Source organism: Grampus griseus (assembly GCF_964374135.1).
Source record: "Grampus griseus genome assembly, chromosome: 11".
NCBI classification, from domain to species: Eukaryota; Metazoa; Chordata; class Mammalia; order Artiodactyla; family Delphinidae; genus Grampus; species Grampus griseus.
The window spans coordinates 55,742,963-55,864,858 of NC_139005.1; the positions used below are offsets into that span (position 1 = coordinate 55,742,963).

General features: G+C 38.2%; 3 protein-coding genes across 4 annotated transcripts; 2 read left to right on the forward strand and 1 right to left on the reverse strand.

Moving 5' to 3' along the window:
* Positions 1 to 70,016: 70,016 nt before the first annotated feature.
* FRS2 (fibroblast growth factor receptor substrate 2) lies at positions 70,017 to 85,703 on the forward strand. Of its 2 annotated transcripts, none has more exons than XM_082667081.1 (6): positions 70,017 to 70,113; positions 75,610 to 75,701; positions 77,235 to 77,421; positions 78,449 to 78,607; positions 78,968 to 79,131; positions 80,503 to 85,703. In XM_082667081.1, the coding sequence occupies exons 2-6, from the start codon at positions 75,636 to 75,638 to the stop codon at positions 81,451 to 81,453; spliced, it is 1,527 nt and encodes a 508-aa protein (XP_082523207.1). In that variant the 5' UTR covers positions 70,017 to 70,113; positions 75,610 to 75,635; the 3' UTR covers positions 81,454 to 85,703. The 2 variants fall into 2 exon arrangements, 1 of the variants encoding a protein (XP_082523207.1); XR_014297489.1 differs by lacking the exon at positions 70,017 to 70,113 and having other exon boundaries at positions 75,589 to 75,701; positions 80,503 to 82,646; positions 84,160 to 85,703.
* Positions 85,704 to 89,943: 4,240 nt separating this feature from the next.
* CCT2 (chaperonin containing TCP1 subunit 2) lies at positions 89,944 to 108,267 on the forward strand. Its single transcript, XM_082665788.1, has 16 exons — positions 89,944 to 90,038; positions 90,789 to 90,863; positions 90,968 to 91,033; positions 91,803 to 91,914; positions 92,734 to 92,810; positions 92,943 to 93,055; positions 93,906 to 94,108; positions 95,178 to 95,278; positions 95,574 to 95,701; positions 97,818 to 97,921; positions 101,348 to 101,467; positions 101,835 to 101,963; positions 102,160 to 102,263; positions 102,552 to 102,651; positions 104,068 to 104,209; positions 107,982 to 108,267. Exons 1-16 carry the CDS (start codon positions 90,036 to 90,038, stop codon positions 108,010 to 108,012), a joined length of 1,608 nt encoding a protein of 535 aa, XP_082521914.1. The 5' UTR covers positions 89,944 to 90,035; the 3' UTR covers positions 108,013 to 108,267.
* Positions 108,268 to 114,594: 6,327 nt separating this feature from the next.
* Positions 114,595 to 115,434, reverse strand: LRRC10 (leucine rich repeat containing 10; the record flags this gene model as incomplete). The annotated part of the gene is made up of 1 exon (XM_082666258.1): positions 114,595 to 115,434. One exon carries the CDS (start codon positions 115,432 to 115,434, stop codon positions 114,595 to 114,597), a length of 840 nt encoding a protein of 279 aa, XP_082522384.1.
* Positions 115,435 to 121,896: the final 6,462 nt, after the last annotated feature.

The window sequence follows — 121,896 nt, forward strand, 5'->3', positions numbered from 1 at the left end:
CAAATGCCCTTCCACATACATACTGTTGTAAACAGTCTAAATGTGAGTTGGGTGATAGAGAAATACTTAATGTAAGGTAAATGTCCATGATGTTGAAAGTGATTTTTATTCTCTAAGTATTATATTTTTAATATTGAATATACTATGCTTTTTGTCCTTACCCTAATCTGATCTTTCCTAGAATATAGATTTAAATTTGAGAACTCTTATTTCTCTGTGAATTTTTTTATTTTTGGTCCAGTGCAGGCTGTATACAATGGGTTTTTGTATAAATGCAATTGATGTTATATATATACTCTGCTATTCCACTACTTAACTTTGAGATTTATTCCTCTTTTATGAACTGGTTTAGTGGACCAGCAATCGTCAAATGGGCAGTAGTCCTTTTATTAAGCTACCAGGTTGAAAACAGGATATTGGCATATACTTTCTTATCTTTATGAACATTAGCTAATGGTGCATTTAATTAGTCATCTAAGTAAGAAATGCCATAATGGGCCAGAGCAGTGATCCATCCGGCACAGACTGTCCTAAAAAGCTGCACCAAGGAATCAGGTTACTTATTGGAATTCTGTCATCACTAAAGGATACATAGGCCATTTCTAATTTCCCTTAATTTATGTACTGTACTCAGAATTCATGCATTCATTTAAACTCTTCAACATTGCGATCCGTTCTGATTACATATGCTATGTATGTATTAAGCTAAAACACCTATTTTAGATCTGTTGGAATTGGTAATTCTAGGGTAGAATACCATTTATAATATGAACTTCAGTTCTTTCCTTGCTCATATGCTTCTTCAAGTTTCTTCACCTATAAAATATAAAATGATTTCAGTTTTTTTTCCCCAGTCTCAAAATCTGTTATTTCTAATATGGCCAAATTATGAGATTTTTCACCCTCCTTCTTACCATTTTTTCTTTCTACGTGCAATTTAAATATAGGCAAGTTCTTTATGTATAATGAAGGAGGACCAAGTTATAGAGGGCCACTGAATTCCTTTGAATTATCTGATGTGGATTTTAGGAGAAACAATATTTCATAGTTGTAGTTCAGAGAAAACAGGTGTAGCTTATATTGATTGCTTTGTGATATGGATTTATTGAAAATTCTTTCATGAGACATGAATTCTACTTTTAATTTTGCTGGAAACTAATTTCCAGTTTGAAGGCATTGGTCATTCTTTCTTTCATTGTTCTTTGTGCAGTGCTTACCATGAGAAATTAGAGTTTGAGTGTGGCGAAAAATTGTATCTGTTACATTGCTGAAAAATATTTAGAGTCTATCAGAACTACTAAAGAATGAAGATAGTATTTTCCTCCTAGCAGATAAAGGAGGAATTTAGGGAAAAAAATGTAACTCTTCTAGGTTGACTTCTATTTTTGAAGTTATTGGTTATCCCCTAGAAAATGAAAGGGCTGAAGTGAGCTTTATAAAAGTTGTTTCCACTTTTGAGGAAGTTAATGCAGTTGGGTAACAGTTTGTGGGGCACATACATATTACAGCATCTTCAAGAAGAGACTATCAAGTACTGAAGTCTTTTGGTATTCAAGTAACTCAACCCCCTGGAATAGAGTCAAAGTAAATCTGCTTTAATACCAGGTTCCTCTCCATAGTGAATATTTTATTGTGTGTGGTATTAAAATTCATGAAAAACAGTAAAGCCACAGGTTCTGTGTTATTTATTTGTATATATCTCTTCATTACATATAATGTTGAACACATAGAAGAAAACTAACCCAGGAGATATTTACCTTAATGTTCTACATAGACTCATATGTTAAGAGGCTTTTTTTTTTTTTTTAACTAAGAAGTATATTTTATTGTCATAGCCAGAATGTGAGTAGCATGTTTATATATAAAACAAAGTTTAAAAAAGTAACAGTTATTCATATTGTGTGCAAGAGGAAGGAAGGGAAGGAGAGAGAGAAAGAGACAAACACTAACTATACGGAGAGGAGGTGTGTATGATAAAGTTTCAAGAAACAATACATACTCCATACGCTGTGTACTTCCATTTTGTTAAAATGCAAAACAAAACAGCAAACACCATAGGTGAAGGTTGCATTATTTATAATTGGTATCCTGGAAGAGTGTGTCCTTACCTTCCCTCCCCTTTCCTTCATCATTCTTAACCATTAGTGCAATGATTTGAGATTGTGAGGGAGGTTTTTTTTGTGTGTTAATTTATGCTGAAAATTCCCAGGACACAATCAAGTATTTAGAAGACTAGCATAATGTATTTAGGTCTTTGGGGAACTTTTAATCATGAATCTGTTGAGTCTCTGCTCTGTGTAAAGCAGTAAATTATTTAAATGGCGTGTCTTTTAGTCAATAGGGATAATTTGTTCCAAGCAGTCTTCACTTTCTCCAAATAACTGAAGACATTAGTATAGTAAGGCCACAGTTCCTGGGTAATGTGTCTTTTAAAAAAAAAAAAATTTATTTAGGCTGTGCCGGGTCTTAGTTGTGGCACGTGGGATCTTCATTGCGGCATGGGGGATCTTTAGTTGTGGCATGTGGGATCTTTAGTTGCAGCATATGGACACTTAGTTGTGGCATGCATGCGGGATCCAGTTCCCCGACCAGGGATTGAACCTGGGCCCCCTGCATTGGGAGCATGGAGTCTTACCCACTGGACCACCAGGGAAGTCCCAGGGTAATGCGTCTTGACAGTTAGGTAATCACCTTGATTTTTTATTTTGGAATAAGGTATGTTACTTTCATTGTACGATAAGCAGTGGGTGCATCTAGTAACAAATTAAATGTACAGTTTAGAAAGAAAATATTCCTACAAAATATTTTCTGATTAATGACATGTTAAAAAATCAGATTCTGTTGAGTATAAAGAACTGAAGCCAATAAGTGTTATCTCATAGTGTCAGGAACTATGTTCTCTCATGTTCCACATGAGAGAATTTTCCGGAAAAGGAAAATTAGGAATTATAACTAATAATTTTATTGTAAATTTTAAGAAGTTAATGAAAAACTTTAATGTATGTATGTGTATGTATATATCTATACATCAGGAGAGAAAGAGAAGTATTTCAGACATCCAGAAAACTACAGAAACTATTTTGGTAAATATCTGTTACCCACTGTATTAAGTCTTAACATTTCTTCCCTGACTTCTTAGCGCATATGGAATAGCCATCAGTCACTTAGAGTTGAGTCAGGTTAATCATTATGAATGAATACTAATTAGTGAGCTATGCTGTGCCTCACTTACTCTTACTCAGTTCCCTTAGAGCTAAATGTAGCATATTCTTCTGATTCATCCCTAATGCTACATGTTTCTTATTAATGTACAACAGTGAACCTTCCTCTTTTGTCCTCTTATTTAAAACAGCTGTGGAAGAATGGAACAAATTTCTCAAATGAGCAGCCTGGATTTACATGTTACTCCTATGGGGCAAATGTGGTATTTGTGACTAATAGTTTTATTCCAGTTTACTGCAGATTATAACAGTGAAAAAGAAAGACTGAGATTTTGCATTTTGGAGCTGTCTTTTTCTGGTTTGGACAAGTTATTTAACCACTCTGTTTTGTCAATACCTTTCCCATAGGGAAGCTCTGAGAATTAAGCAAGCTAATGTAAATTTCTGGCATACAGAAGTTGCTCAGTAAAAGGTTGCTTTAATATCACTAGCCTTTTTTCAAGTGGTTGAACTTGCTGAAAGTCTGATTTCCAGATGAATGGGGTCATTTCTGCACAACAATATTCAAGAGTTCTCTTCACGTCCCTCCCCCAAAAAGCAGATTTAACATTAGATTCATCATCTAACTCTTAGAACCCCAGCTGATTGTTTTCATAATACTTCTGGTTTATTTTTTTACGTAAGGTCTGATAGGCACATAACAAATGCTTTGTGAGCCTTAAACTAAGTGAAAATAGATTGTTCAGATGAAAGGTATGTGGATAAGTCAGTTTTGGGGCAATTCTAGAGAACTCTTGCCAGAACTGGTATCTTTGTTTTGGTCTTCAGAGACTATTAAATATGATCACTGAGTCATACTTGCTGTTTTCTCTGTCCCCTGGCTATTTCTCTTAAGACCCTGAAGCTTGGCCACCACACGCAGGATGTTTAAAAGGCAGCGTAGGCCTTAGCCCAGGAGGAGTTTGTTTATTTAAAGAAAAATAATTAAGTTCAAACATCCCTACCATGTCATAGCTAGTCTAGTCATGTTACAGTTAGTGAGTTCTTTTGATTCTCTCTGGTGGTCATGGTGCCTAAAAGGTAACAGATAAATGTGGAAGTAGTTAAACTTTTTCTGAGATTACTTGGAATTTTATAATGTAATCTCAAACAAATCCCTAAAGGAGTGGGAGGAAAGGGAATGCCATTTATTTTGCTAGTTGTTTTTTAATGGGACTCATATAATTCAAATCTTTCACCACTTCTTTCTAGGGTTATGATACAGATGATTTAAAAACAAAAGAAAAACTGAAAAAAAAAAAAAGCCACGCACACTATGGTAGCTATATCTTCATTAATTCTTTGAAGTTTGGACCATAAGAATCTTTTAAAAGAGACAGTATAACTTCATAGATATTTAGATACAAAGATACGAAAAGTGATTACATTTGTGTTTCAAATGATTATCATCTCCAAAATTTATGACTGACTTATCCTTACATATTCTCTGCCAGATGAGGAAATCCGAGGCAGATATTTTGGGCTTGCCTGGGGTACCAGGGTGTATCTCTTTAATTAGATAACTTTTAAAAACCAAGTCCTAAAGGAAGTGAAGGAGGAATTAGTACAAGTCCTGAGGCACTGAAGTGAGAACATGCTTGATGTGTTTAAGGAAAGAGGTCAATGTGCCTAAAATGGAGTGAACAAGAGGGAGAGTGGTAGGAGATAAGGTTAGAGTTGAGGAAGGTAAAATCAGATCGTGGTCCTTATGGTCTTTGTAAGGATTTTGGCTTTGAAACTGGTGAGATGTACTCAATTAGAGGGTCTGAGCAGAAGAATGACATGATCTGATTTTCTTTTGAAAAGGACTATTCTGACTGATTTGTTGAGGTGAGCAAGGGAAGAAGCTAGGAGATCAGATGGAGAACTATTACAGTAATGCAGATGAGAAATAAGGTGGCTTGGACCATCATACGAGTGGAGGTGGTAAAAGTGGTCATATTATGGATATCTTTTGAAATTGGAGCTCCCAGGATAAATACCTAATGAATAGTGATGAATACTTCTGCGTATGAACTCTGGTTGATCCTTTTTTAATGATGTTAAGGTTAATCACTGGGTTCAGGTTTTGTAGCCTGATTATCCATTATAAAGTTTCCCATCAACCTTTTATCTAATGGTTTTAGCAACCATTGATCAATTTTTAGATTTATTATTTCATTAACTATTACAAAATGGGTATTCTCTAATTCTGTCATTCCTTCTGCATTTATTTTTTGGAATCCTATAAAAGAGGGCTTTCACTTACTGACTGCCTGGTTACTCTGGGGGTACCTTTCATATAAGAAAGGCTGGATAAATACTTGATTCTTTTCTATTATCAATTTTCAGGATAATTAGTTCTTGCTCTAGTGACAACCAAAGATGATGGATTTTTTAAAAAATACATTTAATGTTTCAGTCAGTGGTAGTCATTATCATTTTGATGTTCAAAATGTCATTATCGTTTGATGTTCATTTGACTTTAAAACGTGTCTTCAAAGTAGAAACTATGAAACAAGATATATTCTGAGGAGTCTAACTTGCATGCCTGTCCTTTCCAACTTGCTTTCTCTTTTCTCTGTAGACAACCATTTAAAAATGATTTTGGTTTATTCTTCCACCGCTTGTTGAAAGGAAGAAAAGCAGTTCTGTAATAATATTTGTATTCCTCCCCCCAATTTTTTTTACTAAAAGAGCAGCATTTTGTGGAATATTAATTCAGCTACAGGATGGGAAGTAGGGGGTACTACTGGGTTGCTTGAGGGTTATTGTTGAGATCAACTTTTCACTCCTTATAATAGATTTATTCTTATATTCCTAGCTGTCTCCTCAAAGAACATACATGTTTGCAAAAGAAAAAGACCCTCACCCACACTATTTGGCAATATTTAGGAAGATCACACGTCCAGCAATTCCCCTTCTAGGAGTCTTTCCCAGAGGTTGCACTAATAAAATTACAAAGTAATAGATGCCTTTATTCTGTTCCTTGAAGTTCGGGGACCATGTCTTGATTGTCTTTTATTTATTTATTTATTTTTTTGTGGTACGCAGGCCTCCCACTGTTGTGGCCTCTCCCGTTGCGGAGCACAGGCTCCAGACGCACAGGCCCAGCGGCCATGGCTCACGGGCCCATCTGCTCCGCGGCATGTGGGATCTTCCCGGACCGGGGCACGAACCATGTCCCCTGCATCGGCAGGCGGACTCTCAACCACTGCGCCACCAGGGGAGCCCTTGATTGTCTTTTAATTATGGGCTTTGTTTGTTGGCGAAAAGAAACAATACTGATGATGTAGTTGGCATTAACATTAATGGTGTATGTGTGGAAGAAATGGCATTTTGAGACTGCCATTTTGACATACTGTCAGGTTAAATATTTCATCAATTAACATTAAATCATTCATAAAGTTATTCATTCTTTCGATGAATATTTACTGAACACTTAGGGCATGGCAGTCATTGTCTTAGGTGCTCGAGAGATACCAGCAAATAAGACAGAAAAAAATCTCCTTTGGAGCTTAGATTTCTTATAGATGTGAGGGAGAAGCAGACAAGCATAATAAATAAGCAATTAACTTACTGTTTTCAAATGTGCAATTTTAGGGAATTCCCTGTCAGTCCAGTGGTTAGGACTCGGCGCTTTCACTACCTGGGCCTGGGTTCCGTCCCTGGTTGGGGAGCTAAGATCCCGAAAGCTGCACGGTGCAGCCAGAAAAACAAAAAACAAAAACAAAAAGCCAAATGTGCAATTTTAGGGTTCCTTTTCTATGTCTTCCTTTCCTCTTTTTCCGGTCTGTAAGTGGCATCCTTAGGAATTGCAATAGTGTGATGGGTGAAAGGGATTGAGGACTGAAGCGGTTGTAGATTTTTATACTGAGAATGTGTAGCATAACTGTATAATTGTGGTCCCTCCCACCTCATTCTCAGCCCAGTTAATGTTTTTTATTAGAAGGTTGCTTAAGAACTGTTTTGATAGTTCCCTCTAGTCACTAATATTTAGATAATTGTCCTTAAAGATTTTATATTTTTGTTATAATATGTTCTTAATTACATCTTTATTTCAGAAATGACCATTAAGAAGTAGATGCCCAGATGCCAAAGTAATGAAACAGTCAATTTGTCATAAAGTAAGATGCAGCTGTGGCTTTTCAACCAGATTAGTAAGTGTGGCCAAATTTTTTTTTTAACTTTATACTTAACTTCATCTACTTTGAAAAACATTTAATAAAAAATATAGTGGACTTTTAAAAAAGTGTCAACTTGTATTTCTGTTTTTCCTTTGGGTTGTAGAACAAATTCTAGCATATATCTCTAGAAAATGTATGTTTTTGCTTTACTTTTTTAAGAACTATAAAGTTAATATTATAAAATTTTAGTTTTGAGGAAATATATGAAAAAGAGTCACTATAATAATGCTCTCCAAATACAGCCACTCTTACAGTTTTTGGATATTTGTTTTCCCTTCTGGTCTTTGTTCTACACATTTTAAAAAAAAACAAATTATGATCATAGTGTTGTAAAGAGTATGCTTCTTGTATATCTTTTAAAATTAAATTTGTTAAGATGTTTCTTCCTGGGAATAAAAATACCCTTCAGAATAGTGTTATTGGAGTGATGAAAATGTTCTAGAATTAGGTGGTGGTGATGGTTGTGTAACTGAATTTTACACTTTAAAGGGATGACTTTTATGACATGTAGAATAGCTAAAAAAAAAGGTGCCCTTCAGAATATCAAATCTTGGCAAGAGTAAAACCCAATTAAGTACTAATGTCTTAGAATATGAAAATGTGCCACTCATTATTGTGTACTTAGCAAAAATGATTTGATAGTAGAGTATTTTTATAATACAATAATACATTTTATAATAAATATTTTAATGAAGATAATAACATACTTTTATTATTTGAGACTTAATATTTCTTAAACTTTGTTAATACCAAATGTCATAATAATCTAAATGTACTATGCTAGCATTTTGTAACTTTTCATTTTCAAAAGGCTTTCTATTTGAAACTAACATTTCAACTTTTCTACCTGAAATTTTTTTAGGGACAAAATTGTATCTATTTTTCTCAGAAGAGAATTCCACAAGGTAAGACATTGTTAATATAGTAATAAAACAAATATGGTTGAATATAGGCTTAATTGCTCTGGCTTTTTTTTTCTTTTTATCCTTTTCCCTTACTTATATCTTTTCTGGATTATTACAAGATTCTCACAATTTGTTAGCTATTCCTTTACTACCTCAGAATTTGCTAGCAAGACACAAGTCATCTTATTTGAAGTTAGGATTAAAAGGGTATGATTAAAGTAGTCACCTTGAAACTCAAATACTGCTTTTCATAGTCACAGCTTATTCCTAGCATCCTTAGGAGTGGGTTTGTCCATTTTGAGAAAAAAGTTCTTTTCTTTCATTGGGGCCCATTTACCTTTTACTTCAATGGATACTACTATCTAAGTGACATTAGGGAGTAGTGGGTTCATAGAAGCTCTCTTAGAGGCTTTAAGTTAAAGGAGATTATTTTGCAATGCTTCCACCTATGGAAATTGTGTAGCTCCTATATTTAGTTTAAAAAGTGGAATGCTTCCTACCAGCTAGATAATAAGAGATTGAGTAACAGGTAGTATTAAAGAAAAAAATCCTGAATGATCACCTTGACAATGGATTTTAAATCATCATTGATGTACATTATTATTCTCTTTAGACTTCTGAAGGATGAAATGTTCAAGTGAGTAGATAGTAAAATTTCCTTATCAGTGTGCCTACCCTATGCCAGATACTTAAAATCAATTGCTTGGCAGCATTAAGAGCTTACTTTGGTTAAGTTTTCTCAGGAACTTTTGGCATAGGTAGTAGTGGTCCTTGCAGAGTAATTCAGTCTGTCAACTGGAAATGCTTATAAAGTGAATTATTCAGATCAATAACTTTCTCATTTTTTCTCCTTTTTCAGTATCCTATGTCTTGAGGGTAACATTCACCCTCAAACACAATTTTTCCACCTGCTTTTGAAACTGCCACAGATTTAGTTAATCAAGTCAGTTTTTATCCTGATAACTGAAAATAAAGCGTTAAAATAAAGGGGACCCACTAGCTGATAAGGAGGAAGGGAGAGCAAATTTCCAAGTTTTCATTTACAAGTTTCTTGTGAAACTCTTTTGCCCTATTTTTTTCTTCTACTTAACAGGGGGTTAAGGGAGGGGATCCTAGAACCTGTGTATAGCACTATCTGATCTTCCAGGGCACTACTCAAAGGCATTACTTCAGGAGAAATCCAGATCCTTCTTTTCCTGGACCACAATGCTTAAAGTAAAAACAAAAACTTCAAAAAATTTAATCTTAGTGAACTTGATCTGTTACATCTTTGTCACTGTTCTTTTGGCAAATAAAATGTAAATCTCAGACATCAGTACAATGTATGTTATGATACAATGATGATGAATTATATTGTCTGTACCCTTAGGGTTCCCCTGTACCTGTTCAATAAATATATATTTTTGTACATACCAGGTGCTTTCATAATTTTTTTAGAGTAGAAAATAATCTAAAAAAGATTATTCACGTTTATATAGTATTACCCTGCTACACAGTTAAAGGTATTAAAGGGACAGTGACAACTTAAATTATTGTTAACCCTACACTTAAAAATGGCTGAAATGGTAAATTTTATGTTATGTATATTTTATCACAATTTTAAAAATTACTGTTTAGAATTTGGGGCAGCTTTGTTTGTTATGAAAGAGGATGGCTTTGTCTGAAGTACCAGTTTGTTGTTGTTGTTTTTGCCTCTGTCAAGAGGCCCTCTCCTGCCACTATTCTTCTAGGTCCCAGTAGCCACACTTCCCTTTACCCTTTGGACTGTGAGGTGGTAACAGCTCTAGCTCTCCACTGTTGCTAAGCTGGGGGAATTCCCCCTTAACCCTACCATAGTTGTGTAATACAGGTTTAACTTCTGGTATCCACTATTGACAGTTCAAAGACAAAGGAGTAAAGAAATGCAGAGAATTTCATGTTAACTAGTTCAAAATTGTATCTCAAAACATGTTGCTGCTTATGAGACACAATGTAATTTAGATGCATGCAGAATTTAAAATGCACAAAAATTTGCATCTTTTTATACTAGCTATTGTACCTTGTTTTGGAGTGCCATTTAAAAAGAAAAATATCAAGCTGAGAGTTGAAGAAAAAGTAATCCTTACAAAATACTACTATACTCAAATGGGAACATGGCCTGAAGTGTCAGGGTGATGATAAGGTCCCACAGACAACCATGGATTTAAATAAAGCAGTAAGAATTCCATAGACGGGAGAAAGGCCAGGTATCTAAACAGTCACATGATTATCTTCTCCAATATTGAAGTACCAGTTTTTAACCTCAAGTACAGGAGTATTGAGTTAATGATATTCCTCAGTTTGTGTCATACCCATTTATCACTGGTTCGTTAAAGGACTGTTCTTCCATTTTCTTTTATAACTAGTCCCTATACAAATGACCTTTAAATGTGTTTGGTGTGTATTGTTTTGTTTATATCTTATAAAAGGTTTTATTATTTTATGTGCCTGTGTTTTAATTATACATTAGGTCTTAATCTAATTCTTATAGTCCCCTCCACCCTCCTCCGTCTTATTTTTTTCTAAGATCTGACCATGTTGCTGAGTGTTCTTCTAATTTGTTTTGTCCATCTGGTACACTGTATTCCAGGTTGTTTATTAAAACGAAGCTATTAAATGTAAAATTTCTTAAATGTGTAAGGCACATAAAATGAGCATTTACGAAAAGGTCAATTTGTGCTTATTTCTTAATATTAGAATTGAAGTTGAGGAATGCGAATTAGATCCTGTGGAAGATTAGAGGAAATATAAACATCTGTTTAGAAGGCTGTCTATCTAGGAGTCTGTTAGAACAGTCAAAGAAAAGAACTGTAGGGCCTAACAAAAACATATTTTTTGTCTAGAAACAATATATTAAAATGCTTAGGTCTCAGTGTTAGCTGGTAAAAAGCCTTATGGTTGAAAGATAATACCAGTAATGTTAATAGAACCGCCCCATTATCTGTTGCTTGTTATTTTCTCCATTAAATTATATATGAACGTTCATCTTATTTCTTTCTATTACTTCACTGAAGCAGAATCATGTTCTGTGAATTTCCATCACTGAATCTAACACAGAGTAAGAACAGTACAAATGCAAGATTCTAAATTTGGGATGCAGAAAGACAGTTTCATCTATGGTAAGCACAGTATCAGCAGGAGTAACTTCTCTCGGATCCCCTAACTAGAAATTGTCAGAAAGTGGGAAGTTTAGAATGTCCAAGTCTGTGGTGATGATATGCCTTGTAGTCGAGAAGAGGGGAGAGGGGAAAACTCCTAGGAGAGGATAAAGTGGGCCCTGACATTACATTAAGGAGGATAATGACAGCACTGATCAGATCAGGGATGGGATTCTATCAGGTCGAAAAAGCTAACAAGGTACCTTCTGGGAGTACTTTCTTTTTGTGGAAGGGGGATCTTAGGGGCACTTAGTTCTGGAGGCCAGGCAGAAATGTGGAACTGATTCAGTAGTAGTGGAATGGAAAAGGGTAAGGGAATTCACATTTGCTAAAAGCCAGTGTTGAGGCTTTTTGAAAGAAGTAGTTACTTACATGTCAACACTTAAGTATTTGTAAAATCTTTGCTGGGAAGACTGGACCCTCTTGATATTGATTTGGTATCCCATGCATTGTTGAATACTCCCCACTCTTTTTAAAAATAACAATTCAGGTAACATAGTCCCTTTCTCTGATTTCTTAAATTTTTGATTTTTTTGTATGGCATAATAATTTCATGATTTTTACTTTGTTATGTTAACACATGCCGTAAGTAGGACAGATAGTATTATCATTTTACAGATGAGGAAACCAGTAGCAGAATTAGCTTTAGATTCTTTTTACTAATCTACACTGCCACCCTATCAATGGATATTTTGCTCCATATAGAAGGTGTAATTACAAGGATAGTTTTAACATGAAAGAAATGTTTCTAACCAAAAAGAACCTCATAGCCTGAGAAGTTTAAAAAACACACATATACAAACAAAAATAAAACAAATAAGTAATGTAGATGGTATTCACTTAACCTTAACATTCACTGAAACAGCACTTAATAAATTAATATGGATTTTGTCCATCAGTTATATAGAAAATTATTTCATAAACTTTCCAACTTATAATAAATACCATAAATTTAAATTTTTTTAGTTTTGAACATGCCTGTTAACTATACTTAAAAATTAGGTGTTTAATTTTAACAAGTGGGGATTAGAATCCTTTTGTGGGTATGGAACAAGCAGTTTGATCTCACATTATTTCAGAATACGGTAATCCCTCCCTCCCAAATAATTTGTTTGCAGTATGAAAATCAGGCAAACTGTATTATAAACCTGTGTCTTTTATCCTGAGAGACTTACTTTGGTTCAGACCCAGCTTTAGTGGTACAAGCACAGATCAAGATTGGTTTTGAGTAATCCAGTGCTATCCTAGGTCATTCTAAGTCTGGAGGGTCCTCAGACATACTAATCATTTGGTCTCAATACCTAGTTTACTTTAGAGCCTGTGGAAAGATTTCACATGTAGATGGTGGGATAAAGGGATACAGATCAACTCATAATCTATTAAATAGATTGGAGTCATAGCACTTCGAAGCTTAGCAATGTTTTTGTTGTTCAGAAATAGGCTATGACAGGTCTTCTGACTGATTTCTTATTATATATTAAGGCTTCAGATGTTACAGTTCAATTTAAGTAAATTTTAACTTTCAAAAATGGATAGCTTCATCATTTTATAAAAGAATACAGTTATTTCAGATACATTTTTGTTTCATGTTCCATTCTTCCTTAGAATTCCATATGAGCTTCCTTGATTTTATTTTTTAGCCATTTGCTTTTAGATTAAAAAAAAAATAAAAGAAAGAAAACCTCAAAATAGGTTGAAACTCGACACAAATTGCTGCCACAGAACAAAAGTGCTGATCAAGTTAAATCAACCCCTGCAATGTGTATTGAAAGGAAAACCTCTCCTCTCTCCCCCAATTTGAAGAACAAGCATATTCCCTGCCAAGAAGGGCTGACTTTAAATGGAGCAGCTGTCCATGTTAGGAGCATAGGGTTGCTAAGGTGACCATGGCTGTTTGGAGAAGAATGCAGCTGAGAGGGCAAGTTCTTGATGTGTGAGCTGAGGGAAGGAATGTGGTGTGATTGTGCATCATTCCTCGTAATCACATGCTCACAAAGTGCTGTGTGGGCAGCATGTAGAAACTACAAGTCTGAGTGCTGGAGCTTGTGTGTGGTTAAAATCGTTTTGTTTTCATGTGAGCCAGAGACTTACAGTTTAGGTTGAAAACATTTATCTTGTATATATATGTGTGTGTTTTGGGTAAAGGGAAGGATGTTTTTGATGGTGGATGAAATGGGAATGGATTTATTTTCCTTGATGGACATATACCTTCATATTGTTAAAAAAATTTATCTTGGGATAAATGTTCTTTCCAACTCATTCCTTTCAGTCATATATACAGTGTTAATAGTTTCCCAAGTGCATGAGGTGTTCCTTGTAATTGCGTTTATTTCTTTTCCATTTTTAATTTCAGAATTATTTGGAAGTCCTAAGAATATGTTGTCTATTTGCTCCATTTCTTCTTCTTTTTTAAAAGTCCTTACTATTTCTCCAAGGGATATATTATCTTAATGTTTCTTCCCTAAAGCATCCAAAGATAGGTTCTGGATTTTGGTAAAAAATATCATTGAAGGAGCAGTGGGAAAGGTCAAAGAAACATCCCACTTACCTGAAACACTATTTAGATTTTACCACGGGCATCATTGCTAATATTTGCAATGAGATACAGACACAAATGTTGATGCAGACACTTACTGAACCATGAGAGTGTGTTTTTTAAAATTCTTGTTTCCAAGTCCCTACAATAACATGTTGATCTTAAGTGACACTATAAATATAATATTTAAGATGTGAAGTAGTTGGAACATTGACAGCTCTGTGTTACATTAGCATTATATTATTTTGTTCATATAGTCTACTGGCTTTGACATGATTGCTCAATTGAATTATTTTTAAAATATGGAGGGAAATTAAAAGATTAAAACATTTGATCTTTGGATTCAGTTGGTTAGTTGACATATTTCATGTATATCTTGATAACTTTTGATGACATTCTCTATAAGCTGTATCCTTTCCTCCCAAACACAGTAGAATATAATTGGTTTACATATATACCTCATAATAGTCCTTAACTTTAATATAGTTAAATATATGTTTTTTTTCTTTATAGTTTATCTTAATCTTTCCTTAACTTTAATATAGTTAAATATATGGTTTTTTTCTTTATAGTTTATCTTAATCTTTTCCTATTCAGAGGTCATAAAGATATTCTTCTCTATCAACTAAAAGCTTTATGGTTATACTTTTTACATTTAATTCTTTTTTTTTTGTGGTACGCGGGCCTCTCACTGCTGTGGCCTCTCCCGTTGCGGAGCACAGGCTCCGGACGCGCAGGCTCAGCGGCCATGGCTTACGGGCCCAGCCGCTCCACGGCATGTGGGACCTTCCCGGACCAGGACACGAACCCGCGTCCCCTGCATCGGCAGGCGGACTCTCAACCACTGCGCCACCAAGGAAGCCCTACATTTAATTCTTTAATCTCTCAATGATTGATTTTTGTGAGAGGTATGGATTATGAATTGATTCTTTCTGTATGGATAATTGGTTATTCCAGCACTGTTTATTGAAATAGTTCTTCATTTCCTTCCTGATATGCAAAATTCTCTGTTTCATAAATCAAGTTTTCATATATGGGTGGTTTCCTTTCTGTACTCTTTCTTCTGTATCTTTGGTCTGTTTGTCTACCTCTGAATTATTACTGTACTTTCTTAGATATCTTCAGATACTCATGGTTTTGTTTCCTGTCTTGTTTCTGATCTCAAAGGAAATGCTTTCAAATGTTACCATTTAAAATTACACTTGTAGATTCAATAACAAAAAAAACAACCCAATCGAAAAATGGGCAAAAGACCTAAATAGACATTTTTCCAAAGAAGACATGCACACGGCCAGTAGGCACATGAAGAGATGCTCAGCATTGCTAATTATTAGAAAAATGCAAATCAAAACTACAATGAGGTACCACCTCACACCAGTCAGAATGGCCATCATTAAAAAGTCTACAAATAACAAATGCTGGAGAGGATGTGGAGAAAAGGGAACCCTCTTACACTGTTGGTGGGAATGTAAATTGGTATAGCCACTGTAGAAAACAGTATGGAGGTTCCTCAAAAAACGAAAAATAGAGTTGCCAGATGATCCAGCAATCCCACTCCTGGGCATATACCCAGACAAAGCTATAATTCGAAAAGATACGTGAACCTCTGTGTTCATAGCAGCACTGTTTACGGTAGCCAAGACATGGAAACAACCTAAATGTCCAACAGATGAATGGATGAGAAGTGATGTATATATATATATATATACACAATGGAATACTACTCAGCCATACAAAAGAAGGAAATAATGCCATTTGCAGCAGCATGGATGGAACTAATGATTATCATACTAAGTGGAATAAGTCAAAAAAAGAAAGACAAATACTGCAGGATATCACTTATATGTGGAATCTAAAATATAACATAGATGAACTCATCTACGAAACTGAAACAGACTCAGATACAGAGGACAGACTTGTGGTTGCCAGTAGGGAGAGCAGGTGGGAGAGGGAAGGAGTGGGAGTTTGGGATTAGCAGATGCAAACTATTATATATAGGATGGATAAACAGCAAGGTCCTACTGTATATATCGCACAGGGAACTATATTCAATATCCTGGGATAAAGCATAATGGAAGAAAATATAAAAAAGAATATAACTCAGTCACTTTGCTGTATAGCAGAAATTAACACAACGTTATAAGTCGACTATATTTCAATAAAATTAAAATCAAATTACACTTGTAGTTTTTTTTTTTTTAAGAGAAAAAACCCTCCTTTATCAAGTTAAGGAGGTTTCATTGTATTCTTAGCTTGTTAAGGGTTGTATTTTGATTGTTTTAAATCATGAATAGATGTTAAGCTGTATTGATAGGCTTTTCTGTAACTCAGAATGATCAAATGTTTTTCCCCTTAACCTGTTAATGTGGTCAGTTACCTTGATTTTCAAATTAGGCTAACTAAGCATTCCTGGGATAAACCCAATTTAGTCACGCTGGATTATCTTTTTTATAAATTACTGGATTGATTTGCTTATGCTTTGTATAGGATTGTTTTTTACATCAGTGTACATGAGTCTAGCCTGTAATTTTCTTTTTTCATATTGTCCTGGTTGGATTTTTTAAAAAATCTCTTTTTTAATGATTATAATTTTTTTAAAATTGTAGTAAAATACACCTTACATAAAATTTACATTCTTAATCATTTTAAAGTAGTTAGTGTTAAGTATATTTACATTGTTCAGCCAGTCTGCAGAACTTCTTGCAAAACTGAAACTCTGTGCCCAATAAAAAACTCTTCCACATTTCCCCCTCCCCATGTCCCCTGACAAACACCAGTCTGCTTTTCTTTTTATGTGTCTGGCTGCTCTAGTTACCTCTTATAAATGAAACCATACAGTATTTTTATTATCTTTTTGTGCCTGGCTTATTTCACTTAGTTCATCCAAGTTCATTCATGTTGTAGCATGTGTCCAAAATTTCCTTTTTAAGGCTGAATAATATACCACTGTATGTATAAAACATTTTGTTATCCATTCTTCTGTCAGTGGAAAGTTATGTTGCTTTCACCTTTTGACTATTCTGAATAATGCTGCTACGAACTTGGACGGGACGTGCATATATCTCTTTGAGACTCTGCTTCAGTTCTTCTGGATATATAACCAGAAGCAGTATTGCTGGATCAAATGGTAATTTTATTTTTAATTTTTTGAGGAACCATCTTCCTGTTTTTCACAGCAGCTGTACCATTTACCTTATACCAGCAATGCACAAGGGTTCCAGTTTCTCCACATCCTTGCCAACACTTTGTGTTTTTTTTCCCCCCAATTTCCTGTTTTTTTGATAGTAGCCATCCTAAGGGTGAGAAGTAATAGCTCATTGTAGTTTTGATTTGCATTTCCCTAGGGACTAGTGATGTCGAATATCTTTTCATGTTCTTGTTGGCCATTTATACATTTTCTTTGGAGAGATGTCTAATCAAGTCCCTTGCCCATTTTTAAATTGGATTATTTGTTTTTGTTGTTGTTACGCTGAGTTGTAGGAGTTCTTTATGTAGTCTGGATATTAACCCCTTATCAGAGATACGATTTGCAAGGATCTTCTCCCATTCCATTGGCTACCTTTTCATTCTGTTGTTTCCTTTGATGCACAGAAGGTTTTAATTTTGATGTAGTCCAGTTTATCTGTTTTTACTTTTGTTGTCTGTGGCTTTGATGTTATGTCCAGGAAATCCTTGCCAAATGCAATGTCATGAAGCTTTTTTTCTGTTTTCTTCAAAAAATTTTATAGTTTTTAGGTCTTATGTTTAGGTCTTTAATCCATTTTGAGTTAATTTCTATATACGGTGTAAGGTAAGGGTCCAAGTTTATTCTTTTGTGTGTGGATATACAGTTTTCCCCGCACCATTTGTTGAAAAGACTGTTTCTTCCCCCACTGAATGGTCTTGGCACCCTTTGTCCTGTTTGGATTTTGATATGATTTAGAAAGTGTTATCCTTTTTTACTGTTCTCTAGAAGAATTTGTTTAAGGTTGTAATTATTTGTTGTTCCTTGACTATTTGGTAGAACTTACCCATAAGAAAATCTGGGCTTGATACTTTTTTAGTGGAAAGATTTTAAACTATGGCTGCTTAATTTTTTTTTTTTTTTTTTTTTTTTTTTGCGGTACGCGGGCCTCTCACTGTTGTGGCCTCTCCCGTTGCGGAGCACAGGCTCTGGACGCGCAGGCTGCGCAGCATGTGGGATCTTCCCGGACTGGGGCACGAACCCGTGTCCCCTGCATCGGCAGGCGGACTCTCAACCACTGCGCCACCAGGGAAGCCCAGCTGCTTAATTTTTTTAATGATTATTCATCTATTCAGGTTCTCTCTTTTATTTTATTTATTTATTTATTTTTCTATTTCTTTCTTTATTTAATTTAATTTATTTATTTGGCTGTGTTGGGTCCTCGCTGCTGCGTGTGGGCTTTCTCTAGCTGTGGCGAGCGGGGGCCACTCTTGGTTGCAGAGTGCGGGCTTCTTATTGCGGTGGCTTCTCTTGTGGAGCACGGGCTCTAGGTGCACAGGCTTCAGCAGTTGCAGCACGCAGGTTCAGTAGTTGTGGCTTGCAGGCTCCAGAGCGCAAGCTCAACAGTTGTGGCGCACAGGCTTAGTTGCTCTGCGGCGTGTGGGATCCTACTGGACCAGGGCAAGAACCTGTGTCCCCTGCATTGGCAGGCTGATTCCCAACCACTGCGCCACCAGGGAAGCCCAGGTTCTCTCTTTTAAATGGTCAGTTGATTTGTCTTTTAAAAATTGATATATAATTCATATACCGTAAAATTCACCCCTTTAAAGTGTAAAATTCCGGGTTTTTTTCCTAACGAATAATCACAAAGTTTTATAACTGTCACCACTATTTCCAGAACATTTCCGTCATCCCAAAAAGAAACCCCATACCCATTAGCAGTCACTCCCCATTCTCCCTTCCCTCATCCTCTGACAACCAGTAATCTGCTTTCTGTCTCTATAGAGTTTTCTGTTCTGGGCATTTCCTATAAATGGAGTCATATATGGCCTTTTTTGCCTGGTATCTTTCACTTAGTGTGATGTTTTCAAAGTTCATACATGTTGTCACTAGTGTTAGCACTTCATTCCTTTTTATGATGGAATACAGTTCCATTGTGTGGATATACCACATTGTGTTTATACATTAATCAGTTGATGCATATTTGTATGGTTTCCATTTTTTGGCTGTTATGAATAATGATGTTGTGAACCTCCATGTACAAGTTCTGTGTGCACATATGTTTTCAAATTTTGGGGGTGTATACATAGGAGTGGGCCTCCTGGGTCATATGGTAGTGCTATTATGTTTAACCTTTTTAGGATCTACCTACCTGTTTTCCAACTCAGTTACATCATTTTATAGTCCCACAAGCAGTTTATGAGGGTGTTTCTCCACATCCTTGCCAATGTTTACTGTTGTCTGTGTTTTTGATTATAGCCATCTTAAAGGGTGTGAAGTGGAATCTTATTGTGGTTTTGATTTGCATTTTCCTAATGACTAATGATGTTGAGCATCTTTTCAGTTCTTTTGGCCATTTGTTTATCTTCTTTGGAGAAATGTCTATTCAAATATTTTGTCCATTTTAAAATTGTATATATATATTTTTTTTTAATTTTTGGCGGCGTTGGGTCTTCATTGCTGCGTGCAGGCTTTCTCTAGTTGCGGCGAGCAGGGGCCACTCTTCATTGCGGTGTGTGGGCTTTTCATTGTGGTGGCTTCTCTTGTTGCCGAGCATGGGCTCTAGGTGCATGGGCTTCAGTAGTTGTGGCTCATGGGCTCTAGAGTGCAGGCTCGGTAGTTGTGCCACATGGGCTTAGTTGTTCCGTGGCATGTGGGATATTCCCGGACCAGGGCTCGAACCCATGACCCCTGCATTGGCAGGCTGATTCTTAACCACTGCACCACCAGGGAAGGCCCTGGATTTTTTTTATTGTTGAGCTGTAAGATTTCATTATATATTCTGGATGTTAGACTCTTTCCAGATATATGATTTTCAAATATTTTTTCCCATTCTTTGGATTGTCCTTCCACTTTTTTGATAATGTCCTTTGAAGCACAAAAGCTTTTTATTTTGATGAAGTGCAGCTTGTCTGTTTTTTCTCTTGTTGCTTGTGATTTTTTTCTTCTTTTTTTTTTTTTTGCGGTACGCGGACCTCTCGCTGTTGTGGCCTCTCCCGTTGCGGAGCACAGGCTCCGGACGCGCAGGCTCAGCGGCCATGGCTCACGGGCCCAGCCGCTCCGCGGCATGTGGGATCTTCCCGGACCGGGGCACGAACTCGTGTCCCCTGCATCGGCAGGCGGACTCTCAACCACTGCGCCACCAGGGAAGCCCTTGTGATTTTTTTTTTTAATTTATATTTTTATTTTTGGCTGCATTGGGTCTTTGTTGCTGTGCGGGGGCTACTCTTTGTTGCCGTGCGCGGGCTTCTCATTGGGTGGCTTCTTTTGTTGCAGAGCATGGGCTCGAGGTGCACGGGCTTCAGTAGTTGTGGCACTCGGGCTCAGTAGTTGTGGCTCACGAACTCTAGAGCGCAGGCTCAGTAGTTGTGGTGCACAGGCTTAGTTGCTCTGCCGCATGTGGTATCTTCCCGGACCAGGGCTCAAACCCATGTCCCCTGCATTGGCAGGTGGATTCTTAACCACTGCGCCACTGTGGAAGCCCTGCTTGTGATTTTGGTATCATGTGAAAGAAACTTTTGCCTAATTTAAAGTCATATGATTCCTAACTCTTAAATATAGGTCCTTTATCCATTTTGAGTTAATTTTTGTGTATAGTGAGGCAGAGGTCCCACCTCATTATTTTATAGTTGGAAATCCAGTTGTCCCAGCACCAGTTGTTGAAGAGACTGTGCTTTCCACATTGAGTTGTCTAGGCAACTCATTGAGCTGTTTCTTGTTGAAAATCAGTTGACTAAAAATGTATGGGTTTATTTCTAGATTCTCAATTCTGTTCCATTTGATCTCTATGTCAGTACCACACTTGCTTATTTGATGCTTGATGATGGTAGCTTTGTAGTAGTAAGTTTTTTTGTTTTTTTTTTTTGCGGTACGCTGGCCTCTCACTGCTGTGGCCTCTCCTGTTGCGGAGCACAGGCTCCGGACGCGCAGGCCTAGCGGCCATGGCTCACGGGCCCAGCCACTCCGCGGCATGTGGGATCTTCCCCGACCGGGGCACGAACCCGTGTCCCCTGCATCGGCAGGCGGACTCCCAACCACTGCGCCACCAGGGAAGCCCTTGTAAGTTTTGAAATCAGAAAGTATGAGTCATTTCTTTTTGAATCATTTTTAACAGATTGTATTTTCTATATTTTTTCAAAATATTCCTAATTCAAATTTATTGCTGTAAAATTGTCCATAATATCCTCTTATCAGTTGAATCTCTATAGCATCTGTAATGATGTTCCCCTTTTTTTTTTAGTTTGTTTTTTTTTTACTCAAATAGTTTTTTCAGAGGATTATCATATTAATCATTGTTTTAAAGAATGAGCTTTTGACTCTGTTGATCATCTTTTTTGTAAATGTTTTCATACTTCTAAGTCCTGCTGTTTATTATTTCTTTCTACTTTCTCTGAATTTTTAGGGTTGTTTTTTGCTGACCTTTTAAAAAAGACTTTTAAATTTGCATTTTTAGTCTGTAAATTTGCCTTTAAGTAAATTTGCCTTCTTACCTGCTTCCCCACATGTTTTGATATATAATATTCTTGGTTTTGTTCATTTAAAAAAATTCTTATTTGCTCCATGAATTATTTAGAAGTGTATACTTAATTTCAAAATATATAACTTTTAAAATGAAAACTTTTATTATACAGTTCTAAGTTGATTTCATTATGGTCAGAGACCATAATAAAATTTGAGAGACTAATTTTAAGACCTAGTATATAGCTAGTTTTCATAAATGTTCCATGTGCATTTGGAAAGAATGTGAATTCTCCAGTTTTTTATTACAATACTATGTAATATGTCCATGAGCTTATTAATTGTTCAATTCACATCTTTAATGTTTGTCTATATTTTGTTTTGGATTTTGGTTTGGTTTTATTTTGGAACTTTTCTATCAGTTTCTCTACTGAGAAAGACATGTTAATGTCTCTCACATAGTAGTAGGTTTGTCAGTTTCTCTTTGTTGTAGATATGTTAATTTTTATTTTATTTATTTTGAGGCTATGTTATTAAGTAATTACAGATTTAGAATTGTTCTTTTTGTTGAATTGAACTTTTTTATCATTATGAAAAGGCTTTCTGCGTAAAGACATTTTTAGCCTTATGGCTTTATTACTGTTGTTGGCTATTTGCTTGGATTAATATAGCTATTCTAGCTTCCTTTTGATTGTTAGTATTTTCCATTCGTTAGTTTTTCATTGGTTCTGAGTTTTGGTTTGTATTTTGTAAATAGGGTATGGTTGACTTGTGTTTTGGTTCTGATTGATAATCTTTATTTTTTTACTGGAGAATTTCAGTCTTTTGTGATTGCTCTTAGATTTGGATTTATTTCTGTCTTTGCCTGTAGTTCTTATGTTTGTCCTACTCCCCCTTTCTCCCATTCTTCCGTTTTTTTGTGTTGAGCTATGTGTGTAATGCCTTCATTGAGCATGCTTTCTTCTCATTCCATCCCACCCCACAGCATCTTGCACACATGCATGCTTATTTATAAGTTAATATATTCTTTATTCTTTTAGTGTTTTTATCTGTATATTTTAACATGTATCCTTTTTTTTAAGGAAAAGTCTAAATCAGTATCTTTAACCTGTTCCTGAATAACATAATTTTAAAATGCTGATTGTCCTCCCAACCTGGAACACCATCCTCTATTGTTATAGTTTTGGAATATTCCTCTCCTGCATACATACATATTTATAGACAAATTATTGTTTTAGGTAGTCAATCTTTGTTTAAATTCATTTACTCTTTTCTTGGTTCATTATCCCTTTTTGTATTTGAGACCTTCCCTATGAGGTAATTTTTTTCTACCTGAAGTACATCCTTTAGAATTTTCTTTAGTGAAAGTCTTTTAGTGAAAAGGACACTTTTTTGTTTGTTATCTGAAGATGTCTTTATATCGAAATATCCCCGTTCTTGAAAGATAATTTCTCTGATGTCTCTGTGTGTAGAATTCTAGGTTTTCTCATTACATTGAGGTCATTATTCATGTCTTTTGACTGTCAGTGTCACTGTTGAGAAGTATAATTGCCCTTTCTTTGCATATCTCTTTTATTTATTTTTATTTATTTATTTATTTTTGATTGCATTGGCTCTTCGTTGCTGCGTGCAGGCTTCCTCCAGTTGCAGCAAGCGGGGGTTACCCTTCTTTGAGGTGCATGGGCTTCTCATTGCGGCGGCTTCTCTTGTTGTGGAGCACGGGCTCTAGGCACGTGGGCTTCAGTAGTTATGGCACGTGGGCTCAATAGTTGAGGCTCGCGGGCTCTAGAGCGCAGGCTCAGTAGTTGTGGCGCACGGGCTTAGTTGCTCCACAGCATGTGGGATCTTCCCAGACCAGGGCTTGAACCCTGGGATATATACAGGGAAGTCCCTGTATATATCTTTTATTTGACTGTTTTCAAGCCTTTTTGCCTCCCTTTGGTGTTCTGCAGTTTTATATAATGTATTGAGATGTTCTTTTCTTCTACTTCATTATTTTATTTTATTATTTATAATCCTACATGGGATTCTTTGGGCTTCCTGGATCTGAGGATATCTTTGAATAATTATGTTAAATTCTTGACCTTTATCTCTTTGAGTAATGCCTACTATTTTCTTTATTTTTGCCTTCTACAACTGTTTTAAAAGGTATAATTTTCTCTTTTTTTCCCCCAAAGGACAGGTTTTCTTCAGTCCTTAAGGATTCAGCTCCTTACATGGGCTTTGGCAGAGGTCATGAGGCAGCATCTGTAAGTCTAAATCAGGATGGGGTTTATGGTTTTTCTGGGCTTTATTAGAATGACTCTTGACTTCCCTGTTGTCAGTTATACAACTCACACAGCAGTGTAGTTTCACATACAGTTTGGAAACCATGTAGGTATTATAGACTCTCACTTCATAAATGTCTCTCATGCCTCTTCTTTTTTTTTTAATGTTTCATTTTATTTATTTATTTAAAAATTTTATTTATTCATTTATTTATTTTTGGCTGCATTGGGTCTTTGTTGCTGCGTGCGGGCTTTCTCTAGTTATGGTGAGCGGGAGCTATTCTTTGTTGTGGTGCGTGGGTTTCTTATTGCAGTTGGCCTCTCTTGTTGCGGAGCACGAGCTGTAGGCATGGGCTTCAGTAGTTGTGACGCGTGGGCTCAGTAGTTGTGGCTCCAAAGTGCAGGCTCAGTAGTTGTGGCGCATGAGCTTAGTTGCTCCGCAGCATGTGAGGTCTTCCTGGACCAGGGCTCGAACCTGTGTCCCCTGCATTGGCAGGTGATTCTTTTTTTTGTTTTTTGTTTTGTTTTGTTTTGTTTTGTATTTGCGGTACGCGGGCCTCTAACTGTTGTGGCCTCTCCCGTTGCGGAGCACAGGCTCCGGACGCGCAGGCTCAGTGGCCATGGCTCGTGGGCCCAGCCGCTCCGCGGCATGTGGGATCCTCCCGGACCGGGGCACGAACCCGTGTCCCCTGCATCGGCAGGCGGACTCTCAATCACTGCGCCACCAGGGAAGCCCTGGCAGGTGATTCTTAACCACTGTGTCACCAGGGAAGCCCCTCTCATGCCTCTTCTATATTTCCAGTGATCAGCTTCTTAATGGCCTTGTCCTTGGGTACATATCTGGTGCAGTTAGTACAGTGAATATGCTGCAAGAGGCAGCAGCCCTTTTTGGCATGACCATTGTTCCTTCTTTCCTTGGTCATTGGAGATGAGGAGTTTATAATTCCAGTTAGACATACATTAGACCTTTAATTTGTTTTCCATGTTTCTCACCCCTTTTCATCTTTTTCCTTCTCCACAAACTCATATAAGAACTGGCTTGTAGTTATAAATTCTCACAGGAGATTTTTCTTCTTCCTTTTACCAGCACTAAGATTAAAGAAGGCAAGTTTGCTTGCCGTCACCTTCTGCCAGATATGTTTACTGCTCATTCAGTTGTATGCCTTTTGGATTTTCAGCTAAATGCAAGGTTCTTTGATTACATCTCCGTATTCGGAGTCTCAGAATATGTATCCTGTCTCCAGCACTCTGTAGTTTTCAAAGCGTTGCTGTGAGGTAACATTAAAGTCAAGAGCCACCTTCCATAGTGTCTGTATGTTTGTGCCAAATTAAGAAGTTTAAAAATATTAAAAAAAAAATTTATACAGCATTTTTTTTTTAATAAATGTATTTATTTATTTATTTATTTTTGGCTGTGTTGGATTTTTGTTTCTGTGTGCAGGCTTTCTCTAGTTGCGGCGAGCGGGGGCTACTCTTCATCGCGGTGCACGGGCTTCTCATTGTCATGGCTTCTCTTATTGCGGAGCACAGGCTCTAGATGCACAGGCTCAGTAGTTGTGCCTCACGGGCTTAGTTGCTCTGCGGCATGTGGGATCTTCCCAGACCAGGGCTCGAACCCATGTCCCCTGCATTGACAGGCAGATTCTTAACCACTGCACCACCAGGGAAGCCCTATACAGCATTTTAGATTCAGACAGTCCGGGCACCTAATCTACCATGTTGCCCGAAATGGAAATCCTTGATCCATTTGAAATAAATATACATTTTAGATAAGGTTTATGTAAGAAATATGGCACTCCAATCATCAAGCCTCCATTAAAAAAAATCCTTGGCACTAAGTTTGGATAATTCATCCCCTTTTACTTGCTCAAGCTAAAATAAAATGTTTAAGGGGTGTGTGTTTGTGTGTGTGTGTGTGTGTGTGTGTGTGTGTGTGTGTGTGTGTGTGTGTGTATGTGTAAGTAATAGTCATATATATGATACTTAACATATTTATTTTTAACATTTTTATTGGAGTATAATTGCTTTACAGTGGTATGTTAGGTTCTGCTTTATAACGAAGTGAATCAGCTGTACATATACATATATCCCCATATCTCCTCCCTCTTGCTTCTCCCTCCCACCCTCCTATCCCACCCCTCTAGGGTGGTCACAAAGCACTGAGCTGATCTCCCTGTGCTATGCGGCTGCTTCCCACTAGCTATCTATTTTACATTTGGTAGTGTATATATGTCCATGCTGCCACTCTTTCACTTTGTCCCAGCTTACCCTTCCCCCTCCCCGTGTCCTCAAGTCCATTCTCTATGTCTGCATCTTTATTCCTGTCCTGCCCCTAAGTTCTTCTAGGTTTTGTTTTTTTAGATTCCATATATATGTGATAGCATACAGTATTTTTCTCTTTCTGACTTACTTTACTCTATTTGACAGACTCTATGTCCCTCCACCTCACCATATTATATAATATATTTATATTATATAATGTTAAAATATAAAATAATGTGTATATTTGATTTCCTGATTTAACCAACTACAGCTAACCTCAGGTCTGTTTTGATTTAGATAAGATGGTTTCTGCTAGGCTTGCTTAATAACTGTGCCAGTGGAAACAGTAGTACTTATTTTAGGTTGGGAGCCCTGCTCAGGTAGTAGTGAGGTAGGGGAAAAGGTAATTATACCCAGGTATTCTGAATTATGATAAAAGAATAGTTTTTCCATTCATCTCCTTTTTAATGCAAATGATTAAGTGGTGGGGAGGGGGAGGGGGGCGTTGGAGGGTGGGCAGGGCAACATTATAGGCCACCTTTGTCTTACAGATTGATTTTACAAGAAGTCTGTTAGTGGACTGTCAGAACAGCTGTATGAGGACACATCAACCATGACTGCATTTGATATGAAACATAAAAACTTGGTTAGGATTCTTCACCTTAAGTTTTTTCTTTTGGGAAAGGTGATACTGGTAGCACCTTTGTCTTACAGAGGCTTCTGCTTTCCTTGAGCATTGCAGCTTGCTTTGTCCTTGAATCCACGGAGCTGAGTCTCCCAAAACAGCTTTATAGCTTTCCTTTTCTGTTGAGAAAAACCTCTGAAAAGATTCCTCTTCTCTGAATCTGTTAACAACGATATGATTTTTTTCTTCTTTTGTTTATTAATATGGAGAATTACTTCATTTTTCCTAACATTAGACCAACCTTTGATACCTTATGTTACCGGACTCAGTTTGCTAATATTTTAAGAATTTTGCGCTAATATTCATGAAGGATACCAGCCTATAATCTTTTTTTTAATATAGGCTCTGCTCTTTTTTGGATTTTAGTGTCAAGGTTATACTAGTATCAGAATGAGTCAGAGAGTCTGTCATACACAGTGAAGTAAGTCAGAAAGAAAAAGACAAATACCGTATGCTAACATATATATATGGAATTTAAGAAAAAAAAATGGCATGAAGAACCTAGGGGTAAGGCAGGAATAAAGACGCAGACCTCCTAGAGAACGGACTTGAGGTTATGGGGAGGGGGAAGGGTGAGCTGTGACGGGGCGAGAGAGAGTCATGGACATATACACACTAACAAACGTAGTAAGGTAGATAGCTAGTGGGAAGCAGCCGCATGGCACAGGGATATTGGCTCGGTGCTTTGTGACAGCCTGGAGGGGTGGGATAGGGAGGGTGGGAGGGAGGGAGACGCAAGAGGGAAGAGATATGGGAACATATGTATATGTATAACTGATTCACTTTGTTGTAAAGCAGAAACTAACACACCATTGTAAAGCAATTATACCCCAATAAAGATGTTAAAAAAAAAAAAAAAAGAATGAGTCAGAGAGGGTATCTTCTTTAACTGTTCTTTGGAATACATCATGGAAAATTATTTTTCTTGAACATTTGACAGAATTCATCTGTTTAAGCCATCCAGGCCTAGAATTTCTTTACTGGAGGATTTTTTGATTCCTGATAGTTTTTTTTTTTAAGATTATAATACTATTCATATTTTTATTTCGTCTTGAATCATATTTGGTAAGTTATTTTTTTCTAATTTAACATGTTTTGTTACAGTTTTGCTTGTAATATTTTCTTATCTTTGGAATCTAATTTGGAGCAGTTTTCAAAGTATGTTCTGTAGACCTTTGTGGGTCCCTGCGACTGGGTAGTCTGGGAGGTCAAAACTATTTTCATAATACAGATTTTTTTGTATTTTTTCACTTTGTTGACATTTGCAGTGATGCTGCAAAAGCAGTGGTGGATAAAACTGCTAACACCTTAGCAATGTTAAGGCAGTGATACCAAAGTGAACAATTATATTCTTCATTGCCATGTATTCGTAGTTTGTTGTTGTTTTTTTTAATCCAGTTTCATTTAAGAATGTCTTTGATGAAGCAGTAAAAATATTAATTTCATTTCATTTTGCCTTTGAGTACACATCTTTTTAATATTATGTGTGATGAAACGGGAAGAATTCATAAAGCACTTCTCCATACTGAAGCAAGATAGTCGTCTTCAGAAGAAGTTCCTGTTCAGTTGAGTTTTGAACTTAACTACCTACTTTTTTCTGTAACACCCCTTTTGTTCTTGAAAGAACAGAATAGGAAAACTTTGGTTATTCGAACTTATGTATTTGACATTTGTTTTTCTCAAAAACGAACTTAAGTGAGCCTAACATTTCAAGAAAAATAGCTGTATTTGTAGCCAATGGTTAAAAAAACAATCAAACTTTCAAATGGAATTTGCAAGTATGGAAAACTTGTATCTAACACCATGAGCTTGACAGCTTCCCGATACTTAAAGACCTTCTGGTGAGATGGATAATGATATTAAAGAGTGTGATTTTTTTTTTTCCCACCTTGATGTTGTATTCTGACTTGTGTCAAAAATCTGAAAACCAGTTATTTTCCAAATGACCAATGTATGATGATACAAAGTCACATATGCGTAAAAGATCCATTAAAAGTGCAAGATAAACCAGTGAATTTTAATTTAACAGAGTGCGAAAAGTTCATTTATATAGTTTTAGCAACCACATTGTAATTAACCTTTAAGAAGGTTATTTGTTGAGTTTAGGTATAATATCAAAAATATCAACAATTACGTGATTTTTTAAAAGTTATTAAATATTCTTTTTTCTGATTATATATCTGTGTGAGGCTAGATTTTCTTTATATGCTTATATACCTTAACCAAAACAGCATATCACAGAATCAGTCATAAGAATCCACCTGTCTTCTCTAAAGGCAGACATTAAAAATATTTGCAAAAGTATAAGATAGTGTCACTTGCCCTACTAAATTTCTTGGAAAATAGGTTTTTTAAAGTTATTTTTTAATAAAATATTTTTGTTAATGTGTAATAGGCTTATTCTTTTAGATAAACTAATATTTTAAACATTTTCATATTTAATTTCTAATTTGGTAAATATTAATAGATACAACACAGCTAAACAAAACCTGTTTTTGAAAAATCCTCAAATAATTTTTAAAACTGTAGAGGGTCCACAGACCAAAAAGCTGGTGAACTGCTTGATGACCTGTATACAGAATACGTAATGATGTTTCTTTTTTATGTCTGATATTTTACATTTGTCTCTCTTTCCTTAAAATAAAAAGGGAACAAAAGAAGATGGCATGTCCCAATTGTGTATTTAAAAAAAACTGTCTCCCTTACATTTTTCAGATTGTTTTTCAAAACATCTGTAAAAAGTGATGATAAATACATCTACCATCGTGTTGATTAATTTTAAAATGTCATAGGCCTACTCTAGTCTCTGCATGAATTTATTTCTATATTTTGTTATGCAAATCCCTACAAAATAACATATAAATTTCTTTTAAAAACTAAGGCCCTCTTGGGACTTCGCTGGTGGCACAGTGGTTAAGAACCCACCTTCCAGTGCAGGGAACACGGGTTCAAACCCTGGTCCGGGAACATCCCACATGCCGCAGAGCAACTAAGCCTGTGCGCCACAACTACTGAGCCTGTGCTCTAGAGTTTGCGAGCCACAACTGCTGAGCCCATGTGCCACACTACTGAAGCCCACACGCCCTGAGCCTGTGCTCCGCAACAAGAGAAGCCACCGCAATGAGAAGCCCGCGCACCGCAATGAAGAGCAGCCCCCCTTTCGCCACAACTAGAGAAAGGCCACACGCAGCAATGAAGACCCAATGCAGACAAAAATAAATAAATTAATTAATAAAAAAACTAAGGCCCTCTTAGAAACAATGACAGCCCAATAAGCAGCACACCTGATGCCCAGATTTTGGTTTCTAATACAGTTCTCCAGTGAAGGGAACCAGGGTTTCTTGGAGAAATGTCTGCTTCTACGACTGGGGCAAGAAATACATAAGACCAGGCTGGGGACTTCCCTGGCAGTCCAATGGTTAAGACTCTGTGCTTCCAATTTGGGGGTCATGAGTTCAATCACTAGTTGGGGAACTAAGATCCCACATGCTGCTTGGCCAAAAAAAGAAAAAAAAATCAACTTGGAGCATCTTGTAGTGTCAGAAAGTAAGAAGGTGCTTCAACAAACAAACCCACGGTAATGGGAACATGACAGAGGGCTGAAAGAGCTCTCAGTGGCCAAAGTTGGAATAATTTGAGCAAGAAAATAAGTATAAAGTAGTATTGGATTATAACCTAAAGTATAAAGTCAGTATCCTTGGTTCCATACTAATATAAATAAATGATTGAATAAAGAAGTGGAGAAGAGAAAATCTGTGCAGAAGACCTCTAAATAATTTAGGTTGATCGTTTATCTTCAACAGGGTAGAAAATAACTCCCCACTACTTAAGTGTGGGCTAATGACTTTCAAAGAGTACACTAATGAAAGGATCTTGGGAGAAGTAATTTTACAGTGGAGAAACGGCAAACACTACCTCAGCCAGGTGATCAGGATCAATATCAATAGTGATAACTCATAGTGATAGGATACTTCCAGGAATATGATATGATGAAAATGGTACTTTATCTCTGTGTTCTTCTCCCCTAAACCCCGTAACTCTTCATTTAATCATGAGAAAAACATTATACAAATCCCAGGAGAGGGCCTTTCTACAAAATACTTGACCAGTATTCCCCAAAACTGTCAAGGTCTTGCCATAAACCCTGCCCTCAGTGTGATATTCTACAAGTGGGAGGGAACTCAAAAACCAGAGCCTCGCCCTGAGGAGTGAAGGTTTCAAATCCAACATCAGGCATCCCAGCTTTTAAGAGATACATTTGAGAGATGAGACCCGAAAACATCTAACTTTGAAAACCAAGAGGGCTCATGTCCAGAGACCCACAAGACTGTAGCAGTCTGAGAAACTGCTGTTAAAGAGCTTGTGCACTCGGACTCACCTACTTCAGGAGCCAGCTCAGAGGCAGCTGACTTGTGCCCAGACTTGCTAATATTAAAGCGCTGGCCTGAGAGGCAGGCATCTAATTTAATGCACACACCTAGGAGCCTGCTGGAATGTTCTCTGAGGACAGAGGCTGGCAGGTGCCATCTTCATGCTCTCCCTTTGTTGTGCTCTAGAGCACCAGTATTTCCCAGAAAGGAGCATTCACATGCTGGTGCCTCGATTTTTGTGGCCACTGCCTTGGGGATTCCTCTTGATCGCCTGGCTCTAGAGGACAGGGGAGCTTGTGTCCCTGGTCCCATGAGACTGTAATAATGTGTCTCCCAGAAACCCCTGTCTGTTACTCAAACTTTTGTAGCTGCTGCCAGGGGACACCTCTACATTATGTGGCACTGGTGGCCAGTGGGGCTTATGTTCATGAGTCTCACAGGACTGTAAGCAACGGAGAAAGAGTTCTTAAACAGTTCCAGGGCACAGCAAGAATTCAGAGCATAGCAAGAGGCAGCAGACCCAGGAGCTCATCAGTGTTTCTGTGAAGGAGACCTATTAGCTAGTCATCATGACTGTGGCCTGAAGGGTGGGTCTCTAATTAAACACACATCTTGGGACTGGCTGTAATCCTTTCCAGACACCTCGGAGGGTGGATACTACCTTTGAGCTCATCCTCTGCCATATTCCAGAGCACCAGTGTCTCTTGGAGGAGAGCTTTACACATGTCTGGTGCCCTGGTTTTCGGAGCTGCTGCCCAGAGGACACCTTTTGATCACCTGGCTCTGGTAGCTGGGGGATGGGATGGGGAGGCTTTCATTCCTGGGTCCCACAGGACTGTGGTATTAGGAAAGATGGTTTTTGGCAGGCTGCCAGCCACTCCCAGAGCACTGCAGAAACAGTGGATTGAGACACATACACACCCATCTCCCTGACCCTGGCTTTCTGTGAAGGAAGCCTCTTGTCCTGGAGCTTTGGCCTGAGGGGCAGGCTTCAGATTTGGTACACATTTAGTGGCCTGTGGAGTGGCCTGTGGCCTGTACTCTCAAGGAACATATGCTGTAGTTGCCATCTTTGTGCTCTTTCTCTGCCTTGCTCCAGCTCACTAGTATCACTGAGTAAAGAGCATCTACCCTGTCCTGGAGCTTGAATTTCTGCAACTGTAACCCAGCAGACACCTCCAGATCGCCTGGTTCTGGTGGCCAGCAGGTGTTATGCTTGTAGTCCCACAGGATTGCATAGGTATTCATACTTTTAAAAGCTGATGCCCAAGTTTCTGACTTCAAGTCAGCCTGAGTCTAGGTGCTGAAATCCTCCCCTTTGGGATGCTGGCAGGTCTTGGTACATCTTCTACTACTGGGAGCTATTAAAAATATGATAGGCTTCTTAGAGAAGCACAGAGGTTTGAGGGACAACCAAGAGCCAAGGCACAGTTGAACAACAAGTTTCATCTCCTACACAGGACCATTCCTTCAAGACTGGGAGAAGTGGTTATTTCATCTGCTGTATAGAAACCAACACAGAGAGTCAAGCAAAATGAAGAAACAGAGGAATTTGTTCTAAATGGGAAAATAAGATAAAACCTCAGGAAAAAACCTTAATGAAATGAAGATAAGTAATTTACCTGATAAATTATTCAAAGTAATGATTATAAAGATGCTTACTGACCTGGGGAGAAGAATGGATGAACACAGAATGTTAAAGAGATGGAAAATATAAGAAAGTACCAAATAGAAGTCACAGAGCTGAAGAATACAATAATCAAACTGAAAAATACACTAGAGGGATTCAACAGCAGACTAGATGAAGTAAAAGAAAGGATCAACTAACTCAAAAACAAGGCAATAGAACTCACCCAGTCAGAGCAGCAAAAAGAAAAAAAGAATGAAAAAATGAGGATGACTTAAGGGATTGATGAGACAACATCAAATGGACTAATATTCACATCACAGGGCTCACAGAAGGAGAAGAGAGAGAAAGGGGCAGAAGTCTTAAGAAACAATGGCTGTAAACGTCCCTAACCTGGAGAGGGAAACAGACATCCAGATCTAAGATGCTCAAAGAATTATTAAAAAAAAAAAAAAAGATCCTAAGGAGACAGACCCTAAGACACATTATAATTAAGATGTCAAAAAGTTAAAGAGAGGGAATTCCCTGGCAGTCCAGTGGTTAGGACTCCACACTTCCACTGCAGGGGGAATGGCGTTTGATCCCTGTTCGGGATACTAAGATCCCCTATGCTGCAAGCCGTGACCAAAAAAAAAAAAAAAAAAAAAAAAAGAGGGACTCTTAAAAACAGGAGGAGAAAAACAACTTGTATGCAGGGAAACCCTAATAAGACTACCAACAGATTTTTCAGCATAAACTTTGCAGGACAGAAGGGAGTGGCATATATTCAAAGTGCTGAAAGAAAAAAAAATATGCCAACCAAGAATATTCTACCCAGTTATCATTCAGAACTAAAGGAGAGATAGAGAGTTTTCCAGATAAGCAAAAGCTAAAGGAGTTCATCACCATTAAACCAGCCTTACAAGAAATGTTAAAGGACTTCTTTAAGCTGAAAAGGGGCACCAATTAGTAGCAAAAAAAGAAAGAATGAAAGAAAGGTAAACATATAGTAGAGGTAATAGATTAATCATTCACAAAGGTAGTGGAAAGTTTAAAAAACAAAAGTAATAATAACTGATTACAATAATTAAGGGATATATAAGATAAAAAGATGTTAAATGTTGGGACTTCCCTGGTGATGCAGTGGTTGAGAGTCCACCTGCCGATGCAGGGGACACGGGTTCGTGCCCCGGTCCGGGAGGATCCCACATGCCATGGAGCAGCTGGGCCCGTGAGCCATGGCTGCTGAGCCTGCGCGTCCGGAGCCTGTGCTCCGCAACGGGAGAGGCCACAACAGTGAGAGGCCCACATACTGCAAAAAAAAAAAAAAAAAGATGTTAAATGTGACATCAAAAGCATAAAATGGGGTGGGGGTAATAATACTGAGCTTTACAATGGGATCAAATTTAACCATCTTAAAGTTGATTGTTATAGATATAAGTTGTTATATGTAAGCCTCATGTTAACCACAAACCAAAAATCTATGGTAAATATTCAAGAAAAAGAGAAATAAGTATACCACTAAAGAAAGTCACCCAACCACAAAGGAACAGAGCAATAGAAGAAAGGAATAGAGAGGAACAGCAAAAACAGCTGGAAAACAATTAACAAAATGGCATTAAATCATACATTTATCAAGAATTACTTTAAATGTAAATGGACTAAATTCTCCAATCAAAAGACACACAGTGGCTGGAACAAGACCCCTCTCTCTATAAGCTGCCTACAAGAGATTCAGTTTAGGTGTAAGAACGTACACAGGCTGAAAGTGAAAGGATGGAAAAAGACATTCCATGCAAATGGAAACCAAAAGAAAGCTGTAGTAGCTCTACGTATATCAGACAAATAGACTTTAAAACAGAAGACTAGTAAGAGACAAAAAGGGAAAAGGACGTTACATAATCATAAAGGGGTCAATCCAACAAGAATAGTAACATTTGTAAATATTTATGCACCCAACATAGGAGCACCTAAATATATAAAGCTAATATTAACAAACCTAAAGGGAGAAATAGACAGCAATACAATGATAGATGGAACTTTTAATATCCCACTGAAACCAATGGATACATCATCCAAACAGAAAATCAGTAAGGAAACATCATCCTTAAAATACATATTAGATCAGATGAACTTAAATATTATTTATAGAACACTCTGTCCAGAAGCTATAAAGTACACATTCTTCTCAAATGCATATGGAATATTTTTTCAAGATAGATCATATGTTAGGTCACAAACTAGTCTTAATAAATTTAAGAGGATTGAAATACTAAGCATCTTTTCTGACCCCAGTGGTATGAAACTGGAAATTAATTATACTAAGAAAACTGGAAATATCACAAATATGTGGGGATTAAGCAACATGCTACTGAACAACCAGTGGGTGAAAGAAGAAATCAAAAGAAAAGTCAAAAATACTTTGAGACAAATGAAAATGGAACATACCAACATTTACGGGATGTAGCAAAAGCAGTTCTAAGAGGGAAGTTTGTAGTGATAAATGCCTACTTCAAGAAGTGAGAAAAGTCTCAAACAACCTAACTTTACACCTCAAGGAACTAGGAAAAGGAGAACAAATGAAGCCTAAAGTTAAAAGGGAGGAAATAACAAAGGTTAGAGCAGAGATAAATTAGAGACTAAAAAGGCAATAGAAAAGTTCCATGAAACCAAGAGCTCATTCTTTGAAAAGATAAAATTCACAAACCTGTAGTTAGACTCACCAAGAAAAAAAAGAGAGGACTCAAAAAAATAAAATCAGAAATGAAAGAGGAGATGTTACAACTGATAACTACAGTAATACAAAGGATCATAAGAGACTACTTTGAATAATTGTCACTAACAAACTGGACAACTTAAAAGAAATGGATAAATCCTTAGAAACATACAGTTTGCCAAGACTGAATCATGATGACATAGAAAATCTGAACAGACTGATTACAAGTAAGGAGATTAAATCAGTAATCAAAAACTTCCCAACAGACAGAAGTTTAGGACCAGACAGCTTCACTAGTGAATTCTACCAAACAGTCAAAGAAGAATTAATACTAATTCCTCTCAAACTCTTCCATACTTATTTTATGAGGCTAACATTAGCCTGATACCAAAACCAGACAAGGATGCCTCAAGAAAAGAAAATTACAGGCTAGTATTTCTGATGAAAATAGATGTAAAAATCCTGAACAAAATATTAGCAAAACAAATTCAACAACATACAGACCATGATCAAGTGAGATTTATTTCAGGGATTCAGGGATGGCTCAACATCTGCAAATCAGTCAGTGTGATACGTCACATTAACAAAATGAAGGATAAAAATCATATGATCGGGGCTTCCCTGGTGGCGCAGTGGTTGAGAGTCCGCCTGCTGATGCAGGGGACATGGGTTCGTGCCCCAGTCTGGGAAGATCCCACATGCCGCGGAGTGGCTGGGCCTATGAGCCATGGCCACTGGGCCTGTGCGTCCGGAGCCTGTGCTCTGCAACGGGAGAGGCCACAACAGTGAGAGGCCCGCGTACCGCAAAAAAAAAAAAAAAAAAATCATATGATCATCTCAATAGATGCAGGAAAAGCATTTGACAATTATGAAAAGCAAATGAAAAGCATTTAACATCCATTTAGGATAAAACCTATCAAAGGGGCTTCCCTGGTGGCGCAGTGGTTGGGAGTCCACCTGCAGGTGCAGGGGACGCGGGTTCGTGTCCTGGTCTGGGAGGATCCCACATGCCGCAGAGCTGCCGGGCCCGTGAGCCATGGCCGCTGGGCCTGCACTTCCGGTGCCTGTGCTCCGCAACGGGAGAGGCCGTGACAGTGAGAGGCCCGCGTACGGCAAAAAACAAAAACAAAAACAAAAAACAACAGCAAAAAAAACCTACCAAAGCAGGTATAGTGGGAACATACCTCAACATAATAAATGCCATATATGACAAGCCCACAGCTAACATCATAGTCAACCATGGAAAGTTGAAAGCTTTTCCTCTGAGATCAGGAATGAGATGAGGATGTCCATTCTTACTACTTTTATTGAATATAGTATTAGAAGTCCTTGCCAGAGCAGTTATGGAAGAAAAAGAAATAAAAGCATCGTAATTGGAAAGGAAGAAGTAAAACTGTCACTATTTGCAGATGACATGATATTATATGTAGAAAACCCATAAGACTCCATCAGACTGTTAGTAAAAAAACAAAAATAGAATTCAGTGAAGTTGCAGAATATGGAATCAATACACAAAAATCATTGTGTTTCTGTACACTAGTAATGAACTGTCGAAAAGAGATAAAACAGTCCTATTTACAATTGCATAAAAAAATAAAATACCTAGGAATAAATTTAACCATGGAGATGAAATATCTTTATACTGAAAATTACAAGAGATTAATAAAAGAAACTGAAGACGACACAAATAAATGGGATATTTAGTGCTCATAGATTGGAAGAATTAATATTGTTAAAATGTTCATATTATCCAATATACATGTTCAGTTCAATTCCTATCAAAATTCTAATGGCATTTTTTCACAGTAATAGAACAAACAATTCTAAGATTTCTGTGGAACCATAAAAAACCCCAAATAGCCAAAGCAATTTTGAGAAAGAAGAACAAAGAGGGAGGCATCATGTGCCCTTGTCTAAAACTACATTATAAAGCTATAGTAATTAAGACAGTGTGATATTGGCATAAAAACAGACACATAGATCAATGAATGGAATGGAATACAGAGCCCAGAAATAAACCCACACATATATGGTCAATTATTTTACAACAAAGGAGCCAAGAATATACAATGGGAAAAGGACGGTCTCTTTAATAAATGGTGTTGGGAAAATTGGACAGCCACATGCAAAAGAAGGAAACTGGATTGCTATCTTATGCCATACTTGAGAAGTAACTAAAAATGGATTAAAGACTTGAACATAAGACCTGGAAGCATTAAAACTCCTAGAAGAAAACATAGATGGGAATCTCCCCGACATAGGTCTTGGTGATGATTTTTTGAATCTGACACTGAAAGCAAAAGCAACAAAAACAAAAATAAATAAGTGGGATTACATCAAACTAAAAACTTCTGCATAGCAAAGGAAGCCATCAACAAAAAGAAAAGGCAACCTACTGCGTGGGAGAAAATATTTGCAAATCATGTATCTGATAAGGGGTTAATATCCAAAATATATGAAGAACTCATGTAATTCCATAGCAAAAAACCAATCTGATTAAAAAATTGGCAGAAAATCTGAATAGACATTTTCCCAAGGAAGACATACAGGTGGCCAACAGGTACATGAAAAGATTCTCTACATCATTAATCATGAGGGAAATGCAAATTAAAACCACAGTGAGATATCACCTCACACCTGTTAGAATGACTCTTATGAATAAGACTAGAAATAAATAATGTTGGTGAGGATGTGGAGGAAAGGGGACCCTTCTGCAGTGTTGGTGGGAGTGTAAATTGTAGCCACTATGAAAAACAGTATGGAGGGTCCTCAAATTAAAACTAGAACTACCATATGATCCAGCAGTTTCACTTTGGGATATTTATCTGAAGAAAATAAAAACACGAGCTCAAAAAGGTATACTCCCCCCCACCCCCCGTGTTCATTGCAGCATTATTTGTAATAGTCAAGATATGGAAACAATGTAAGTGTCCATCGATGAGTGGTTAAAGAATAAGTGGTATTTATATACAATGGAATATTATTCAGCCACAAAAAAGAAGGAAATCTTGACATTTGTAACATGGATTGACCTGAGGGCATTATGCTAAGTAAAATGAGGCAGAAACAGACACATCAGTAAAAGATCTTTCTTATATGTGGAATCTAAAAACAAACCAATCACCCCCCGCCCCCCAGCTCATAGGTAGAACAGAGTAGTGGTTGCTAGAGGAAGGGGGTGGGGGGGGGAGAAATGGACGAACTGTTTTTGTTCTTTTTAGTTTAAATAAATTGAATTTTTAAAAAAGGAAAAACAGACAAATCCTATTGGAGGGCCATTCAACAAAATACTTGACCGGGATTCCCCAAGACTGTTGGGGTCATCAAAAACAAGGAAAACCTGAGAAACTGTATAGCCAAGAGGGGCCTACAAAGGATATGACAATTAAATATAATGTGATATCTTGGATAGGATCCTGAAACGAAAAGACATTATGTAAAAACTAAGAAAATTTAAATAAAATATAGACTTTAGTTAATAATACTATGTTTATATTAGTTTATTACTTGTAACAGAGGTTTCATACTAATGTAAAATGTTAATAGGTAACACTGGGTGTGGGGTATATGGGAACCCTACTGTCTTCTCAGTTTTTCTCTGAAATTGTTCTAAAAAAGTTTATTTTTATTTTTAAACATCTTTATTGGAGTATAACTGCTTTACAGTGGTATGTTAGTTTCTGCTGTAGAATAAAGTGAAACAGCTATGCATATACCTATATCCCCATATCCCCACCCTTTTGCATCTCCCTCCCACACTCCCTATCCCACCCCTCTAGGTGGTCGCAAAGCACCGAACTGATCTCCCTGTGCTATGCGGCTGCTTCCCAGTAGCTATCTATTTTACCTTTGGTAGTGTACGTATGTCAGTGCCACTCTCTCACTTCGTCCCAGCTTACCCATCTCCCTCCCCATGTCCTCAAGTCCATTCTCTACGTCTGCGTCTTTATTCCTGTCCTGCCCCTAGGTTCTTCAGAACCTTTTTTTTTTTTTTTTTTAGATTCCATATATATGCGTTAGCATATGGTACTTATTTTTCTCTTTCCGACTTACTCCACTCTGTATGACAGACTCTGGGTCCATCCACCTCACTACAAATAACTCAATTTCGTTTCATTTATGGCTGAGTAATATTCCATTGTATATATGTGCCACATCTTCTTTATCCATTCATCTGTCGATAGACACTTAGGTTGCTTCCATGTCCTGGCTATTGTAAATAGTGCTGCAATGAACATTGTGATACATGACTGTTTTTGAATTAATGGTTTTCTCAGGGTATAGGCCCAGTAGTGGGATTGCTGGGTCATATGGTAGTTCTATATTTAGTTTTTTAAGGAACCTCCATACTGTTCTCCTTAGTGGCTGTATCAATTTACATTCCCACCAACAGTGCTAGAGGGTTCCCTTTTCTCCACACCCTCTCCAGCATTTATTGCTTGTAGGTTTTTTGATGAGGGCCATTCTGACCTGTGTGAGGTGATACCTCATTGTAGTTTTGATTTGCATTTCTCTAATGATTACTGATGTTGAGCATCTTTTCATGTGTTTTGTTGGCAGTCTGCGTATCTTCTTTGGAGAAATGTCTCTTTAGGTCTTCTGCCCATTTTGGATTGGGTTGTTTGTTTTTTTGATATTGAGCTGCATGAGCTGCTTGTATATTTTGGAGATTAATCCTTTGTCAGTTGCTTCATTTGCAAATATTTTCTCCCATTCTGAGGGTTGTCTTTTCATCTTGTTTATGGTTTCCTTTGCTGTGCAAAAGCTTTTAAGTTTCATTAGGTCCCATTTGTTTATTTTTGTTTTTATTTCTGTTACTCTAGGAGGTGGGTCAGAAAAGATCTTGCTGTGGTTTATGTCAAAGAGTGTTTTTCCTATGTTTTCCTCTAAAAGTTTTATAGTGTCTGGTCTTACATTTAAGTCTGTAATCCATTTGGAGTTTATTTTTGTGTATGGTGTTAGGTAGTGTTCTAATTTCATTCTTTTACATGTAGCTGTCCAGTTTTCCCAGCACCACTTATTGAAGAGGCTGACTTTTCTCGACTGTATGTTTTTGCCCCCTTTGTCGTAAATTAGGTGCCCATATGTGCATGGGTTTATCTCTGGGCATTGTGCCCTGTACCATTGATCTATGTTTCTGTTTTTGTGCCAGTACCATGCTGTCTTGATTACTGTAGCTTTGCGATATAGTTTGAAGTCAGTGAGCCTGATTCCTCCAACTCAGTTTTTCTTTCTCAGGATTGCTTTGGCTATTCGTGGTCTTTAGTGTTTCCATACAAATTGTAAGATTTTTTGTTCTAATTCTGTGAAGAATGCCATTGGTAGTTTGATGGGGATTTCATTGAATCTGTAGATTGCTTTGGGTAGTATAGTCATTTCACAATACTGATTCCAATCAGTATTGGATTGGATTCTTCCAATCCAAGAACATGGTATATTTCTCCATCTGTTTATGTCATGTTTGATTTCTTTCAGCAGTGTTTTATAGTTTTCTGAGTACAAGTCTTTCGCCTCCTTAGGCAGGTTTATTCCTAGGTATTTTATTCTTTTTGTTGCAGTGGTAAATGTGAGTGTTTCCTTAATTTCTCTTTCTGATTTTTCGTTGTTGGTGTATAGGAATGCCAGAGATTTCTGTGCATTAATTTTGTATCCTGCACAACCTTACCAAATTTATTGATTAGTTCTAGTTGTTTTCTGGTGGCATCTTTAGGATTTTCTATGTACAGTATCATGTCATCAGCAAATAGTGAAAGTTTTAATTCTTCTTTTCCAATTTGTATTCCTTTTATTTCTTTTTCTTCTCTAATTGCTGTGGCTAGGACTTCCAAAACTGTTGAATAAGAGTGGCGAGAGTGGACATCCTTGTCTTGTTCCTGATCCTACTGGAAATGCTTTCAGTTTTTCACCATTGAATATGTGGGTTTGTCATATATGGCCTTTATTATGTTGAGGTAGTTTCCCTCTATGCCCATTTTCTGGAGAGTTTTTATCATAAATGAGTGTTTAATTTTGTCAAAGGTTTTTCTGCATCTATTGAGATTATCATATGGTTTTTATTCCTTAATTTGTTATTGTGCTGTATCATATTGATTGATTTGCGTATATTGAAGAATCCTTGCATCCCTGGGATAAACGGTGTATGATCCTTTTAATGTGCTGTTGGATTCTGTTTGCTAGTATTTTGTTCAGGATTTTTGCATCTATGTTCATCAGTGATATTGGTCTATAATTTTCTTTTTTTGTGATATCTTTTTCTGGCTCTGGTATCAGGGTAATGATGGCTTTGTAGAATGAATTTGGGAGTGTTTCTCCCTCTGCAATTTTTTGTAAGAGTTTGAGAAGGATTGGTGTTAGCTTTTCTCTAAATGTTTGATAGAATTTGCCTGTGAAGCCATCTGGTCATGGACTTTAGTTTGTTAGGAAGATTTAAAATTATGGTTTCAATTTCATTATTTCTGATATGTCTATTTATATTTTCTAATTCTTCCTGGTTCAGTTTTGGAAAATTGTAGCTTTCCAAGAATTTGTCCATTTCTTCGCGGTTGTCCATTTTATTGGCATATAGTTGTTTGTAGTAGTCTCTTATAATCCTTTGTATTTCTGCAGTGTCAGTTGTGATTTCTCCTTTTTCATTTTATTGATTTGCATCATCTTCCTTTTTTTTTTTGATGAGTGTGGCTAAGGGTTTATCAATTTTGTTTATCTTCTCAAAGAAGCAACTTTTAGTTCTATTGATCTTTGCTATTGTTTTCTTTATTTCTGGTTCATTTATTTCTGTTCTGATCTTTATGATTTCTTTTCTCCTGCTGACTTTGGGTTTTATTTGTTCTTCTTTCTCTAGTTGTTTTAAGTGTAGGGTTAAATTGTTTATTTGAGATTTTTCTTGTTTCTTGAGGTGAGATTGAATTGCTATAAACTTCCCTCTTAGAACTGCTTTTGCTGCATCCCATAGGTTTCGGGTCATCATGTTTTCATTGTCATTTGTTTCTATGTATTTTTTAATTTCTTCTTTGATTTCTTCAGTGATCTCTTGGTTGCTTACTAGCGTGCTGTTTAGCCTCCATCTATTTGTGTTTTTTACAGTTTTTATCTTGTAATTGATTTTCAGTCTCATACCGTTGTGGTCAGAAAAGATGCTTGGTATGATTTCAATTTTCTAAATTTTCCAAGGCTTGATTTGTGACCCAAGTTGTGATCTGTCATGGAGAATGTTCCATGTGCACTTGAGAAGAAAGTGTATTCTGCCACTTTTGGGTGGAATGTTCTATAAATATCAATTAGATCTGTCTGGTCTGTTGTGTCATTTAAAGCTTGTGTTTCCTTATTTATTTTCTGTTTGGATGATCTGTCCATTGGTGTAAGTGGGGTGTTAAAGTCCCCTACTATTATTGTGTTACTGTTGATTTCTCCTTTCATGGTTGTTAGCATTTGCCTTATGTATTGAGGTGCTCCTATGTTGGGTGCATAAACATTTATAATTGTTATATCTTCTTCTTGGATTGATGCTTTGATCATTATGTAGTGTCCCTCCTTATCTCTTGTAACAGTCTTTATTTGAAAGTCTATTTTATCTGATATGAGTATTCCTCCTCCAGCTTTCTTTTGATTTCCATTTGCATGGAATATCTTTTTCCATCCCTTCACTTTCAGTCTTTATGTGTCCCTAGGTCAGAAGTGGGTCTCCTGTAGACAACATATATGTGGGTCTTGTTTTTATATCCATTCAGCCAGTCTGTGTCTTTTGGTTGGGGCATTTATTCCTTTTACATTCAAGGTTAGTATCGATATGTATGTTCCCATTACCATTTTCTTAATTGTTTTGCGTTTGTTTTTGTGGCTCTTTCTTCTCTTGTGTTTCCCGCTTAAAGAAGTTTCTTTAGCATTTGGTGTAAAGCTGGTTTGGTGATGCTGAATTCTCTTAGCTTTTGTTTGTCTGAAAGACTTTTGACTTCTCCATAGAATCTGAATGAGATCCTTGCTGGGTAAAGTAATCTTGGTTGTAGGTTTTTCTCTTTCATCACTTTAAGCATATCCTACCACTTCATTCTGGCCTGCAGAGTTTCCACTGAAAAATCAGCTGATAACCTTATGGAGATTCCTTTGTATGTTATTTTTCCCTTGCTGCTTTTAATACTTTTTGTTTGAATTTAATTTTTGTTTTTTTGATTAATATGTGTCTTGGTATCTTTTTCCTAGGGTTTATCCTGGGACTTTCTGTGCTTCCTGGACTTGGGTGACTATTTCCTTTCCCATGTTAGGGAAGTTTTCCACTGTAATTTCTTCAAATATTTTCTCAGACCCTTTCTTTTTCTCTTCTTCTTCTGGGACCCATATAATTTGAATGTTGGTGTGGTTAGTGTTGTCCCAGAGGTCTCTGAGATTGTCTTCAACTCTTTTCGTTCTTTTTTTTTTATTCTGCTCCTTGACAGTTACTTCCACGATTTTGCCTTCCAGCTCACTTATTCATTCTTTTGCCTCCATTATTCTGTTATTGATTCCTTCTAGTGTGTTTTTCATTTCAGTTAATGTGTTGTTCATGTCTGTTTGTTTGTTCTTTAGTTCTTCTAGATCGTTGTTAAACATTCCTTGCAGTTTCTCAATCCGTGCTTCCATTCTATTTCCAAGATTCTGGATCATCTTTACTATCATTACTCTGAATTCTTTTTCAGGTAGATTGCCTATTTCCTCTTCATTTATTTGGTGGTGTTGGTTTTTACCTTGCTCCTTCATCTGTGACATATTGTTTTCCATCTCTTTTTTTTTGATGATGATTTGGATTGTGTTCCTGTTTTACTTGTTGTTTGGCCTGAGGCTTCCAACACTGGAGTTTGTAGGCTGTTGGGTAGAGCTGGGTTTTGGTGCTGAGATGAGGAACTCTGTGAGACTTTACTCCGATGAATATTCCCTGAGGTCTGAGGTTCTGTGTTAGTCCAGTGGTTCAGATTCGGAGCTCCCACCGCAGGAGCTTCTGCCCGACCCTGTGCTTGCAAATTAAGATCCCACAAGCCATGTGGGGTGGTAAAAAAAAAAACAATAACAAAGCTAAAAATAAAATTAGACTAGGAAACTAACAGATACGTTAGAAAGGACTTAAAAATAAAAATATAGATGACTCAACAACCAGAAGGTAAGTCAGTACCACAATAATAAAAAGAGGAGGAGACAAAAGAAAAAAACAAGGAAGAAAAAAGGAGTGGGGGAAAGACCTTGTCTTTGGAGAGCGGGACCTAAGCAAGGGTGAGGTTTAGGCTTAGGCTCAAGGAACAGAAGGGGCCCTGGCATGCCCCCCACCCCTGGTATCAGAGGGCAGGGGACCTCCTCACTTGGGAGCCCAACAGGCTTCCTGGGTTTGAGTGGGTGGGGCAAACACCCTCCTCTCCTCTCCTGTTCCTCCGGTTTACAGTCTGGGAGCACCCCTCCCGCCTGCCTGTCCTGATCTCCCGGCCTCCCTCCTGTGCCCCCAGGACCAATGCAGGGGTCAGAGGGTCCTTGGAGGGCAGGGAACCAGCCTGCGAGCTCAGCAGGCTCCCTGTGTCCGAATGGGTGGGGCAGTCAACCTCTGCTCCTCTCCTGCTTCTCCCAGAGGGCCCCTCTCCTATTCTCCCCTTGGCCTCCTTCCTGTGCCCCGAAGGACCCATCTGACCTGGAGGGGGCTTTGGAGGGCAGGGAACCGGCCTGGGAGCTCAGCAGGCTTCCTGAGCCCGAGTGGGCAGGGCAAGCACCCTCCATTCCTCTCCCACTCCTCCTGGATGGCCTGTCCCGTCTGCCACTCCTGATCTCACTGGCCTCCCTCCTGTGCCCCCAGGACCCATGCAGCCTGGATAGGGCTTTGGAGTGGGGGGAACCAGCTTGGGAGCTCAGCAGGCTCCCCATCCCCAGTGGGCCAGGCGATCACCCTTCGCTCCTCTTCCGCTCTTCCCAGAGTCCCTCCCCACTGCCTCTCCTGATCTCCCCCACCTCAGGGATGCCGATCTTGCCTGGCCTCCACTTCTCCTCCACTGTCAGTCCCCCAGCATCCTACCAGTTTACTCTGGGGTTCCTCCCATCTGCTTGGGGGTTAGAGTCCCCCACCAGCGGCCTGCACGCGCCCTAGTTGTGGGGAGACGCTAACTCCGCATCTTCCCACACCGCCATCTTTCTTTTTTTTTTGCTGTACGCGGGCCTCTCACTGTTGTGGCCTCTCCCGTTGTGGAGCACAGGCTCCGGACGCACAGGCTCAGCGGCGATGGCTCATGGGCCCAGCCGCTCCGCGGCATGTGGGATCTTCCTGGACCAGGGCATGAACCCGTGTCCCCTGTGTTGGCAGGCGGACTCTCAACCACTGCGCCACCAGGGACACCCCCGCCATCTTTCTTAACACATTTTTAGTAATTTAAATAGAGATGTTGATTTCAAATAAGTATTTTTTTTCTATTTTCAGAAAAATTTTGCCTTGGACACTTGAATGATTATTTGGTTATTTTTTTTATTACTAAAGCAAGTGTCACCGGGGCCATATGTTAGGAAAACAGCATTTATTGCCTCCAATCCAGATATTTTATTGGCTGGCAACAAGGAGGGGTAATATGTTATGAATACTTTCCCTTACTAACAGTCATACTTAGTTGTGACAAATAAACATATTATTTTGTAGCAGTTTAATTAAAGTGAAAAATGTGTATGGTAGCAAACCCAAGCTTAAACAATTTCAGCCTTATCAATAGGAGGAATTTAAAGCCTTACTTTTTTAGCTTTATTTTTGGCTTATTTATAGACGAAGGGAAAAAAATGAGTTCTTTATTCTTTGAATTTTTAGACAGATTTTTGGATGAACTAGTGTAAAGAAAGAAAATATTTGGAGAAACTAATATGTTGTTAATAGCTAAACCATTATTTCGGTAGCCTGTGATTTTCCAAACTTGTGTTTTCCACTTATGTAACCACATTCCTCTTTTAGCTGAAATAACTCCCAAGTAACTAAATCATAGAAATGTCAAATAATTAGACCAAAGATGTTGGTTTTGGAATTTCACACAGCAGGTAGTTCAAGTGATAGTCAAAGATAATAGTAGTTAATATTAGGAACCTTTTAAGGTTAAAAATTAATAGCTTAGGGAGCGGTTTAGGATCAGAAACACAATATAAACAGTAGTCTTGGTCCTCGAGTATTCTCCTTCAAGTAGGCCCATACCAAGACTGCAGGAACTTCAAGTAGTGACCTAGCTTGGGGGAATACAGCTTGGATGGTGACTTTTAGGCAATTGGCTTGCCCAGATAGACTCTTTAGGCATCACATCTATAATAACTACAATCTAGATGGCAGTCTTTGAACCTGTGTAGGATGAAAAGGAAGATATCTGATGCCACGTAAATCTTGTGAGTATACTTGCCCACTTTGACAGCCACATGATAGCATTGCTTCTCAGAGAAATCTTCTGGTATTATATGCTAAAATTCAAAGCGTTTTTCCTGAAATAGCTGTCAGTGTTTACGCAAATCTAAGTGATAATTTTAAGCTCTATTTTAAAGAATGAAGGTAGCCAAAATGTACAAACTTTCAGTTAGAAGATAAGTACTAGGGATGTAATGTACAATGTGATAAATGTAATTAACACTGCTGAATGTCATTCGTGAAAGTTAAAGAGAGTAAATCCTAAGAGTTCTTATTTCAAGGAGAAAAAAAATCTTTTTTCTTCTATTTGTATCTATGTGAGAAGGTGGATGTTCTCTAAATTTATTGTGGTAATCATTTCATGATACAAATCAAATCGTTATGCCATACATTTTAAACTTATACATGCTGCGGTCATTTATATCTCAATAAAACTGGTAGAAAAAAGACAAAAAAATCTATTAAGTAATGTAGTAACTAGTGGAAGTATGAGATTATTTGTTTGTAGTTTTAGTGATATGTTTTAATATTGTAGGAATTCAGGGGCAAAATGTATCAGTATGTATGTGCTAATTTGAAACATCATCCAGTAATATGGTATTTATTCATTCAACTAAAACTATTTGAGCATTTAACATAGGCACTCTCTAGACATTGGGGATACAGCAGTGAAGACAACATAGAGTTTATAGTTTGTTCTGGCTTTGGCATAGAGACAGGGAATCAATAACTTAATATATAGCATGCCAGCTGATAATAAGTCATTTGGAAAATAACATGGCAGTGTAGAGGAAAAGGGGTTACCATTGTGGGGTAAAAGTTTATGTGTCTTCTGTAGAGTGCTCAGGGAAGTCCTCTAAAAATTGATTTGTGAGCAAAGACTTGAAACAAATGAGGGAGCAAGCTGTGTGGGTATTTGGCAGAAGAGTTTTCCAGATAGAACAACGATTGCAAAGGCCTTGAGGTTTAGTGTATGCAGAAACAGCCAGGGGGCCAGTGTGGCTGGAGCCAAGTGTGAAGTACCTGTGATCACCACTGGAGCCAGAAGGGTAGAAAACAATAACAAAGTATTTAGGACCTTGTAGGCCAGCCATTAAAAAGTCTTTAATTTTTACTTTCAGGGGAATAGGGGGAGCCATGCAAGATTTTGTAAGGAAAAATTATAAACGACTTTGAAATGGGCAAAAAATGATGAGTGGGCTTCCTGTCTTGCTCATTCATTGGGTTCATCTCTGTCTCATTTTCCTTCCTTTATCTTGTCTATGTATTTTACTTAGAATTATTTGAATATGGTTTTTAAAATTTCATAGAACCATTACTTTATATTTCTAAGTATTTAAAAGCTTTTTTTCTTATGTCTTTCCCTTTGTTCTTCTTAATGCAAAGTATTTCAGATTTAGTTTAGTTCTTGAAATTTACTTCAATTGAAAGAAACTCAAGTCATCTCATCCAGCTTCTCATCCAGTTGAACGTGGGTAGTGATTGAGAACTCAGCATTTAAAGGGAAATCAATTCTTTGTTAGATGGAAGTCTATTTTATTCTCGTAGATGTCTGTGGTTCGGTCCAGCTCAAGTCCATTATTCCATAAAACAGAAAATTTAAGACAGCTGACTTACTCTTCCTTACTGCCAAATATTATCTTCTCCAAACTAACTTACCATGGTTTCTGCAGTCTTACCTTATTGATATTAGACTGTTCTTTGTATCCCATCTCACCTTGAATCATTGTCTTCTCTAGGCCCCTGTGATACCACACTCTTGGTGATTTTCTTCCTGTTTCTTGGACAGTACCTCTCCAGTCTCCTTTGTGGGCTTCTCTTCCTTTTCAGTTTCCTTAAATGTTGGTGTTTCTGAGTTTCTCTAGGTCTTTTCTTCTCACTGGGCAATTCATCTTGTCCTGTGCCTTGCATCCATAAGCTGATGACTCCTAGATCCTTATCTCCAATTCAGATCTTTCTTCCACTTCCATACTTGTATTTCTGTTTGTCTTTTGAGCATTTCTACTTGGATATCTGACAGGCATCACAGTACGTTCAAAATTGAGCTTATGTGCTTCTCTAAACCTTGTGTCCTTCTTATGTTTTCTAGCTCTGTGAATGGACTGTTACCTAAATGGAAAATGTAGGTATGCTCTTTGACTTCTGCTTTTCTTCCCAGTCTAATCAGTTATCAGGTGTTACTGATGCTTACTTCTGAGTATTGCTCTAATCCATCTTTCTTTCTCCATCTTCATTGCTCACTACTCTAATTCGGACCCCAGATTTCTTCAACCGCCTCCAAACCTGTAACAGTAATATGAGGTAGGTGGTGGTGTTTTTAACTTGCCTATGGGGAAACATAGATTCAGAGATGTTAAGAACTCAGCTCTGTCTGGTTCTAAAGCTCATGATATTTTTACTGTATCATGCTGCCTTGCTGGCATTATCAGAGATTGATACTGCCTTCTACTGGAGGAATTTAGAGTGATTAAAATGAAGCATTATTTTAGATTCTAATGTGGTATTTTAAAATGCATTTAGATAGCAGAGCTGTTGTAGGCCATCTATCCATTACATGAAGATGAAAATCTTGTCTTAGTCACATTCTACCTTCTATTTAGCAGGGTTAATAGTTAGAGAGAATTCAAATTTGGAATTTGCATATGCAAAATTAAAAATTTTAAGGCTTTAACAAGAATATGAGACTAATATTCTTTGTAGCTAACTGCTGAATTAAGTTCATTGTTTTCTTTGGGGGGCGGGTGGGAGTTTGGTTTGTTTGTGTTTTATTTTTTATTTATTTATTTGGTTGTGTCAGGTCTTAGTTGCAGCTTGCCGGCTCCTTAGTTGTGGTATGCAAGCTCTTGGTTGTGGCATGCAAGTGGGATCTAGTTCCCTGACCAGGGATCGAACCTGGGCCCCCTGCATTGGGAGCACGAGTCTTAACCACTGTGCCACCAGGGAAGTCCCTGCTTGTTTTTTAAAGAGAGTTTAAGGTTGATAGCTTTTCAGCCAGCTTTCATGCTGATGAAGAAACATTTGAAAGTGGTACAGAGTAAAACATCTTAGAAATTCTGGCTGTTTTCTGTAGAGATTTGTTTTCTCCACATGTGTCTTAAAAAATGAAAGGAGATATTCTCATCATTGCTTTCAAATTCTATTTCATCATACGTTTTGCTTAGAGGGAATAGCCCCAGTGACCTTAGCTGTACTTTTGAATATAGCTCTTCAGAATTTCCTTTACCATGGATGTTTGATATCCTGAGTTTAAGATCAAGGTAAATCTGAAGGAAAACAAACCATGAAACCTTTAGGGATAGAGTTCATATTATCTTTGTTAAAGTTGTATATAGGGACACTAAGAATTCTAAATTTGGCTTCCAGTAAAATCTTGATTAATTTTTTTCCTTAATTTCCCCATTCGAAGATGGAGAAAATAGTTCCCAGCAGTCTGCAATACGATTGTTCTCTAGACAAATATTTATCATGGTTCAAAAGAATATTGGGTCTTGGACACTCAAATCCTGTTACTTGATTGTAACTGTCTTCTAGTGTATAGGAAGGAGCAAAGAAAAGATATTTTAAACATCCTTTCATTACTGTTATTTGTAATAAGTTGATAGTCTTCGTTGACTATATTTCATTGATTTTCCAATTTTATTCACTGAAATTTGGGTGTATCTTACAGTCAGTGGCATCTCGTAGTTTAATTAACCACTTCTGTTTCTTGGTGGGATATAAAATATCAAGTCTTAAAATGAGTTGTGTCTCGGTTTTGATGAAAACAGTTTATATCTTCATTGGTATTAGAAGTAATAACAGTGATAATATTATAGTCTCCATTCCTGAGAATCACTATTTTGGTAGCCTCTACTTTCTTAAACATGACCAAGAACTGGAAAGTAAGCAGAAGAGGCTTCTGATGTTTACAGTTGCTGTTAAGAAGCTCATGAAGTAAAGACCATGTTCTTGAACGTAAAATATTCTGTGATCTCAGTAGAGGGCCTCATTTTGCACCTGTTCTTAATAGGCATGGGTATCTGATTACAGAGTCCAGGATTCAAAAGAATAAACTAAAAAAAAAAAAAGCACGTACATATTTATTAAGTGACAACTCTAGGACCTGCTATGAACTGAGAATGAGGGTGACCATAAATAAAGTAAAAATTCAAATCTATCTTTAAAAAACAACACAAACCCCAGAACAGGCCACATAGCACTGTTTCAGGAGGGTTAGACAGCCCGACACACACAAATCACCCTGATTACAGCTTGGAAGAGGTTCTTTTTTTTTTAAGATTTTTTTTTTTGATGTGGACCATTTTTAAAGTCTTTATTGAATTTGTTACAATATTACTTCTGTTTTATGTTTCGTTTTGTTTTGTTTTTCTGGCTGCAAGGTATGTGGGATCTTAGCTCCCCAACCAGGGATCGAACCCACATCCCCTGCGTTGGAAGGCGAAGTCTTAACTACTGGACTGCCAGGGAAGTCCCTTCGAAGAGGTTCTTTATCAAAATTCATTCTGTCTGATTCCACTGGCGCTATCTTTAAGGGACAAATGTATTTTATTTTTTTATTTTGATTGTGGAAACATTTGTTGTTGATTAAATTTTCCCCTCTTATGGTTGAATGAGGTTGTCAGCATATTTTGCCCTGAAAGTATTGAAAAACTTTTGTGATACTCACCTGTCAGACGTCTGAAATAGTATTTGATTCTCTTGTTCTAATGGTCTCTACTCCTGTTGCTAAATGACATCAGAGTACCATTTTTGGTCTTTGGGCTAAAGACTGGGCATGGGCATAGGTTGTAGGGAGGTGTTAGAGAAGAAAAAAGTAGAAAAATTTAGAGAACACACTGTCATCCTGATGTATTTCTAGAAGCTCTCATTGGGCAGTTGTGCATGTCTAGCTGCATTATTTTTGTTTGGAATAAACCCAGGGTACGTATCCCATAAATTCCTAGTGTTAGGGGGACTTTTGGGACATTCCCCTAAGTCATGAATTCTGAGCATAACATTGCTGACTGTGAGCACCTTTAGCCTAAGAGTAGATGTTCGTGTATCATCAGGTTTCCAGCATTTACTAATTAGGTTTTGCCTACTTAGGTTCTCCTGGCAGTTTCTCTTGGCCACTGTGTTCTTCACACTCTGCCCTAACCTGTTTTATATGTTGTCTGCCTTTGGGCTCTGCTTAGACATTTATAGCTTTTCTTTCTGAAGAAGGCTTTAACAAAGTATTGATTTGTATATTCTTTAGTTAACGATTTATTGTTGATTATAAAAGCAATTCACACTATAGAAAATATGAAGAGAAAAGTGCTTTTCATCCTACTACCGAGTGAACCACTGTTAACATTTTAATGTGTTTTCATCTAGTCTTTTTCTAGGCTTATGTATTTTGTTTAGGAGTGGGAGAGAGAAAAGTGAGTGTGTTATTTTTTAAAATGAGAATCTTCTCAAACTTGCTACTGGGCATGCAAAGTAATTTTTAAAATAAAATTTTTTTTCAGAACAATTTTAGAATCACAGTAAAGTTGCAAAGGTAGTACAGAGATTCTCATATATCCATTATTCAGCTTTCCCTAATATTAATCTTATATAACTAGAGTATACTTGTCAAAACTAAGAAATTAACACTGGTATAATTTTATTAAATAACTACAGACTTTATTTGGATTTTTCCAGTTTTTCCACTAATGTCCTTTTCTGTTCCAGGATCCAATCCTGAATACCATATTGCATTTTAAAAGAACAGTTTTGTCTTTTTTTTCTGCTTAACTTTTTATACCATGAACATTTTTCTTTGTCATTAAATATTCTTTAAGCAGTGCTTATTAATGGCCCCAAAACAGTTCATCAAATATTTACTCTGATGTAAATATTTCTGCTTAACTCTTTTTTTCTTGTATTTTGTGAGGGTGGGGAATGTTAGAAAACACACACATCAAACATTTTTATTAGTGGGGTACTTGAGTTAGCTGAGTTTAATGCTAGATTGTAGCAGTAATTTTGAACGCATTGCTCTAAAAGTAGAAAATAAATTATCAAGCTTATATTCCTTAGAGAATTTAAGAGCATTTTAGATTGAGACAAGTGCAGAAAGTCATGAGTGACCTATTCATGAAGCAATTTGTTTTGAGGATTTTTTTTAGAGTTGCTTGGCATTTGGCTTAGTGTATTTTGAGCAAATTGAATGTGTATGTACATTTTATATATACACAGTCAATATTTAGACTGTTAATAAGAGTCTAGTAACTAGCATGATAACCACCTGAGTTTGAAAATGCAGATTTATGGTATATTCTTCTCATACACCGGTATATTCAGTTTTGAAAATTAATCTTTTTATTTACTTTTCTGTTATTCTTCATTAATATTTATTTAGCTCTAGGCTAAGCGTATTATATAAAAAGTGAAGTTGCCTGGAGATTTTCTTGTATGTCTTGTAGTGTTTTATTGATGTTTATAGTTGGATTGATATTGAATAATTTGTATATTCATTTAACATGAAATTGAAGTTCAAATGGTTTGCATTTAGTGTTTTGTTGTTTTGTTTTTTTTGCGGTACGTGGGCCTCTCACTGTTGTGGCCTCTCCAGTTGCGGAGCACAGGCTCCGGACACGCAGGCTTAGCGACCGTGGCTCACGGGCCCAGACGCTCCACGGCATGTGGGATCTTCCTGGACCGGGGCACGAACCCATGTCCCCCGCATCGGGAGGCGGACTCTCAACCACTGTGCCACCAGGGAAGCCCAGTGTTTTGTTGTTTTAAAGAATAAAGCCATAAAGCCAAATTCTTTTTAAGAACTATTAGGTGTATCATACTAAGAAAAACATTGTAAAATTCATATTTGGATTTTACCTTTTATTGTTAGTCAGGTTAGTAAAACCTCATAAGTTAAATAGTTATTATGCTAGGGTTCAGTGCCTGCTAGGGGACTAGTGTCTATTAGTAAATTTATAAACTAGAGGTTTATTATGAGGGTTAAGCAATCATTGGTTTAATTTGACACAGTTGTAAGAATAATATGTAGAAATAATAACCGAGTTGAAAAATACAAACCTGGAATTCTGATGTATAATACTTAGAGAAAACTGAATGCACTGTCTCCATAAGATCAAATATATGTATTCCAGTTTTCAGAGTTAATGATAAATGCTTTCTGGAGAATGCATATACTTTATTACTGCTACCTTACAATCATGTGTCGTCTTTTTGTGGTGCAATCTGTGAATTTTTAGTAGAGAGAGCTACATGATCTGTCATATAGATTGTTCACCCTTTGATGTTGCTGGAGGACAGTACTTGATTTTCTTGTACATATTTTTATATTGCAACATAGAGCACTTAAACTAAGACTTTCTTTGGGAGTTCCCAAGGCTGATGATATTTTTTCCTGTAATTTAAGGTGCTGGGATTGTTGCCATTGGTACTGATTACATTATTCAATTAGCTAAGGCAGAATGTAACTCATCTGCTGGGTTAGCACATCTGTATGTCTGTTTTTATATCTTAGGGCAGAGATTATGGGCACCCAGATTTAACTGTGTAAATTTCATCACCAGTGTTTCTGGGTATGAGTATGTTCCAAGATTATAGGTGATTCCAGGATTGAATTATGACTGGTGTTATTAAAGGTAAAAGTTGTGTTTTGTATCATAAGCCATTTTAGTACCATTTTCTCAGTATTTGCTAAACACACACACACGCACACACACACACATCTTGATTGATAGAAATATAGATGGTAGATAAAGATATACATACAGATTCTTGGATTTCTGTTCTAAAAACCCAAGTGCATGATTGAAAGTGACTTTGTCAGATTCAGTGTGAAATATGAGGTTAAAGTGGGTAATATTTTCCAGAAATGAAAGAAGGGAATCCGAGGTTCAGGTCATCATTTTACAGTGACACTCACTGCAGGTCTGGATACTGTTGGGAGAATGTTTATGTTTATAGATAGATGCTGTGACTTATAGGTTAGACTTTAGGCATCATAGTAAAACACCATTAATTTTATTCTTAGGAATTAGATGTTCTCCATGTATATATTCTAGACTTCATGCTTCTATAGGAAAGTATTTTGGTAGGACATTAGTGGTGTCTTTAAGATTGTAAGGGAAAATGTGAACTGTCCTCAGCAGTGCAAACTGGCGCTTCATGAAATGGCATGAACCTACCTTCCTGCCTATCTTCTATTATTTTCCCATGCATACCATACATTCCAACTAAAAGGAACTATTTGGTTCTGGAGGCTGCCATGTTTTTTTAGGTTTCTGTGCTTTAGTATGCACTCTTTTTCATTTGGATTGCCCTTGCCCTAGAAAACTCCCATCTGTCTTTCAGGACTTGACTTAGTGGTCACCTTTCCTAGGAAGGCTCCTTGATCACTTCCCTTTCCTTCTGCTCTGAGTTACATGTTCTGATGGCACTGGCACATGGATACATGGATCTGTAACTCTGCCATGTATTCCTTTGCTTGTCTGCCTCCCTCACTAAACAGTAAGCTCCGTAGAATCAGAGAATGTGTATGTCCTCTTTATTTCTTTAACATTTAACTCAGTGCCTGGCAAAGAGAGTTGATACTCAGAAAATAGTTGTTGCATGCTTTAATGTATATATGGAGAAATGAATGAACTCATTTTTTATTCTCTCCTTAATATTGATAGCTGTTTACAATCATTTTTATTTACTAAGTAAGCTTTTGTTAGCTTAATTCAAAAACTGTGTCTAAAATAAAGAAATGTTTCTTTATTAATATTCTAGATTTATCCATAGGAAAATGAATTGATGGCAGTTTAAATATACATAAGCATGTGCTTAATCTTTCTTGATTATCCTGGTTTAACTTGTCTCTTACAGAAAAAACAAAAATGAGAGGAATCTGGTTTAAATTGCAGTACAAGGAATTTAGATTAGACATAAAGAGTTTCCAGAAAATAAAGTACCAGATATTGAAGTGATTTGTAAGTAATGTAATTGATTTTTTTGAGAGTTAAAAAAAAGGGGGAGTTCATAGAGGGTTGTGAATTGCAAAGTGGTTCACCAACATTGCCTTTAGTAGAATAAAAAACGTAAAGGAAGAAAATCTATTTAGAGGTATGCAGATACAACCATATTCATGGATAGATGCTTAAAAATACTTGGGTACTTTTTTGGTTTACTGTGTACATATATATTTTTAAATTTCAGCTAACCAAGGAAACTATGTTGCATGTATCCTTACTTTTTACAGAATGGCTCTCGTTTAGTGACTAGCAGAATATACTAGAATCTCCCTCCTTAGCCTTTTTTTTTAACTTCTCTTTCTTAGAGTAATATAAATAATAAAAAATCCTTAGCAGTGTTAAAAATAAACAGAAAACTAAGGTATATCAATTAAAAAAAAGACCTACCCACATAGTTTAAAAACAATCAACCAGACCACTTACACAAAGAACAAGGTTTTTGAATGCTATCCTCTTGATTGTCTTAATGAAATTAAATACAGCAGTTAGCTGTGCCCAAAATATAGAGTTATATTGCTATGCTTCTAACTATAGATATTCTGTCCTGGCTGTATTTGAACAGAACTACTGTAGTATAAGCCAAATTCACCCTCCGTGCTAGTGAACTGAAAGAGCAAATATACCTTCCTGAGCAACAGATTTATAGTCATGCTAGTGAATAGTGTTCAGTGTTCTCTTTGCTTGTCATTCTGCAAGAATCATATTGGAATAATTTAGGACAGCTTTACTAAATTTATTAATGTAACTCTTGTTATGAAGATGGTGTTTAAATTGTAGGCTTTTGTACTTGCAGTGCAAAAGCCTTCTTTGTGATATAAGAGACAGGATTTTACATGTAGTGGTGATAATGCCTGTCTTTCTAAACACTGTATATTTTTCTAAATGCCTTTATAGCCAGAATTTATTTTTCACAATAACTCTGTGAAATAGGTGTCCTAATCTTATAAATGAGAAATTTTAGGCATAGAAATTTTGACTGAGTGCCAAAGGCATACAGTATTGTTTTATAATAAAGTATTGTTACCATTTCAATAGCTTGCATTTACTATATGCTGAGCTCTGTTTTAAGCTTTTTACATATATTAATTAATAAGAACTTGGGCTTTGTAGTCGGATCTGGATTTAATTCTGGCATCGTGCCATCACTGCCATTTGCAGCATCGTGGATGAACCTAGAGATAATCATACTAAGTGATATTTCCTCTTCTTAACCTTGGAAAATTTACCTAACCTCTTCAAGCCTTGGTTTCCTCATTTGCTACAAAGAAATAATGACAGTACCTGCCTCATAGGGTGGTTGTATGGATTTAGATAATCCAAGTGAATCTATGTCTGGTATAAAGTAGGGGCTTTAAAATCAGTTTGCTATAATAAATAGAGTGTTAGTAGACTGTATTTACTGTAATTTTTAGCTTTTGGTAATTTTCCTGGTAAAATTGTATTGCTCTTGAGTGTAAACTCATAGTTGATTATATATATATATATATACCTGTTTTATAGAAAAACATCCATGTTAGAACAAGATTATAACTCTATATAGTGGCTATAACTACCTCTTCCCTCTCACTACCTCCCAATCACCTTTCAGTTCTAAGCCTTCCACTAGTCAGAAGAAACCAAAGTGAATACCTGAGGCTTTCATGTTCCAAAGTCAAGACAAGATATCCTCAGTCCACTGGGTTGTGTTCGTTCCAGGAGTGCTGTGGTATATCAGTTGTTTGGAACTCAGAATGTATTTTCTTAGAGAAAGTATCCTTTTAAATAAGGCACATAAATTCTTGTAATTCCTGATATAACTGATATGTGTATATTTGCACTGAAAGCAGTAAAAAGCAAGCAAAAACGTGACAGCACTCTGGCACTGCTAATAAAGTAATTTAAAACAATGAAACTGAATATATACTGATCCCCAAAAACAGGCCTGGAGAGGATTCTGGGAAGATGGAGTAGGAGGCATCAGGAGTCTGCCTCCCCACCTAGATAACAAATACAGTGGCAGAATCTGATGTAACTATTTTGGAACTATGGAGCTGTTGAAGACTTGCAACTGTCAGGAAAAGGCTCAGATGTAAAATTGCAGCCATTCTCTGCTGCCACCTTTGTGCAGCTCTCACACAGCTTTTGGAGCCAGTGGAGGCAGAAAGTACCCTCTTCTCCAAATATCAAGGATCTGTACCTGGATCAGAGATGCTGCTTCTGGTCAGAGAGGTGCAGACAAAGAGGTGGGCAGCTATTGTTGTTGCACATACCCTATTGTTGCAAGCCCCTCCCCCACCTGCTAAAGTGACTTCCAGGAAATTTAAAAGACGGGCACCCTTATATGATCCAGCAATCTCACTCCTGGCTGTATATCCAGAGAAAACTCTAATTCAAAAAGATACATGAACCCCAATGTTCAGAGCAGCACTATTTACAATAACCAAGATGTGTAAGCAACCTAAATGTCCATCGACAGATGAATAGATAAAGAAGGTGTGGTATATATAAACAATGGCATACTACTGAGCCATAAAAAAGAATGACATAATGCCATTTGCAGCATCGTGGATGAACCTAGAGATTATCATACTAAGTGAAGTAAATCAAAAAGAGAAAGATAAATCCCATATGATACCACTTATATGTGGAATCTAAAATATGGAACCACTTCAACATATTGAAAGCTGTATATTGTGGGAGTCCTAGAAAGAGAAGAGAGAGAGAGAAAGGAGCAGAGAGAACTTTTGAAGAAATAATGGTTTAAAACTTCCCAAATTTGATGAAAAACATGAACATAAACATCCAAGGAGCTCATTGCACTCCAAGTAAGATTAAGTCAAAGAGACATAGAGCAAGACACATTATAATCAACCTTCCAAAAGACAAAGACCAGGAATCTTGAAAGCAGCAAGAAGAAAGCTAATCATCACATACACGGGATTCTCAGTAAGATTATTAGCATATTGCTCATCAGAAACTTCAGAGGCCAGGTGGCAGTGGGCTGCTATATTCAAAGTGCTAAAAGAAGAAAAGTCTGTCCATCAAGAATCCTGTTATCTGGCAAAACTGTCCTTCAAAAGTAAGTGAGAAATTAAGACATCCCCAGGTAAACAAAAGCTGAGGGAGTTCATTACCACTAGACCTGCCCTGCAAGAAATGCGCAAGAGAGTTCTGCAAGGTGAAACGAAAGGACTCTAGACAGTAACTAGAAGTTGTGTGGAGAAATAAAGATCTCAATAAAGGTAAATACAGCGGGAATTATAAAAGCTAGTACTACTGTAACAAAGATTTATAATTTTTTATTTTCTACATGACTTAAAAGATTAATACATTTAAAGGAAAAAAAATTATTAGTATAAAAGCTCATGTTGTTGTAACATTTTCTGGGATAGAACATATGTTAGGCCACAAATTAAGTCTCAGAAGATTTTAAAAGATAGATAGCATACAAAGTATCATCTCCAGCTACAAGAGGATGAAGTTAGAAATCAACAACAGAAGGAAAACTGGAAAATTCACAAAACTGTGGGAATTAAACAACATACTTTTTTTTTAAACATCTTTATTGGAGTATATAATTGGTTTACAATGGTGTGTTAGTTTCTGCTTTATAACAAAGTGAATCAGTTATACATATGTTCCCGTATCTCTTCCCTCTTGTGTCTCCCTCCCTCCCACCCTCCCTATCCCACCCCTCTAGGTGGTCACAAAGCACCGAGCCGATCTCCCTATGCTATGCGGCTGCTTCCCACTAGCTATCTGTTTTACATTTTGTAGTGTATATATGTCCATGCCACTCTCTCACTTTGTCACAGCTTACCCTTCCCCCTCCCCATATCCTCAAGTCCATTCTCTAGTAAGTCTGTAAACAACATACTTTTAAACAACCAATCAAAGAAGAAATCACAAGGGAAATTAGAAAATACTTAGAGACCAAAGAAAATGAAAACACAGCACACCAAAACTTATAGGACACAATGAAAGCAGTTCTAAGGGGATTTTTGTAGTTATAAATGCTTATGTTAAAAAAATAAGAAAGATCTCTAGCTTTATAACTTAAGGAACTAGAAAAAAACAAACTAAAACCAAAGCTAGCGGAAGGAAATAATAAAGGTTAAAGGAGAGAGAAAGGAAATAGAGAATAGAAAAACAAAGTCAGTGAACCAAAAGTTTGTTCTTTGAAAACATCAACAAAATTGACAAATTTTTGGCTAGGTAGACTAAGAAAATAGGAGGAAAGACTCAAATTACTAAAATCAGAAGTGAAAGTGGTGACATCACTATCAAGTCTACTGAAATAAAAAGGATTATAAGAGAGTACTATGAACAATTGTATGCCAACAAATTGAAGAACCTAGATGAAATGGACAAATTCCTAGAAATACAAAACCTACCAAGACTAAATCACAATAGACCTATAAGGTAAGGAGATTGAATCAGTAATAAAAAAGTCTCTTGAGTAGAAAAGCCCTGGCTTGGGACCTCACTGGTGGTCCAGTGGCTAAGACTCCACGCTCCCAATGCAGGGGGCCGGGTTCAATCCCTTGTCAGGGAACTGGATCCCACATGCCGCAACTAAGAGTCTCCATGTCACAACTAAGAGTTCACATGCTGCAACTAAAAAAGATCCCACATGCCATAACTAAAAGATCCCATGTGCTGCAGCTAAGACGCAGTACAGCCAAATAAATAAATAAATATTTTTTAAAAAAAGAAAGAAAGAAGGAAAAGAAAAGACCTGGCTTCACCAGTGAATTCTGCTAGTTAAAGAACTACTATCAGTCCCTGTCAAACTTTTCCAAAATATTGAAGAGGAGAGAACACTTCCTAATTCATTCTATGAGGCCAGCATTACCCTGATAACAAAGTCAGACATAAGACATTACAAGAAAAGAAAACTACAGACCAATATCTCTTGTAAACATTGATTCCAAAATCTTCAACAAAATGCTAGCAAACTGAATTCATCTACATAATAAGGGGATTATATACCATGGTAAAGTGGTATTTCTTTTTGGAATGCAAGGATGGTACAACATGAAAATTGATCAGTGTAATACACCACATTAACAGAATGAAGGAAAAAAACACAATCATCTCAATTGATGCAGAAAAAGCATTTGACAAAGTTCAACACCTTTTCAAGATAAAAGCATTAAAAAAAACTAGGCATAGATGGAAACCACCTCAATATAATGAAAGCTATATATGAAAAACCCACAGCAGACATCATTCTCAATAGTAAAAGACTGAAAGCTTTTCCCCTAAGATCAGGAACAAGGCAAGGATGCCCACTTTCACGACTTTTATTTAACATGGTAGTGGAAGTTCTAGCCAGAGCACTTAGGTAAGAAAAAGAAATAAAAGTTATCCAAATTGAGAAGAAAGAAGTAAAATAATCTGTTTGCAGGTAAGATGATCTTATATGTGGGAAACCCTAATGATTCCACAGAAAAAATACTTTCAGAACTAATAAATGGATTCAACTAAGTAGCAGGATACAAACTCAAAATGTAAAAGTTAGTTGCATTTCTGTACATCACAATGAACAATCTGAAAAGGAAATTACAAAAACAGTTCCTTTTACAGTGGCATCAAAAGGAATAGAATACTTAGGAATTAAAAAACGTATACAATGAAAACTGCAAAATACTGCTGAAGAAATTGAAGACATAAATAAACACATCTGATATTCATGGATTAGAAGATACAATATTATTAAAATATCAGTGCTATCCAAAGAGGTTTACAGATTCATTGCAATACCTGTCAAAATCCCAATGATGTTTTTTTCAAAAACAGGAAAACCTATCCTGAAATTCATATGGAATCTCAGGACCCTGGATAGGCAAAACAGTCTTAAAACTGGATTACTCACAATTCTTGATTTCAAAACTTACAACAAAGCCACATAATCAAAACAGTGTGGTACTGGCATAAATACAGACATATAGACCAGTGGAATAGAACAGAGAACCCAGAAATAAACCCTCACATATGTGGTAAAATAAGTTTTGAAAAGGGTACGAAGACCATTCAGTGGGGAAACAAGTCTTCAACAAATGCTTCTGGGACAACTCAGTATCTGCATGCAAAAGATTAACTTGGACCTTTACCTAACACCATATACAAACATTAACTCAAATTGGATCAAAGACCTAAATATAAGACAAAAAACAGTGAGATTCTTAGAAGAAAACATAGGGCAAAAGCTTCACAACATGGATTTGGCAGTGCTTTCTTGGATGTGACACCAAAAGCACAGGCATCAGAGCAAAAGTAGACAAATTGGACTTAATGAAAAAAAAATTTTTTACTTCAAAAGATACTATCAACAGAGTGAAAGAGGCAACCACAGAATGGGAGAAAATATTTGCAAATCATATATTTGATAACGGATTAATATCCAGAATATATAGAGAACTTATGCTAAAAGTCAACAGCAAAAGGACAGCCTGATTCAAAAATGGGCAAAGGACTTGAATAGACATTTCTCTAAAAAAGATATACTGTGGAAAACAGTATGGAAGTTTCTCAAAAAATTAATAAAGTAGAACCACCATATGATTCAGCAGTACCACTTCTGGGTATGTATCCAAAATAATTGAAAGCAGGGTCTCGGAGAGATATTTGTTCATCCATGTTCATAGCAGCATTATTCCAATAGCCAGAACATAGATAAATGTCCATTGACAGACGGATGGATTAGCAAGTGTTGGTATATATTCAGTGGAATATTTTTCAGTCTTAAAAAGGAAAGGAATTCTGACACATGTTACAGCATGGATGAACTGTGAAGACATTATGCTAAGTGAGTTAAGACAGGCACAAACTGATAAATAGTGTACAGTCTCAGTTATATGAGGTATTTAGAATAGTCAAACTCATGAAAACAGAAAGTAGAATGGTGGTTGCCAGAATTTGGGCAGAGGGGAAATGAGTTGTTATTTAATGGGTATACAGTTTCATTTCTGCAAAATGAAAAAGTCCTTGAGATTGGTTGCACAATATTGAATATATTTAACACTACTAAACTGTATGCTTAAAAATGGGTAAGATTGGGCTTCCCTGGTGGTGCAGTGGTTGAGAGTCTGCCTGCCGATGCAGGGGACATGGGTTCGTGCCCCAGTCCGGGAAGATCCCACATGCCGCGGAGCGGCTGGGCCCGTGAGCCATGGCCACTGAGCCTGCGCATCCAGAGCCTGTGCTCCGCAACTGGAGAGGCCACAACAGTGAGAGGCCTGCATACCGCAAAAAAAAAAAAAAAAAAAGGATAAGATGGTAAATTTTATATGTATTTTACCACAATTTTAAAAATTAGAAAAAAGAAAAAAAAGATCTGAAGGTGAGAAAGAGTTTCTAACAGGATTTTTAATATTTTCAAGAGCTTTATAGGTTGGCACACTGATTCTTTTGTATGTTTAACTTCATTTCAAAGCTTTTCCTTGATATAGGATTATAGATGGATTACTCTCACTTCTCTTAATCACATTTACTATGAATAAACTCATTTCAGGATAGGGGTTGTGGGATGCTTACAAGAGGAACAAATAAAAAGAGGAAGAGAGATTTTTCTTAGTCAATTGGCTAAAATCTCTTGAGAGAGCTAGACGAACATCACATAAGAGAAATGATTTATGGTAGAATTACCTGGACAGTTTTATAAGCCAGAGACAAAGCATGATGTATGCTTCTGGAGAAAAAAAAAAGCTGTGCTAAGGAAAAGGCAGTGGGTTGCTGCCCACCCTAATATGGGGTGTAGCAGCAGCTCACAAGGGGTGTAAGCAAACACCCGGCTGAACCGCTGATTTTATATACAGGTTATAAGTCCAGAACGAAAAATTTTGTTTGTGTGTGGGTTCATGGTTTTGGAAATGTTCATTTTGGGTATCAGTCATATTTGTTAACTCAAGTTAGTATATAGATTAAAATGAGACTATTTGGAGGTCAGACAGCAGAAGCAAGAAGAACTACAATCCTGCAGCCTGTGGAACAAGAACCACATTCACAGAAAGAGAGACAAGATGAAAAGGCAGAGGACTATGTACCAGATGAAGGCAGAGGGCTATGTACCAGATGAAGGAACAAGATAAAACCCCAGAAAAACAACTAAATGAAGTGGAGATAGGCAACCTTCCAGAAAAAGAATTCAGAACAATGATAGTGAAGATGATCCAGGACCTCAGAAAAACAATGGAGGCTAAGATCGAGAAGATGGAAGAAATGTTTAACAAAGACCTAGAAGAATTAAAGAACAAACAAACAGATGAAGAATACAATAACTGAAATGAAAACTACACTAGAAGGAATCAATAGCAGAATAACTGAGGCAGAAGAACGGATAAGTGACCTGGAAGACAGAATAGTGGAATTCACTGCTGTGGAACAGAATAAAGAAAAAAGAATGAAAAGAAATGAAGACAGCCTAAGAGACCTCTGGGACAACATTAAACGCAACAACATTCACATTATAGGGGTCCCAGAAGGAGAAGAGAGAGAGAAAGGACCCAAGAAAATATTTGAAGAGATTACAGTCGAAAACTTCCCTAACATGGGAAAGGAAATAGCCACCCAAGTGCAGGAAGCGCAGAGAGTCCCATACAGGATAAACCCAAGGATAAACACGCCTAGACACATAGTAATCAAATTGGCAAAAATTAAAGACAAAGAAAAATTATTGAAAGCAGCAAGGGAAAAATGACAAATAACATACAAGGGAACTCCCATAAGGTTAACAGCTGATTTCTCAGCAGAAACTCTACAAGGCCGAAGGGAGTGGCATGATGAAAGGGAAGAACCTACAACCAAGAGTACTCTACCCAGCAAGGATCTCATTCAGATTCGATGGAGAAATCAAAAGCTTTACAGACAAGCAAAAGCTAAGAGAATTCAGCACCACCAAACCAGCTCTACAACAAATGCTAAAGGAACTTCTCTAAGTGGGAAACACAAGAGAAGAAAAGGACCTACAAAAACAAACCCAAAACAATTAAGAAAATGGTCATAGGAACATACATATCGATAATTACCTTAAACGTGAATGGATCAAATGCTCCAACCAAAAGCCACAGGCTTGCTGAATGGATACAAAAACATGACCCATATATATGCTGTCTACAAGAGACCCACTTCAGACCTAGTGACACATTCAGACTGAAAGTGAGGGGATGGAAAAACATATTCCATGCAAATGGAAATCAAAGCTGGAGTAGCAATAGTCATATCAGATAAAATAGACCTTAAAATAAAGAATGTTACAAGAGACAAGGATGGACACTACATAATGATCAAGGGATCAATCCAAGAAGAAGATATAACAATTATAAATATATATGCACCCAACATAGGAGCACCTGAATACATAAGGCAACTGCTAACAGCTGTAAAAGAGGAAATCGACAGTAACACAGTTATAGTGGGAGACTTTAACACCTCACTTACACCAATGGACACATCATCCAAAATGAAAATAAATAAGGAAACACAAGCTTTAAATGACACAATAGACTAGACAGATTTAATTGATATTTATAGGACATTCCATCCAAAAACAGCAGATTACACTTTCTTCTCAAGTGCGCACGGAACATTCTCCAGGATAGATCACATCTTGGGTCACAAATCAAGCCTCAGTAAATTTAAGAAAATTGAAATCATATCAAGCATCTTTTCTGGCCAACGCTATGAGCTTAGAAATGAATTACAGGGAAAAAAACATAGAAAACACAAACACATGGAGGCCGAACAATACATTACTAAATAACCAGTAGATCACTGGAGAAATCAAAGAGGAAATCAAAAAATACCCAGAGACAAATGACAATGAAAACACGATGATCCAAAACCTATGGGATGCAGCAAAAGCAGTTCTAAGAGGGAAGTTTATAGCTATACAAGCGTAGCTCAAGGAACAAGAAAAATCTCAAATAAACAATGTAACCTTACACCTACAGGAACTAGAGAAAGGAGAACAAAGAAAACCCAAAGTCAGTAGGAGGAAAGAAATCATAAAGATGAGAGCAGAAATAAATGACATAAAAGCAAAGAAAACAGTAGCAAAGATCAATAAAACTAAAAGCTGGTTCTTTGAGAAAATAAACAAAATTGATAAACTATTAGCCTGACTCATCAAGAAAAAGAGGTAGAGGTCTCAAATCAATACAATCAGAAATGAAAAAGAAGTTACAACAGACACCACAGAAATACAAAGCATCCTAAGAGACTACTACAAGCAACTCTATGCCAATAAAATGGACAACCTGGAAGAAATGAACATATTCTTAGAAAGGTGTAACCTTCCAAGACTGAACCAGGAAGAAATAGAAAACATGAACAGACCAATCACAAGTAATGAAATTGAAACTGTGATTAAAAATCTTCCAACAAACAAAAGTCCAGGACCAGATAGCATCACAGGTGAATTCTATCAAACGTTTAGAGAAGAGCTAACACCCATCCTTCTCAAACTCTTCCAAAAAATTGCAGAGGAAGGAACACTCCCAAACTCATTCTATGAGGCCACCATCACCCTGATACCAAAACCAGACAAAGATACTACAAAAAAAGAAAATTGCAGACCAGTATCACTGATGAATATAGATGCAAAAATCCTCAACAAAATACTAGCAAACAGAATCCAACAAAACATTTAAAGGATCATACACCATGATCAAGTGGGATTTATCCCAGGGATGCAAGGATTCTTCAATATATGCAAATCAATCAATGTGATACAGCATGTTAACAAATTGAAGAATAAAAACCATATGATCATCTCAATAGATGCAGAAAACGCTTTTGACAAAATTCAACACCCATTTATGATAAAAACTCTCCAGAAAGTGGGCATAGAGGGAACCTACCTCAACATAATGAAGGCCATATATGACAAACCCACAGCAAACATCATTCTCAATGGTGAAAAACAAAGCATTTCCTCTAAGATCAGGAACAAGACAAGGATGTCCAATCTCGCCACTGTTATTCAACACAGTTTTGGAAGTCCTAGCCATGGCAATCAGAGAGGAAAAAGAAGTAAAAGAAATACAAATTGCAAAAGAAGAAGTAAAACTGTCACTGTTTGCAGATGACATGATACTATACATAGAGAATCCGAAAAATGCCACCAGAAAACTACTAGAGCTAATCAATGAATTTGGTGAAGTTGCAGGATACAAAATTAATGCACAGAAATCTCTTGCATTCCTATACACTAATGATGAAGAATCTGAAAGAGAAATTAAGGAAACACTCCCATTTACCATTGCAACAAAAAGAATAAAATACCTAGGAATAAACCTACCTAGGGAGACCAAAGGTCTGTATGCAGAAAATTATAAGACACTGATGAAAGTAATTAAAGATGATACCAACAGATGGAGAGATATACCATATCTTGGATTGGAAGAATCAATAGTGGGAAAATGACTATACTACCCAAGCAGTCTACAGATTGAATGCAATCCCTATCAAATTACCAATGGCATGTTTTATGGAACTAGAACAAAAAATCTTAAAATTTGTATGGAGACGCAAAAGACCCCAAATAGCCAAAGCAGTCTTGAGGGGAAGAAACGGAGCTGGAGGAATCAGACTACCTGACTTCAGACTATACTATAAAGCTACAGTAATCAAGACAATATGGTACTGGCACAAAAACAGAAACATAGATGAATGGAACAAGATAGAAAGCCCAGAAATAAACCCACGCACCTATGGTCAACTAATCTATGACAAAGGAGGCAAGGATATACAGTGGAGAAAAGACAGTCTCTTCAATAAGTGGTGCTGGGAAAACTGGACAGCTACATGTAAAAGAATGAAATCAGAACACTCCCTAACACCATACACACACAAAAAAAACTCAAAATGCTTTAGAGACCTAAATGTAAGACCAGACACTCTAAAACTCTTACAGGAAAGCATAGGAAAAACACTCTTTGACATAAATCACAGCAAGATCTTATTTGATCCACCTCCTAGAGTAATGGAAATAAAAACAAAAATAAACAAATGGGACCTAATGAAACTTAAAAGGTTTTGCACAGCAAAGGAAACCATAAACAAGATGAAAAGACAACCCTCAGAATGGGAGAAAATATTTGCAAACGAATCAACAAAGTATTAATCTCCAAAATATATTAACAGTTCATGCAGCTCAATATTAAAAAAACAAACAACCGAATCCAAAAATGGGCACAAGACCTAAATAGACATTTCTCCAAAGAACACATACAGATGGCCAAGAAGCACATGAAAAGCTGCTCAACATCACTAATTATTAGAGAAATGCAAATCAAAACTACAATGAGGTATCACCTCACACCAGTTAGAATGGGCAACATCAGAAAGTCTACAAACAACAAATGCTGGAGAGGGTGTGGAGAAAAGAGAACCCTCTAGCACTGTTGGTGGGAATGTAAATTGATACAGCCACTATGGAGAACAGTGTGGAGGTTCCTTAAAAAACTAAAAATAGAACTACCATAGGACCCAGCAATCCCACTACTTGGCATATACCCAGAGGAAACCGTAATTCAAAACAACACATGTGGGCTTCCCTGGTGGCGCAGTGGTTGAGCGTCCACTTGCCGATGCAGGGGACATGGGTTCATGCTCCGGTCCTGGAAGATCCCACATGCTGTGGAGCGGCTAGGCCGGTGAGCCATGGCCGCAGGGCCTGCACGTCTGGAGCCTGTGCTCCACAACGGGAGAGGCCACGACAGTGAGAGGCCCGCGTACCGCAAAAAAAAAAAAAAAAAAAGACACATGCACCCCAATGTTCATTGCAGCACTATTTACAATAGCCAGCTCATGGAAGCAACGTAAATGCCCATCAACAGATGAATGGATAAAGAAGATTTTGTACATATATACAATGGAATGTTACTGAGCCATAAAATGGAATGAAATTGGGTCATTTGTTGAGACGTGGATGTATCTCAAGACTGTCATACAGAGTGAAGTAAGTCAGAAAGAGAAAAATATCGTATATTAATTCATATATGTGGAACCTAGAAAAATGGTACAGATGAACCAGTTTGCAGGGCAGAAAAAGAGACACAGATGTAGAGAAACGTATGGACACCAAGGGGGGAAAGTGGCGGTGGGATGGGGGTGGTGGTGGGATGTATTGGGCGATTGGGAGTGACATGTGTCCCCTGATGTGTATAAAATTGATGACTAATAAGAACCTGCTGTACAAGAAAATAAAATAAAATTCAAGAATTAAAAAAAAAATTTTAAACTAAAATAAATAAATAAACTGCTCTGACTTTCTGAGCACTCCTTAAGTTTTTTGGTTGGCACCACTCATACAGCTTTTATTACTGTCTCTTTTTTTCTCAATAAAAGAAATTCATTTCATTAAAAAATAAAATAAAATGAGACTCTGTAAAACCCCTAACATAACGCCTACTGTAGTATAGCTATTTAGTAAATGCTAGTGCTCGTGCTTGAGTGAATTTGATTTTTTTTCTGTGTTGTAGAAAGTGAATAAATTAACCAGAAAATTTTCAGAAGTATATTGAAATCTCTTAAAACTCTAGATTGTAATTTATTGCTGTAATTTATATCATTATTCTGTGACTATGGCATGCTAGTTCATACTGTTTTCTCATGACTGACTCTTCTGATTTGATTCTGGGGGTGTCTTGTGGATTAGAAGATACAGAGGGTGGATTCTAAAGACAGTCCACTCTTCGGCAGAGGGACAGTGAGGTTTAAGAGATGTGACTGGATATGGAGAATTAGCCTGCCCTTGGGTAAAATGGGGTTTTAGAGCTGCAAAGGAACCTTGGAGGTAGTTTAGTCTAACCTTTCATTTTATGGCTGTGGAGATAAATATAGAGAAGTGTGTTGTCTAATGTCATAGCTGTAGTGGAGAAGCTAAAATCAATGGCTTCTAAAGGTCCTGATATCCAGACATCATGAAACGTAAGCTACTGCATTTTTACTTTTCTTTTGAAAAGGCTGTATTGATGGTACCATGTACACATTATATTAATTTTTAGAATAGATCTTATAAATTATATATATTTTAATCAAAAATTCAGTCTTTTTAGTTTGTTTAAATAGATTAACTGAACTAACAGTGCTGCCAGAAGTCTCATAAGGAAAACTGTTTTTAAAGAAATAACAAATTCTTGACTTTTTCTTGCTAATTGTAGGTTAAGTCAGCAAACAAAGAAAACATGGTGTTTTGAAGTATGATTAAACTCCTGATGCTGCAGCAGAGGCTAAGACTATTAATGGCCAGATCTAGGTAAGTTGAAGTTTACTTTTAAAAAAGTCATTAAGTGCACCAATTACATTTTTTAAACTAGAGATTTTAATAGTGTTTTCTTGAATGCAGTTTTTTTTTGCCTCCTTATATGTTGTCACCTCCCACTTCCCAAAAATTAGGACAATTGGCTTTAATTAAACATGACAGTGTTTACTAATTTAAAATACCCAACACACTTGTTGCAATATTGATCTTCCCAAATAGAAGCTACCTTTTGTTCTTGAATGTACCCTTATTACTTTCCTATGTGGCTTTCTTGAGGGAGTATAGTACGTCTTTTTGTGTTTTTGCTGAGTTATAAACTTGACTGGGTAAGATGATGAGATCACGTGGTTTCTCATCAAGTGTTTACAGGTATTTGTGCATATTATTGGGTGTTACATAACTCAGACACTCTCCAGGTATTAATCTGATTGTCATAAATGCAGACTATCTAGCGTCTTGCCTTTCCCCCTGCCTGGGAATTCATGCTTCAGGAGGAGGAGTCAGAGATGTGGGTGAAAACTTCACATTAAAAATCTCCTTCTGTGCTGGAAGATTGACTACAACTGCCTGTAGTCCCAGCTGTTTCACAGTCTTACTCCTACTAAGCCTATTCTTCAGCCTTACTGAGGCCTCCTGTTCCTTTTTGCCTCCCTCCGTTTCTCTCATTTCATCAGCCCTCTTCTTTCTTGCTTCTTTCCTGACCAGACCTGATGGCCCATTACTTCAAACCCCTATATTGCCAATATCCTTTAATTTCCTTGTCTTTTTACCTTCTGACCCTGGGTCAGTTGAACTGTCTACCCTCTGGACTGCTGAGTACAGCTAGAAAAATAGCATAATCTTACTCTCCAGCTTCTGCTAAGTCTCAGCATAGCCTACTTAATAATCCTGCTACCTTTCTTGGGTAGCTTCTCAGAGAATAATCCTCAAGTCCTTCATTGTGCAAACTTGGCTTCTATTTTACCAAAGAAATTTAGGATGAGAGGTGTTACCTATTTCTGCTTCTCTACTGTGTTCCACCCATCCTTATTTTCTGCTCTCTCTCGTCAGAGGACAAGGCACTCCTTCTGTGGGCAGACTTCTTAATCTGGGCCCCGGAACTCATCTTCTCTAGCCTCCCCGCTCCGTCTTGATCCATCCTGTAGCCGTCTATGTCCTTTGTTTTTTTCCTATATTCTTTAACCTTTACTGACATACTGATTACTAACCTGCATAAATCTATGTCACCTTAAAACAATAAGTAACTCAAGCAACATATTTTCTTTTGAAACCATGTCCAACCATACCCTATCACTTTAGGCTTTCCTTTCCAACTGTGTTCTTGAAAGAGCCTTTTCTATTCTTTGGAGGACTACTTCCTTATCTTCCATTTGCTCACTGCTGAATGGCTTCTGCCTCTACCTAACACTCCACTATGGATAGAACCTTCCTTCTTGACACTTTCTTTTCTTAGTTTGTACTATTCTGATTGTTTCTCTTCTCCTTCACTTGTTTTTCTCTACTCCAGTATTTGCGCATTTGTGTTCCCCAGAATTTTAACTGCAGACTGCTCTTTATACTGTCCTTGATCAGGGTCTTCTGTTTTACAGTTTCAAATACCGTGTGTCCCAATATTTTACCTCTTTCCTCAAACCCATTCTGATGTACTTACCTCTCTATTGCAAGTCTTCCTTTGGTAGTTCTCTGGAATCTCAATTTAACATGTCTAAAACTGAACTAACCACCATCACTTCCTCTCGAAGACCTGAGAAAGTTTTTCCTATTTCAAGTAATGGAACCAGCACCCTTCATCTGCCGCCCTGAAAACTGCCTCTTACTTCCTGTATACCTAGCCAGACACTCAGTGCTGCAGACTTGTCTTCCTAAGTATTTTTAAAATTCATTATTTTCATCTTTATTCCTACTATTGCTGCTCTGGTTTTAAGTCTTTGGCATATTCCATTTTTCAGTAGTCTCTCACTGGCTTCCCTTCCTCTGAGCTAAACTTCCACTTAAAATTACCCTGCAGATGGAGGTATCTAAAATGAATTCCTGACCACCTCACTTTCCTGCTTAAAATACTTCATTGGCTTTTCACCTTGTGTAGGATGAAATTCATTCTCTTTGGAGTGGCATACAAGGATTTTGTGTCACATGGTAGGCTTTTCATTAACTATTTTTGTACTGAACTGAAGCATTCAATGTGAATAGAGCCCCCAGGTAGGTTGTACCACCATTCATATATCCCTGACAAAATCGGAGGTGCTGCCTTAACAGGTCGCCTGTGAAGGTGTCAAGTGGAAGAATGCTTTTTCTACTTCTTTTGAGAAATAGTTGAAAAATATTTACTTGAGGCATTATTTTTTCAGGCAAAAGCCACACTGTAGTGACCATTTAGCTCTTTGTATTCAGTGGTGAGGCTGGATAAGTAATTTCAAGAAGACTTTTTGTTTCTATCAATTATCTGTCTGCTTTAAAAATTTTTTTGAAATATTCTTTTGGCCTCCTCATCTTCTAATTTATTAAACATTTACTAATTTTTAAAAATTAAACATTTATTGAATATCTGCTATGTCAAACAGTATGCTTATTGCCTTAGAAAATTCAGAAGACACAGTTCCTATCTTCTTGGAGATCACAGTGAAGTGGGTGGTGAGACAGGTCAACATTACAGTAGAATGTGATAAGTGCCATGATAGAGTCATGTCCATTTGACTACAGGGACATTGGAAGCAGGCTAGCTTCAAGTTAGTTGGAGTCCCAGATCCCTAGGTTGTTGTTCAGGATGCTTTATGGTTTGTCTCATGCTTGTGTTACAGCCTACCCTGCACTCTAGTCGTACTAGATGCCTCACTTTCTCCTGAATACATTGCCACCTTTCATGACTTTTATCGTTGCACCTAATTTTTTATCTTGTCTCAAGTGCCTATTTCTGTTTTTTGCCTAGCACACTGTTTCTGCTCACCTTTTAAAGTACCAGCTCAAATGGTGCTTCCTGCCCTTCCTAACCCAGAAAGTTAGTTGCTTCTTTCTCTGTGCCCACGAAACTCTTCTTATATTCTGATATGAGGTTTATCATAATGCATTATCTGTTGACATCTCTGTCTTTCCCTTTAGATTCATGGCTCTTCAGAGGTACATCCTGTGACTTAGTCATCTTTATACCATGATACTTAACTGGCATATTAAGACACCAAATATGAATCTTGTTTTTCTTTTATGTAACAAGATTTTATTTATCCTTATGTCATCACACATTTTCCCTATATAAATTTATTTGTTTACGTTTTTAATTGAAGTATAGTTGATTTACAATGTTGTGTTAGTTTGTGGTGTACAGCAAAGTGATTCAGTTATATATGTATATATATATAATTTTTCATATTCTTTTCCATTATGTTTTATTACAAGATATTGAATATAGTTCCCTGTGCTAAACAGCAGAACCTTGTTGTTTATCTATGCTATTTATAGTAGTGTGTATCTGCTAATCCCAAACTCCTAGTTTATCCCTCCCCTACCCCTTTTCCCCTTTGGTAACCATAAGTTTGATGCTATGTCTGTGAGTCTGTTTCTGTTTTGTAAATAAGTTCATTTATATCATATTTTAGATTCCACATATAAGTGATACAATGTGGTATTTATCTTTCTTTGTCTGACTTACCTCATTTAGTGTGATAATCTCTAGGTCCATCCATGTTGCTGCAAATGCCATTATTTCATTCTTTTTTATGGCTGAGTAGTATTCCATTGTATATGTATATATACCACATCTTCTTTATCCATTCATCTGTCAGTGGACATTTAGGTTGCTTCCATGTCTTGGCTGTTGTAAATAGAGCTGCTATGAACATTGGGGTACATGTATCTTTTCAAATTAGAGTTTTCTCTGGATATATGCCCAGGAGTGGGATTGCTGGATCTTATGGCAATTCTCTTTTTAGTTTTTTAAGGAACTTCCATACTGTTTTCCATAGCGGCTGCGCCAAGTTATGTTCCCAACAGTGTAATAGGGTCCCCTTTTCTCCACACCCTCTTCAGCATTTATTATTTGTAGGCTTTTTAATGATGGCCATTCTCACCAGTGCAAGGACACCACCAAATATGAGTCTTAATTTAACTTTACTATTTTACTTATCACTTCTTTTGGTTTATACACTAGTATCCTTTTTTATCAGCTTGATCCTTACACCTGCCAGCATTCTTTATCTTCCTTTAGTGCAGTTCCTTCAGCTCACAAGAGACTTAGAGCACCTCCTGTGTGCTAGGTATTGTGTTAGGCACATGGAATGCAAGAATGAATAAACTCCATCCCTGCTGGGAAGGAGCTCAAAGTGGAGGGAAGTAGATAGATAGGTAAACAGTCTATCACAGTTTTTACTGAGTAAACAGTGTGAAAGATGCTGTGATACTGGGAAGCTCAGGGTGCTTTGGGGGTACACAAGGAATATAACTTGCCCAGTTGGTGGGAGTCAGAGAAGGCTTCCAGAAGGCACTGTACTCTGAAGTTGAATCTTGAGAAAGGAGCAGCATGGAAGGGTGTGAGAGAACAAGATGCTCTGGGGAAACTGTTTAGTATGGCTGGGTAGGACTCAAAGCAGAGAGGAGGGAAGAGGTTAGACTGTCTTTGTAGACAGAGACCGAATTGTGAAGGACCATGTGTCATACTGATGAGCTTTGCATTTTTTCCTGAAGGTAGTGAAGATCTGCTGAAGAATTTTAGGCAAATTTTAATCAGATTTATGTTTTTAATGTTTAATAGCTTCTTATGCTTCCTTCTTTCCCCCTTTTTTCAAATACTGTCACATCCATTCTCATTCTTTCTCTTGTTTGTAAGTGAAGTTTTGAATTTTTCCTTTGTTCACTTGCAGTATTCTTCAACACTTAATGTCACTGTAACCACTTATCTCTAACCTTCTGTGGGAAGGGATTAGATAGACACACTCTTTCAGTTTTGCCAGTATTCTCTGTGTTAAGTTACAGCTTGAATTTTGAGTTGTCTTTCTCTCTTAATGAACTATTCCAGATTTGTTTTTGTGTCTTATTAACCATTGTCTGTTGGGATACGTAAAGAATACTACAATGCATGGTATGAATCAAAATACTTGCCAAGCCAGAAGTCTAGCATCCTTTTGGAAATTTATTAATAAAGAGGGACTGAAATTCCTAATAAGCCATAAACGGTTAATTCCATGAATGACTTTATTTTAATAGTGTTATGTGTGAGAACTTAAATTGGTTTCTTTTAGATAATTTTAAAATAGGCAGACCTTTGCAAATTAAATTTGAGATTTCTGTGAAGTCTCCCTCACAGAATTATTCTTCTTGTTGCTCAGTAAAATTCTCCAGCTAGTTGTGTGAAATCTAGCTCTAGCCATTTATTTCCTTAGGCTTAGTTTTCCTCATCAAAATAACGCAGGGCTTATGTTCGATGATTTCTAGTGTCTTTTTCTGTTTTTTGACTTTTGTATCTTACATCTAATAATTTTTTGCAAATTATCTTTCATGTAGTGCTCACATGGTCTTCTGAAGAAGCCATGGGTAGCTGTTGTAGCTGTCCAGATAAAGACACTGTCCCAGATAACCATCGGAACAAGTTTAAGGTCAGTAAAAACTGGTTGAGATGTAGCTCTCACTGCCTACCTGGATGCTCTTCTTTTACTTCACTTAATTAACATGTCTTATTATTTCCTCACTTTTGTATTCAGATCCTTTTATTTTCCTTTTTTGTCCATTCTGCCTTTTCTTGTTTTAACAAATGATGACAACATTTCTTACTGACAGTGTGAAATCCTCTTTTCCTTTTCCTTTGGTCTTCCATATCCAGTTAGAGCCACACAATTCTGATAATACTGTCTTTTTTTTTTTTTTAACTTGGAAGACATTTACGTTTATTTTTACCTTTCGACATCACCAATCATGGATATGAGTGCCTAAATCTTGTATCTCCATCAGGAAAACATAGCACTAATGAGTGACTGTTATATCCTCTGAAGAACTCAATCTTTGGTCACAGTGATAAGAGCCCCTGGATTTGGTCCCATCAGCCCTCTTTGAAATGACCTACTGATAATATTGTCTTTAAAATGCCACTTTGTAGGTGCCTCTTCAGTCCTGTCACCAGCTCCCAGTCATTGTTTAATGCTTGGACAATTTCATAACTGAACTCTATCTTCAGTCACCTCTGTGATGCATCCTGCAGTTGACATCAAATTAATCTTCCTCCTTCATCATTCTAAAACTTCAGTGGTATTCTGTTACTTAGATGCTAAGTGCTCTATTCCTTACTCATCCACAGTCATTAATCTCTCATATTGTGACCTCATTCTGCTGTAAATCATAGCCACTGGATCACACAAACCTAGGTATAAGTCACAGCCCTCTTGCTTCATAGCTTTGTTACCTTTGGCAGGTTACATTATCACTAAGTCTTTGTTGATTTGTGTGCAGTGGAGAAAATACTGTTACCTGCAGTTTAGGATCAGTATTAAATGACAAAAACACAAGTAAAGCACTTTGCCCAACCCAGGGGTATAGTGAATTCTCCCTAAGTGTTATCTGTTCTTTATAGTCTCTGGCCATTTTCTGAAACTGAGCAGTGCAAAGCCTTCCCTTACATGAACTCAATGCCAGTCCTGTCCTGATCTCTCTGAAACATACCTTCTTTGTCTCTGCTGTAGCACTGCATCTTCAGGATGTGCCCCCTAACTCCTGACCCACCAGTTCTCCCTCTTAACTTTATTTCCTGTCTAAATTTAATTATACCCAAGGCCCAGCTAAAGTCCCTCCTCTTTTTATGTGAAGGCTTCTCCAACAACCCTCCGCCACAGTTCCTGCATTTCGCAGCCTCTGTTGCACTCATTTGTTAGTTAAGCATTTACAGTTTTGTGGTGTTTTTCGTGTTTGTATATCTTATCTCCTCAGTGGGAATGTGAGTTCTTTGTGGATATGAACTGGGTATTACAATGCTACATAATCCATGCCCTAAACACACAATTGGTTGTTGAATGAACTAACAAAGGAACCAATAACTGAACCAATAAGCAATAGTACATTTTCCTGACAAATTAGTGAAATATGTGCATAACTGTCAAGTGGGAGCATTAAGTTAGCACTAATTAAACTTTATTTTTTAGGTCATTAATGTGGATGATGATGGGAATGAGTTAGGTTCTGGCATAATGGAACTTACAGACACGGAACTGATTTTATACACTCGCAAACGTGACTCGGTAAAATGGCACTACCTCTGCCTCCGACGCTATGGCTATGATTCGAATCTCTTTTCTTTTGAAAGTGGTCGAAGGTGTCAAACTGGACAAGGTAGGTAGAGCCTTTATTTTTTTTTTTCTCCAAACATTATCATATTTGAAATAGCATTCTGTAATTCAGTTATTCTATATGTAATGTTTAATATTTTACTTTTATCCAGAATAAAAAAATTCTCAAATAAGTGGATTATTTAAAAAAGAGACATCGGGCTTCCCTGGTGGCACAATGGTTGAGAGTCCGCCTGCCGATATAGGGGACACAGGTTCGTGCCCCAGTCCGGGAAGATCCCACATGCCGCGGAGCGGCTGGGCCCATGAGCCATGGCCGCTGAGCCTGTGCGTCCGGAGCCTGTGCTCCGCAACGGGAGAGGCCACAGCAGTGAGAGGCCCGCGTACTGCAAAAAAAAAAAAAAAGAAAAAAAAAGAGACATAGTACACTATGTATTCATTTATCAAGCATTTATTAAGCATGTTTTCTATGTCCAGAATTTTGGCTTATATTAAATTTAAGATTTGCAGTAAGTAAATGATTAGTCCCAGTAAATTGCCTCTATGTCTTTACTGTTGTAACTCTGGGAAAAGAACCTAAACTTTGGAGTCAAACAGAACGTACTTTTATTTTTTGCTACCTACTTCTTGAAAGTCCTTGGGCAAGTTGCATGACCTCTGACGCATCAAATTTCTTCTGTATCAGAGGGCAACGGTAATCCAATAATTAAACAAGGTAATGATTGTAAACCACAGAGCAAGGGCCTGTCAAGTGATAAGGAATTCCCTTGGTAATGGTAAGTTGGGCTCCCCCTGCTGTTAAAAAGCAGACTAGAGTAAGTTTGCAAATCTTGTTTTTGTCTTCCTTATTTTGAGCCATCACCCATGGACAAATGAAAATTATTCTGTGAACTTTTGGGTTTATGTTTTGAAACAGGGAATATAATTAATTTATCAGACATTTATATTAAAGCCTTTTCTTGCTATTGGTGCATGGAATGCTTACTTTACAAGTTTGTTCTTCGACAGGTGCTCCTGTGTCTTTTTTAAAGATGCAGTGACCATTTTTTTCTTCTGGTTTGTATTTGTAGGAATCTTTGCCTTTAAGTGTGCTCGTGCAGAAGAATTATTTAATATGTTGCAAGAGATTATGCAGAATAATAGTATAAATGTAGTGGAGGAGCCAGTTGTTGAAAGGAATAATCATCAGACAGAATTGGAAGTCCCCAGAACACCTCGAACACCTACAAGTAAGTGTCCATTTTCCTTCTTCTATTATAAACTATAGATTATGGTTTTTTAATCTATAAATTGTTAGGAATTACCATTGGCTAACGTAAGTATAGTGGTTGTGAGTTTTAAAAAACTTAGCTATAATTATGAACATTTTAAATATTTTAAATATGAAAACATTAAATGTTTCATATTATTTAAAATGTGAGTGGAAAGTTAGAGTGGAGGTGGTATGCTGTTTTGCTCTGGTTTCTCATATGTCTTGCCAGAAACACCTTCCTTAAACCTCTCAGTGCTGATTGTATTCTCATTCATTTTTATTCTCTGTGCCCTACCCCTGTATCCTTTCTTAAACCAATAAACAAACAAAAACTCAGCTCCAGGGTTTGCTGCTCAGAACTTACCTAATGGATATCCCCGATACCCCTCATTTGGAGACGCTTCATCCCATCCTTCAAGCAGACATCCTTCTGTGGGAAGTGCACGCCTGCCTTCAGTAGGTGAAGAGTCTACACATCCCTTGCTTGTGGCTGAGGAACAAGTAAGCATGTCCTACTGTCTAACATATTGTGTGGGGTTAGAGTGTCATTGTGCCAACACTTGAAGGTTTTAGTTTGAATTTTAGCTGTCGCTATTTGTTTATGACTTGTAGTGAAGACTCAGAGGAAATAGCATGTATTTTCTGTCATATACCCAAATATATATAGGTGTTGAGGGAAACTTAGCATTACAGTAAGTTTGTGGGTTCACAGGAGAGGTGCATCTATAGATAAAGATGGACATAACCAATGGCCAATTCAGTTACAGTAACCTCCAATGAAAGCTTTTTATGTTACAGTTTTTATAGTTAGTGGACTACTAGCAATAAGGCAGATTTTGTTGTGTTTTAACAGAGCAATTTAATATTCCTGACTATTATATTTTCATTTTAGGAATGAAGTTAGCTGGTTAACATTGTCTATGTATTACTTAGTTATACTTATCTTTTGTCAACAATATGGTTGTTTATCATGAAGAAATTTTTACTGTTTTGAAATCCATTTGGTTGTGTTCTTTACTTGTTAAATGAGTTCTTATTTACTATAATTAAATTTCCCTTAGTTTTGAATTTTATTTTTGAGGTTTTCAAATGTTATGTATAGACTTCTGAACTTTTTTTATATTGTCCCCCCCGCAAAATACCACAAACTTTTCTAAGTAGCATTAATTTCCTGGTATCTATTTTATATTTATGCATTTTACAGAACTCTTATTGAATCTAGTAGGGTCTGTTTCTTTGTATAGTCAGATCATCTATAAATTATGATAAATTTCTCTCTTCCTTTTTAATACTTGTTATTTCCTATTTCTAAATCAGGTTTTAATGCATTGATGAGAATTTTAAAACAACATCAAAGTAATAATCCCCATTTGTTCCTGAGTTTTTATTTTTTCTACAGAATGCTTATCATGTTTCACCATCACATGTATTTTGTTTTGTTTTGTTTTGTTTTGTTTTTGTGGTACACGGGCCTCTCACTGTTGTGGTCTCTCCCGTTGCGGAGCACAGGCTCCGGACGTGCAGGCTCAGCGGCCATGGCTCATGGGCCCAGCCGCTCCGCAGCATGTGGGATCTTCCCGGACCGGGGCACGAACCCCTGTCCCCTGCATCGGCAGGCGGACTCTCAACCACTGTGCCACCAGGGAAGCCCCATCACATGTATTTTAAAGCAGTTATTCTTTTATCAAGCTAGGAAGACATTTCTACATTTCTCCCACCTCCTCCCAACCTTTTTGTTGGTTAAAAAAACAGGTACAAAAGCTTTGAAGTAAGAATATACTTAGAAAGTTAATAAAATTAATAGATATAGTCAGGCAAATTTTTTTTCTTTTTAAAGCAAGTTTACTGATTCACTTTCTTCTTTTGTTTTAGGTACATACCTATGTCAACACTACAGGTGTACAAGAAGAACGGAAAAACCGTGCAAGTGTGCATGTCCCATTGGAGGCGAGGGTTTCTAATGCTGAAAGCAACACACCAAAAGAAGAACCAAGTAATATTGAGGACAGGGACCCTCAGATTCTTCTTGAACCTGAAGGAGTCAAGTTTGTCTTAGGACCAACCCCAGTTCAAAAGCAATTAATGGAAAAAGAGAAACTGGAACAACTTGGAAGAGATCAAGTCAGTGGAAGTGGTGCGAATAACACGGAATGGGACACTGGCTATGACAGTGATGAACGAAGAGACGCGCCCTCTGTTAACAAACTGGTGTATGAAAATCTAAATGGGCTATCTCTCCCCAGTGCGTCAGGGCTCAGGAGAGGTCGTCTGCCGTCCACCAGTACCTCAGATACCCAGAATATCAACAACTCAGCTCAGAGAAGAACTGCATTGTTAAACTACGAAAATCTACCATCTTTGCCTCCTGTTTGGGAAGCCCGCAAGCTAAGTAGGGATGAAGATGACAATTTAGGACCAAAGACCCCATCTCTAAATGGCTACCATAATAATCTTGATCCAATGCATAACTATGTAAATACAGAGAATGTAACAGTGCCGGCAAGTGCTCACAAAATAGAATATTCAAGGCGTCGGGACTGTACACCGACAGTCTTTAACTTTGATATCAGACGCCCAAGTTTAGAACACAGGCAGCTCAATTACATACAGGTTGACTTGGAAGGTGGCAGTGACTCTGACAACCCTCAGACTCCAAAAACGCCTACCACTCCCCTTCCACAGACCCCTACCAGACGCACAGAGCTGTATGCTGTGATAGACATCGAGAGAACTGCTGCTATGTCAAATCTGCAGAAAGCACTGCCACGAGACGATGGTACATCTAGGAAAACTAGACACAATAGTACTGATCTGCCCATGTGAGCCCAGAAACCATTACATTGTTTGCACCTTTGTGAAGTTTTAAAAAATGAAGATGCAAGTGCTTCATTTTTATTTCTAAACACTAACTCCTTTTATAGACTGATAAAAAATTTTTTTCTGACTATTTCATGTGCTTCTTTAAAGGGAAATTAAAATGTAGAGCAGGTACTCATAAAAGAACACTAATTTCATTCTATACTACTCATTACTGTACAGCAGCATTCCCATTTTCACAGTGCCTATTTAAAATGAGAATTGAAGTGAGTGACATGCTGGTCAATTTTTATTAAGATTCTGGACTCATGCATATCATTCACGTCTAAGTCATGGTTGGCATTTAAAGCATATTATAAAGCCTCTTGATAATGTGCATTGCTAACAGATAACTCTAGGCTTTGAAAGTATTATTTGTAGATTTACTATTCATGGTATGTGACCTCCAGCATGTAACATGAGGAATCCTTTATTTCATTAATTGTAGGCTTTTTGACTTGAGCCAGGACATATGTATGGAAATAGAAGTACCACACCTCCTATGTACCAGTCAGTTCCTTAGCCTTCAGCGTTTCTAGAAAGAGCCCTACGTTCGTGAACATGGTTTGCTGTTGGTGTGTTGAAAGGCAGGAAAGAGACGAGGTTTTCTCTTTACTCATCTCATGGTGTCATTTGAAAGGCATGCCCAGATATCTTAGTCAGAATTACACATAGGCTCAAGAATCAGTCTCAGGTCACTTTATCCAAAAACATTTGAAAATCTGAACCATGATCTCTTGAAAGTTTCTCTCCTACAGATTATTAACAGTAACATTGTTTTCTGGAGGCATTTGTGCCATTAGATTGCCATTTACCTTCAAGTTTTTCCTTTGGTGTTTGGGATGTCTAATTTTGTTGCTTCATGTCTTTTTCAATTTAGGATGTTTGAGTTTGTATATAGTTTTGAAATTGGATTATGTGTTCATTTTTGTTTAGTTTGCATTTTTGTCAAATTGTGGTTTTGAAGGTTCATTTGGAACTTACTGTTATTCTATAACAGGGTTGCCCTTGTCCAGTATTTATTTATATGCCGTTTACTTTTCAAGTTGATAAAAGCATTCTCACAATTTTAAATTTCACTTGTGTTCATAGGTGATCTCTTAAGCAGCTGAGAAGAAAAAAAAAAGGAAGCTACTTTTAACATGCAAATTTCCCTAAAGGTACTGTGTTTTCTCTGTGGGCACTCTCCCAGCACTTTAGCAGTGATCCCCTCAGTCACACGGCTGCAGCTGTACTTTGCCCACTGTCGTGCTCCTCAGCTCTGCTGTCCTTTCACTCATAGCTGGATCTTGGGTTATCCCTTGATTTTAATAGAATGTTAAAATTGTTGCCAGCATAGCAGGTACAGTGGAAGTCTTATAGCAATGACATTGTGTCATAATTTAGGATTGAAAATGAATTGAAGTTTATATAAACTGATGAGAGTCCATATGTCTAGCTCTTGGAAAATCAAGAAGTTTCCAGTTTCCCAAATCCTAGAGAAGATAAGAGCAGGTAGAGTGGAAAGAAGGTTAGATATCCTTGCAAAATACGTCGCTGTCTCCTCTAAATATGAGGAAATTTGAGATTTTGGTCTGGATCTACCAGATGTAACTAAGGTTAATTTAGCATGAAAAATTTCAGTCATATAGCATCCAATCTGTTCCATAAATGACCTAATTATAGGACAGTGAATGGATTAGCAAAATAATAGGGTGGGACCATTATAAAGAAAATAAATTATTAAAGATGTCTTTATCATTTTTAGTGCCACTGGTTTATGTGCATAGCAGAATCTTCTTTCTTTTCTGTGAATTTGGTGCTTACCAAAGTGTTCACTGTTCTCTAAAAAGAGAGCAGTGGTATAGGTATGCAGTTTCCATTTTAATGTATTGTTCCATTTATGCTTTATTCTGAGTAGATTGCTAATTGTGCCAAATTTATGTGATGAGTTTTGTAATGTGGAATAAGAGTTATGATGGAACCAGTGCACGTGGTTTTCTCCGAAACAAGCAGTCAAGACAGAACGTTAACCTCCAAACAAAAGGGCTGACCTATTTACTCATTTTGGAGGTTGGATACTTTCTTTTCTTACTTTTCCTCAGCCTTTTCATTTTTCCTTCCAGATTCTGATTAGTTTTTATATTTTTTTAAGCAACTATAATATAACCATTGCAATTTATTCTTTCAATACTGTGTGCTTTAAAAATGAAAATGGGACCAATTTGTCTGCTAAGAATTTGAGTTTTAGGTACTACGAGTATTAGGGAAGATGTATACAACTGGTATTAATTTCTAAATGTCTCTGGAAATCACCTGTGTTCCTATTTAATTAAAAATAACATAGAACACTATTTGTCCTCTGCAGTAGTCTAGTAATGGGCATTAAGCTCTGTCCTGGAAGAATTGTACCAATTACTGGGTGCATTTTAGAATGAGATATTTTATTGGGATATAATTGTGGCCATATGTTTCAGATTTTCTGAGACAGACCTAATTTTAGATATTCTGTTTTGTTGATAGATCATGTGATCCCACTTTTTGGTTTTGGAAATATAGTCATTGATCATATGCTTTTCCCCTAATAGAATCCTGTTTTATCCATATAGATCGTAACAGCTTTTATCCCAGACCAGGGCTGGAAACTGATATGGGTATTACATGTGTTTTTTCTTAGTGTGTTTTATTTCCCAGGTTCATCTTCCTTTCAAAATGAAAATATGGTGCCTTCCCTCCCTCCAGGAAGATTGGCAAATAGTTCCTTTTATTTACTGCTGCTGTGGAGTGATGAGATATGCACTTTACTTTTGAAGACTCAGCAAAAAGCTTTTCACTTCTCAGTATATCCAGAATAGATCACATTTTGGACTTCAGAAAATTTGCCAAGCAGTCTTTGTTTTTACAGATATTAATGTTGACCCCACAGTTCAGTGTTGTGAGTCAAGCTAGTGTTTGTGTATCCCTCCCCCACCAAAAAAAATCTGTGGCGCAAAGTATAAAAATGTACCTCAATAATGTTCTATTAAAAATGGGACAGGGGCCTTATGTTTTCATAATTTCCCAATAATGTGCCACCATATTTTTGCCTCAAGGTAAAGGTCTTAACAAGCTAAAAAATACATCCCATTTCCCCTTGTGCTGTTCCTAACCCATAATGTCCAAGTGTTTTGTGCAATGTGTAGTGTGTGTGTATAAATATATATATGTATATTTGTATATACATATATATATATCTATATATATATATATATCCTTGAAATAGACATACCATCAGAGACAACATTCAGAAGTAACTGATGTATTGGCATCTCTTTCTAATCTCTGATATGTGAGGTATATGGTACTAAATTACCTTTTCCCTGATGTTTGCCAAATTTGAATAAAGGCATTGGTACAAAATCACAGAATGTATAGGAAATGTTTTTGGCTTGAAAAATTAACAAATATTTTATGACATACCACAATATACTCTGCCCAAACCAGCACCCTATTTTTCCTGTTCTTTACGTCCCTTTTCCCCATCCCTACATCCTCTTTTTTTTCTTTTTTGGTGTAACACAATTCTTTTGTAGCATCATTACAATTGCAGTTCTATGACAATTGGACAATAGCAGCATGGAAACGGACTGGCATTAATAGTACAGTAGTCACCAGTGTGCCACATTTGCATTGGTAAATGCAAAATACACATTTTATAAAGGACAAATTTTGTGTTATGTTTTTATTTTCATTACATTGTATAATATTGTAAGATTATGTATGTCCTAATTTGCATTATAAATGTTTTTTTCCTACGTAAAGGCATAAATATAGCAACTTTGTATAAAGGTAGCTTATTAGATTTTTAATTTTGTCTTTTATAAAAAATTGTCTAACAGTGGGACTAAAAAATTGTCTAACATTGCCAAATTGTAAATGAAATATGAATTTTACCCCCTATAGTTAATTTCGTTTATAAGCATTCCATATTTCTCTAATAAAAGACATAAGTGATACAGTACTATGCATAAATTGTATTTTAATGCTGTTTCATATCAGCATTTTAAATTTTGGTTTGCATTTTTAATATTGGCAAAATTTACCACTGTTGATTAAACCTTGTTGTATATGTAACAACATCTTTTGCCCTCTAGCCCTCCCCACCCTTGTTCTCTATTTCTCCCTGTCAGTGCCAACTTCATACATTTTGTAGCATGGCAATAAAATATAACTTTTACACTGAGGCCAAGTGTGGCTTTTTGGAGGATGTGGACATGGGAGGATTACCCTCTAGTTGTTCTTTGCATATGACTTTTTGCCATATAAGCCATGTTTCCAGGCATGAGGAAGTTATCTCGTATATGATGTGAATGTACTTTTAAGGACAAGTGTGAATGTGCTTTTAAGCTTAATTTTTGTCCTAACAAATAAGAACTAATTTTTTATTTTTGGAAAAGTCAGAGTTCTTGAAGTACAATCAAACCTTTATTAACTGGAGTACTTAAAGAATAAGCTAATAATTGAATTTAGTTCAACAACGGCTAAGCAACACTTTTTAAAAATCCTTATTTATTGTAGAGTATTAATATACCATCCTAAAAATTATATATAAAATATGGTTTAATTTTAGATGATTTAGCTTCTTGCAATGACTTACTGTTGTCATTCTGGCATAAATCTCCATGACGAGGTACTCAAGTTGATACTGGAAGCTGAGCTGACTATACACTAACCTTAAGCATTAGCGAAAAACTGCTTTGTTGAATAAAATCTGATCGGAGTTCTTATGGTTACTTCCCCTCTTATTGCCTAAAGTAGATTGCAATAAAACCCCAATAAAAGTTTGGTTGGATGCCTATTTAAAGTTTCACTGTATTTATACCTCACACATTTCTTGAAACTTTATAAGAGGTTTTATTCCTTAGTCTCATATCACTGCCTCCATTTTCAAAGTTCAAAGTGAAATGAAATTTTACGTATTTGACAGACTCTCACAGTTTTTATCTTCTTGGTCATTTAAACTAGTAGTACTCAGGGCTGGGACTCCAGACCTGTTTTTTGTCACTGAGTGGCACTGCAAAGCCTATTTCGGTATAGCTCAAGATGGAGATTATTTAAACAGTAAAGGGAATAGACAAGTCCACAAATGATGGGGTGCTTACTGTGTACCAGACACCATGGAACACAGAAATTGGTTAAGATGTGACAGAGACCACATCTTGCAAAACTTAGGTGTGTGTTCTCAGAAATTAAAACCTTTTTTTGGATTATTTCTGTATTTTTCCTTTGAGCTCCGTTGAAGACAGTAACTGTTCACATATTCTTATTTAATGAATGAGCACAAACTAGGTCCTGTGCTAGTAATAAAGATAGTAATTCTTGTTCTCAAAAGAATTTGTAGTTTAGAACAGCCCTTCTAACTGAGGGCAGTGCCCTTCCTCCCCCCAGAGGACTAAGCCCTAAGATATAAATTAGGTATAAGGAATTACCATCTCTGTGATACCTCTAGAATAGTAGTAGCTATATACTTAGGAGAATTGAAAAAAATTATTCCAATGCTGAATATGTGATGTGATAAAGGCACATACAAAGGAAGGGCATCTAACTCAGCCTGAGAATGGAGATTTTCGAGAAGGGCTTACAGGAGGTAATCCCTGAGGTGTTTGATGAGGGCAGGAGGGGAGAGGATATCTTAGGGAGAAGAAATACCACGTGCAAAGGCACAGAGGTGTAGAAAGATCACGATGTTCAGTGGTGGCCAAGGTTCCATATGCCTGGAGCATAGGATGCAAAGGCAGTCTGGGGGGATAGAGAAGGGAGAAATGAGAGACATCACATAGGTATAGAATGCGAAGGAGTTTCTGTTTTACTCAAAATGAGGTGAGACAATTTGAAGGGTTTAAACATTGGAGAAATAACATTTTATAAAGATGACTGAAATCAATATGGAGGATAAAATAGAGGACATGGCATTTTAATAAGGCAGGGAGACTAAAATGGAAGCAAAACTGGATAAATGCTTTTTCAAAGGCATTGTTAAAGGAGTGTTTAGGTTATCTGTTGCTGTGCAACAAGCCACCTAAAAACTTGGTGTCTTAAAGCAAATCATTTTGTTATTTCTCACATTGCTATAGATCACAGTAGGCAGGCTTATGGAACCCACCCCAAATTACAAAACTAATATATGGAAGAGTTGAAATCCAAACCCGCGCAGTCTGGTTCCTGAAGCTGTTTAGCCTCTGGCATACAAGAGTGACACCAAATGACACAGGAAAGGAGGAAAAGTCCAAAACACACGCAATAGAGAAAGGACAGATTGCTGGGAGCTCCCTCATAGGGGGCTCCTCCTGGCTGTCTCTGGCCTCTGCTCCACAGGTGGCAGAGCCTGCCTCCCAGTTCCCATCAAAGAGCCCCTGGCTATGCTTCTCCCCACCGCCACTCCAAAGACCAGCAGGGAGGGGGCGCTGGCTTCTCCATCACCCATAGTCTCAGACTTGCCTGCCAGAGGACATATTTCCACATGTGATTTTGCCTACAATAAAAACGTATGTTTTCAATAATGTGCAGGTATCTTAGCGCCTTGTTATTGTGATTTCTCATTACACTGCGATTTGAGATCTGCCGGTTGAGGTACATTTCCTGAAAAAAGAGCAAGTTTTCCCACAAAGAACACAAAACTCTTGGTAGATTTATAATAATTTGTCCAATCTGAACACCCCTTTTCATGATGGACCCTGCAAATAGTGTAAACTGGGGTCAGCAAACTTTGTCCGTAAAGGATCAGATAGTAAATATTTTAGGCTTTATGGGCTATAGAGTCTGTCACAACTACTCAACTCTTCCATTGTATAACTCTGTATTGTATTGCCCAGTATAAAAACGAGTTTGCTTGTGTTACAACCAAGCTTCATGGATGTCAAAATATAAATTTCATATAATTTTAATGTATCACAAAAGTTTTTATGTTTTCAATCACTTAAAAATATAAAAATCACTCTTAACTCTCCGGCCATACAAAATCAGTTGGCAGGTTGGATTTGGCGCCTCATGGTTTGTCAATCCCTGGTGTAAACTAACCCTCTTAGCATATATCTGAAGGGTAGAACAATTAAAAATTGAAAATATCAGGACTTCCCTGGTGGTCCAGTGGCTAGGACTCTGCCCTCCCAATGCAGGGGGCCCAGGTTTGATCCCTGGTCAGGGAACTAGATCCCACATGCCGCAACTAAGAGTTCGCATGCTCCAACTAAAGATCCCACATGTGGCAACGAAGATCCCGCATGCTGCAACTAAGACCAGGCGCAGCCAAATAAATATTTTTTTTTTAAATTGAAAACACCCACCAATGTTAACAATTGCCACAATCCAAAAGCTTGCTAAGAGATCAGTTACTCAAAGGGAGAAAAAGGTATCAGATGCAAAGCTAAACATTTTTTTTAAGTACAAAAATTTTGCTTTAAATGTCCTAGGGGTCAACTAAGAGAAAGTAGAAACTGTTCTTAACAAACGGAAATATTTGGGATTGATTTTGCTCTTTACAAAGACATTATATAAGAGGATATTAGTCATCTCTACAACTGTGTGTTGGGGGGAGGGGAGAATGAGTGAAATGCAAAACCTCCTGAAAGTGAGCAAGCCGGACAAAGTAAAAGTCTCCATCAGAGCTCACAAAGACCTTGTCCTGGACAGCCCAATTGAGAACAGCGTTTTACAATCCAGTAAAAGAAATATGTCTTCCTCCATCTTAATAAATAATGTTTAAAATTAAAATAGCAATAAAATATTATTTAGGAATATAATGGTAAATGTTTAAAAAGCTCAAAAAGTTGAGAGTGGTTGCTTCTGAGGAGAGGAATTAATGTGGTTGGTGAATTATGTTTTCCATTATTAGTATTATTGAGCCCAAGCTCGCGCTGCTTGCTGCACAACAGGCCAATAAATCTGGGGGCGAGTTGTTGGGGCAGGAAATAATGACTTTAATCGCAAAGCTAGCGGACCTTGAAAGGGGTGGGCGTGGGGGGGGGTCCCCTGCGACGTCAACCAATGGCTGAGCGGGACTGCTACCAGTGGCTCTCTAACAGCCACGTGCCTGCCCCACCTCTATTACATTAGTATACAACACTTTAAACTCTGTACATGTAGTACTTTAAAGCAACCTTTTTTAAAGGTTAAATATAAGAAAAAAATTAAACGTGCGAGAAAGAACTCCGTTGCTATGGCAACACCCACAGCGCAGCGTCCCTCCCACCTTGGTGAGTTCTACTCCAAACCTCCGGGCCTCACGCAAAATCTCCAACCCTTCCCTTCCTGGTCCCCAGCGGGTGCCTCCAAAAGGAGCGGAGCGCCAGCCGAGGCCCCGCCCCTCCAGCGGGACGCGCAGCTTTCCCGAACCGCTGTGCTCCCCTCAAACGCTGTGCCCTCCCTTCCCCCAAGGGCGGTGCCAGGGCGAGCGGCGCGCCGGCCGGGGCTCCGCCCCCTGCGGCAGAGCGTGTGGCGTCACTTCCGGTCTCTCTTACTTCCGGCCTCTCTTTCCTTCGGCCTGGGGCGCGAGCTGTTGAGGAGTTGTCGTGTGTGCTGAACTCCTCGGAACCATGGTGAGTCTGGCCCTGTAGGCCCTTGCCCAGGGCCTGCCGTCCTCGGCCGTACTCGGCCGTCCCCCGCCGTCTGCTGCCTTATCTGTATCCCAGCGCCGCGGGCTCCCTGTGTCTGTCCCCGGGCCCGCCGCACGTGGCGCAGGCCGCGGCGTGTGGCCTGCGCCGGGCCCACAGGGGAGGCATGGGCCTGAAGGCCAGCACCTTGTTGTGACTCGGCCTCTCCACAGCCCCAGAACCTCGAGGCTCGGAGCTCACCCCAAGCGAAGAAATTTCTAGTGCACCGGGCGGGTCGGCGAGACGGGCTTCCCCCTCCCTCTCGGGGCGGGGCCTGGAGCGGCCAGAGGGCGAAGATGGCAGCGAGGGCGAAGATGGCAGCGAGGCCGCAGCGTCCCCTCGTCCTCCTGGCGGTCGTTGTCGCGCGAGTGGCCTACCACCCCTGCCTGCCTTATCCTTAGTTTAAAATCATCTTTGCCATCTTTGGTCTCGCCATACTTACAGTCGATCTCTTTGGGGTAGAATTTTTATTCCTGAAGCGCTTAGAGATCCAAAATGCAATGTCACCTAAGTTCCTCCTTCCGCTTTAAATAAATGACTGCTCCGATGATGGAGAGCTTCATTTGTTTCAAAAAGTACCCTGTGCTGTAAATTAATTTTCTCTTAGGTATCTACTTGTAAGTCTAGTGGAAGGCATCTAAGTATATGTGTTAAAGAATACTGGTATTCAAACTGAGTCTTGGTTTTCTTTTTTAGGCGTCCCTTTCCCTTGCACCTGTTAATATCTTCAAGGCTGGAGCTGATGAAGAGAGAGCAGAGACAGCTCGTCTGGTAAGACTTTATCTCATTCTTATAAAGATACAGTAGTTTTTTGGGTTTTTTAAAAATTTTAAGACTGTGAAGTTGATTTTGATCATCTCTGATGTTTATTCCAGTCTTCTTTTGTTGGTGCCATTGCTATTGGAGACTTGGTAAAGAGCACGTTGGGACCCAAGGGCATGGTAAGAAAAACAGGCAATTTAAATTTTTTAATGTTGTTTTAGAGCCGTTAGAGATATAAAAACTTCTTTTGGATGCTTTGTTGTCTTTAAAACTTAACTGTTAATTGTAAAAGTTAAGATATGGATATATACTCCTTACTGAAAATCAGAACAGAACCCATATGGCTAAAGTCCCCTTCGATCACTATCCCCAGTGCCACTCACCTCCCCAGTGACAAACACTGTTACCATTTGGATATAAATCTAACCAATGTCTTTATTTTTATGTAGATGTACAGGTATTTTATGTATTATAAGATATTATTTTATGTATTCTCCCTGTAATAGATAACATTGTTTTGTTACGTGATAGATATTATTTGTATGTACTTTTGCTGTAACTTGGCTTTTTTAATTCCTTTCAGTATAAATAGATATACTGCCTCCTCTCACTGTCAAATAGTATTCTGTATCTTGCTTCTTTTATAGTTTGTATTTATTACTGTATTGTGAGGGACCCTTAGTTTGCGTTCATTGCTTTTGCTATTACAGTATCGGAACAGCCTTGTTCATGTCTCTCTGTTCTTCTGCTGTCTTTAGGGGTAGACAAAGGTTAGGACACCAAGGTTTGCTTTTGGGGGGAGTGTATGCAATGAAAAAATTTAAATGTATTCTGCCAAATAACCATCCAGAGTATTTACACATTAGCAATATGTGAGAGTACTGATGAATCTGTGCGTTCTTCCAGATGTACTTATATCTTAACTTGAACCAAATATGTTCCTTTTAGGACAAAATTCTGTTAAGCAGTGGACGAGATGCTTCTCTTATGGTAACCAATGATGGTGCAACTATTTTAAAAAACATTGGTGTGGACAATCCAGCTGCTAAAGTTTTAGTTGGTGAGTCTGAGGATGACATTTTGTTAACATTTGGAAACAATTTTAAATAGGCTGTGTTGACTGTCCTTTCTATTCATTGATTATTTACTTTTTAATTGATTATTATCGTTATTAAAATGCAAGCTTCTCGATGGGGTATATATACACAATGGAATATTTCTCAGCCATAAAAAAGAATGAAATAATGCCATTTTCAGCAACATGGATGGACCTAGAGATTATCGTACAAAGTGAAGTAAGTCAGAGAAAGACAAATACCACATACTATCACTTATATGTGGAATCAAATATGACACAAATGAACCTGTCTATGAAACAGGAACAGGCTCACATACAGAACAGACTTGTGGTTGCCAAGGGTGGAGGGGGAGGGATGGATTGGGAGTTTGGGATTAGCAGATGCAAACTGTTATATATAGAATGGATAAACAACAAGGTCCTACTGTGTAGCATAGAGAATTATATTCAGTATTCTGTGTTAAACCATAATGGAAAAGAATATGAAAAAGAATATATGTATGTGTACAACTGAACCACTTTGCTGTACAGCAAAAATTAGCACAGCATTGTAAGTCAGTTATACTTCAGTAAAATTTTTTTTTAAATACAGTCTTCTGGAGTGCCATGTACTTACTGATGGTAAAACTACTGTATTTTGGGCTGAAAAGTTCAAAGAATTTGTCAGGTGAGGAAACCTAGATAAGTGAGGTTTAGATTGGTAGTGGATGTATTTGGAGAATTAGGTAAGCTACCAAGAAGTAATTTAAAAAGCAGAATCAAATGTAAGTGAGTTAATAACTAGCTTTTTTTCCCCCCAAGATATGTCAAGGGTTCAAGACGATGAAGTTGGTGATGGCACTACCTCTGTTACTGTTTTAGCAGCAGAATTACTAAGGGTAAGAATATCTGAGCAACTTCAACTTCGTCTTATTGGGGGTTTTTTGCTACTGTGGTTTTGAGTATCAGAAGTAATCAACTTCTTACTACAGATTTAGTATTCATGCTTGTCTTCCACTGTTTATTAATAGGAAGCAGAATCTTTAATTGCGAAAAAGATTCATCCACAGACCATTATTGCGGGTTGGAGAGAAGCCACAAAGGCGGCAAGACAGGCTCTGTTGAATTCTGCAGTCGATCATGGGTCGGTATACCAAAACACTACTGTTTCAAACATTTAATGTTTAAATGTTCTTTTCGAAATACAGTCAATGCAGGAAGTCTAGAGAGCAGTGAAAAGCATACACAAACATGATTCTATTGGCTCATCCTGCCTCAATAAAACCCAGAAAAACCCCACCTTACCCCCCAGAGGTAGTAACTAAAGTTAAAGTTTGGGTTTCCAGGGGTTTTTTTGCACGTATAATCACAATAAATAGTATCATTGTATAGAGGGTTTTTTAGCCTCTTTAACCTAGTTGAATAACTAGAAAAGTTTCGAGGTGTCATTGTTCTCTGTAATATTAGTTTTAGTAGAGGTATGCATTTGATTTTGTGACTGCTGTAATTCATCTATCTATAATTGGAGATTTGTGTTTCGACAGTTTTTAGCTTTATAGTGTTGTGACAGACTTGTTATTTTAAAAAGTAAGTATAATTGCTGTGTCCAAAGATATGTATGTATTTAAAGGCAATTTTATTTACCTTACAAGTAGTGCTCTAGAAAAAATTCATTAATTTACAGTCCCACTAGCTGTATAACAATGCCTCGTTTCCCATGTTCTTGAAATTTTTGTTTGCTTGTGTTTCTCTTTTGGTAGTTTGCCAGCTTGGTGGGGAAAATAGTATCCTTTAATTTGTATTTCTTGATTACTGATAAGGTTTAATTTTTTTCATGGGACTTAGAGCCCTGACTGGTTGAGGTGAAAGTCTATTGACAAAAAAGTATCTGGATAGATTTTGAAAAGTAAAACAGGGTTGATAACTTCAGAGAAGCATTTTAAGAACCGGCCTGAGTTTTTTTGTTTGTTTTTTGTTTTGTTTTGCTTTTTTAGTTCTGACGAAGTTAAATTCCGTCAAGATTTAATGAACATTGCAGGAACAACATTATCCTCAAAACTTCTTACTCATCACAAAGACCACTTTACTAAGTTAGCTGTGGAAGCCGTTCTCAGACTGAAAGGCTCTGGTAATCTGGAGGCAATTCATGTCATCAAGAAGCTAGGAGGAAGTATGGTAGATTCCTATTTAGATGAAGGTATGTACATATTGAATACGGGAAAGGAAGCCTTGACCAGTTGTTGAAAGCTAAGTACTGAGTGAATCCACTTTTAGTTAGTCCGGACTAGTGACACTTTGCAAAGCCAGAAAACTTATCTTTAAGGACACAAATCATATTGCAACCATTTTTGTCATCTTAATTCATTTGTTATATTGACAGTGTGCTTGATCTTCTCAAACTATCCCAGCATTTCTTTTGATAATCTCTAGGTTTTACTTTATACCATGAAGTAAGTTAGTCTCTAATAAAGAGAAGTAGTTGGTTTTGTTTTTGTTTTTTTGTTCTGTTTTGTTTTGTTTTGTTTTTGCGGCACACGGGCCTCTCACTGTTGTGGCCTCTCCCGTTGCGGAGCACAGGCTCCGGACTTCCAGGCTCAGTGGCCATGGCTCACGGGCCCAGCCGCTCCACGGCATGTGGGATCTTCCCGGACCGGGGCACGAACCCGTGTTCCCTGCATCGGCAGGCGGACTCTCAACCACTGCGCCACCAGGGAAGCTCCGAGTAGTTTGTTTGTTTGTTTTTTTTTACTAGAAGTCAGCTATTGTCAAATGGCACTTTTTCCAGGATTACATGTATTCTCTAGGAAGGGTTTGGGTAGGTCATACCAATTAGTTGGCAGGTGTTGAGAATATAGTTTCTGGTGTTCTTGAAGAGTGATAAATGAGTTAGCAGCTGCAATTTCCTTAATAATAGTATGTTTTGTTCTTAGAGTGTGGATTTTTCAAAGCGTCTCACAGTGTATTCACAAAACAAATGGTAGAAAGTGTAGGCATTCTATTCTACAGAGAAGGAAAAAATGGGGTAAATTGTGCTTTACAGTTTCTGCTCTACCAGTTCGTGATTTGGAGTCGGGGTTTTGTTGCAAAAATGCATGTTGTTTGTCTCTGTTTCACAGGAGTAACAATTCTGAAAATATTCTTGATTGAATTTATATGTAAGGGCTGTATAGCATTTCTAAAAGACTAATTTGATAAAGCAGATTACCTTAAAAGATTTATTAACACAGCCTTGAAATATTTAATACAATACTATCCTTATATTGTAGGCTTTCTGTTGGATAAAAAAATTGGAGTAAATCAACCAAAGCGAATTGAAAATGCTAAAATTCTTATTGCAAATACTGGTATGGATACAGACAAAATTAAGGTACGTTAAACTACATTTCTTGGAATTCTAATTGCTAGCTGCTGTAAACTTGGGCTGGTAATCAGTTGCACTAATAAAAACCCTTATAGGGTTTATATACATTTGAATGTATATTTATTCTTATATAGTTTCTTAGTTTCTGATTTTATATATATAAATATATGTTTATATTGTACACATGCATACACACATGCACACATAGTTTTTGGTGTATTTACATTAAAAAGTTTAAATATGCTATGAAACTTGCGAGTAAGGAAAGTGATGCTATTTTTTATGATTTCCTTTGTCTTAGATATTTGGTTCCCGGGTAAGAGTTGATTCTACAGCAAAAGTGGCCGAAATAGAACATGCAGAAAAGGAAAAAATGAAGGAGAAAGTTGAACGTATTCTTAAGCATGGGATAAATTGCTTTATTAACAGGTCTGTGTATGCTTGTGCTGACAATATTTATAATAATCCAAGAAAGGATTGTTTTCTGCAAAGATTTAGGAAAATTCTTTTATATTGAATTTAGTTATTTAGGAAGTGTTTTTTTCCAAATGTAAATAAAATTGTACAGCAAGGTATTTGCCTTACAATGATTTTAGTGAAAATGTATGTTAATATACTTTATTAAACCTTTTTGTGTCAACAATAACAGTTTTCTGTTTTGGCAGTTACATTATTAGTTTGGGCTGTAGCATACCTGTATTTGGAAGAGAGATTTAATTCCACATTAAATGATGGGGGTTTGAAGTAGGAAAAAGCTAATGGTAGCATAAGAATAAAACAAGGATGAAGAGGTGAAAGGTATTAAGGGTTTTAGGGCTTATCTTTAATTTGTGTGAAGAAAATATGTGTAAACCTTCCCCATGTATTCTTAATATTCAGTATCTAAGGTTTTTATGGATTATTATTTTTTTATGGATTATTTTGAATGGAGAAAAATACCAAGAGAAACAGGGCATGTCAGTGAAAAGGCAGTAGTTAACTTTGAGAGAGAGTTACCATTTGATGGAAAATAATTGTTTTAAGCCAAATGTATGTGGGCTTTTAGAAGTTAGTTACTAGGGACTTCCCTGGTGGTACAGTGGTTGGGAATCCGCCTGCCAATGCAGGGAACAGGGGTTTGAGCCCTGGTCTGGGAAGATCCCACATGCGGCGGAGCAGCTAAGCCCGAGTGGCACAACTACTGAGCCTGCGCTCTAGAGCCCACGACCCACAACTACTGAGCCCACGCGCCTAGAGCCCATGCTCCGCAACAAAAGAAGGCACCACAATGAGAAGCCTGTGCACCGCAATGAAGAGTAGCTGCTGCTCGCCGCAACTAGAGAAAGCCTGCGTGCAGCAACAAGACCCAACGCAGCCAAAAATAAATTAAATAAATAAATTAAAAAAAGAAAAAAAGCTAGTTTCTAAACTTCTGTGAGATCTATGATTCTGATAAGGCACATTTTGCTTAGCAGTGCTTTATACTAGTTATGAAATTTTTTTCTTTGGCTTTTTTTAAGTTACAAACTTTTAAACAGATGTCCTTTTTACTCCTGTTGTATGAGTAACATTTGCTCATTTTGGGACGTTTGAAAGTATAAAGAAGGAACAGAATTCTCCCAGAAATTCTTTTATTAAATTGATTCGTGGTGTGTGTGTATGTTGTTTCAATTCTTCATTTAGTTGTGATCATATGGTATAAACTTTTATAACATGCTTTTTTAACCTAACAGTATATATATTTTACTTAAAATTACAAATTTTTCATAATTGGTAAGTTGAGATTTACACAAATACTCTCTTCACAGACATTGGAATGTTATCTACATAAAAATTCTTACATATATCTTCATTTAATTAATTTCTGAATTTTCTTGCTGTAGATTCTCAGGAGTAGAATCAAAGCATATAAACACAGATAAGAGTTTTGTTTTGGTTTTTGGTTTTTTACTAAATTTATTTTTTTAATTTATTTATTTTTGGCTGTGTTGGGTCTTGTTGCTGCGCGCGGGCTTTATGTAGTTGCGGCGAGTGGGGGCTACTCTTCGTTGCGGTGCGCGGGCTTCTCATTGTGGTGGCTTCTCTTGTGGAGCACAGGCTCTAGGCGTGCAGGCTTCAGTAGTTGTGGCTTGTGGGCTTTAGAGCACAGGCTCACCAGTTGTGGCACATGGGCTTAGTTGTTCTGCGGCATGTCGGATCGTCCTGGACCAGGGCTTGAACCCGTGTCCCCTGCATTGGCAGGCGGATTCTTAACCACTGAGCCACCAGGGGAGCCCATAGATAAGGGTTTTGATGCACTACTGCTAAATTGCTTTTCAGAATTATTGGTTCATTTTATACTGTCAATGGCAATATATAAAACAATACCCATTTTCAGTACTAACATGGATGCACTAGTATAATTTATAAAGTATTATACAATAATAAATAAGAAATGTTATCTTGTTCTAATTTGCATTTCTTTGATTACTGGTGAGATAAAAATATTTTCATGTCTTTTAGTCTAATGTATTTTATCTTGTGAAGTAACTACTTTGAACAATATTTTTTTATATTTTATTTATAGGCAATTAATTTATAATTATCCTGAACAGCTCTTTGGTGCTGCTGGTGTTATGGCTATTGAGCATGCAGATTTTGCAGGTGTGGAACGCCTCGCTCTTGTCACAGGTATGGGAAAAAGGCATTAATTTCTAACATAATAATTACTCTTGGATTTACTGAGTGTTAGTGTATTTAACTCATTGCTAAGAGGACAAAGAGATTCAAGGATCCTAGAATCTAAAGTTATTCTGAAATCTGACATACTTTTTGATATCTTTACATTATTTTTATTTATTTATTTATTTTTTTGCGGTACGCGCGCCTCTCACTGCTGTGGCCTCTCCCGTTGCAGAGCACAGGCTCCGGACGCGCAGGCTCAGCGGCCACGGCTCACGGGCCCAGCCGCTCCGCAGCATGTGGGATCTTCCCGGACCGGGGCACGAACCCGTGTCCCCTGCATCGGCAGGCGGACTCTCAACCACTGTGCCACCAGGGAAGCCCTACATTATTTTTAATATACCAAGTTAAATGCCAGCTTTGCCATAGGTGTAGGTTTATTTTTGCCGTTTTTTTTTTTTCTTTTTTTTTTTTTGCGGTCCGCGGGCCTCTGACTGTTGTGGCCTCTCCCGTTGCGGAGCACAGTCTCCAGACGCTCGGGCCCAGCGGCCGTGGCTCACGGGCCCAGCCACTCTGCGACATGTGGAATCTTCCCGGACCGGGGCACGAACCCGCGTCCCCTGCAATGGCAGGCGGACTCTCAACCACTGTGCCACCAGGGTAGCCCCTGTGTTGTTTTAAAGATACTGTCTTTTCTCACAAACCCACAGGACCACTGTTCTAAACATAGTCTAAATAAACTGAAGCTTAAAAAAAGGAGTCTTTTTTTTTGTTTTTTGTTTCTTTTGGCTGTGTCGGGTCTTAGTTGCGGTATGCTGGATCTTTGTTGCGGCACGCGGGCTTCTCTTCATTAATGGAGTGCAGTTTAGTTGATCCGCAGCATGTGGGATCTTAGTTCCCCGACCACGGAATGAGCCCACGTCCCCTGTGTTGAAAGGCGGATTCTTAACCACTGAACCACCAAGGAAGTCCCAAAAAAAGGAGTCTTAAGTCTTACCTAGTTTATTCATTTAATTTTAGTGCTAAGTGAGTAGTTGAATGCTTTGTGCCCTGTGTGATAGTGCAGTTGGAATAGTAACCTTTATTGAACATTTAACTATATGCCAGACAGTGGGTCAAATACTTAAGCATTACTTCTGTTAATTTTTAAAAATTTATGAAAGTAATAAACGTTGAATAAGTGTGAAACATTCCAGCAACGTATGATGAAAAGTAGTTTACTCCAGTATCCTTCAGTAGAGGTATATGAGTTTTATAATCCCAGTATAGACTAGGAAGTGTGTCTACAGGTATGTGTACATCAAAGAGACATAGAGTGCAGCTGTTCACTTAAATTTGTTCTAGTAATGGTTTTTAAAGTAACCTCTATAAACAGCCCTTGAAAACTAAGTATAACAGTCTTTATCCTCTAACTTTCAGGCGCTTGAAAATGAATGAATAGGCTGGAAAGTTGGCTTGCTATCTGGCAGTGAGAATTAAGGAGAGTGGGGTTTTAGACGTAAAGCCACTAGGAACATCAGATTCAGTTCAGAACTGCTCTGTGTATTAGAAGAAATTAAATTATACTAAGTAGATGGTAGGATTGGTCTCATTTCAAAATAACTTCTTAAGCCATTTTTAATAATTTGAGAAGTATAGTGTTCTGACCTAAAAAGAGACATTCTACTTTCATTAATTATTTGGAAATGGGTTTACCTGATTTAAAAGTTATTACATACTTGATGTTTAAGGTAATAAAACTTATGATGCTCATGTTTACTTAATTCTTCCCTTAATGCAACAGAATTAAAGACATGACATAAGAACTGTGAATGATACAGCACATTCATGGGATAAGTTGATAACATAAGGACTTGATAACATGAAATTGCCACATACACTCAGGAGAAAATTAACTGCACCAAGCACACCAAACTGTATGGCTGTGAAGTAGACTCCATGGTGGCTCCCATCCTTCGTAACATCTGTTGTCAAGATGTGTGAAATTGCTTCTTGCAAATGTCTAGAAATATTTTGTAAGCAGATGCACATGAATGAGTATAGGATAAGTGAAAATTCTCATAAGCCAAATTGGTCTCATTTGGGGGATATGATGTCCCGAACATCTATTGTGTCTCACATCTAGATACAAAGCAGTCTCAGGAATTTGCCAACCACAAGTAAGAAGAGCTTCAGCTATACAGATTATGAATATAAATTAGTGGAGTTGGGAAGACCAGAGTCCCTTTTATAAATTAATTGTAAAATAGAAATAAAGCATCAGTTATTCAGCAGATTTATCAGTAAGGTGTAGGGAAAGGGGTTGGTTGATGATTGAGGGAATCTATTAAAAGAGAGAGTAATGAACTAGAGAAAAGGATTTAATTTTATTTATATATTTTTTGGCCAAGCCGCGTGGCATAAGTTACCCAATCAGGGATTGAACCCATACCCCCTGCAGTGGAATTGCAGAGTCTTAACCACTGGACTGCCAGGGAAGTCTGAGAAAAGGATTTTAAAATTGAAACCTAACTTTTGCTTAATTAAGAACCAGGAAAGGAAGTGTTTATAGCATGGAAGATGGAGGGAAAATAGGAATAAAAATAATACCTAAGGAATAAAATGAATTTAGTGTTTTGTTTTTTTTTTTTTTTTTTTTTTGCGGTACGCGGGCCTCTCACTGTTGTGGCCTCTCCCTTTGCGGAGCACAGGCTCTGGACGCGCAGGCCCAGCGGCCATGGCTCAGGGGCCTAGCCGCTCCACGGCATGTGGGATCTTCCCGGACCAGGGCACGAACCCATGTCCCCTGCATCGGCAGGCAGACTCTCAACCACTGCGCCACCAGGGAAGCCCGAATTTAGTTTTTTGACTTCTCCTTAAGTTTGCTCTGGGAAATCCTCAGTATACATTTCCCCTTTTTTCTAGGCCCAAGTGCTCACTATTTTAAGCAGTTCTTAGCGTCAGTACATCTGTTGATATAATAAGATTAGTTAAATATTTTCATGTTTTGTTTCGGGATATTGGATCATAAGAGTACTGGTCTCCTATATTGAATTCAGAAGAGAATCTGAATTTAAATTCAGGCTTAAAAGTAAATGTCAGAATCTCAATTGAGGTGGTATTATTACACAGTGTGTCTGTCCATATAGGTCTGAAGCCAGATTGCTTGTATTTGAATTTCAGCTTCATATTTGTTCAAACTATGTAACCTTGGATAAGAAACTAAACATTTCTTTGCCTCAGTTTTACCACTTCTAAATGGGGTGATGATAAATGAAGCCTGTCTTATTAGGGTTGTTGTGAAGATTAAATAATTAGTTTGTATGAATTGCTTCAGAGTGCTTGGTGTATAGTAAGCAGTCAACTTAAATATTGTGTTTTCTGTTCATTACTGCTTGTTAGAAAACAAATTTTAAACCTGTTATGCATTTAATTAATGTATATTTTTGTTCATAGGTGGTGAAATTGCATCTACCTTTGACCACCCAGAACTAGTGAAGCTTGGAAGTTGCAAACTTATTGAGGAAGTCATGATTGGAGAAGACAAACTGATTCACTTTTCTGGGGTAGCCCTTGGTGAGGGATTATGTAGATCCTGGTTTAGGTTCCTAAATCTTTAGTAGGCTCTTTTGAAGTGAAAGAAACAATTACTCGTTACTATAGTTACTAGAATGTATGTCTTAGTTCCTGAGAAATTCTAATTTCAATCTCTTGAGGGCAGCCTCATGTTAACTTTGTGAACAGTACATATTCAATATAGTTGTTTTAGATAGCTTAGAACTGTTAGGAATGTGGATTGTTAGCAAAGAGAAGGTAGCAATGGAAGACATGTCAGCTTTCAAAACCGAGTATAACCTATATAAGTAATAGAAGGCAAACTTTTATGTGTTATAACTAAGTGTTCACTATGACATAAGAATATTATTATTTTTTTTAACTTTAGGTGAGGCTTGCACCATTGTTCTGCGTGGTGCCACTCAACAAATTTTAGATGAAGCAGAAAGATCTCTGCATGATGCTCTTTGTGTTCTTGCCCAAACTGTGAAAGATTCTAGAACAGTTTATGGAGGAGGTAAGCATTTGAAAAATATTGAACATATTTTATTTCTTGAAGTGTAGTAGTGGCTTTGGCTTTAGTGTTTCTTATAGGAACTTCATATTGTTTTCGCACTTAATAGTTAATGCTTAATATATCTTAAGGGAAGTCTAATTTAGTGTCTGGGAGACAGCTAAGCATAATGATATGTTCTTGGATTTTTAATCTGTAGGCTGTTCTGAGATGCTGATGGCTCATGCTGTGACACAGCTTGCAAGTAGAACACCAGGCAAAGAAGCCGTTGCAATGGAGTCTTATGCTAAAGCACTGAGAATGGTAAGTTAATGAAAAAGAGAGCCTTGAATTTAAATTTTGTAGGCATTGATGGTTTTTAAATGAATCCATTCTTCTCTCTTGGGCAGAAAATACTTAACTTTCTTGGCTTTAAGAATTGGTTCACACTGCTTAAATTTGATTTTGGAGTTTATCCTCTTTATGAGCAGTAATTAAAAGGAAGCAGGTTTTACGTTGTCTCTAAATGTATAATTTTAGAAAGCTTTTCTTATAGTTAGTAAATTAATTTTCTTTTAGTAGAATAGTTACCATGTCTTCTTCACTTCATAGTTGCCAACTATCATAGCTGACAATGCAGGCTATGACAGTGCAGATCTGGTGGCACAGCTTCGAGCAGCCCATAGTGAAGGCAATACAACTGCTGGACTGGGTAAGAAATTAATTGGGACCATGTGGTCGTTTTTTTTTTTTTTTTTTTTGGCTGCTTTGGGTCTGTGTTGCTGTGCGTGGGCTTACTGTAGTTGCAGAAAGTGAGGGCTACCTTTTGTTGATGTGCACAGGCTTCTCTTGTTGCAGAGCACAGGCTTAGGCACATGGGCTCAGTAGTTATGGCACACAGGCTTAGTTGCTCTGTGACATGTGGGATCTTCCTGGAGCAGGGCTCGAACCCATGTCCGCTGCGTTGGCAGGTGGATTCTTCACCACTGCGCCACCAGGGAAGCTCCTGTGGTAGTTGTTCAGAGTAACTCTTGACCAGGTTCTTTTTTTTTTATTTTTTAAAAATGATGAATTCTCATAACCATATAAAAGATTCCTGTGACCTTTGCCTTTATAGCCGTTATACATTCTAGAAAAATGTTTAACTTCATAATCTCTACACTGTCAAAATTTTATTATTCTCTAAGGGGGGGGTGTAACATTAGTTAGAAGATTTTTAACTTGTTATGTAATGACCGTAGGATTTAAGTATATAAAAACAGTACTTACGTTCTCAAATGAGTGTAAACGTTACTGTATCTCTTATAATCAGTATTAACTCCTAATCTCACAGTAAACTTATTCTGAGACATTCTTTTTTTTTTATTGCGGTACGCGGGCCTCTCACTGCTGTGGCCTCTCCCGTTGCGGAGCACAGGCTCCAGACGTGCAGGCTCAGCGGCCATGGCTCACAGGCCCAGCCGCTCCACGGCATGTGGGATCCTCCTGGACCAGGGCAAGAACCCGTGTCCCCGGCATCAGCAGGTGGACTCTCAAGCACTGTGCCACCAGGGAAGCCCTATTCTGAGACATTCTTGAGAGTAGATCTCTGTTACATAACATAAAAATGGCCAAAAAGAGGACTTAATTCAGATTGGAAAATTTCCCAGCAAAATGTCTAGGACATATAAAAGGAACAATTTTAGAGGGTAGATAGTCTTGCCACTGGACAAGAGAGAGGTTAAGGAATAATCTGTCAGAAAATGAAGGGGCATTCTAATAAGAAAAGTAGATGACTTCTAAATTCTCTTCCAGTTCTTAAGGATCCATGGTGTGTTCAGTGATGAGCAAATTTTCTGCAGTTTTATTTGTAGATAGAGAAAGATGGGTGATACAGTGTTGTGTATAAATTTTTCATTATTTGACATAGTTACTCTCCATTGATACAGATGATCAGTAGTTGACCTTCCAGTTTTCTAAAAGGCTTTCCTTGAGTGATAGTCTGATGCGAATGCTCTAACTAAATTGAGTAGTTAGTTGTAATCTTATTTTTTATAAGTCAGGATTAATTTTGTGACATCATTAGATATGTTTTGTAACATCATTAGATATGTTAAGATTAGTTGTTTATTTAGTAAATACTTTCCAGATATGAAGGAAGGTACCATTGGAGATATGGCAATGCTGGGTATAACAGAAAGTTTCCAAGTGAAGCGACAAGTTCTTTTAAGTGCAGCTGAAGCAGCAGAGGTGATTCTACGTGTGGACAACATCATCAAGGCAGCACCAAGGTATCGTAACACTTTAAAGAACATTTCGTAGGAAAAATTAACATGGAAACAAAAAATAGGTATATTTTTGATAATTGTAGTTGATGGGAAGTGGAGCCATTTTGTTTAGATAACAGTATTTTGCAAGGTATTTAAAATATGTAATCACACAACTCTTAGATTTAAGCCAGAAAAGCTTAGGTGGGGAGAAGGGTGTGGGTAACACAGGGTAGCCCTCAAGATTGAAAGGGCACATAAAGAGCCAGGCTTGGGAAGGTCAAAAACCAGAGAACTTGGGGGTGGGCGTGTAGTAGTAAGAACTGATGTCTGTTTACCAGGATGAGTTGGGTTCAGTCATTTTCTGTCTTGGGTACACTTTTTCTTATATACATTCTTAAGCACATAATATGCAGAGTTCCCTACATGTTCCTATTCCAGCAGCATTTTTTTTTTCTTTTTTCTTTTGGCCGTGCCGTGTGGCATGCGGGATCTTAGTTCCTTGAGGCTTTGCCCTCTGCAGTGGAAGCGTGGAGTCTTAACCGCTGGACCGCCAGGGAAGTCCCTCCAGCAGCTTTTCTGAGATGAAAATTCTTTTAAAAACTCATTCACACAAAAATGATTGGCCAGAGAAATCTTAACATTTGAAGATTCAGTTAATAATTTTAATTAATTAAATTAACTACTAATTGCTAATTAGTAGTTACGAAAACCATTTATTTTACCTGTTAGTGGAAGTTCAGGGAGAGGGAAGGGGATGGTGGCTTGGACCAGTAGATAGAGGTGAAGGTGGTGAGAAGGGATTGATAATAGATGTATTTTTGAAGGTAGAGCCGGCAGAATTTGATGATGGGTTGGATATAAGGTCTGTGATGAAAGGGATTGGATAATTCAAGGGTGTTTGGGGCGGGGGGAGTGTCTTATAAGGTTTTTATTCAGAGCGCCTTAATAATTGCCACATTTCTCCAATACGTTAAACACACTTCCATTTCTTCAAGGGTAGAAAGAAAAAAAGAACAATTCTAAATAAATTTCATCAGAAAAATCTGAATTGTGGTTTTTTTTTTTGCGGTACGCGGGCCTCTCACTGTCGTGGCCTCTCCCGTTGCGGAGCACAGGCTCCGGACGCGTAGGCTCAGCGGCCATGGCTCACGGGCCCAGCCACTCCACGGCATGTGGGATCTTCCCGGACCGGGGCACGAACCTGTGTCCCCTGCATCGGCAGGTGGACTCTCAACCACTGCGCCACCAGGGAAGCCCTGAATTGTGTTTTAACATGACAGTATTAAACATTTTTAGTTCAGGAATAAAACATGGAAATTCCCAGCAAACAAAACAACAGTTACAAACAAAAAAAAAGAAAAAAGAGTACTGGGGCCCGTAATTCAAGGTTTTTGTTGAGAAAAATAAGAGTTTCTCTTAGGTGGAGGAAGGCTTTGGGAGGGAAGATGGGGGTTTTCCGTTTTTGGACATTTGAGATGTCTGTTGAGAAAGCGGTTAGTTGGATAGTTGAGTCTGTAGTTCAGGGGAGAAGTTTGAGCTGTAGTTATAAATTTAGGAGTTGTCAGCCTGTACGTGTTATATAAGGCCATGAGACTGATTGAGTCCCCAAGAGAGTGAACGTAGCTAAAGAAGGGAAAGGGTTTTTTTTAGGACTGAGTGCTTGAGAATTCCAGTAATAGGTTTGGGAAGATTCAGAGCAACCATCAAGGGTCACTAAGAAGGATTGTGAAGTATAGGTAATTATTAAACTGGATGATGGATACATGAGGATTCATTATACAACCTCTACTTTTATACATACTTTTGAAATTTCCCTTAATACAAAATGCTAAGGGAGCGGGGTGCTACTGAGATAGGAGGAAAACCAAGGGAATGTGTGTCCCAGAAGCCAAATTAAGGAAGTATTTAGGGAGGAGGAGTGGTCAACTGCCAAGATGATGCAAATAGGTCGAGTAAGATAAGGACTGAAAATTGATCCTAAAAATTCGATTTAGCAACAGAGGTCGGTGGTAGTCTTAACGAGCAGTTTTAGTGGAATAGAGGGGGCAGAAGTCTGAAGTAAATTCGATAGAGGCTGGGAAAAGAGGAGTTGGAGGAAATGTACGTAGACTGCTTCTTCGGGGAGTGTATTGTGAATGGGAGTCGAGAAGTGGGATAGTAGCTAGAGGAGGTATGGGTCATTACTGTGACAATTCAGTGTGTGTAAGTGGGAGCAGTTTCATAGATAGGAATGATCGATGCAGAAGAGGCGTGCAGTCCACCAGCAGCTGCTGGATCTGGAGAACAGAGGAGGACAGGAGGGAAGTAGGAATGTTATTAGGAAAGTATGCCCTAAGTGGACTAAGTTCTTTGTGCAGAATCCTGCAGCACTCCTTTCACTGGCTCTCTTCTATGAATGGCAACTATCTTCTTACTATTAAAGGAAGGAAAGAGTAGAAAATAATGATTTGGATGTGGAGAGAAAGGCTGAAACGCTATTCAAATCTACTATCGTGAGTGGAAAGGACTGGGCTGAAAAATCTAGATTCTCTGCTCCTGGTATTGGGAGGATAGGGTAATAAGGAGCACTCATACTTTGAAATGGAAAAATAGTGAGAGAAGGAAAAATTGACACAGTTTTCCTGGAAGCAGTGCCGCCAAAGGTGGTTAAATACAGTTACAGTGTCTGATGTCTTCTAGCAGAATGATAGCAAAAGGAAACTGAGTTCTATAAGTAAAATTTTCTGACTTGGGAGCAAGGTCACATAGCTGCACCCGCCCTCAGAAATCTTTGTTATACCTTAGTACCTTCAACCACATTTGAAATATAAACTATAGTACCTCGTTTGATCTGATATCACTGTTTTCAAAGTTTAAGTGTCTCTTTTAATTATATTAGAAATTTGCGTAATTTGCAGTAAAGAGACATGAGTAATTTTGTTTAACTCAGCCTCCCCAAATGTACTGGGCTATGCACTTCTTTTCAAACTCATTATTAACCTCCAGGGAATTAATTTTTCAGATCAGTGCTTTGTGACAGCTGCTTGATAACTTCTTCTATATTGACATTCTTGGGTCATACTCCTATAAGCTACCGAGGTTGGAAGGTTTATACTGTATGATCCCAGTATGCTGTACTCTCTGGATCTGTTTTTATGCCTTTTCTTCTTCTCGAGTGTTGTGCTTGCCTCTGGAAGCAGTGTTTCCACAGTCATTAAGTAAAAAATTTCGCTAGTATCCCTACCACGTCCCCTTCCTGATTCACTATGTATGGTCACCAGAAAATAAAAGTTTTAACATCACAGATGTGAGAGGTACTGTTGGCATACTTTAGTGAATTACCTAACCCCATCACCACCTTATCTATTGGCATTTGTTTTTGTTCATTTAGAATAGTGATCCAGAGGTTTTAATGTAGAAACCCCAAAACCTTGTCATTTTACAACTTCTGATTGAGAGAACCATCTTTGACTAATTTAGTAAAATTAACTAACATATTGGTTAAAAACATGAATTAACCATTTTCTGGAGAATACATATTTGGTAAGTAGGTTGTTTGGATAAGAAGCTGAGAACTGCTGAATACCTACAGGCCTTCACATTCCACAGATTTTTCCTGTCCTCTTACTAATACAATAATTAAGGGATGTTAATTGTGAGGTAGAAACATTCTGTTTATACATTTAAAATTGGTTTTAGTAAAAGTAGGATTATAGCTGTGTTTGTATTTAATATAGACCTTTGGTTACAATCATGCTTTTCATTGTCACCGTTGCCTTTGTTTTCTTAACTGTACGTTTTATGATTCTTGCAGGAAACGTGTCCCTGATCACCTCCCCTGTTAAGCATTCCCATATGCTCTTGAGCTCTGGAGCAGTTCATAGTAAAGTTGTGTTTGAAAGACCTTGACCTCCTGAAAGAAGACTATAGAATTGAAGTTTACCTGTGCCTGTTATATCCTTAAGATTTGGACATTTAACTGACCTTCTATTTTAACATGGGTCTAATTTATTTGCTATTTCATTTTCCATAAGATTCAGTTGATTTAAGAGTTCATTTCTCATACTGTGCATCAAAATAAAAATTTGAACAGTTACCTAGTTCTTACCTGACTTTAGTGATTTGTATCCCGTTTTAACTCTGCTTAATGGGAGTGAATGATTATAGTTCCAGTGTAGAGTTTCCAGCTTAACTAATGATTGATGTTACACATTTTTGAAAAAAATTATCCTGATTAATGTAAGTCCAAGTGAGATGTGATAAACTTACATTAATCTTTTTTTTTTTTTTGCGGTATGTGGGCCTCTGACTGTCATGGCCTCTCCCGCCGCGGAGCACAGGCTCCGGACGTGCAGGCTCAGCGGCCATGGCTGACGGGCCCAGCCACTCCGCAGCATGTGGGATCTTCCCAGACTGGGGCACGAACCCGTGTCCCCTGCATTGGCAGGCGGACTCTCAACCACTGCGCCACCAGGGAAGCCCACATTAATCTTTTGATTCTCAATCATACATAACATTTATTAACCATTTTGTTTTGTGAAAGTACCATATACTTTAGTACCCTTCTACTTTTCTATAGTCTAAGTACTGTCTCTTACATAGGAAAAAATTTATGGTGGCTTCTGTTACTTCAAGGTGAAAGATATTTTAAATGTTGGTAGCTACAAGCTGCTTCAGGCACCTCTTTTTATAGGGTATGGATATAGTTAGACGTAAGCATTGTTGTTTGTTGTTTTGTTAGGGTTTCTTGTTTTTGTTTTTGGCAAATGGATCCTAGATAGAGTGTAAGTATGTGCCGAGTTTGATGGTTTAAATGTGAATTTAGATTTGGAGGTTATTGATTTGTCAGTATACAGCAGAATGCACAAGAAATTAAACAAAAACCCAGCAGTAGTTTTTACTGAGTATCTCTGCTAGCATCATGGAGAGAGATTTTATTTGCACAGAGGAGTGAAAGTGTTTTCAAAGAAACACTGATAAACCAGCCTGTTCTGTTTTTGTCCAAAAGTGTGTCTCAGCATTTTAATACTACTTTGTATAAGCTATGAAAACTGGAAAAATTTGTTTTCTGTTGTGATAATAGCTTATATCCTCCAACGTTCACATAAAGGAGAAACTTCTGAGATCATCAGAAAATTATACAGATTTTTACTTTTTTCACTTCTAGAAACATAGCAGCATGTTTGCTATGTAATTTTTTAAAGTACTTTATCACACATCATAACATCAGTGTTCAGCCCACAACTCAGGTAGGTGGAACAGTTGAGCGTATCATGATCTAGAAAATGTGCAGAGGTTTCAGTGGGAGAGGTAAGTGGGTTTAAACATTTATCCTGAGGGACCAGGTAGCTTGGAGTAGGATTTTAATCTAAAGTGTATTTGGGCTCATTTTCTACAAAGGTCTTAAAAAGGATACACCAGTAAGTATTAAAGTTAATCTAAAAAGAGGTAGAAATGTGGGAGCTTAATTGTATATCCAAGAATACACCCATGCTGCTTTTCCTCTGAATTCATATCCTTTGAAGCCTTTATAGATCTTTACATCATAGGCCTAGAATATCCCGAGTTCACAAATTACAAAGTTTTTTCCATTTCAGAGATAAAGTACCAACCTAGGGCCCTCTAATTCCTGTAAGAGTGTTAAGATGGAGTTTTTTTAAACTCAGAAACAGTTATGTAAGCAGTAAGTTTTTATTTTTGCAGTAAGTTATTATTTTGTGACATAGAAATGGAGATTTTTGTAATGTACATTAACAGTTAACTGTGTAGAAATTGTCTAAGTGCTTAGAATTTTAAAATCCATTTCAGTAGCCTTCTGTTTTTCTTTGAAGAAGGATAATATGTGTGCTGGTTTTTCTTTTACTCTCCTCAAGTCAGAATCCATTCTTTGCCTGCTTGGAGGCCATGGGACTTATCCCTGCTAACTGCCTCACAGCTCCCTGTGGACTGGTTTCCTGTGGTTTAATTCAGGAGGCACTGGTAGGATTTGGGGAGAGGGAATTGGTATTTTCTTCCTGGTTTTGCTCTTTGTCTCTGGAATTGGCTGCATCCCTGTGAGACCTACCAGTATAGCTCTCTGGGCAAGCCCTCTTTTCATGACTCAGCTCTTACTGCATTTTGGTAACATTTCTGTTCCCACTTTCACTCAGCCTTATGGGTGGGGCTGGCGGCTGCTGTGACTCATGCCAAATACAATCACTTGTATTACCCTGATCTTTCTCCCCTTAATTCTGTTTAGTAACAGTTCCTTTGTGAAAAGTCTCTTTGTAAATCGTTTGAGGTGAATGCATTTTCTTGTCAGGACCGTGACTCATAGAAGTCAATAGGATACTTTGTATGAAATTCTTTTCCGAAGTCTGCCTTGTCTTGTACCTACTCTGGTGTTTTAGAGTATTACTAGAGCAGAAATGTAAAGAGGACTTAACCTTTTTTTAATCATAGTATTATTGTAGAACGTTGTTGATTCCCAATATGAATAAAGAGTAAAGATTTTAAAATTCTGAGTGGTACATAACACCTCTTTCAAAGAGGTATTGAAAAGACTATATGAATAAATCTACACAAGACCCTGAGGATAGTGCCTGACCTACAGTAGTGCTCCGTAAGTGTCAGTGTGTCCCCCTGTCCTGTGGCCTTGGTGCAGGATAAAATCTCCAAAATTCAGGGCTTCCCTGGTGGCGCAGTGGTTGGGGGTCCGCCTGCCAATGCGGGGGACGCGGGTTCGTGCCCCGGTCTGGGGTGATTCCACATGCCGCGGAGCGGCTGGGCCCGTGAGCCGTGGCCGCTGGGCCTGTGCGTCTGGAGCCTGTGCTCCTCAACGGGAGAGGCCACAACAGTGAGAGGCCCCCGTATCGCAAAAAAAAAAAAAAATCTCCAAAATTCAAGTAATGTGGTCGAATTATACCAGCCACTGGGGATTCAAAGATAAATATCACCTGTTTCATGTTCTCAGAAGTGGACAGTCCAGAAAGGGGGAAAAGCATGTAAACTTGTTTTTTAATGGCATTAATATTCTTTCTAAGATAGAGTACAAGGTGTATCTTTTTTGTTACAGTGGCAAAGGCAGTAAATTATCTAGCAGACACACACCCGTGTCTTCAGTCTCATGTCTCTTGCCCTCATGACACGAATGGGTTTAGTGCCAAGGAATAGTCTCACATTTTCATGTACTTTGGTGATTTTGCAAATTCTAGCATAACAGGCAGAGGGCAAAGTATATTCGTTTAGATGTTTAAAAAAATGAATCCTTGGTAATCTTATCTGTGTTTTCCTGTATATGTAAACCAGAAGTGTTTGACCACTTTGCAGTTATATTTCTTATATTCAAGACTGGAGATAATATTGAAAATTCTACTGAGAAAAAGCTTTTTTTGTTTAATTGCTACTTACATTTTTTTCCTTCAAACAAGGAGTTATACTGATTGTACGGTAAATATAAGTATTGTACTACCATGGTATAACACTTAGTAAAAGAACATGTTAAGTAAACATTAGCCATCACCTGCCAATCACTGTTCCATGCACTTCATACACAGTAATTTGTTTAAACCTAACGGGGCCCTGAGAGACAGAAACTGTTACCACCTTACTGATGAGAAAACTGAGGCACACAGGTAGGTAACTGACCAGTAAATATACAAAGGTAGAATGTGATCTCAGGTAGTTTGAAGCGTCATGCTCTTAACCATCGTAGTACACTGCCTCCAGGTTACTGTGTGTAAGATATGGGCTTTTAGTTAAAGTTGAGTAGTTGATTTTTAGAGTACAAGCTGACTTTTCAAGTGTGAAATTGCAAACTTAGTATTGTTTTAGGACAAAAACCTTGGGAATGTCCTTAGAATCCACGGTAAAGATTTTAGTTGGCATCATTCATTTTTTTTTATATATATATATAACTCCTTTAGATTATTGGAGCACTTTTTTATTATTTTTGGCTGTGTTGGGTCTTCGTTTCTGTGCGAGGGCTTTCTCTAGTTGCGGCAAGCAGGGTCCACTTTTCATTGCGGTGCGCAGGCCTCTCACTGTCGCAGTCCCCCGTTGCGGACCACAGGCTCCAGACCTGCACGCTCAGTAGCTGTGGCTCACGGGTCTAGTTGCTCCGCAGCATGTGGGATCCTCCCAGACCAGGGCTCGAACCAGTGTCCCCTGCATTGGCAGGAAGATTCTCAACCACTGGGCCACCAGGGAAGCCCCGGCATCATTCATATTTGTGGAAGCTAAAATCCTACATAAACTTCTGGAAGAGATTTTCCTCTGATGCACTTTGGGTTTCAGAACTTTTAAAAGTAAAAATGTTGGGGATTCCCTGGTGGTCCAGTGGTTAAGACTCGGCGCTATCACTGCCATGGCCCGGGTTCAATCCCTGGTTGGGGAACTAAGATTTTCGCAGGTCGTGTGGTGCACCAAATAAAAGAAGTTAACTTTTGGTGCTTCAGCATTTTTCCCTTTTTAAGTTTATAATTACGTTAGAATTTCAAGAAAACATCAGAGGGTTATGGAAATGTAAATATGCACTTACGTAGTCAATTTATAAAATTGATTGAAATCCTATAGTGAAAACTTGGACAGCAAAATTCATGGTGAACACTTAACCATGTTGTTTAAGAAGTGTTTATTTGTTGTGTATTGATTATTTTAGAACAAAACAGTTTAATTTTGTGTCAGAATGTTTATAATTTGATATCTGTTTCAGACTAGTTAGCTCATTAGATGAAAATTCTGTAGGTCAATAGCTACAGCTTATGGCTTCCTTGGAAAAGGTGGGCCCCGTAATCTTAGGAGGGGGAAGAGAGGGTCAAAAGAAAATCATAGCCATTGTGAAGGATGAGCTGTGATTCAGCTCAGGAGGCAGTCTTGTTGGCAGAAAGTTTCTAGTATCAACTGAGTATAGTGTAATTGCAGTCATTAGGAGTGAGTAAATAGACTGAATCCTAGCTGTCTAATAGAAATCTGGACTCATTATTAAAGGAGTTAAGTATTTGACAATTTAGTGATTAAAAGGACCCTTTAGCAGTCTGATCAATGGGTTGTAGATACTCTACAGACTGGGAGGTGGTGACAGGAAGAGATTATGTGAAACCATGAAACTTTTTCTTCCTCAGGTTTAGCAAGAAATAATTGTGGTAGGAAAACATGAAAATAGTCTGCTGTATAATGTCATTTTAGAACCAAACTTTGCTGGGTTAAGATGCTTTTATGGCAAAAGTACTTTTTAAAAGCTAAATTCAGTATGTTTTAGTTAAGATGACACTTTTGTGTCCTTGACTACTGAAAGGGTTCAAGAACATAAAGGATTGTGTTATTAAACTACCCACTGACAGCAGTTTGTTTAAAATTGATGTATTCATGGGGAGAAGAAAAGGTCATGATTAACATCCTTCAGAGAAATAGCGGCCTGACTACCTAGGTTTATACACCGACCATCAAAAGATTTTATCTACAAAAATCAAACCAGAGCAAGGGCAGAGATACTGAGGCTGAAGAGGCAGACACTTCCTATATATACCACAACCTGCAATTCCAATTTCCAAATGGTTGTTGCAAGCGAACAGATTTCTCACCTACAACTTTTAACCTAATATGATTCTGGAAATGCCCTGCATGGCAAGAGATTCAATTCAATTCTGGTTCATTATGTGAGTAAACAGGAGGGCTCTGCTCCACAGAGGCAGCCATTCACAACGAGGCTTGATCTTGATGTGACCTCACTGCCAAGGAGAGATTCTGTTTTCTAGATGACTTTCAGCGTTGCCCGTGACAATCTACAGGTGGGTCAAGGAAAATGAGCGAAATCAGCATGAACCACTGTCAAGTTTTAAAGTGGCAGCTGGATTCCACCAGGGGGCATTCCCAGCCGGGGTGTCTTCTCAGCAGCCACTAAATTTCAGGGGAAAAGCTTCATCTTGAGCCTTTGCAACAACGAAGAGTCTGAATCGGACTGACTAGGTAGACATGTCATTTTTAAGTGGCCTGAATCGGTAATGTCTTCTTACCATTATGGTCATTCATAGTAAGAAAATACATCCTGCAAAGGGGTGGAGACAGGCCCCCTGAACTTTTAGATGAGCTCTGTAACAAATACCTTGTTTGAGGGGCTCATTGGCCTCATGACCAGCCACTCCTGGAGACTGGAGGAGGCCAAAGGGTCCCAGCCTTTCTTGCTCTTAAGTGTTTCAAAATACCTGCTCAGAGGGTGATTTTCTTGCAAAGAAGTTGTCATGCCACCTATAGCACACAATTTCTTCTGGGAGAGATGTTGGCCTTGAGTATTTTCTTCTTGGTGTGAGGTAGGCATTTCATTTGACTATTCCATTTTCCACTGGCAGAGCTGCCCCACCTGTCCTGCAGCAGTCCTTTGCATTCTAATGGAGAGGTCTCCAGAAGATGCTGGAGTTGGGTCCTTGGCATTGAACTACACCTGAAGCTTCTCAGGAGTTGCTAGGCGGAAGTAGAGGAGGCAGGGCAGGCACTTGTGCCTCCTGGCTTTCCTGCCTGGCCAGTGCGTAGCGCCTGGCTTTTCTGGGGTCAGGCTCTGGGGTCTCCTCCGCCCATCTTCCCACGCGACGCACCCCTTTGGCCACCTTGGGCGCATTCCTGCAAGGATTGTGGTCATAGATGACCAGCTTCAGGCTTGACAGGTGGGCCAGGCTGGGGAAGTAGCGGATGCTGTTCCAGTCCACATCGATCACCTCCAGGGAAGGCATGTGAAGCAGCACAGGGGGGAAGTCTGTCAGCAGGTTGCCTGAGAGCCAGATGGTCCTCAGCTCCCGGAGGTGCCGGAGCCGGCCTGGCAGCAGACGCAGGGCGTTGGAGCCAGCATGCAGAGTCTTAAGGAGACTCAGCTCACACACCACATCTGGCAGCTGGGTGAGGTAATTGGCCTCGACCCACAGGGTCTGGAGATTCTGGAGCAGGCTCAGCTCACCGGGGAGGTCGCAGAGTTTGTTGTTGCCCAGGTAGAGGATGCAGAGCTGTTTCAAGGTACATACTACCTGGGGCAGAGCCTTGAAGTTGTTGAAATCCAGGGCCAGGATCTGCAGATTTTGCAGCTGCCCCAGCTCCGGAGGCAGGCTGTTGAGGCGATTGTCACTCAGGTAGAGCTTGGCCAGCTGCTGGAAGGAGCACACGTGCACGGGGAAGCGACGGAGCATGTTCCCGCTCAGGTCCACTGTCTTGTCCAGTGGCATCTCCTGGAGGTCTCTGACCATGTAGTTCTGGCAGCGGTCAGCCGGGACGAAGGCCGCGAGGGCCCTGATGGTGTTCCCCATGGCAAGCCGCAGCCCGCCGACCCTGGGGCTGCTGCCTCTGCCCTGAGGCCTGTCCTCCCCTCTCTTTATAACCTGGGGATTGCGTGACAGAAGCCAGTCACTGCAACAGAGAGAAGTGCTCCTGATAGCAACTTGAGTGTTGGGTGACAGGCAGGGTCCTGGAGGCGGGGTCTCACATACTTGCTTTCAGTCACCTAAGCCCTAGTCCTCTTTATCTACATTTTTTTGTTTGTTTGTTTCAAACGGAAAATAGCTTCACTGTTTTTTCTAATGATAAAACGTTGAGACATTACATAAAGGTGGAAAAGAAGAAAGTGAGAACAACCATAGTTACACCCACCAGGGATAAACACTGTAAACGTTTTATTTAACAGATGTCCTCCAGCCTTTTGCTACACCAATTTGTTTAAAAAAAACATACACTGTTTAGGAGTCTTGTTTTTTATCAGAACATATGGACATATTTTTATGTTTGCAGGTATCCATGCAATTATTTTAAACACCTGCAAAGCATTCCATTATATGGATGCACTGTAATTTAAACAGGTCTGTTGTTGGGCATCTAGGTTGCTTACAATGTGTCGCTATTATAAATATCCTTGTACATACAGCGTGAGCAGTTATCCACTAATTTCTTTAGGAAATGTCCTTAGAAGTGTTACTGGGTCAAAGATATGCATTCTTTAAAGGCTTTTCATTGGTAGTGTCTCCCCCCTAACCCCACCAGATCTGAATGAGTGTATACGCTCCACAAGTGTCCGTTTTCTTATTTCTTCATTCTTACCAGTTAGTAGTTTTCTACACTTAAAAAAATTTGCCTTTGACAAAAGACAAGTAGAAAAACAAGAAAGAGAAGAGGAAAATCAGCCTTCTAAAGCTTAAGTAAATGAGGGTGTATTCCTACAATGTGTCTGTGTGGGATGTGGCTCACTGCCTCAAAGGTTTGAGCTTCCTTCCATGGAGCTGAGTTACTGTGGGAAGAAGCTGTCCATCTGGGACATTTCCTAGTACTAGTCTAGGGCAGTCAGGCTAGTTCTGGCCAATGGAAAGTGAGCAGAAGTGGTATAAAACATTTCTAGGCCTGGTTCATTTAGAACAAACCTCACCTTCCTCCACACACTTTCCCCATCTAATACCCAGGGTGACCTTAGAAGCCACCAAGTACGTGGAAGTCATATGTTGAAGTCCTGGGTATCCTGGATCTCTGAATAAGTGCTAGGGTCAGAACACCTCCCCTCCCACACACACTACCACCAGTTGGATTGAGGTAAATGAGAAACTTCAATTGTGTTAAGCATGGAGATCTGGGGGCTTATCTCTTAACTTATCTTAATGAATAGAGTAGTTGTTAAAAATAAGGAGATAAATCCTTATATACTGATGTGCAAAGATATTAAGGATAAAAAAAGGGCAAAAAAACAAGTTTCAGAACTCTTTTTACCATTCCATCTGGGGAAAAATACACATATTCTTGCATATGCCTAAAAGTATCTGTAAGACAAAACAGTGATTATCTCTGGGAAATCTGCCTGAAGGTTTGGGGGTGATAGGAATGCTGACTCTTCCATTTACACCCTCTTGTATTGTTTGATTTTTTTTTTAACTATATACATATATTACTTTCAAAAACTCTGTTCCAAAAGAAACGGATTGTTTCCATTTCCAGAAGAAATGGGTTTCCATTTCTAGCAGCCTGCCTGCTGTCTGGATAGAGTGCCAGGTTTGAGGGGAAGGCTTCATGCACCATTTAGCCTCCTCCAGTGCCTTTACTGCTAAATTGCTTATAATAGACTGAACAGAGCAATACAGGAGCATTCCATGTGAATGACCATTCTACAGAGCTATTTGGCAGTGCGGCATCACTACCCACCTTCTTTCTTCTCAGTCATGACTAAAGCCAGTGTCCTTGGACTTTCTAAACATTAAACGTCAAGGGCTTATCTAAGCCCTCTCTTTGCTTTGCTGATTTGTCCTGTAATAACTAGCCTCTCAACAGGTACTGTGCTTTGGCTCTATATTTAGCATGGTCAGTGGTGACCACAAATGGTCATGAAGCTGCTGCCCTGATGTCCCTAAAAATGATAACAATAATAATGATTGCTACCCATTATTATTTATAACTAAGTGCTAAGCACTGAACTTGTGCTTTACGTACACTGTCTTTTCTCAAAACTCCTGCCAGGTAAATATTTTTTATCCTCAATTTTCAGATGAGAAAACTGAGGCTTAGAGAGGTTTAAGAATAACATCAAATATCAATTGAGCACCTGTTGTGTTCTAGATGCAGGGAATCTGGTGGCTAACAAGATAGATAGGATCCTGATCTCACAGAGTATACAGTTCTATCAGAGTGGAGTTAGGTCACACCAGTTGACAAACTACCCTCACACACACTTCCACTCAGCACTTTAATGCCAACCCCTAAATATGAGCAGGTGGCTAAGGATAACCACACATGAGACAAGCTGCCTCCGTGAGAGGTGGAGATTGAAATAAGCAGAGTAAAAGAAATCAAACAAAAACGATGGACAGAGCAGAGGAAATTCTTAACTAATTTTACTACAGTATCTTCAGAGAGTTAACTCTAACACTTGTGTGCTGCTTACAGTATTATTAGCTCACTTAATTCTTACAACCCTAAAATGTAGGCACTTGTGAGATAATAGAAAATATATATATTGGTTTCTACCCCTGTTTCCTGGTACAGAGCTCGTAAAACCCTTGTGATTTCCTGTGTGATAAGACCACTAGGAGCATCCCTTGTTCTAATATTTGGTCTTTGAACCCATCCAGACACAGCTCTCCTAAAACCCTTGTAAATTCCTAAGTGATAAGAACACTAGGATCATATTTGTTCTAATGAGCAACTCGGGGTGGGCTCCCGGGTGACTACTGGATAGGGGCTGGTCACTGGAAAGACCAAGTCATGATTAGAAGCTTGGAATGTTCATTCCCGCTCCGCCATCCTCCAGAGAAGGCAGAGGGGCTGGAAATAGAGTTAATGATGGTTCATGCCTACGTGAGGGAAGTCTCATAAAATCCCAGTACTAGGGGGCTCCGGGAACTTCCAAGTGGGTGAACACATCCACACTGGGAGGATAACACACCCCAATGCCACGGGAACAGAGGATCCTGTGTTCAGGACCCTTCCAGACCTCGCTCAATGTTTCTTTTCATCTGATTTTTCATCTATATCCTTTATCATATTCTTTAACAAACTGGTAAACCTAAGTGTTTCCCGGAGTTCTGTGAGCCGCTGGCAGGAGGGTGCATTGCTGTGCCAGGGGAGGGTGGAGGGTCCCAAAAGAACCTCCAGGAACCAGCCAGCATTTGAATATCTGCCATGACAGAAGGCCAGTTTCCACCAAAGGAGAACTAAAACTGTGCATCTGGAGTGAAGGAAATCACCTCTCTCTCCTGCTGGACCCAACCCCCAGGGGATCTAGGGGGAGGGGAGGGGAGGGGGAGCCTAGGGAGTAAAAGAAAAGACTGTGTATCCTACCTCCAGTGCCAACTGCTTTCTCTTTGTCGGTCCTCAAGCCACAGGCCAGGCCTCAGCTGGGCAGAAGTAAGTTTGAAATTGGATGAGATGTTAAAATGTTGAGGTAGACTTGACTAAACTTTTAACTATCTGAAAGTGTCAAGAAAGCTGTAGGATCTGCCCAAGCTGCTCTCCAGGGCTTGGGGTAGGAATACGCAAGGAGTGTGTGTGAGATAGGAAGAATATGGCTGATCTTCACTACACTCTACTGGATTCAGTACCCATGGTAAGCTGGTATAAAATTAGCAAAGTGGCCCCTAGAAGAACAGCCTATATCAAAAGGAGAACACACTCTCGTGCACAGATATACACATCCCAATGAAAAGACAATCCATGTTGCAAGAGACATCCAGAAAACTCTTGAAAACAGAAAACATAAAGTGAATTGTGTTCCAGTAATTAGCTTTGAGGTACAGCTGGCTTTTCCTTTGTTAAAATTCATGGGGACCGTGGTGCCGGATGCTGAGAAGGGTGTCCACTGCCAGAGTCCTGGGCCTTCAAGAAGAGTGATCCAGAAGCAAGCTTATCCTCCTCAAGCCTGAAACCAAGCCTCGACTCCTGCCTGACCATGGGCACCTGTTGGTTTTGACTCCAGACTCCTCCACTGGGGTGTCTGCGCAAAAATTTTGTCTAGAACTAAGTGATGTCGGGTCTTCGGATGCTTCCAGGTTCAGTTCTAGTATTAGGGTTCTTAATTGCAATGCAATAAAAAAAAAAACATCTTTGGATGATTCAGTGAACAGGAATTTATGACAAGGTGTTAGGATGCTCACAGACTCCCTGGGTGCCCTGAGGAACCTGGCTTGGATGCTGCAGCCAGGATCATGTCCTAACTCAGTGCAGAACTGGCACCCCTGGGCTCAGCCCCTCTGCTTCTCCCTTTGACTCCCTGGTGCTGAACGCTACCCCTAAACCTGAATGTAGCCACGTTCCCCCTGACCCCCCGAAGGGATTTTTCATAGGCCCTGCTTCTTTGCATCACTGGCAGTTGAATCTGATGGAGAGATCTCACTGGCCACATGCACACCCTAACGTAAGAGAGGCTAAGGTTGAGGTTTTGGATTTTGTGATGGGGGGTGGCCTTTTTCCACCACCAAGATTCCTAAGGTGAGAAATTCCCCAAACACAGGAAGGTGAGTTGTATACTGACAGCCGAAAAGAATCACAGATACCCATCACAACTAGCCTGTAGTTTTAACTCTGACCCTCCCGTGGCTGTCTGACCTTGCACAGTTAATTTTTCTTCCTATATCTACAGGACTATTGGAGCAGTTTATTAAAGCAGACTTACTTAATATGGAATATATGTGGATTTCCCAGAGCTGGAACATGGCTAGTTTCCTAAACAATTGTGTAATGTTAAAAGACTGAATGGAAGCATTATAATCTTAAGGCCTTCAAAAGAATCCAGGAACATTCAGTGTGACAGCTGTATCAGCAGATGACAGTACTACTTGGGGAAAATGGTATGTCAATTAAACATTAATGGGTAAGAACTATTTCCATCAGTTACTAGTAAACGTTTATTGAAATGAAATGAAAGCAATCTATCAAAACAGGACTCCTACTAGGTAGCATTTTGTTAGCCTGGTTCTGTTATGTACTTAAAAGGAAAAAAGAAAAGATTTCATATTACTATAATCTATAATTTAGATTTATGATTAATTCTGACTTTTACTATCTTATTATGGTTTATGAGATGGCAGTACAGTTTAGTATTAAAAGCAAAAAGGTTTTGGCATTAAAGAGCCCTTGTACAGTTTGAACCTGGACTCTGTTATTTATTAGTTTGGGGGCTTTGGGCAAAGTTTCTGTGCCTTGGTCTCCTCATCTTGGGAATGAGGAGAATTCCCATGAGGAGAAATGGGAATCACCTTGGGCTCCACCTCATTGAGTTACTGCGAGGATTAAATAAGATAATGTACTTAAAGTAATTAGCACAGCATCTGACTTACTAACCATGAGCAGGTATTATTGCTGTGCTTTCTTAAGACACTGTGCTGGGCTCATTGAAGAGTGAGTGAGCTGCAAATGTGTCCTCTGCCTACAAGCTGCCTACAACCTGAGCGAGTGCGTGGCTTAGCGACCCCCTGTCAGCTGAAGTAGAGCTGGGGTTTTGGAAGACTTCTGGGAATGTTTGCCCAGCATCTTGAACAGGACAGACACACAGTTGGCACTTGGTAAGTGTATGTGAATTACCGGAATGGATAGACTAAGTATCTGATGAGAGGCAATTGTATGCTTACACAATAAAGCCAAGGTAACCTGGGACCCTGTTTTCACATGGTGTTGCATCAAAAAAAAAAAGTCATACAGCATCCCAAAATAATGAAACCCAATTTAAATCTTTATCATAGTCACTTGGGAAACTGCAGAGGACAGATCACTTTCACGATGCCCAGCATTTCTTCTTAAGACTCCCTCTGCCTGCCTTTCCCTCCTCCATCTCCCACCGAGGCGCTCTCCCTGAGCACTGCCTCCATACTGTTCCAGGGGCTACGGGAGATGGTGCGGCCACCCTGCCCCAGCTCCCCGCCGTTTTCCTATTCCCACTCCCTGGCAGGCTGTCCTGTCTCACTTTCTCCTCGCTCTCTTTGTAGCCATTCTTTTTCTCCCCCAAACAGCTGTCAGCAGCCCTTTGAGGGCTGTCTCCAGATTGCATTTTCTCAATTTGCACAGTAAAGACCCAGAGCAGATGGGAAACCTCATTTGGGCACTTCCTGGGGGGCAGCCCAGACCGAAAATACCAGGCAGATCTGAATATCCCATTGCTTGTGTGGTTCTTGTTGCTCTGCAGATGGTTCCCCCTTCCAGGAGCCCTGTTCTCCCTCCCCTCTCCTTCCACTGGATTTCAACACCAGGATTCCCCAGAAAGCCGGTTTCCAAGGCAGAAAGGGTCCCATCCTTCTTACTGACAGAGC

What these genes read in the sequence shown, in the direction of transcription:
- FRS2 (XM_082667081.1), top strand. Translation starts at nt 75,636, where the DNA reads ATGGGTAGCTGTTGTAGCTGTCCAGATAAAGACACTGTCCCAGATAAC. An exon ending in AAGGTGTCAAACTGGACAAG is followed by an intron (nt 77,422 to 78,448) that starts GTAGGTAGAGCC and finishes TTGTATTTGTAG; the next exon opens with GAATCTTTGCCTTTAAGTGT. An exon ending in TGCTTGTGGCTGAGGAACAA is followed by an intron (nt 79,132 to 80,502) that starts GTAAGCATGTCC and finishes CTTTTGTTTTAG; the next exon opens with GTACATACCTATGTCAACAC.
- CCT2 (XM_082665788.1), top strand. An exon ending in AGCTGCTAAAGTTTTAGTTG is followed by an intron (nt 91,915 to 92,733) that starts GTGAGTCTGAGG and finishes TTTCCCCCCAAG; the next exon opens with ATATGTCAAGGGTTCAAGAC. An exon ending in ATAAATTGCTTTATTAACAG is followed by an intron (nt 95,702 to 97,817) that starts GTCTGTGTATGC and finishes TTTTATTTATAG; the next exon opens with GCAATTAATTTATAATTATC.